General features: G+C 35.9%; 1 long non-coding RNA gene across 1 annotated transcript; it reads left to right on the top strand.

The window, feature by feature from the left end:
• The first annotated feature begins 41466 nt into the window (after window positions 1-41466).
• Window positions 41467-111338, top strand: LOC146768333 (uncharacterized). Its single transcript, XR_014952804.1, has 2 exons — window positions 41467-86178; window positions 87290-111338. It is a non-coding gene; the product is annotated as an uncharacterized LOC146768333 (long non-coding RNA).
• The last annotated feature ends 32841 nt before the right edge of the window (window positions 111339-144179 follow it).

Below are 144179 nucleotides of genomic sequence, written 5' to 3'. Positions count from 1 at the left end.
CAATTTGAAGGAAAGAGAGACAGCCAGGGACCCTAGTTTTTAGGGAAAGAAGGTTGGGGGGAGATGATGGAGTGGCTGTTGGCTGGACTCTTCTTGCTAACCATAGACTGAACCAACTTCTCTCCAAGAGAGACTACATTTTAGGGCGATGCAATGGTGAGCCAAGAGACTCCTTCAGCAACTACCTGTTCAGGAATGAACAGAGGTCAGCAGAAGAGGATGTGAGGATGCCCTCCGTCTTCAGAGAAGAGATGATCTCTGTTCTTGGACCCCCAGCCCCAGGGGAAAATGGGGGGGACTCCAAAATGAGACACTGGACTGTTGTTCTTGTTCCTTGGCATAGCATCCTTAAATGAGCCCTATAAGCAGTCTCTGTCCATGCACGGTGGTGAGAGCACTGTGACATGGAGAGGAGAGTGTCACACTGGCAGATTCTCTCCGGGCAGTGCCACATGTGACATGGAAACACAAGAGGTGGCAGCTGTTTCCTGGAGGGTCTGTGGTGCAAGGGAGACTCCTCTCTCCCATGATGGACTCAGTATTGAATTATGTGGAAGGGTGAAGACTGGATTAAGGTTCCAAATGTGTCTTTCTGTGATTTATTGGAGTTGGGTGGGGGGAGGAGGAATGTTTGAAAGGTTTTCATTTTGAATTTTGTGTGTTTTTTTTTTCCCCTTTTATCGTAGTAGTAGTAGTGTAATAAAGTTTTCTCCTTGTTATTAAGTTTGGCCTGCTTTGCTCTATTCTTGATCACATTTCACAGCATTCGGTTGATAGGTTACATTTTTATGGGGGTGCTGGCATTGTGCCAGTGTCAAACCATGACATTGGTAAAGGGAAAACTCAATTTTTTTTTCTCCTTTTGTAGTAGACCAGAATTATTTGTTAAAATGTGGTGTTTCTTTTAACCAATTTGTTTTGGAAGCTGGGCAAAGGCATGGTGAGAGGGGAAAACAGAACAAAGGGTTGGATACTTAATATGCAAATATACTGAAGCCTACTATTTCTTAAGGACCAGAACAACACTGTGGTTACATGACCAAAATGTCTCTGAACATTTGTAACTGTTCCACCAATAGTAGAGAAAATCTTATTAGGTAATTTAGTTCACTGACCACTTGAAAGCATATGGGCTCAGCTTACACTTTGTAACTTGATGATGCCTGGAGCCAAGAAAGCAAAGTGTGTTGGCATTTCCCTTCCTTATCATTCTGAAATTTTCTGCAAAAGATTGATTGTCCAATTTAGGCTCTTTGAGATACTTCTGAAGAGAAGTGAGTCAGTTTTCAAAAGATGTGATTGCCCAGATCTTAAATATTTAAACACCCAATGCCTCTGGAAATGAATGTCCTTTTGGATAAAAGAAATGGATTATCAGGGAGTTATCAACATGCTTCATTTATTTTTAGAAAACATGATGTTTGCTTCCAGCAATGCGCTGTTATGGGCACAGTACTAATAAATCTTTTGTAATATATATAAGAAGGTTATTTGGTTTAGTGACAAATAGATTTCATCAGATTCTTGCCTTTTGCTTTTGTCAGATCTGTGCTGTCCAAGGGGAAGTCATTGGGGATGCACTTGCCAAAACATGATTGCAGATATTTTTGCAAATTAAATTTTCCCAAAGTAATGTAACAACAGGATTCTGTTCATAAAATTATTGCAGAAAAAAAAGCAGAACTTTATTCAAGTATGTGTACCAATAACATGTGCCATAAAAGATGATAATTTTAACTTTATATTGACACAAATCATACTGGTGAGCAGTAACTTTTTGTGAAAGTGGCATCATAAGAGCAGGCAATAACCGATTGGAAAGGTCATTTGATAAACCAAGAACTTCAGGCATCTGTTTATTATTAACATTCTTCTTTTCTGTCTCAAACAGAAAACAATTTTCTTTCTGTCACTCTCAAATCTCCATATAAATTGTTAAGAGTAGCCAAATACATTGGCTTCAGGACCTGAAGGTATTTCTCCCCTTTCTGTCTGCAGTTTCCAGATCCTGTAAGGCAGATAATGTGCTTCTAGCTGGTGCACCCATACAACACAAACACAAATTTTTGTACAGAAATTAAAACAGACAGAGAAAAAACACATTTGGGGTTATCCCCATAAAAGTCTACTGGCCTCTCCTGATTCTTCTCTTTAGCTAATTTGTTTTAATGTGTGCTCATGGAACACACACATGCACACATGTATTCTCACTCAGCTCATAAGACTGGCATTATTAATGGGGTTATTTGGGCACTGATGATCTTGGAAAATACGCTGATCTGTCTCCCAGAAGATCTCCTACTTTCTCCTCAATTAGCAAGTGGATTTTGGGCATTCCTTGCACATCTTCCCCTTCACCATCTATAAAAGCCATCTATCTCTTAATGTGCTTTTAGAAGCATGAAGGCAGCTTGATGTTATCCATTTATGCCCACCAATTTCTTAAGTCACCTCAAGTAGTTTCCTGTACTAGTAACTAATTTACCTAACTTAGTTGGCTCAGTAAGGTAACTTGAGAGAGGGACTAGTATTTCAGCCTCCAGCCTTAACAAGCTTTTTCTTGTCCTTCTTTGCCCACTTCATTGTATGATACTAAAGGTTTTGGCTTAATTCCAAGCAGCTGTTGAAGAACATCTCATGGGAGGCTATCTGATCTGCACTTTAACGTACCAAGTAAATACCATCTTCATGTTGTGATTTAGGAATGGTTCCCATAAATCCGGTGCTCCCACTGAGAGTGTCCCAAACCACGCACTGCTCTCTCGCATCACCTCACCCCAGCATTCCCCCTTCTCCTTCCCACTGCAGGGAAGACTTGAGAATTAGAGGCACAAAAGGTGAAGATTACAGCTTGAGAGAAGAACACTTTACTGGAAACATCAATGAGATAAGGAAAGGAACCGTAACTACCACAATATTGATAACAAAAGTGCACAAAAGAAAGGGTAATTCACATGCAAAAATGCTCACCATGGACCCCAAGACAATGAACAATGGTACACAGCTTTGCCAATACCCTGCGCTTCCAGGCATGAGGTGCCCACAATTTCTCTGGGCAACCAGTTCCAGTGTCTCACCACTCTCAGACTAAAGAATTTTTTCTTTATAGTGATCTAAACCTACTCTTTTTCAGATTGAAACCAGTCCCCCTTGTCCTGTCATTACATGCCTTTGTAAACAGTCCCTGTTCATCTTTCTTGTAGGATCCCTTTAGGTACTGGAAGGCTGCATTTAGGTCACCTAATTAGGTTGTCTTAGGTTGCCTTCTCTTCTCCAGGCTGAACCCAATTCTCTCAGCCTTTCCTTGTAGGTCAGGTGCTTCATCCCTCTAAACAACTTGGTGGCCTCTTCTGGACTCGCTCCAGCAGATCCATGTCATTCCTGTGCTGGGGACCCCAGAGCTGGGTGCAGCCCTGCTGTGGGGTCTCACCAGAGCAGAGGAGAGGGGCAGAATCCCCTCCCTCCCCTGCTGGCCACGCTGCTGTAGATGCAGCCCAGGGCACATTTGATTTCTGGGCTGGGAGTGCCCGTGGCTGGGTCATGTCCAGCCTCTCACCCACCAGCACCCCCAATCCTTCTCAGCAGGGCTGCTCTCCAGTTAAACCCCTAGCCTGTGCTGATACAGGGGGTTGCACTGACCCAGGTGCAGCACCTTGAACTTGGTCTGGTTAAACCACATGAGATGCCTCTTGGCCCATTTTTTGAGCTTGTCCAGTTCCCTCTGGATGGCATGACATCTTACAGGAGTGACAACCATACCCTTCAACTTCCTGTCATCTGCAGATTTTCTGGAGGTGGGACTCAATCCCTTTTTTCTATGTCATTACTGAAGAAATTAAATAATATTGGTCTCAATACAGACCCCTGAGGGACACCATTTGTCAGTCTTATCCACTGGGACTCTGAGCTGTTGACCACTACCCTCTGGACCTGACTGTCCAGCCACTTCCTTCTCCATCTAAAAATCAATCTATCAAACTCGCTTCCCTTTAGTTTAGGGAGATGTTGTGAGGGACCCTCTTCCCTAGTCAATGGATGTAGTTACTGTCATAGAAAGCCACTGGACTGGTCAGGCAGGACTTGCTTTTGGTGAAGCTGTGCTGGGTTTTGAATTGCAACATTGGAACAGATTCTCTGGATCACATTTCTTAGTATAGTGCTCAGTATTGTTAATTCAGGTTTACTTTATGGAGTCTAGATTTCAGGGGGAGAATTATTTATTATGGTGAGAAATCCAGGTGATTCTAAACCAAGTGCCATTTGGGCCCTGATATTCTTCTGTTTCATATATCACAAAGTACGACTAAGCAGAACACAAACTAAGAAAATTACTATCAAAGGAAATCATGGAATTTTTGATGCCTCTCTTTTGGTTGTGAAGAGAAGGCTGAGGAAGGAGGATTGAGAGAGAACAATTAGAGTAAATAGTCAAAAAATCAGTATTTTGTTTAAAAATAGTACATAATTATGTATTTATTCTAAAAATATGAAAAATCTACATGACATTTAGTAAGCAAGCAAATTTATTTCAACAGATGTGAGGATGCTCTTCATCTTAATTGTGTAGCATTGTATGATATTGCTTGGCATTCAATATCTTCCTGTAATTATTATTGAGATTTGTACTTCCTTGCTTGTTTAGAGAAATTCTGTAGTTTATTTGTAAAACTTACTTATATTCTCGATCTTTTTATTGGCCTATCATATTTTCATGTAATCTTTCTGTACCATATGACAGAAACTGCTTCTGAAGATTCAGTTTTCCTTTTTTTTTTTTTTTTTTATTTTCTGGATTTTGAAAATCCCCACTGATGTATTTCTGGGCATATAAATATTGCACAAAAAAATGTGATATAAAAAAGTTAGCCTGATGGAGAATACACTGCTTCCTCAGATTTTAAAAAGAGCATTTATTTTTCAGTATGGCTGTGCATTTCCACATCTATTCAGGAGCAGATGTTTTCTGTCTCTCTATCACCTACTTCCCTAACCTCAAGTGTATGAAACTACCAGAGAGATAAAGAAAGATTATACTGTTTCAAACATCTTTTCAGCAGCAAAGAGGTATGAGTCAAAACCTTCTCTGGGTTGGCTTTAATTGCCGCTTAACTACCTTTAGCTAGTTTTTGTTGAAGTTGCAGATAGAATAACTACACAAGTATTACCAATGAACTTAAGTTAGACTTTACTCATTTTCTAGCACAAATAGCTCAGTCATAGGCTATTTTCTTTCAAATTATTAATTTACAGAAAAACAACAACCAGTATGCTTTTTTAACTCTTAATGAGGTTAAAAAAAAGTGCACATGTTTTGTCACTAATTATATGTTTCTAGTAGTTTTCAGCATTTTAATTGCTTCAATTCAATTATAACAGTCCTCTTAAGGCTCTACCTTCCACTTTGTGATCTTTTTTGAAATATTGTTAACTTAGGGAAAGTTGGGTACGTGATATAATAATGACAACTCTTTCAATATTAAATAAGTATATATGGTAAAACTTAGTACTCACTTCATGTAGCTTTGACCATCTACTTCTAAGTGGTAAAATGCCACATGAAACTGTAGATTCACAGAAGAATGGTTTTGGTTGTTTTTCCTAATATGTAAGTACAGGTTAGTTTTGGCATTGATTAAATGGATTACCTAGAAATTCTAAACTATTTTTTTAAGACAGTCCATATCTAAGTGCTTATGTTACAGAAGGTTATGGAAGAACCAGAAATGAAGAACATGTTTTAGAGAAGTATGTCCGTTTTCATAACATGAACAAGGCTTTATTTTTATAGGCTGGAGAAAATTTCTGCCACAAGAGGGATAAATAATTAATTTTAATGGTTCTAAGAATATTTAGATGCAAGGATTCAGTATATAACCTCTAATCTCCATCAAGCCAATGCAAACTGACCACTAAAAAGTGCCAAGTTCCTATGGGACAGAGAAGAAATGCTACAATATGAACATGTTATTTCATTGAGTGGGAAAATTTCAATCTTCCTCATTCCAGAGGGACCACTCTACTTCTCAGTGGTCATGAATTTCTCAGTGGTCATGAATGTATAAAACATGGGAATATTCATATTCATTATTTAGGAAAAGAATGTTCATTACATTATGGGGGAATCCAAGTTATATCCATTTGTGGATCAAGATAGGCATATTCTTGATGATTTTTTCAGGACATATATTTTTGAGAGAGCAACTCATTAAAGCAACCTTTCTGTAGTACTACAGAATGTAACTGTATTTATGGAAATACAGACATGAATAAGTTAAGATTTCCATTTTCACTTTAAAGTAGGTGTGGTGGGTTGTCCCTGGCTGGATGCCAGTTGCCTACCAAAGCTGCTTTCTCCCTTCTTCAGCTAGATGGGAGAGAGCAAATATAATCAGACCCATGAGCTGACACAAGAACCAGGAGAGATCAATCACCTGTTACCATCAGGAGCAAAAAGGACTGGAATTGGGCAGATTAATTTATTGCCAATCAAATTAGAGTAAGATAATGAAAAATAAAACACCTTCACCTCACCCTGCCGTTCTGGGCTAAACTTCACTCTTGATTACCTCCTCCCTCTCAGTAATGCAGAGGGACCAGGAATGGGGCCTGTGGTCAGCTCATGATGCATTGTTTCTGTGTCCTAATAGACAAGAAGCTGACCCCAAAATGCTCCCTTGCAGCAAAGAAACCCAGAAGCAGGTCAGGGGAGATGATCCTTCCCATCCCTTCAGTCTGAGAAGGCTCAGGGGGAATTTAGCATGTATGAATACCTGATGGGAGGGAATGAAGATGGAGGCAGTCTCTTTTCAGCAAATGCCAGTGATGGGATGAGATGCAATAGGCAAAAATTCATGTATACAAAGTTTCGTCTGAACACAAGAGAACACTGTTCTGCTGTGAGGGGAGCCAACCAGAGTAACAGCTCGTGCAGAGAGGTTGTGTAGTCTCCATCTTGGACATACTCAGGAATCAGCTGGACAAAGCTCTGGACAGTGTTCCTCAGCTGATTCCCCTTGAGCAGGAGGTTAGGACTATGTAATTTTGAAAGGTAATTTCTAACCTCAATTGTTCAGTGATTTTGATATCCCTGATCATAATCATTACAATTATTTCTATTTACTTTTCACATAGTGCATCTTAAATTGTTTACTTAACACATGCATTTAAAAGCTTTTTTTTTACTTGATAAGAAAGATTTCATTATTAAGCAACAGAACTCGTCTGGAATTTGCAGACTGATTCACAAGCAAAATGCTTATTCTTTTTTTCTTGTTTTTACATGCAGAGTTCTGAAAATGTAAATAGTTTTACAGTCTTTTCTTTGTAGGACTTAGTAGAGATATTTCATCTGCTAGAGTAAGGTATCTAGAAAACTTAAGGTGCATTAGTTCTCTGAATTTGTTACATTATTTACAGATCAAAATGTAGATTGGGTACTTACATGCAAAATACATGCAGTAGCTTGAGCATGTTCTGGTTTTCATGCTTTCTTGCATGAAAAATAAAAAAGAAAAAAAAATTAGGTGATACTTCATATTCCTTCTAAGAAGAAACAACATTAAGCAAAAAAATTGCAAAGTGCAAAACAGTTCTACAATGATGGGGAGTTAATCTTTTTTCTTGTCCATTCTGATGTCATAGGTTTAATTTATTGGGACAGATAGGATGAGCTAGAAAAGTGAATTCCAGACAAAATTTAGAATTTTTGGTTAATCCTAGGTTTGCTATTTATGTATTTAGCATTTCAAAAGATCCTGGAGACTTCCACATATTCCTTGTGTAGATTTGTGTCTAAGAGGTGATTCCAGGTTACCACCACCAACCACCTTGAAGATAGATGTCATCAGTACCCCCTTTGGTTCTTTAAGATTCTCTTGCTACATGTGGCATTCAAAATCAACAGATATGGCCACTTTGGAATATGTGCAAGAGGAGCTAACAAAGCAGTGAAACTATAGGAGTAAACTTTAGAAACAGCATCAGTTTGCAGCCTCTAGATCTGCTATTGAGAAAGATACAGAAGATTTATTTTTTCTGAGTACAGAGACTATTACATTTCCATATCCTTATTTCTAGCAGCCCAAAACTCTGTTCAGGTGACTTCTTGTGGGTCAGCAAAAAAATACCTTTCATGGGAGATTACTTAAAAAGACACATGCTAATTTCAAGGTGACAGATATTTTTAATGCTGAATAGAGATTAGGTGTTCTTAGAGGAGAAGTATAAATTACAGAAATAAGATTGTTTTAAAAAGACTGAAAGAAACTAGAATATTTCTTGAGAAATCTATTAGCCAAGAAGGACCTATTGGTCAAGCATCCACCTTATTTTCTAACATTTATCCTAATTAAAATGGACATTGAGCAATTAAAACTTTTCCAGTTGTGTTTTAGATCACTATATTCTAGATATGCGACTCATAAACACTATTTCTTGGACCCAATTGCCAATTAGTTGGCAATAAAAGTAGCTACAGGGTGACAGAATTTCTGAGGGGACAGGAGGCTTTTCTGAAAAAATTAGCAACTAGTGATAAACACATGAAGAATGTGGTACTTCATTACTGTTACTGCAGTTAATATTGATGTTTTAATTGGTTATATTAACAGCTAAATTGTAGGACACTTATTTCAGGATCTAATTTTACTTGCAGTTATAATGAATAAGAGAGTTCTTGAACATGGTTTTTAGCTAAGGCTTCAAAGTAGACACCTTTACACCATGTAAGCTCATCAACAGGACAATCACAGCACAGTTTAGCATTAAGTCCCTTCTCTCCAGCTACATGAAATGAATTGTTATGAAATAGTGCTTGGCTTCTCTTTCTAAATGAAAATAGGTTTCTCAGTATTTGCAAAATGATGAAAATGAGCATAGAGCTCATTTACCTTTTCAAAGGTAAAATAAAAACCAAAGAAAACAAAACCAGAAACATATAGAAAAGCAAAGCCTCAGGGAAATAGTATTTCACTAGCAGATAATATGCCTGAAATTGTCACAAAAGTTTTCAAAGTAAAAAGCATTTACAATTAACAAGGTAGTTTTTTCTTATGGTATTGTATTTTCTTACTGTATAGGTACAATTGGCCAAAATCCATTTGCAGTAATTGTTGTGTACTTTGTTTCTTGGTTGAAGTATGCAATTACTATCTTACTGTTGATTTGTGAATATATGACTCTATAGGTCTTGTCTAGCAAATGAATCTAAGGTTACTTTGGTTGTTTGGGGCATGGTGCTAGTAATACCAAGGTTGTGAGCTTGATCCCTGTGTAGGCCATTCACTTGAGTTGGACTTGATGATCCTTATGGTGAGCCTCTTCCAGCTCAGAAGAGTCTGTGAAAATTGTATTGGCATGATTATTCTCTATATGTTTTGTCTTTCAGGATAGTGTTTACATAATTGCACAAAACTTTTTTGCTGACTGTATTTTTTCTTATTTTTTTGTGAAATGTCCTGCCCATCCAGATGCATGTGGACGTGTACATATTGTGTGTATGCAAAAAAACTATTTTGTATGGTAAATATAGTACCCATTGTTAGACCCTGAGAATTTCAGGCTTTTATATTTGAGCAGCCTGCTTTTCATAACAAGTCTTTGGCTTTCTGAAATAAGGTATACTTTCAGACTGGCACTAGTTCCTAATCTGTTCTCAAAGAAAAATATCTTCTCAAAGAGAAGATATTTCTCCACAAAGCCATACTGGGTGCTTGCATTGCCTGTGAACCTTCCTATTTCAAGAAAATATTTATTTAAGAAAACCAAAAAAAATGGCTTTTTAATCAGAAGTATTGAATGGATTGTTAGCATATTGAATACATTGTTATGTGCCCAATGTTCTCAGTGGTTGATCTTTCTGTGTGATTGTGGTAAAATTGATATAATTGCAGAGAAGTAAGAAAACCCCTATTTTTAAAAACAAACATTTTTAATTGAAAATTTTTTTAAATAAAAAACTTTTGGCATAGTAGAGAAATTTAAAGTCAGTGCACCAGTATGGTTTTAAACTAACAGTGTAAAACTTGAGAATTGGAGCCTGAAATGCAGAAATTGTTTGCCTTCTGTTCCTCCAGAAACTTTTGCATGGATTGAATTAATGTTGTTACTAAATTTACTGAAGGTGATGATAGCATCTTGCTTGTGTCTTACTGTGACTGCTACAGAGGGCCATATTCAGCATTTCCTATTGCAATATCTTTCAATGGTTGAACTTTTTTCTTTCAAAGTCTGGGATGTGTGGGGGTTTTTCCCAAGGAATTCAGATTTATTTGGTTTGCAATTGCAAGTATTTCTGTTGTGGACATTGGATGGCATCTATTTCTGTCCATATGACTTTTTCCTTTGCACATGTTGCATGCTTCTTCTGTGCATTGCCCATAACTAACACTAATCAACTGATTTTTAGAGTGGTGTAAGAGAGAAACAAAAAAGTATGTGCAAGAAATATTTAAACATTAACATTGATTGGAGCAACTATTTTGAAAGAACTGAATCACAACAATTAATTAATTTGAAACAATGAGCTTTCTTAAAGACATGTTCTAAAATCAAAGCAGTAGATCAATAGAGACCCTAAAATTCAAGTAATGCACTGAAACATCAAATTCACAATTATTTTTACTGTGTGTGCTGAACAGATTGGCAGAGATTGCTGTTGATGAGTAAAAGCCTGCCTCCAAAACCTGATGAGCATTTTGCCTCTGGCATCAAAAGTGGTTAGGATTTTACTGTTTTGTGGGTTTAGTAAATACCAAGAAGTTCTTTACTTGTTTGCCCAGAGAATAGAGAATAAAACAACTGTTTTCCATCCTTGTGTCTGTCATAAAAATACTCTTCCTCAAGGTTTGAAAATTCTGTCCTCCTCCTGTTGCATCTTTTAAAAAAGAAATATTGCAGTCTGAGAGCACTTCATAAAGGACTATTTTGTAGTCTCCTCCTCTAAGACTGCTGTGAAGAGATGTGTCATATGAAGAGGGAAAAAAGGACTATTTCTGGGCAGTTTTTCTGGGATGCAAGGGAGTGTAGAGAAATGAAAAAAACAACCATTATAACAGCTTTCTTTGGCTATTCTGCAAGATGTTGCAGCAGTTTCCCAGAAACCTCTTTGGACAATTTTTTCCAGATTCATGAGGCAGCTGTAAACGGCCCTATTTACTGACACTAAAATTTGCAAATGGAATCAAGTTGTTAATGTATTTTGTTTCTTTAAAAAAGGTGGAAAAAAGAAATGGGGGACGGTGGGGGGGTGGGGGGCAGCAGAAAATGAAAAAAGCCATTGTGCATGTCTTGCTGTTCTTTAGACTGTTATATGATGCTCATCAATATCCTCTGATAGAGTTTGAACAGAGGTTGAGATTGTTATAAAAGATCAGTACAGGATATTTGAATGTTTAGCAATTGATGCTGAATATCAATTTTGTTCAAATTACAGCAATAATATTTTTCTTCTTTTCATTCCCAAGATAAGTTGTACATCTTTTGTTATCCTGGCAATAAATAATTTTGCTACACATTGTGTTGTAATTTGACAGTTACTCTGATGTAATTGATTTACTTTTTAAGATGGCACTTTTCCTGGGGATGTAATTGAGTAATTTTGAATAAGTGAAATTTATTTTCAGCCATGTCTCAGTAGAATATATGTATTCAGGCAGATAAAAGACCTCTAATATAAACCTTGCCATGTAAAAAATTCATATTCAGTCTCTGTGCTCTTGTAGAATTCTGCTATCATAGTTCTGCAGTACAGTGTAAGCTGTAAGACATTATTATCTAGTCCTCTGTATACACCTGTATAGGCAAATAACATTAAATGAGCTCCATTTGCCAAAGAGAAGAAATACCATGATAATCCTCCCTAATAAGTAGAAATTTAGACTTAAGTCCCAGTCATATAAATTCACAGCAATATAATATTAGTGAGAATGATTTTTTTTTAGAATTAGATCCCAGACTGGCCTGTTAAAATAATATATACTATACTAAAACAGTAAATTCCAAATATTCATTGAGGTAGTTGAGTGTTCATATGTCTCAGTGCTGCCAAAGGTGAAGGAAAAATAAATGAATATAGAAGTATATAGAGAATGAGACAAAAAGACAATCTAGGAATGCCACACTTTGTGTTGCATTAGTTATTGCAAACATTGGCCAACAAAGAGACACAGAAAACCTCACAGAGAGTTATCTATGAGATCTTTTAAACTGTTGTAGAGCTACTTTAACAAATGCCTGTTCAACATTTAGCAAATTAAATATTTTTGTCAGGTATGAGCAGAGGTGATTATGTTAAGATTATCTCTATAAAATAAATAAAATTTATTTCTTCCTCAACTACTTTCATTTGCAGTATCTATTTGCAGAAAAGAAAACTACAGATGGAGAACTTCATTATTTAGGCCAGTCAGGTGCTATTTAGAGATAGTTGCTTACACATCCTGGAAATAGAAACTTGTTGGTGTTCTAGAAGTCCTAGTACTGGGCTGCTACATGATGGATATCTAACCTGAAAATGTCCTTCTTAATAATGCCTATTTATGAGGAGTTAGCATCTGGGGTATATTAGCTCCCCAACAGTCTTTAGCATAGAATCCGTCAGTACGTAACTTCTTTTTTTGTTGTTTATTTGAATCAATATAGCTGTGAATTACAGAGGAGCTACAACTAACTAAAACCAGGTATTTACAGATATCCTAATTTTCTAATCCCCTGCCTCAGATAAGGTTAATTAATGTCTGTAGCCATTGTGTAACTTTACTCTTTCACCTGAAATTAAATCATAGGCATTCATCTTTTGCATACTGTTAAGATCAGTCCTGGTTTTGTAGTGAACTAGAATGTGCTGAGTAATACACCTTTGGTGATTAAACTGTGGTGAAAGTAAATTATCCTCTCTCAAAGACTCCTGTGGCAAAAAGAGTGTCATGCTGACAACACAAACAAAGACTGCCTCCCCATGAGTGTGATTTGGCTTACTAGCAGGACAAATCAGTGACTGGAGTGGAATGAATTTTCCTACCTTTCTTATTGGGGAACCATTGTACCTTCCCACAATGCAGTCATTGCAAACTTAGAGAAGCAACTACATCTGGCTTTGAAAAACAAACTATCCATTCTGAGATAACAATGATGTTTGGTCCCATTTAAAATTGTTTAAAGCTTGTTTTTCCCTATGGGGAAAATATCTCATTATATTTTCACTTAAAATATTGCACTTCCTTGTTGTGTATACATTTGTACATGTGTATTATTAGAAGTACTTTAATAGAAGTACAGGGAAATTGAAACTTCTGGTTTCAGAAGGATGTACAGCTTACTGTACTGGCTCTATTTGGTAAGGTTTTTGTAGTGGGGAGGTGGGAGCTGCAGGGATAGCCTCTGAAGGAAGATACCATGGTGTGCTTTGTGCTGGATGCAGCTGATTCCAGCCCTCTCTGTAATGGACTTACTGGAGAACACAGTGAGCCCATCAGCCACTGTAGGCACCTCTGGGAAAACTTATGTAAGACAGGTCAAGAGCAAGCAGAAAATATGAGGGTGGAGCTGAGATAAAACTTGTGTGCTGAGAGCTATCTTAGCATGGCAGTTTGGGAGGGTAGAGGACTGTGAATGCCTATTTGCTAAAAGATTTTTAATTAAATCTATTTATCAATTATCAAAAATATATCAGCTCAACTCCTCTTAGATGCTGTATTTTTTTGTGAGGATTTAACATAACCTTGTACAGATTATAATAAAGCTAATTAGAGTGGTGGTTTGTTTATGTTTTTTTAATGTTTACCTTTCTATCAAAGAGAATAAACTCATCTACTACAGTACTGGAAGGCATATAGATGCTTCATACTTTATTTTCTCCTTCCACAGGGAATTATCTTGCTTTCATCAGTGTTTTGAGTAACATTTTTCTGACACCTCAGCTTCGACACCTTCCACATACACATAATAAACCAGTAAACAAAGTCACTATGAGACCACAGGGCAAGAAAGCACCTTGGTAAGTACATATTTACTTTACAATTATGAGCTAACTATATGGAGATACTGAAGTATTTCATGCTAATTTTACTAAATTATCATATGATTACGCAGGTAAATTGACATCTGCAAAGTTGTCTGAATGCCAGGCAAGCCCAGCAGCAACATATTGTATAAATTCACGTTTTAACAGCATGAAGCTAAGTCCCACAGGTCTATTCAGTTATTGTTCCAAATCAAGCTGTCAGTATTATTTGGTGTGATTCAGGTCCTTATATGTACTAACATTGCTATATTGTCTCATTCTGAAAGCAAAAAGGATTAGTATACACCTAAATATGTAAAATAGGATTATCAATTCAAGCAATTATATGCTAGTATACATCACCAATAAAACATTTAACTCAAATTTCTATCTTCATATTAACCTCCTTATTGACTTTTATTTGTCCCTTCTAGTTCCCATTACTTATCACTTTGCCTTTGTGAATTAAAGCAATATCACTTCACATATAATATCTTACATGTTATGAAAATTATACATAACAGCTTTTATCTGAGGTGTTTAATCACAATATTTTGTATGCAGCATAAGAACATTTGTGCCCGAGTCTCAGAGACCTTGAGACATCAACAGTGATTTCTAGCCTTTTTCCCCTTACCAAACCAGGGGAATTGTTGAAAATTAAAAATTATACTGTCAGACATTGGTCCTGCCTGAGGGTCCATCTGCTGTGACTCTGTTCAGATGCACATGGAGTTCAAAGGTGTCTTCTGTGGGAGCAAGACACGATACCATAAGATGAAGTAAATGAGCTTCCATCAGGGATAATGAAGACAATAATGTTCATTATTCAATCATTGTCCCAGAAAGCCATAAACTCTTCATGCAAAATCCTTATTCCTTTCAGTGAAGACTCTCCTTGCTAACTTAAGGCTGTTGGGCTCAGTTCTTCAGTTTACTACTAAGGGGAGGCAGCCCATGTACCTGAAGAGGGCCCTGTCACATGTCTAGTGCTCAATTTAAATGAACTGCAGGCCTGCCCCACGAGTAGCCCTTTTTGTGCAGGGGTGTCGATCTGCTAGAGGGTAGGAAGGCTCTGCAGAGGGACCTGGACTGGCTGGAACAATGGGCAGAGGCTAACTGTATGAGGTTTATAGTAGTTGTATAAGGCAAAGTGTTGGGTCCTACCCTTGGATCAGAACCAACCCCTTGCAGGGCTCTAGACTTGGGTCAGAGTGGCTGGAGAGCTGACCATCAGAAAAGGACCCCAGTGGTGCTGATGGACAGCAGGTGGAACATGACCCAGCAGTGTGTCCAATTGACCAAGGAGGTCATACTAGTTTTTATCAAAAATAGTGTGGCCAGCAGGACCAGGGAAGCAATTGTCCTCCTGTATAAGGCTGCACTTCAAGTCTTTTGTTTAGCTTTGGGCCCCTCACTACACGAAAAACATTGAAGTGCTGGAATGTGTCCAGAGAAGGGCAATGAAGTTGGTGAAGAGTATAAGTCTCATGAGAAGTGTCTGAGGGAGCTGGGGTTGTTTAGGCTGGCAGAAAGGCAAACCTTATTGCCCTCTAAAACTATCTGACATGAAGTTGTAGTGAGGTGGATTTCAGCCTCTTCTCCCAGCTAATAAGTGATAGGTTGAGAGGAAGTTCCCTCAAATTATATCAGGGAAAGTTTATTAGGTATTAGGAAAAATTTCTTCATGGAAACAGTGACCCAACATTAGAACAGGCTTCCCAGGGAAGTGTTCAGAAAATGTGTGGATATAGCATTTTAGGACATAGTTTAGAGGTGAACGTGGTGGTGGTACTAGCTCATGGTTGGTCTTGATCTTAAAGTTCTTCTCCAATCTTAATGACTTTGTGATTCTATTGAAATACAGATGAGTGACAACTGCAAACTCTTTTCCTTCCCATGTGTGTTGCCACTGGGCATATAGGCTGTTTCACATCTAAATAAATCCTCTTTCATTATTGCACTGGGCAGACTGGAATCAGTTCAAGCACCAGCTCTCAGGACTGACAGGCAGATGGTTTGTCTTTCTTGGAGAAAATGTCTATGTTGGTGTTTCAGCATAACATATTCAGTAACTGCGTGTGCAGAAGCATTAGTGAGGAATAAAGCTCTGTTGGGATGAGTGATGTCTGAAATCATTGACAAGTCTGATAACAAAGGGCCTGTCAAAAGGCATTCTGGCATCAAGTCTGATACCCACTACTCTTTGTTGTTCCTTGTTTATGGTTCTTCTCTGTATGATATAGTAACCTTGTGCCAATTTGATGCATCTGGTGCTCACTCAGTATAAAATTTTTTTACCAGACCTGCTAGTCTGGAGAATATTTTAACTGTACAGAATATCTCTTCTGCATGGCAATGCCACAGATAATTTCTGTATTTATATCGGAGATCAAGAAGGCTAAGATAAGAAGGAGGCTTTGACCAGTGAAAGAACAGTGATACTGTTTCCAGTGAATCCAGCTGAGAACATCTGGTGGACCCAGCTGGGTTACTGTGTTGGGCTCAGATGGAGTAGCTTAAACTTTGACACAATCATCTGCAGTGTTTATTCAGTATGGTGTGTCATCATAAAACCATAGTTTTATGAAACCCTAAAACCATAGGAAGGGACCTTAAAGATCATCCACTTCAGACCCCCGTGCTGTGGACAAGGATACATTCCACTAGACCATGTTGCAGGAGACATCCACAACTTCTCTGGGCAATCTGCATTCTACCACTGGCATTAGTAAGCTGGAGAGTTTTCATACTGTACAGACATGACACACTCCCTCAGAGTCACATCAGGCTTCAAGATCAGTATGTAAACTGATCAGAAATTTGCAAAAAGGGGAGAAAAGGGGAGTGAACCATATTCCTGAAAAGAAAGAGCAATTTTTTACTGAAAGCTTCTACACAGTTGAAAAGGCAACCAGGTTTTTGTTTATTTTCATGATAATTTTGGATTCTGTAATAAAGCACAGCAGGTAGGTTGGTTCTGCACAGATTTCAAAAGAAAATGTTCATCTGTACAATAGAGCATATTTTTAGGAAATGGTGCTTTGTATAATGTGATTACTTTCATAAATAAAACTTCTAAATGTCTATTTTGGAAGTCATTCAACTTTGAAAGAGGTTGAACAAGACATACTTATCACTTAATAGTACTTTTGCAAAAGAGGATAGATAACAAAAGGGCATATGTATAAATTCCCACAAGGTTTAAATAATGATATTTAAAGGAGTTGGTAAGATAAAATGAAACAATAGAGAAATCTGTGGACCAGTATTTGTCTCTGAAATTATTATGCTCTATCTGTTGATTCTTCAGGATATTTGAATGATGTTTCATAGTTGCAGTAGGCAATTAATTTGATTATTTTCTGATGTAGGGGCTGAATGTCATTCTACAGTTCTAGTTCCTTTGGGCTATGTCTTGAAATTAGTCTTCAGAACACTGAACATCTTGCTGTACTAAGCTGGGAAGAGTTTGTATTTTAGCACAAGAGAAAGAACTGTTATTCCAGGATATGTAAGTTGTTGGGTTTTTACTGCATAAAAGTTAAATATCTTAGTACTTTACTTTTATCTTCAACAAAGAATGTATGCAATAATTTAAGAAGCAGTTTTAAATTATTTTTAATTAGGAGGATCTGTGCTGTATAGTAAATGTGAAAGAAAGGGAAAGACTGGAAAGGAGGAATTACCTCAATGTGCAACACTGCTTCTAGTTCTACAGTTCATATCCATCACTTGTAAAAATAAAGACCTGCTTCTGTACCTAAATTTTGTCTCAAAATGTATATATTTAATAAAATATTTATAAAATTTAATGTATTTAATCTAAAACATAGAAATTAAAGATAACTACAGATCTAAGTCCTACTTATATGGCCACCTATTTCCACTGCTGCCTTGTTCTGCATTGCAGCTCAACCACCTTATCCCAGCTGTCTGATCTTCCTGCTCCCATACTGAACACCTTCTCTGCACCCAGAGGGCTCTTGGTTGTCTATCCTTCTATTAATTTCATCCTTACTGTAATCTCATGACTGACTTTTTAATTTTTGGGTGCAATTTTCTTCAACAGCCACTGAGTTGTGTCAGTATAACAATTTTCACTGATCCTCTTCCCACTGTTGGTCCTCTAATTTACAGTTGAGCATGTTTGCCTTATCCCAAATACTGTGGTCTTTCTGTGATGGTTGCTTTTTTGACTTAACATTTGGAATACTCCTCTGACTCTAATTTTACTTTTCCTGCACATATTTCATCAGCTTTCATTGTTTCTCATGGTTCTTGTCTTCCATCTCTGTTTTTTATTCCTTTTGTGATGTTTAGTCAGTAACAATGCTCAAGTGTCAATGTTGTTTGACATTGAAGGTGCAGGGGTGTGTCCCTAGCATACTGAAGCTCTGTGACATATCTTTAAATGCCTCATTAATTAAGAAAATTAAAGCAGCCGTGTAGAATTGAGATGAGCTGTGTGAGAAGTCATTCCCTATTTTCCATTTTTCACTCAAAAATGTTTCCTTTGGGAAAGATCTGGAGTGCCTAACTTTTTTTTTTTTTTATCCTTTGCCAGTTGAGCAGCAGTGAATAGAATTGAAAAAGTCAGTGTTGATTCTGGCATCATTGTTTACAGCACAGTGAACAGAAGTCATTGCTCTCATCACCTGCCACTGCAATGTAAAATCACACTTTAAAAAAATTTATCTGTCCAGCCACAGTAGCCAGTCTGTGGTTACTTGAAACCTCTTTCTATTAGCTTGTGACTGTCATGGGTGTTTAACCACAGATTTTACTGTTTGGCTAAGGATTTCTCTTTGTCTTCTCTCCATTTTGTCACTATTCTCTCCCTTTTTAAGTCTGTAAGTTTAGAAACTTCCTACTATAATGCATAAAATGCTAACAGAAGAGTGAGCATAGCATTAAGAACTAGATGACCCATTTGAATTCATCATCTGTGAATTGTACATTAAATGTGTTCAGTGAGAGACAAACTAGCAAGGTGCTTTGCTTTTCACCTGCGTGTTTTTCATCTACACATGAACCTTTTTGAAAGAGTGCGGGAGAGTAGAGCAAACATTAGGAGGGTGAAGAGGTTCTGCATACAGATATTAACACCTTGAAAATGATGCTAGGGCTTAGTCAGTCTTGGTCAAAGTCCCAAATGTTTTCGGTAATATAATATATGTGTAAAAGTAAAAAAAGTCATGCCATTTTTGTTAAATGCCATAAACCAAAACCATGTTCTTTTTCACTAATTGGGTTTCATTAGTGAATGCATGAGCAAGGTTAATACCTTTGCTAATACTGATCTCACTCTTGATGTGGAGTGAGTTTCAGAACTCTGAAACTGCAGCAACTGCTCATGACCATGCAGAGTGAACAGTGTCTTGCACCTGGAATATCATCTTGCCTTGAGTACAACATCAGGCAATTCTAAGAATGGATACAGGAGATGCTAGATCTGCTTTTAGGCAGCACAGCTGTGAAACATTGCAGCAGTTATGTCCGATAGTGGAAACAACCAGCTTGGTTTTAATGTTTCTTTTCAACAGAGGAAGTGTCATGTATCTAATTAGTTCTTACCTCTTTGTTTAATTGTCTTTATTAACAAAATGAGCAGATTTTCTGCATAGATAATATAAATTAATACAAATAGATTTAATTTGAGGAATTAGCAAGCCAGTAATTCATCAAAAGAGAACTGTAATATTGAGGATTTGCAACATTGTACTTCAGCACAGAGATTAGCATGTTCCACTCTTGACTGAAATCATGTAGGCTGAAAGTCTGGGGTAAAATGGTGCCATTGAAATGTGACTCTTTGGGCTTTCTGGATTCAAGAAGCTCGAAAGACAGTTGAAGTGCAAAGTTAAAGATAAGCCTCATTTGTCCTCCTGTGTTTTGGAAACATATGAGGCTGATGCTGGGCTACAGTGGGATTTTACAGAGAGATACCCAAGTTATGTCCATTCCATTAAGTGTTGTAGTGCACAAAGCCACATCACCTGGGTACAGCTCTGTAGTCGTGTTGGTCTGGCACCAAAGTCAAGATAATCACTCTGAGGATATAACTAACTGAAGTGCAGTGTGGTAGAGGTAGAGCTGTACTACTCCTGACTCCACAGGTGATGTGATTTTTCTCTCCCCTTGCTCTGTCTTTACTGCAATCAATAAACTTTTTCCCATTTCTTTTCTTATGTTTTTTATTCTTTTTTTTTTTAATTTATTTAAGTGAAACTTTGACTTGGGTGGTCACATTTCTCAAGGAGAGGTTTATATTTGTGCCTTTAGGTGGAGCTCCATACTCATCTTCTGCTGAGGAAGACTCACTGGTGTGAAACAAGCAAACAAAAAGGCAAACCTTAAAAGATGACTTCAAAGTACAATATCAAATTTGTAAAATTTTGTAGAAGAACATGCTTAAAATTTTATAACAGAATGCTTCCAGTTTTCAAAATAATGAGAACTGATAGCAGTTTTATGGTTGAAAAAAACATGTTTATTTCCTTTACTTGCTCAATCATCTCAGTGGAAGGAGTTTTTTCCTGTTTAGGCACTTTATTTAGCCTTATAAAATTTTAAATCTTAGTCAGGAAAAGGTAGTAAAGACCCCTTTATTTTTCCTTTATTTTAATGGCTTCTCTTATATGAATGTTTAAACACGAGGCTATCACTTGCTTCCTTATAAAGGGATGTGTCAGCAGTCTGTTTTTGTCCATGGTTTTCCTAGGTGAAATATATAGATGTAGCAAATATCAAACCCTGGATCGGTCCTTTGCATTATAATCCCTTATTTAGCAGAAAGTACTTTCAGTGTCACCTCTCTCCCAGTGAGCACTCTGTGTGAACTCCCTCAGGGCTAATGGAAGGATTTGAATTCTGTCTTGAGAAGAACCAGTGCAACCATGCTATAGAATGACTACTCTTACTAATTCTTGTAATTAGCTTATTTTCTTCTGTGGGGACTAGAAGAGAGAACTGAATTTGGGTCATGATGTGGAAGTTTTCAGGTGATTTTTCATCTATGTGTGTTGCAGATCTTCATTGAATGACCTTTGTTTGTTTTCTTACTGTTTAATCAGAGGAAATAAAAAAGAAATCTCTATTCCTAATGGGTGTAGTTATAAGAACTGTGTTTTTACCTTGTTGGCTTTTCAGTGGTATATTTTTTCCATTCAAGTATCAAGATACAAATGCTGCAGTTAAAAGAAATCCCTTCTCCATAGTGACTTCATCCATCCTTCTCCAGATAAGTAATGGTGATTAGCTCTTAATGTGCTTGGAAGAATGGATGTGAGTAAATCACTAGTATTTGAAAGACAAACTAACAGATCCCCCCAGGTATAGACTCAGCAGTGTATGCTGAGTGCTTCTACTGTTCAGGGAAATGCATATTGGCTCCTTTAATTTACTGTTAGTCCACTTACAAGTTATAATATATAAAACAAAACAATTCCTTCTGGGACAAATTATATTTTAAGAATGGCAGCAGATGTGTTTTAAGGTGCTAAGTTTTCATTTTGCAGTGTCTTTTATATAGTATGTTGATCATTGATTGCATTATGCTGTCAAAAAAAGTGTATTCTTCTCAGAATCTGTTTTGTTTAACTCCTTACAGAAATACCCTTGCAGTATATGGGAATACATTTATTTGGGTTTAGGGATTACTTGTATGCCTGCAATAAAGAGTTGTTGGAAGAAAAGGGAAGATGGGTAAGATTTCAGATGATACACAAATATCCCCCTACTCTCTCTAGCACTACTGTTTTAATGACAGTGGTTATTCCAGTTATTGAACACCTGAAATAGAACCTATAACCTTGTTTATAAATAGCTCTTGCTGCTTAAATATTTAAGAACACTAAGAAAAGATTTCCTGAATTTTCAATGACATAAATGACAGTACAGTGAGCAAACATTGGATCCTTAGACTTAAAAATAAAAACCCCCACGTTATTATGAAAATAATATGTGAACATTAGATAATATGTAAACATTAGATCCTTAGACTTAAAAATAAAAACCCCCACGTTATTATGAAAATAGTGGCTAGTCTAATTTTGAGAAAAGGAGAGAAAATATGAGATAGTCAAGGTAGGTGGGAACAACGTTTGTTGACTAAAAAGTGACAGCTTGAGAACATATCTGAAATGCAGTGTGATATTTGTTTTCACAGGTGAGCAGACTTGTTACTGACACGGTTCTGACATAAAAGATTCTTTTTTTACTTGATATATATATTAAATGAATAGAATATTTCATGCTGAATTGACAAGGCAAAAATCTTTCCACGATGTTTCTCTGACCAGGGGTGTAATGTTAGGGAAGGCTTTGGTGTAAACAATTCTGGTACTGGTTTATAGACTAGGAGTAAGATTTGACATCTCAGCTCTGGCTTATTTTCTTTACCTTTACTTTTTTTAATCTTGTTTTTCTCTTTACAGAGTTCTCTTTACCAAGGTTCACTTCAGAAGTTTAAAAAAAAAAAAAAAGGCTGCATGTATTTCTAGAAGATACAATATATTCCTTTTTGCCATCTCTGGACCATGGGTTAGCTGATTCTACCTTCACTTTCCTCTAGTCAGGCTGCAAAGGCTTGTGATTGATGTCATAAACATTCTGCCCTCTAGATATAGATTCACCTGGTTTGTCTACCTCACCAAATTTTTAATTTTGGCCTGTATCTTACATTAAAGTTATGGATATAAGGAATTTGTGACTTGTTTTAAAATCCTAGAGACTGATCAGGTCTGTTCCTGTTCATTTGTAGCTTTTCAAAAGGGCTGGGACAGCCAAATAGATCATGCCAGTGTTTCATGCTGATAGTGCCTGGAAGCAAGTGAATGCTCTGGGTGCAAAGTTGTGTCAAATCTGTCTTATGGGACTGATACTTGACTATTGGAATGCCAATTTTACTCTTCCCCTGCAGAATGGATGTTTCTGAGGCACCTTGGGGAATGGATATATTGATATATGGATGACTTGTGGGAAAAGAAAAGGAGCTCTAGAACTGACATTAAAGAAAAAAAAAAAAAAGGAAAAAAAAAAAAAAAGGATTGGGGAGATCCTGGAAACTGAGGATACAAATTGGGGGAAAAATGAATGGAAATGCATTAAGAACAGATTGGACATTTTCTGGCTTACAAATACATGTCCCTTTAGTTTCAGAGCATGTGCTGGATTAATTATAAGAATTTTCATTCTGAATGTTTGTCTCTAAAAATAGTTATACATCCCGAAGTTATAAAGTATAACCCTTTTTTCTTTTTCCATCACTTTCTGTGACCAAATTTAACTGCTGGTCGCAGTTTGCAGACTTACTGTAAGAGTAAAGTGTGTGATTTTGGTGATACAGTATTGATCACAGTATTGTAGAAACAGAAATTGAAGGGCTTTTTCCTTTCTGTCTCTAAATATTGAGTGTAGTATTTTGTCACTATTGAGTACCTTCAGTATTTTCTTGAGAAATGGGGATTCTATAATTCACTTGACAAGCTTTGAAATAAACCTTTAACTGAGATTATTGTTTGTATCCATTTGCATTGTGGTATTATTCCATTTATACTTTCTTAATGTGTTTGGGCCATAGCAGTGTTATATGGAATAAAAATCAAAATGATAACAACAAAACATCTATTCCAAAGTCCATAGAAGTTACCCAAAAGAGTCCCAATCAACTCAGCTTTCCCACTGCATTATGCACCAAGTCATAAGTTTCTCCCTTCATAAGATCTTATTCTACGATACAGTGTTTTGATTATGACAATGGCATTTCCTTTATGAAATTTTATGAACTTAGTCTTTAAAATTCTGTAGGTTATTTATTCAGCATCTCTAAAGTTTATAAAATCATTATTAGCATTCTTTTGTGGGGTCTGTGAAACTCTGAAATATTTCCATTTGTTTTGTGCTTAATACAAGATCAGAGTAATTTTTGCTGATATCTTCCTGCTAAAATTTGTAGCCACAGATCATTGTTTTCTAATGACAAAAATAATTAGTAGTAAGACATATTAATGACTGTATTATCAGGTAATGATATCTTCATTAATGCATGGCTCTAATCTTTGAAATAACTTTGTCAGTAGCTGCCCGTGGAAGGAATGCTTAGAGAGGAGGGAATGCTTTGATGTACCTACTGTCCAAATTCATTAACTGCATAAAACTCAATCCTGTCTTCTGGATGGTGAGGCTATACCTCAGGTCTTTAAAGGCCAGACTTCAATTCCCTTGAATTTATGCTGGAAACTCTCTGTGATGTCTGTTTTGGTTTTGTATGTGCATGCATTTGTTAAATTCAAATGCCATATAGCTGATCAGTGAGAGTTCATTCTAGTATCTACGCATTATAAAGACTGAAGTACTAAAATATATCCTTGTTTGCATTTTGAATTGAATTTTGTATCACTGCCCTTTTTTTTCTACTGTGGGCTGAATCAAACTGTTATATCCTGGACCTAGAGAGGAGAAGAAAGAATGGAATTTGTTTATGGATTCCAATTGGAACAGTTTGAAACAGTTTCTTTTTTTTCTTTTAATAAAATATTCTTTTCCAGGATTATCATGGAGACTGGTTTGAGAACTTGGAGGGATTCAGTAAAATGAGTAATGCTGTCAACAGAACAGTAGTTTTGAACAAGTTGATATTTTTTACAACCTTTGTAAATACATTATATGTTAATTTTGTAGTTGATAGAGAAAAACAAACCAGGAAAATCCTTGCATAATTAGTTTTCCTGTTTTTTATTTAATAAATTTTATTTAGGACACTTATATGCTTATGTTACTTTTCATATTTAACTTCCAGCTCTTTACATTCTCCTGTAAACTGTAATTGTATTTTAATTATTAAAATAAGAGTGAGTTTTTGTTTGCAGTTGCCTTTATTTATATTTACAAAGCTGGAGTTACATGACAGAATTTCTATAACTTTTCTCTACCTGTGAGTTCATAAACTGAATAGGCTTCCATTCTAAATATCTTTTGGATTGTAATGTGCAAAACATGTATTGGCTCCTAATAAGTTTATACTTTTTCAGAATTTCATTGGAAGTTTAAAGTCTAAAGAAATTATTTGATTTGAAAATGACATTTTGTCTTTTAATGTCATGATGTTTTTTTTCTCCTACAACCTCCCTGCTTTATGTAAGAAAATGGCTGGGTATTGAACTTTTCTCTCCTTTCACCCTCTGTGCCTAAATGCATTTCCTTCAATCTCTGAAGAAAACCCAATCTGAAAGCCTGGCATCCAAGGCCAAAAAAAAAAAAAACAGCCTGTCATGTTGCTTCTACATGACAGGTAACAGATGTAGGTGTGAAGATTTGTTATGTATTTTTTCCTAGTAGTAACATCTGTCTTGGCTAGTTTCCCCATAGTTATGTGGAAGACCAGTGATCTGTCATTGTTTTTGTTTATGAATGCTGCCGCTTGCTCCTGTGAATTCTAACCATTGTTTTTCTTTTATATTGTCAAGTGGAGTGTAACTCACTTTAAGAACTACTCTATTATATTTGATGTAAATCTGTGGTTGCTATTACAAGACTGGAGTGTTCTAAGACTATTCACCTGTGGATATCTATAAAAATATTTATGGTTTTGCAGAAAATTAGCACTAATGCTTGAAAGTCTCCTGTTCATAAATATTGATTTATGGATGGTTCTGAAAATGTAGAACAGTGTTTTAGTAGAGATGATTATTGATTTTGCCATCTGACTAGTAGAACGCTCAGTTTTCTGAAAAGTGGGGCAAGAGTCTGTTGTTTCTCTTTTGCACAATATTATCATGTCAATACAACTCTGAAGACAAAGAAAAAAGAAGACTCTTATCTCTCAGCAATCCCATGTCTAATGATGACAAAGAAATGGCATCCTATGTATTCTTTCCTGTACTTTGTATAGGCCATATTTCCAGAGGTAGTTTTAGGGCTTCTTTTGCTCTTTATAATTCAGAGTTTTACTTGTAGTTGACCAGTAAATACAGGAAATAAATATTTTTACGATAGCTGAAATAATTCCCTGGGAACATAATGAAAGCTGACAGCTGCACCAATGTTATACTGGATTGGGAGATTTTTTTCCCCTGATTTGTTAACTTCTTTTTCTCTTAAAATAAATGATTCCTAAGCCACTGTGGAGGTAATGTGACTCACTGAGGCATTCAATTTTAAGACAAATCTTGAGTCACACTGGTGTGAGAGACTGGAAAGGCTGATGTCTCAAGACATTTTGGGGTGTATGTGTGGGGCCAGGGGCAGGTCCTGTGGGGAGGTGATGCACCCTGCTAAAGCCTGTATCCCTGGAAACCCCTGGCAATGCTCCACATGCACCTCTGGAGCCCCTAACCCAGCTCCTGAGAGCCAAATGACCAGGATTCCCAACTATGGGAAGGGCTCAGGAAGGCCAATGGGGTATTTAAGGCAAAACATGTGGCAAGCACTTTGTGACTCTGCCTCCTCTTGGAATTTCTCTCTGAGCACTTCTGGAATCCAGGATTTGCTAACAGTAAGTGTGCATTTCTACATTTTTTCTGTCTTTCTCAATTTCTCCTTCTTCTTCTAATTCCCTTTTCTAGGAATTTTTTAGTAACTTAAAATTGGGCTTACAGTTCACTAATATGGATGGGCCAAGTTAATGCTTTGAGAAGTGTTTTATGTTGATTAAATGTTGCACTAGACCTTTTTCCAAAGTTATTTGGTTTTCCAAAGTTGCCAGTAAAATTTTTTTTGTTGTTTTGACCTCTGCAGGATACCTTGTCGGCATTTCTGCTGTGTGTCTAACTCAGAGTAAATGAACAACAGCAAGCCCTTTTAAAAACCTCATTCGCTTTTTTTTTTTTTTTTTTTGGGAGTCCTTACAATTGGAATTTAGAGAGTCTGGTTTTACAATTGTCTTTGTGGCTGACAAATAGTGTGAGGGCAAGAATGATTAAAAGTGGATTGTAGTGAAAGTGATTAAGATGGCTTGCAAGTCATGTCTATTTCTGTGCTGTGGAGGGGGTGAGAATAGGCACAAAGATGAGAGAGGGTAGAGAAGACACCCAGTCAGAAAGAATAATTATACCAGGTCTGTGTTTTAGTGAAGCACATCTTGTGCTTTCTGGGTTCAAAAAATATGATTTTAAGGGGTGAAAGAAGTTTTTTTCTGGTTTGCTAACTCTCATAAAATTTAAATTGTGTAGTCACTTGAAATAATCAAAGCTGGAAGTTGGGGTTTAATATCATGCAAAACTCACTAAAGAAGATGTATATTTGCATGTAGCCTTATGAGAATCCTTTCATCAGTTTCATTATGTTCTAACTTGTAAAAGAGATTTCTTTATGGTATGTTGACTAATTCACAGTTGAGAGAGACTCCTTAAAATACAGTTTCCAGGATCATTAGATCATTTATGGACTGTAGTTTCCTTAATTGTAATCAGTGGGAAAAATCATGCTGTTCTATACAACATTATTAATCCATTGGAGCAGGATTTTATAACATAAAATAACTATGGTGTAAAATAACAGAGAAAATCTGCATTACATAGTCAGCACATAAATTGTGCTCCTTTTCCTGGAAACAGATAAATATTAATAAAAAAAAATGAATGAGGAAAAAAGGTATTTTAAAAAAATGAGGACAATAACTCAGTGAATTTATAGTGTAATGACATTTAATGATCAACCATCAATTTCTGATCTAAGCATAGATTGTTTTTTGCACCTTTGTTTTTTATGTATTGTGTTTGACTGGCAAAGAACATGTTATTTTAAAAGAACTGTTATTTTTGTCCTTTGAAAGCTTTTTGCTTTCAGAGAGTAACAAAACACTTCATTAAACTCCATTTGTTTTTTGTGTTTTGCTATTTTTTTTTCTAAAAAGTTCTTCCATATGATAAAGATTAACCAAATGTTCCATGAAAAGATATTTTTGTTTTAGAAAGCTTGTCACTTGTTATTTTATTAATAATTTGTAGGGTCTTGGACAACACCTTGTTGTACTTTTGCACATGAACGTCACAGTTCTCTGAAGACAACCAAGTTTATTTTGGCAAGGTATTATTCACCAAAAGTAGGCAAGTGCTTAGTGATATGCACATCTTTCTCATGCTTTGTCATCTTAATTTTTTTTTTTTGTTTTACAGGCAGGTGGAGCCTTTTATATAATTACATTCATAAGAATCTCGTTGAATAATGTTGACTTTTGCAAGAGCTAAATCTGCAGGTTTTCACTCAGTTACTCTCACTTTTTTCTAAAAGTATAGATCCTGCAGAGTAACAACTGAATGCTATATATTTACAGTGCATTGAAGTATTGTTCCTCTTAAAAGCCTATCAACAAACTTTGTAGAAATAAAAATGTTTGCACAGATGTTTTGGAAAAGGAAGCAGAAAGGGATAGGAGTGTACAGAGCCTAAATTGCTACATGGAAAATTCTGTATTGTGGGAAACTAATCCACCATGCTGATAGAGATGAGGCAGTTGTGTATCCTCTGGGCCAAGAAAAAACAAAGCTGAGAATAGGTTGCAGACACACAAATATAAGTAGACACTATGTACATGCAAGTAAAGCTCTTCACCTATATTTTAAAATGTATCTCTGCCCTTAGACAGTGACCTCCTCAGACCAAAAGGTGCTTCAGAGTCCTGTGTCCTGTTAGCTCATCTTGGGTTTCACACCTGGATTATGGGGCTGATGGCTCCCTGGGACAGCCCTGGGACAGCCCTGGGGCAGGATGGCCACCCTGGAGAGGACATACATTGGGTTCCTGATTGTGCTTGTTCTGTACATATCTGGACTTGTGGAGATGGACCTGGAAGGAGCTAGGACTTATTATTATTCATGTTGCTGCATCTGCCATTGTGTCTCTGTGCTTCTGTGTACAGATGAGCTTTTTATCACATGACAACACTAAGAGGCTCAGTAAACATATTTTTGCCACAGATCACCAATAATAGTCTAGAACATACTTAACATAAGACAGTTGATGACAATTAAGCTATGCAGTCCTCTGCCAAATTATTTTCTGCTGTTACTATCACGCTGATATGAGCCTGTCTATTGTTAAGCTAAAAGCTGGGCATTGGTGTTGGCAGTTTGTTAACTAACAGTATAAAGAGCGCTGACCTTCAGCTCATCTACTGGAAAGCTTACTTTTCCATAAGGGATTTAATCCATAAACTTTTGTCATCAGTGGAAATAATCCTATAGACCTACTGCACAATTATTATGTGTATAAGTACCTTTGAAACTTGGTTTTTCAAATTGTCCCCTTGCTGATGCTTGACTGATTGTTTAAATAAGTATTATCAACTTTTTTTGGTTGTGGTTTATTTTTTTTTTTGTTTGTGTGTGTTTTTAACCTGTGATAGGCTTTAGTATGCTAACTATTAAGTCTTCACTCTAAAGAATCTGGTGGCATTCTCAATTACAAGACTGTGTAGTAAGTAGACCTGTGGGTGAGAGCTGCCTAGTTTCTTTGGTCAGCTTACATTTATTATCTCATGTGAAACTACTCAATTCACCCTAAGATGTTCATGTTTCCTTTCTTTTTCTTGGCCTACTTGCTATCTTTAGCTTGAAAGGTTCTTAAGAATTTAGGCTATTTGAGTTTTTGTAGTAAAACAAAAAAGTTGTTAGTATCAACTTTGAAGGATTAGTTTAATATAAACAATAAAAATAATACCTAGACATTTACTGCTACAAATGCCTTTATCTCTGAATATGGTTTATGCACACTATTACTGCATTTTTGTAGTCTTAGCATGTTTGTTGCCTGTATTGTTATATGTGAATTTTTTTGCAGGTTTTTTTTATGCAAGGAAGGTGAGACAGAAAAGAGAGGTCCTGTAAACGCATCTGTCTCCCTGTAATTTTATCACCAGGCTGTACCTTTTAAGCAAGCTTACAAAAATTGTGTCATTTCAGTTTTCCTCCCCTTTAAGCTGGAGAGTGCTACCAACAATTGTCCTGCTATAAATGTTAGGTGTGTTTAATGATTAAAACCTGAGCCAAAACTCTTTGTATAAACATTTCTGGTTGATACAAAGAACAAGAGAGATTATAAACATAAGTGGTTGTATATCTTCTATGCATGCATACGACATAATTTTTCAGTTGGTCAGTTGAGCGCAGGCTCCTCTAGTTCTAATTTAAGGCACATGAATGAAAAGAAAGTGAGAGAGATTTTCCTTAAAAAGCTGTTTGGAGGCACCATAATACTATATAGATAATATGCTTCTCCCTGGGTGCTCAAAATAATTGCTATTCTGCTGCTAAACTGGCCATAGGTATCCCTGGACCAGGTTAAATATTATTATTTAGTTCCTGTGGCCAGGTCAGTGTCTCTGCCAGGTTCATTCATTCCTGTGGACACAAAGGAAAAATGTCTGAGTGAACCTCCAGGATAAGTTGATAATGTACAGAAAAAGGAAGTTTGTAATATTAATCTGACTTAACTGTCATAAAATCAACAGTAGAAACATGTCAATTTTAAGATGAGAAACTGTTGTACCTGCAAATAAATACTTGCAGTTAGTCCTTTAATGGACAACATGACAAGAAAACTACATAAAAGCTTTGTCTGTGTAGCCTCTGTGCTAACCAAATTCCACATCTCATGTTTCATAGCTATACCACATGTAATACTCCAGTGCTGTTGTTCATCTAAAATGTAGGGAGTCACTGGAGATTTATCTTTATTTCCAGCCTGATATTTAAATGTTGTCAGCTATCTTTTCAAGCCCTTTTTGGTTTCCAAATGCTCAAAACTGTTTATTTCAGTATGTATGTGCAACTATATAGTTATATTTGTTTGTTATGCTGACATTTTAGAAAATAGTATCTGCTTTTCTTGGATTTTTTGAAATTTTTTTTTCTTATCACTTTATACTAAAAGAGATTATTAATGCTTCATTAATCAACTGTTCAACATGTGATTGCTTCTGAATAGCTCTCAAAAGCTGGCTTTTTACCACTTTCATTAGTGCTTAATTAACAGAGGAGATGAAAACTAAAATCTTCAGCCCACTCAAGAATGAGATATTGCTTTTCAGAAGAGGGATTCAGAAAAGGTCTGTGTTTTGCAAATGTGTCGCAAAAATGCTGTAAATTTAGACCAACATTTTCTGTACAGACTAGAAATATCCCTGCTTTGTGCCAAGAGGAAACGTGGTAATACTGGGCCATCACTTTAAACGGTAATGTATCACTTTGCTGGGTGCATAAGAAACAGTAGATGCCTGAGAAAACATTTCTAGATTTGGAAGCAAGAATTACCCCATTAAAATATTCCCTCTGTTCCCAGTCTTCTCAGCTAATATAGCACTGATCTACTCTGGTCTGCCTAATACAATGATAGAAAAGGATGAAAATACTTATTGTGCAAAAGAAACTTGGGAGTGAAACAGTTTCCTGAGCATCTTGCTTTGTTGGTGCTGTTTGTTGGCAGGTAGCTCAAAAGAGACATGCTTGTGTGACAAATAGCAAACATTATATTATGGTTCCCCTTATTCATCTTCTCTTTCATTATAACTCAATGTTTGACACCTCACCTGATTTTCTATAATAGAATTATAGAATTATTTTCTATAATAGAATTAAAGGAATTTAAGTCAGAAACAAGTACGTAAGATGTGTGTCCTATGAAGGAATTGGCTGTCACACTCTTCATGATTTAAAAGGATTAGGATTTGATTTCCTACTTCAGGATTATTGATTATTTTAGAGCCTGATCCAAATTTGGTCCACAGACATGTGCTTATCCAACTAAGTGACTGGACATCTTGGCCTTAGTTGCATATAAAAGAAGAGATGGTCTCAGTGTTCCATGGCAACAAAACATGTTATGGATTGACGAGACATTATGTAGCATCCTAATGTAATAAAGAAAATTATATAAGTACTGTATTTTAAAATATTACCAGACATTAGAATATGCATGTGTGTTTAGGACTGACTTTTATGTTCTTGTTTCAGACATTCAGGTTAAAATATGCTCTCAGGTTTCAAATACTTGAACCTTTGCTTGTGGGTGCAAATTAAGAAGCATTCTTAAATGTGACTCTTTACTGTATTTTATGAGAATGTGTTTTGAATTTTTTTACTCCTCTGTAAGTGCATAAACAGATATGTTACTTTCCCTTTCCTATACTGTTCTAAAGTTTACTTTATCAGCAAGTACCAGGATGCTGGTAGTCTAGGATATTTTTTGTCTTGTTCTAATGTTCTTGTTTTAGAAATGAAATTAAATGTATGTGAGAAATTTTAAGGTATCAGATCATAATAAAATTTATAATAAACATACAATAGCTTGACTACAAATAACTCCATCACCTTTTTAGAAGGAAGTTGAATATAATTCTTTAATTTATCTAAAAACTTCAGAAATGGTTAGGACCTTAGATCATGGAATCTATACATGTTTATCTTCCTTGAAACCTATGATGATTAGTTGTGAAAACACATTTAAAGACTTAGCCTGAAATTTGGAAGAACTGATTCTTCAAAGGTAGCCTGGCACATGCATTAGCTGCATTCATGGGTATGTGTGGTCTGCCCTGGTTTTCTGTTCCATGGGCATTTTTGATGTAAGAAACAAGAAATCCCCAGGCCAGGGTAATTACTGGGCCTTAGTGGACACTGAGTGGGCATGAGCCAGCAATGTGTCCTTGCTGCAAAGATGAGTGATGATATTCTGGGCTGCCACTGGCAAAGCACTGGCAGCAGGTCAAGGAAGCTGATCCCTCCACTTTGTTCAGCACTCATGAGTCCACACCTGGAGTGCTGGATTCAGTTTTGGATGCTTCAGTGCATGAGAGATGAGGACATATTAGAGGTACAGAGAAGGTCCACAAAGATAAGGAGATAGAGGATCTTACATATAAGGAAAGGCTGAGAGAGTTGGGGCTGTTCAGCTTGGAGAAGGCTCAGGGGAATCTTGTCACCTAAAAGGAATATGCAAGGAAATCAAAGCCAGGCTCTTTTCAGTGGTACTCAGTGACAGGACCAGAGGTAATGGATGCAAACTGAAACATGGAACATTCCATCTGAACCTCAGAAAATACTTTCTCACTGTGAGGATGATTGAGCACTGGCACAGGTTGCTTGGGGCTGTTACAACGTGTCTGTCCTTGGAGATATATTCCAAAGCCATTTGGACATGGTCTCCAGAAATTGCTTCTAGGTGACTGTGCTTGAGCAGGAGTATAGAGCACAGGACCCAGCTTCAACCCATCTGTGACTTCTTGTAGAAGCAATTTGCTGTTTCTTCTTGAGAGACTAGTTGCCTCTCTATAAATTTTTCAATCTGACTTGTGGTGCTATGGATCAGATGCTCTTTGTGACCTTCTGGTGTGATTTTTCTTTCCTGAAATTTTTATGATTTAAAGCTGCATAGATGTTAGAAATGATTGGCATGCATAAGGCAACCATATGTCATGGCTGCAGAAGAAACAAATGTTTTTAAAGTCACTGGAAGTCAAGTGACATAGCAGACTTAGACTAGTCCTTTCTCATTCTAAATTACTTGTGCATATTTTTCTCTACTTAATTGATACTGGGAGGTTTTATGGGAAATTTAATCAGTCAGGCTTTGCCAGTTCTGAAAAAACAACCTTATGGAACAATATTTATGTGATATTAAACCACTAGGAGTTACTGGAAAGGCAAATTAAAGCAGAGTTATTTGCTAGTTTAAAGCTATATTGCGTTTTCATATTTCCATGTCTGAGTTTTTAAATATATCTATGGAGGAACATCAAATCAACAACTTATTTGCATGGGCATATATCCTGTATATTTAACTTGTATCGTGACAGTGTATCATGAACCAGAATTAATTTAATCTGTGGATTTTTATTTTATTTTTTTTTTTTTTAATATAAAGGATTAAGTATGTGCACCCTACAAGATCACAGGTAATTAAGCAGGTACTGTTTGGCTTGTTTATCCTCAGTGCCAGAAATTGTTCCATATCAACTAATCAAGTTTGGAGTATGGTTCATTATGCATTTTCATTTCAAACCAACACTTTAAAATGCAAAATAATTTTTACATAGTTCAGCAATATTAATGCACTTATTACAGAATGGGAGTATTTACTTTGCAAAAGATGACAAGGAGCTAATATAATTTACTGCTTTAAAGTATGGCTTCAATCCTGAAGATTTTTTTTGTTATTTTACAGGAAGGGAAGTTTTTAGTGACCTAGACATGGAGTAATAGGAAGAACAATCTGTATACTGTGGACAGGAGTAGAAATGGTGATGGATGGTCTGGCAAGATGCATTTGGCTTTTCAGGGTAAATATGCCTATAACTGCCAAATAATTCCTTTCTCCATGCTATTGATGTGTCATTCAGTAAACCATATATTTCCATCAAACATTCTCATTTTGCCTCAGACTAAAAGCTTAGTGTTTGATGAAGAAAAGTGAACTTAAATATCTTTCTCATAATCAATAACAGAGTTGTAAACATAATATAAATAAAAATAAGTCTGCAATACATTTTTATTTATGAGCAGATATTTAAAAGATAAAAACCTAAAAACTGAATGCTATAAGGGATTTCTTAGGTAAGTAGTGGTGTATGTATATACATATAAATCAGAAAAACTGGTGAATTCTTCACTGAACAGAAGTTTGAAGTTTATGATGGAAAGTCTCATATAGTTTTTTATTAGGAATACAGAGATTAAGTAAAAAAGTCACAACTCATCTGATAATTATGGGATTTGTGTCTTTTTCTATCAGAATACATGCTGATATCATGTTTTCTTGGAGGCATCATAAGTAAGGCAAGCACTGCACGTAGTAGTCATACTTTTACTGAAATAAATCCTGGATGACTAATGTAGGCTCACTTGAAAATGCAATTGTTATTGATATAATTATCCTATCTTTTTTGACATTTTAGAAATGGCACAGCAACTGTTTCTCAAATATTCACATTTGAAGTGGAGACATATACTGCAGAAAATACAGAAAAAGACAGAAAAAACTTTATTAATCACAAGGCCTCAGGTAGTGGTCTCAAACTGGTTTCTTTATCTTGCTTGACTCTTTTCAGTCTCAGTGTTACATGTCATGACTTTAGGTGAGAATTCATTAAATTGTTTAACTTAATAGAGAAGATGCTTCGAAGATTATAGGTGGTTTTATGCCCCACTTATTCCAAAGCTTGATGTCTTTCTGCTGACTTTGTCACAGCAGTAGTTTGTGACATTTACAGTAGACAGCTGTGCAGATCAGATGTCTGCTAAAAGAAACACTTGCATTTTACTTCTAAATATGTGACAGGGTGTTAAAGGAAAATGTACACCAAAAAATACTGATGTATAGTTTTTTTTAGTGTTTTTTTAGAGCGGTATTTACATTAAGTCCTACAGCTTTGATCTCTGGAGAAACCCCCACATTCTGTTTGAAAATGTGCACTGAACATGGCCAGCAGCTGAGCTTGTATCCAGTGATGTGCTCATTCCCCCACAGCAGGATGGGCAAGCCGAAAACACTTGTGGGTTGAAATAAAGGCAGTTTAATCAATGAAAAGGAAAACTACACAAATGAAATTATGTGAAGGCTGTCACTCATCACCTCCCACTGGCAGACCAATGCCCAGCCCATCTCTGAACAATGGCTACATTGGGAAAATTGCCACTTGACAGTTTTATAGCTGAGCATGGTGTTATGTGGCCAGGAATGAGTCTTTGGTGAATTTGAGTCAGGTCTGGCTGTGTCCCCTGACAACCTCTTGACAATATTACCCCTCCTATATCGCTTCCACTTCAGCTGTGGTTTTAGAAGCCATCACTCTGGTGTGCCATGCAAAGACAGGCAGTCCCTCTGCTCCAGCTCCTCTCTTCTCCAATGATAGCTAGCTTCAGAGGGCCTCAAAACTCAGCAAATTGCAAGGCAGCTACTGGGACCCCTGTATTTATAGGGCCTGGAACAGAAGGTAGTGAGGTGGCTTATGGCATCAGGAGGCTGCTGTGATGACCCCTTCCAGATATTGGAAGGACTGGATCCTTTTTTTTTATGTGCAGCACTGTGACAGTGTGTACAGCCTGCATGGCACAAAACCCACACATCAGGCACTGCTGCACCATCAGGGGGAGATGGTTACCTGAAAGGACTCTAGTCCCTCTTGGATGAAACCATTCTGTAGTTACAGGCCTTTTTGCATAAGGAGAGATCCCTCCACAACCATCCTGGCTGCCAGGTCATTTGCAGCCTGACTTTCCTAGGCCTGTGAAATTACATGGAATTCCTTCCTATCTTCCATGTCAGCCTCTGCCTCTATTCTCTCCTGCTGCCTTTCTCCGTAACCCTTGATTTGCCCTTGATCCACTTGAGTTTTAAGGACAAACCTCCTCAACACTCTTTCCAGTTTCTTGCCTAACCAGTTGGGAGAACAAACTTTGTGGGTGTGTTTGACGAACTGCAAACGGCTTCTGAACTGGAACCTGCAAACAGGATTCCAGGGTGTGAAGCTCCTGCTCTTCCATGACTTTGGGTGTGCAGAAGTTGGGGAAAGAGGAGAGAAACAGCATTATTTTTCTGTCACTACCTTCTTAAGGGAAAATAAGAGCAAGGCATTAGAAAAGTGAATAATGAGATCAGTTGAGAAATGTGTAGAGACACTAATTATTAAAGATTTGTCTTTGCTTAATTAGGAGGCCTTTTCAGGATCAGGTTCAGTTCTTGACTTTCTTCCCTGTTTAACACTGGGTGTTTTGCAGAAGTCTTTTTCAGGGCTGTATTCAATAAATAGGAAAGAGGCATAGTTTTGCAGAAATGTAAATAGTCATATTACTGAACTTTAACTTTTTCAGATGCAACTTCAACATGAAGTTACAACTGTGGACTAATATACCCTTCTGAAAATTGCTTTCTTTATGTTAAACTATGTTAAACTTGATCTTTCAGTGGCTTTTTAACTTCATAACCTTGTTCCAGATTTGTTGAATAAGGTTGAAGTAGTCTATAACAAAATACAGAAGAGATGGAATGGCAAACCCACTTCTTCCTGATTTGTCATATTGGTCTTTTTATACTGTAAATTCATGAAGTTGAAGGAAAATTCTCACTTCTATGTTGCTTGCAAAGTCTTTTCTAATATAAAGAGGTAAAATCTGTGTATTTTCATTTAAATTTGTCTCTTTTTGTCCAGTAAATTTAAGTAGGTTCGCATAATTTAGATGCTCCCTGTACTTTCCAGATGTGATGCTTCTTCTATTGGATGCTTTAAAGCCTCCTATCTAGGAGTTAAAAAACTATATTAAAACCCCCAAACTATATAAAATATTTATTCAATGCAGTCATATCAATTTTTCTAAAGTTCTTTTATGATTCCTTCCTCCTTTTGTAAAAAGTAGTCACTGAGATGTCTGTCTTCTCCTCCTGGAAGAAACAGCTTTTTTTTTTTTGGTATATTGTAAGAGAGAACAAAAGTTTCTTTAGAAAAAAATTTTTACAGAAAACTGCTGGATATTCTAGTAGGTCTGTTCTCCACTGGCTTTTAAAAGTGAGATATGTAGACAGCTCTTTGATAAAATAATCAATTTCTATTGTTCCTGAGAGTTTGTTTTCCAAGATGCCCTTGCGTATTTTGTTTCTAAGTTTCTGTATGACTTACTGTTTAGAAGTCTTTGGGTTTGAAGGCTTCAAATTCAAATACTTTTAATCACAGCATGTAGACTAGAGAAGACTTTTTCTAGTCATGATGGCATCATGAAGAGAACTTGTTGCACTGAGTTTTAACAGCAAGTCCTTGGTGGGAGATAACTAGACCAAAGAAATACAGAGAGAATATCAGAGCAAGGAGCAAAAAGCAATTCTCTTAATGCAGCAATCATTACACATGTAGCAGGAAAAGCTCTAGCAAAACCAAGAAACATTATTTGACTTGTGATTAATTCTAGAATGTTTTGTTTTCCTATGTTTCTTGTTTCAGAAGGAGAATTTTGTTCCCACAAATAGCAGTTTTGTGTTTTCTTGGTTTTTTTTTTTTTTGAGGAAGGGCTGCAATATTCAGTTTACTTGGATTGATAAGCTCATGTTATTTTTCCATGCCTGCTGTTGCCTGGCAGTAACATAGTCTTTGGTGTTCTTTATAAAGATGGCAATGCAAAATCAGCATGCAGCATTGCTATCTGTTAGAACTGTTTATTAAGTTGTGGGGATTTTTGCCTTTTTTTTTTTTTTTTTTTTTTGGCATCAAAAGGGTAAGCAACTGGTTGTTTCTTTGATTGAAACTGCCAAAAAACCCCTGAAGGCTGTACACTGAAACACCTGTATTACTGCCACCTGTTTCACTCTTCCAGCTATGCCAGAACATATGGTTTCATTCAACTTCAGAATTGCAGTTCTTTGGTATTTTTCAAGACTATGCCTTAATTTTTGCAACTGAGGTTTATCAACAGGAATATCCTCCTTGCAGTGGTGTGTTTTTCTTTCATTTAATATTTGTTCAGTGTCTGTTCACCCCCCAACCCCCCAGTCTCCTCCTCTCCCCAGCTGTCAATCTCCCCAAGCTCTTCCCTAACCCCCTCCTCTCCAAGTTGTCAATCCTCCCTTTCCGTGCCCCTTTCCCCAGAACTTTCCCTGTCACTCCTCCTAGCCTCCTCCCCTGCTTCCAGACCATTCCCTGTCTATTCAGTGAGGCTCAACACCCTGTTGGTTACTTTGTGTTACTCCACTCCCCTGTTTCCCCTGATTGGTTTGTGCTATGTTAGTCCCTCCTTAAACTCCTCCCCAGCCCTGCCCTCATTGGTTGCTGTTCCTACTCCCCTCCTCTTGAGTTCTGTATAAAACCTTTTCCCCCCCTCTCAAGGGGGTCTTGGGGCTCACCGAATAAATCCATTTTGTTCGCCCCCAAGTCCCGTGTCACCTCCCTCTGTTCCCGCGCCACCGACTGGGACAGCAGAGCACCCCGGGGGGAGCGGCCGCCCGTTCTCTTCCCTCTCGCCGCCCAGCACGCCACCGCTCGGGGTATCGCAGCAAGGGGGGGGCGCATGCCGCGCTGCGACACCTCCTTATCCATAACATCTATCCTTCCAATTGCTGGAAGGTTTGGGTCTTCATTTTTATAATTTTGTGAGTTCAAATTTTCTATGTGTGAACATATGAAGTGTGCCAGCTACAGCATGTCAACCAACTAGTAGAAGTCTCTTAAGGAGTCTTTGAATTGCTTGTTTTTGACAATATTACAATAGCTCTGTGTTTTTAAGGAGAAAATTCACTAAGGCTTTCTGAATCCTAACTGTGACACCTGTGTTCTATATCCCTATCCATTGGTAAATTAGAGAAGTCAGTATTTAACTGTAAGGTATAAAATTGCCAACATATCTGTCTTTTGTTGGAATTGCTCTGCTTTTATGGAGATACAGGAATATTTAATAGACTATTTACTGAAACATTGCATCCACTCCCACTGCATTTTGTAAACTTTGCCCCTCACTGTGTTGTGATCTCAGTGGATATTCCTAAGGATGATCTCTTTCCTGTTCATTTTTTTCTCCCTGCAGAGTGGTTTGCTTCTGTTTGAGATCTCCTGTGACTCATTTCCATCAGATTACATCCTGTCACTTAAATAAAAGGTGATTTCTTTTTAGTGAGACTTTAATAATAACTTGATCTGGTTCCAAATAGAACTTATTTGAAGAAAATATTTTTAGCTGTGTTTTCCATGAGACTCACAAACACATCCTCATTTGCTTTCTAAAAACAATCTCAAAACAATTATAGCATCAGCTTAACAGACAATTAGCAGTAACTTGTATTTTGTTGTATGATTTTCCACTAGGGGAGTGTTGGTGGCTGAAAATGCATGGGTAGTTTTGTCCTATATTTCCTTTCCTCCATAAAGCTTAATTTCAAGCAGATGTTCTATGCCTTCAGAGTGGTACTGTATAATTTTAGGCATGTGGTAGATGTTATGTGTGGCTTTTTAGGTGTGATCAACACAGGTGGTGTAGGATGTGTTGCTCTCAATTTCTGTAGGCAGTATATTACTCTTGGTGATATTTAGCTTGTCCATCCAGAGTGAACCAGCAGGGTTTGCAGGGTAAGAGTAGAGCTATTAATGATGCTGTTGCTTCTTCTGGCAGTTTTTCTTATCCAGACTCTGGTTTCCATTGACTTTTCCTACAAATTCCTGTGAACTAAAATTTTCAGCTTTCTTACAGTGCACTGTTTCTTTTGCTTCCCCAAATGTAGCGTGTTATGGGCTTGGTTTTGTCTGAATCAAAATGGATGCAAACATCTTGGAGAAAAAAAAGGAAACTAGTGTCAAGATCTATGTTTTGGTTCAGGAGGTAAACCAAAATGCAAATTTACTTTTTTGCTCTTAGTCAAATATGTTTCCAAAATAGTAATAAAAATATACTTGTTTCTTCCTTTCCTTTCTACAACCTATAACTTCAGATTTATATGCTTCTTTACTAACACCAGAAGACTTGCATCACAAAAGCAGTAGCTTTAGTAGGAGGTACACTGTAAAGTGGGAATTGACTTCCATAAAAGGACACAGGGCTCTGAATTAATACTTTTGGTGAAAATATAAGGACTGTGTCCTGAGGCTTATATTGTCCTTATGCTTGCACTGAAAGTGTTCATTTAGTTTGTGTTGAATATAGGATAAGTGACTAGGTAAAATTTTTTTCTTTCCTGTATGACTCTGACTTCTGTTGTGAGATATATTCAGCCTGCTGACATATCCTTGGAAAAGTTGTAGTATTTTATCTAGAAAATGTCAAAAATGAAAATGTTGCTGTAAAATGTGCCAATATTATCAAATTCCCTCTTTCATTAAGGCTAAGATACTTTGCTCAATTTGACTGATCAGTTTTTCTCTGAGACACAACATCCGATGAATTTTTTATTCTCTGATGTGTTCTTTGAGCTCTAAAGAAAAAATATGCCATGTTTTTCTATTTTTTAAATTATATGACATATAATTTAATTTGGTTCCCCTTTTAAACAATTAAGGACTACTGGCAATTTTAGCCTATATTTATGCATATATAAAATGTGAAGGTAGTCTGCTATTTAGAACTGCTTTGACGTGATCATTTACATGCTTAAAAGGTTTCCCTCCAAGTAATTAAAACTCATGTTTTTTCTTCTGAAAAACAGAACAGAGCAAAACAACACCAACTTGCTTTTCCTATATTTTCTTACAGTCTATCTGTAGCTTCCCTTTTAATATAAAAATTGAATCTGTTAAATAGAAAAAAGTATGATGAATATGATAATTCCTGTTCTCTTTTTATTGCAAGAAGAATGGGGATGGCCTCCAAAGATCAATGAAATGAAGGAAAGAGGGAAAATTTTGTAGTAGAAAATGCATCTCTCTGATCAAAAAGGTATGCTTATGTAACACTTATTCAGGTATACTCATTCACTGTCTGTACAGATAGGTGTTGAGTGTTAAATGAAGAGGGAACAATTAAAATTTCTTCTGGATGTTGCATCAAGTATAGCAGCAGTAATTCTACTGCAGCTCTCTCAGCCAGACCTCACAGGAGAAGTGTTCCATCCCTCTCATTGACTTTGTGTCCGTCCTCTGGACTTACTCCAATGGCTCAATGCCTTTCCTTTAGTCCCCCGAGCTGGACGCAGCACTCCAGGTGGTGTCTCAGCAGAGCAGAGAGGCAGAGCCCCTCCCTGGCCCTGCTTGCCCACACTGCTTTTGATGGTGACCAGGACATGTTTGGCTCCCTGGGCTGTGAGTGCCCATTGCTGGGTCACCCTGAGCTCCTCATCCCACCTACACTCCCAGGTCCTTCTCCTCAGCGCTGTTCTCAATCCATTCTTTACCCAGCCTGTATTTGTACTTTGAGCCACCCCAGCCCAGATGCAGGACCTTGCACTTGGCTTTGGTCAACTTCAGGTTTCACAGGAAGCCACCTCTCAAGCCTGAGGTGTTGCATATTAGAAATCAGTGTAACAGTTACATATCTGCCTCCTTGCTAACTGCTTCACCATTATTGAAGAGTTATTTTTCTCTTAGATATGAATAATCTCTACTGTTTACTCTACCTGGAGGAAAGGAGAGGCATTAACAGTCATTCATGATGCTTTTCTCTGCTGAGCTATATTGTGCAGCAGAATCAGTTCATTTTGTCAAACTTTAAAAATTTTTATAGAACCTGAACACTTTCAAAATATACTCTTGACTACTTTAGCTTCTTATGAAGCTATATACATGATTAAATAAGCTGAGAAAAAAACATCACTTTGAGAGTGTTTTATTTTTAAACCAGGAAATAATGAAGTGATCATAAATATTAATATATTATTGGAAAGGCATGAGAATTTTTGGTTGTATTTTCTTTTTCTTCACATTAAGTTGGTAATTTAATTGCAAAGTTTGCTGTTCAGTACATTTTGGTGTAGAAGTAAGATTTGCCATTTATTTCTGTGTGCTTTAATTGGAAGAGTATGAAACTTCTAAATTAAGTTGTTAAGCCTTTTTAACATACTGTATGTGGCAATACAAAAGACAGGTTGTCTGAACCAGAATGTGTGTCCAGATGTTATATTGCATATACTGTTTTTACTGTAATTAATGTTGTATTCTAGCATACTAGAATGTATGCTTTATGTATTTTACTTGAAACAAAAATGTCATACTTTAATCTTGTAAGTGCCACATATTCTAAGCATTTGGTGAATTTGACTCAGATCTCCTATACTTTTATTTATGGTGTAAACATAAAGCAGTTACCAGTAAATTTTAAAATCATAATTAATGAAATCATGCTTGTCCTTTCATTTGTCTTTGTGTGAAATGGGGGTATAAAAATGAAGGGAATTTGATGGGACATGCATCTTTCATTGATTAACTTGAAAGAAAGATTGCTGTTGTGGTATGGGAAAGTTAATTTCACTTGTAATATGGATTCAACATGTCTTTCAAGTATAATTTCTGTGGTTGCTCCTTTGGTAGAATGTAACCTCAGTTACACTCTCAGTGCAGTTTAACAAGGTTGTATGGTACAACTGACTACAGAATTATCTATCTAATGCAAATCCCATGGAAGGGATTTGGATTTCAATAACCTTCAATTGTGTCTTCAGAACACTGACTTTATATAGGGTGGAAAGCAACATGTTTTCCTGTTACTTGTACAGTTCTTCAGCGGTCAGTGCCAAATTAATTGCTGCGAGATCAAGAGACCATCGTTATAATGCAGATCACCTTTCATTTGAGAAAAGATTTCTCTTACAGGATAATTTAGAATTTTTTTCCTCCATTTTTATGGTGAGTCACTCCTTTTTTCTAACCTCAAACCTCTCTTCTGACAGAAGTATGTTTTCCAGTTAAAAACAGATCTAGGGTAAGGTGAGAAAGCAGACTTGTTGACTTCAAGGCTTTTATATGAAATAATCATGGATGCTGCTGATTTTTTTCTTCTTTGTGAAAAGAAGGTCAATGATATTTTTATTTCAGAAATAGAAGGTGGTCAGAAGTCATACTATTGGAAAGAATTACTTCCTACTGACAGATCCCAGCTGATGAGGGGAAGCTCCTAGCTCAGAGTGGCAGTCTGCCAATCCTCATCTCCAATGGTGACTCTGGGGAGATGAGGGTTAGGGAAAGCTTTGTGCACTTGTACTTGTTCTCTGATCCTTTGTCCTTGTGTTTTTCCAGGATCTGCAGCTTTATCAGGCATGTGAGAGGGTGCATCCTTGACCAGTTCTTTTAGTACATGCCACGCAGAGCTCCTGAATTTGGCTAATCTGTCACTGAGCCTTCTAATACTGACTGCTTTCACAGCCTCCTGTGGCAGTAAATAATGTTAGCTGTCTGTTTTTTGTCCAAAGAAACACTTTTTTCTGCTTTGGGCTATCTCTCTCCCACTGCTTTTATCAAGAGGCCACCTTATACTTGTGCTGCAGGATTTTCTGAATCGCAGTTTATCCATTGTTTTTGCGGCATTATAAACCGCAGTCCTACCTTCCCACACGCTATTTCTGTCTAAAATTGGGGTCTCAGGCTGTGGGGTGTTTGATTTTTTAAATTTTTTTGTTTGTTTTTGTTTGGGCTTTTTTTTTTTGTGTGTTGTTTTGTTGTTTTTTTTTTTTTTTTTTTTGTTTTTTTTTTTTGGTTATTTTTTTCAGTTCCTGACCTCTGGCTATGCAGCCAGCTTGACTACTTGTGCTCAGTTTGTGAACATACTGCCTATAGGAGGAGTCCAGCTTTATGGTGTTGGACACTCTTGGGGTTGCAGGACTGCTGGTACTAAATTTCAAATATGATTTCTATGGTGCTGCCAAAGTCTGCCACCCCTTAACAAAACAATAATGTTGTTTTCCACCTCTATGGAAGTTTTCATATGAAAATCGGAAATGTTTATATACATATTAAGGAGCTCTTCTTTAAATGAGGGTTGCAGTAAGAAAGAAGAAACACAATATGTTTCTAAGCAGAAACTCCTAAAATATACTGTGCATTAAACGATATGTTTGCACTGCCTCATTCTTTTTATATAAACCATTAAATTTGATTTTATTATATTAGAAGTTAAAATTGCTTCAATCAAGATATAGCTTGGGATGCTTTGGGATTTGAGGGTTTTTTTAACTATGATTTCTTGATTATACGCTTAAAATCTGCAGAGAAAAAGAGAAGAAGTGATTAAAATGTTACGTTCTGCATATGTCCTCCAAACACACAGAGTTTTTACCGCTAAAATAGGAAAGTGATGACATTATTATGAGAGAGCCTATATATAACCTATTTAATATAAAATGATACTCAGCAAATGGAATTTAGGTCAAAGAGCACACTGATTCCTGTATTCTAAGTATTTTTAATCTTTCTATTATGAGTAGGGTATTACCCATGTTGTAGTTCTTGAGGTACAATAACTAAATTTTCCAGCTGACCACCCAAATACTTTCAGGGTTTCTTCTTGAAGCTTGATGAAATTCTTGTGTCAAATTCAGGAATTGTCCACATTTGAACATAATCTTCAAATTTAGTCAATGTTACTCTTAAGAATATTTTACTATAGAATAGTTAATGGAAACTCAATCCTAGAATTATTCCTATTTTCCAATGTCATGACACAGCAAAAGAGGTTATATAAAAAAGAAAGACACTCTCTGATCACAGTGCTACAACAAGCAAATGTCTGAGTTCAGTTTTTGAGAGAATTGGTTTCTCTAACTTTGGGAATGTTCACAGTTGAGGATGAGAAATATATTGTGGGTTTTTTGGGGGTTGTTTTTTTTTTTTTTAGTTTGGTGGGTTTTTTTTTCTTTTTTTTGATTGTATTTTTTCCTTCTTTGCATGACAGAGTCAACAGTAATAGGTTGATACTCAAAGATACCACTGTAGTACTGCAATTCAAAATAAACCTGGTAATAAAATTACTTCCTGCTATTGAGAGACCCTACCACATGGCACTGTAGTATTGTGATTCCTTTTCTTATGTACTGTTTTGGCAGACATTTATTTTCTACAACTCCACATATTCTATAGTTCTAAGTCCTAAAGAGGCTTTCAGCTTTTTAAGGGTGCTCTTAAATTTTTGGTGTCTAGCCTATTTTCAGCTGGCTCTGCATACATGTCAAACTATGCATGCATCTGTATTATGCAACTGTTCATGGACCAGAAAGCAAAGGTTGTTTCAAGAAGAAAGAACTGTTTATTCAGGTGAATCTTTGATTTCATGCACTATGTTGTCCACAGATGCTGCAGGTTTCCTGTCTCTCCTTATTTGATGACTGCTTACACATTGCAGTTTTATTCATTGAACTTCTCCAAATATGGCTTTGTTCTTGGTAGCTTTTTTCTTTACCCACTTCCGGAAGAGTCTTTGTACATGTGATTTCAGACTCTGGACTATACTAAATATAAATCACTAGTCTGCACTTCAGTTTATGAGAAGACACTTGTTTATTCTAAGAACTTTCTGCTTAAATATAGCTATTGCAGAGAAGAAGCTGACAAATTTGCAGGGAAACCATTTGGGTTTAGGGGAGAGGTGGGATGGATTAGGGCAGAAAGAAGTCAACTAAGTTTTTAAACATGTACTGCTTTTAAATTTCCCTATGCCTCAGTGCATTAGTTGGCATGTCACACCATATTTTCTGAGCTCCTTTGTATTATGTCACACAATGTGACAGAGATAATCTTTGTGACAAATCACAGAAGCCAGTGTGTCAGTGGGGAAATAGGAAACTGACAGTTTTCTGAACAGTCCCATAAAAACACTCAATAGATATATGTAAAAAGCAGCTTTTTAAAAAATTAGAATTTAGAAATCCTCTTGCTTGAAGCCTTTTCTTCAAGCAGACTAAGGAGTATTAATTTTAAAAATTAGTAAAAGGATGAAAAAAAATCACATGGGAGGGGCTCTGGATGATGCATGGGAAAAGCCTAGACTGGAATGGTGTAAAGGGGATCCAGACCCAGTTTTCCCTTCTGCCCCTACGGCACAGTTGTCTGAGATGTTCATTCAGCAGTTTTACAGTGTTAAAGCTTCCCACTGGAAATCACACTGACTCCTGGGTAGCTCAGGAGCATCTTCTGTATGAGGAGAGCCAGGAGGCATTTTACTAGCTGTACTAAAATAAATACCTGGTATTCCCTCTGAAACAGAGGCAGACTGGATCAGTAGATTCTCTCTCCCACCCCTCTTTCTGTCTTTGCACTAAATAGTAATTACATGTTTAGGCTTTCTTTCCTGGTAAAATGCTGATCTTGCTTGTGTATTTGTACTCATTATTTGTATTCATCATGGTTTATGGTTTCTATTTTAAAGACTCACCTTTTGCCTTTCGAGTTTTCTATTTAGAAAATGTCTCTTCTGTAACAACAACAAAAATGTCTTTGGTTCTTGGGTGACACAACCCTGCAGCTGTTTTAAAAAGAGAAAGGTATTAGAGGTGAACTTTCACATTTTGAAAAACCTTTGCTGTGTATTGTACCTGTTTTCTCTTTTGTCTTTTTTTGTTTGTTTTGTGTCTGTGGTGTACACTTGCACACTAACCAAAGGTACACATCTCTGCTCAGTCTATGCAAACCCAGCTACAGCATTCTCACTTAGATTACATAGGCAGCCCACAAATTTAGAAGTTGGCGGGAGAACCTTTGTCCTGAAACATAAAGAAGAACTTATGGGTAAATGGAATTGGTGAATATTTACATATGTAATAGGCTCTTAATATTTTCAGTGGTTCTTTCCAAACAATAGGAAACAAACAAATGGTTGGTGCTAAAATTAAATTACAAATGTAGAACTATTTATATACTATTGCTGTTAAAGATAAAGCCCTCAGGGTGTTTAAAAAATAAGATCATATTTCTCTGTTACAATTACTTCTAACAGTTCCTGTTTTCCATGCTCCTGGGCAGCTAAAGCAGTAGCATTGCTTTAGGGGGTTTTCTGAGCAATTTGAAAAACTCACCTGTGGGTGGCATATCCCCCCTTGTTTTCGAATATTGTTTAATATAAATAAAAAATATTTTAGTAGCTCCATCTGTCCCAGCTGTGATTTACATTCCCTATGACAAAAATATTACAGTAGTTTGAGATGCTACAGCAGCAGTAATGGCTACCCTAATCTTAGAAGCTATGATCCCCAGGTTAGCCAGGACTCCCATCTCTCCTATTACAAAGCAGTCATCTCTTGGCAGAGGGGTCATCTCTGGTCAGTTGGAAGGGATATCTTAAACTCCTGCAGATGTAGAGATTTATATACATATATAAATATATATATCATAGTGTCTGTGCAGAGTTCTGTTTATTTTTATGGGTAAGCAAAAGCTGCACTCTGTTTTTGTCCTGAATCTTGAGAGGATGAATAGTTGTAAGATGTTTGTTTTTGTAGAACTTCAGTATGTGAATAACATCTGCATCCTCATTCTGCACTGTGAGGAGGTGGGGGATGAAAGGGAGAGAGAAATGCTGCAGGGTTCTTTTGGAACTTGGTAAGAAAGACCTGACAACAGATGGAGCAATAAAGTAGCTGGTTTAATAAGATAGAATAAGAAGAGGAACACAGAAAGCAAGTAAGTCTTACATCCGTTCAGATGCTGGGAACTGCATTTTCATGCAGCATTAGATGGATCCTGAATGGACTTTCCCATAGCATGCTGCAGAGAATGGGTTCATGGGGAGCTCCCTACTCTTGCAAATGCCCTTGTGCCTTCTTCATGAACCTACTTCAGAGGGATTGAATGTTACCTTTAATAATATCCACTAGTCTGCCACACAGACTGGCACTGGGCACCCTGACAGGTTACCTTACAGCAGCTGCACAAGCCAACAACATACAGGTTTCTCCCAGGATATCGGAACAGGTAGAGATGGCATTGCCTACTCAAGACTCTAAAATCTTCTGCAGAGTTCTTAGTACAATATCTAGTGGGTGCTAGTTACTGGTTTTCAAGACAGTGTTTTTAACTAGGGCTAGGTTGAACATTCATGGGGAGGAGAGGCTGGAAACCTCGAGAAAAAAAGAAAATTCATGCTTTTCCTGGATTCCTCAGGAGTGGTCACTTGTGAACTTGAAAAGCTATAGTTATGTGTTTTGCCATATAGTTATGTAATTTTCCTACTGTAGTAAATCTTGATGACTGCAAAGCTATCTCTGATGGAAACAGCTCAGGGATTTATCTTTGATCAGATAACTGCTAACAGTGAGTCAGAGATGTGTTTCTCTACTCCCAAATTTGTTTTCTGTGATGATAGAATCAATTGCATTTTACTCATGCTGATTCTGAAACAGGAAAATAATTTGTTGAATGACTCTTGCTGATGCCATCAATATTTAAGTGTTCCTACAAACCTGTAAAATAAGCTTATGTTCTTTTAGGAAGAAATTGCACTCTGTAATGCAAACCAAATCAAATTTTGCACTTGTACAGAGGGTATGTGTGCAACACACACTCTACAGGAGTTCAACATTTTTTGGGGAAGAAGGATAATTCAGTGTAATGTCCTGTTGATCACTAGTTGCTAAACTTCAGTTATCTCAGTTTTGAATCCAGCAGCTTGATTTAAGTACATCCATCAGACTAAGGTCTGATACTAACTTCCTTACTGCCATTAGCAATCCCATATATGTCTTCAGTTAGAGGAAAAATTAGTGTCTGAAATCACAATTTCCTGCATTCCTATCATTTGTTATGTCAGTTATGTAAAATGGTTTCATCAAAATATTATCCACCTTCCAAGCCATCACAATCTTGGGTTTTGCTTGTTAATATAAATTGCTCTCCATTAAGAAGTTGCTTGCAGTTGATTATATGTGCTGCTTGCCTTGGTAAAAAGAAACTTTTTTTTTTTTTCATTTTTGTTGCTTAATATTTAAGGGCACCATAAGCCATTATATATCTGCAGCTATTATGGGAAGGCATAAAAGTCATGTCTTTCTTCCTGTTTTCCAGTGGGGATGTATTAAGAGTCACTTCTAGTACACAAGCTGTTTCTTGACCTCTTGTGTTTCCCTTTGGCAGTCTAATTCTCTGCAATTCCTTGGATTTCAGCTGAATTAAGATTTTTCTAAGCCAATTTTAAAGTCTGTGACAGCACCAGGCATTTGAAATTTATGTACTCACTTTCAGCAGTGGTGTTACAATCCCTCACTGTTAACCATCCTGTTAACCCCTCTGCCATGTAAACATTAGTTGGCATTGTGCTTTGAAAACTTCTAGCTGAGCTGTATCATTATATTGGGATATTTATGCAGCACTGTACAGAATTGTATAATTGTTCCAAGTGTTCTATGTCCGCACAGTTCTGTGATCTGCTGTTACAAGCAACACTTTGCTGATTTGATTTTTTATTAGTTTTCTGTGTGTTTTGTAGAATCTTTGATACAATAAATTTCTCCCAAAACTGAGATTTTTGTATATTAATACCTATTTATTAGTAGTATTTATTGTCTTTCCCACTTCATGACTGCTTTCATTTTCTTACCCTTACCCTGTAATCTGAAATTAGATTACAGCTATACCCAACCTGTAACATGATAGACTGAATATTGTGTTGAATTCACCCTTTTCTTTTTTTGTTCTTCCTTTGGAGTGGGACAGTTTTTCTGGTGATGATGGAGTGACAAAAAAAACTTTAATAAATATCTCCTGTTTTACTAAATGCACAAATAATACAAAATCAGTGAGCTTTTTTTTTTTTTTTTTTTTTGTATTACGGGATTCCATGAAAGCTTTGGTGAAGGGTATTTGGCTGAAAAATGTATAAAACAACAGCTTAAAGCTTAACCAAAATCTTAATAGTTTTAGGGGTTTGAGACAAGGGCCAGTTGGCTGAAAACCATCTCATAAAGGGAGTACGTATATTTTCACTATTCAAAGTGCTTCTGTCAGTTCTTGATATCTCTGGAGTGATCAGGAAGGGGAATGTAGTGTTTACGTATGTGGCATGTTGGTTGTATTCTCTGTGGTACATACTCCTGACCTCCAGAACGTCCCAGAGGAGGTGTTGCTCAGATCTCACATATGTATGTTGTTTGAAATAGTAGTGTACTTCAGCTAAGAAGTACTGTTAGATATTAATTTTGTTTGGGAAGAATCTTCCTGCAATGTATTGCTTTCCCTCCCTTTCTCTTGTTTTGATGAAATCCTGGTTGATGTTATGTCAGGGATATTTATGTTTTTACCTCTTCAAGGGTATTAAACCCACAGAATCTGACTGACTTAGCAGTTCATTCTGCATTTAGCTTGGTCTTTCTGCCTCCTGTTTAGAATTCAGTTCATTTCAGACAAGTATGTGTGCCTTACTTGCACTTTCCAAATTTGTGCTTTATTTCCCTTTTCACTTTGACAACTGTATTCACGAAGTGAGATTTCTTGTTCGTTCTCTTTTTAATGATCGTGAATAATTGAACACAACCTTTGAATTTTTCTGATCCCCCCTAACAAAATATATGAGGAAAAAATATTTTGCTGGATTTATTTTGTTTTATCAAAGTTATATTTAAAGTCAAATTTGAAGTGATTTCTACTCTGTTTGTTCACTTGCAGACTTGTTTTCCAAACTGTACAAAAGTCTGACTTTTAAATATTACATGACAGTTGAGGCTGAATATAGTGGATTGTACTTGTTTTTATGTATCTGCAATATTGAATGTCATGAAAATTTTGAAGATAGGAAATTCAGTGCAGTTCTGTTTTCTATCATATTGAGTTAACATAAACTTTTTATTATTATTGATTTGAAAGGTTTTGGTGATTAAATATATTGGGAAATTTTAGTGTCTATGGACATGCATGTATGACAAATGTCAGAATAATCCCACTGATTCTGATTGGTTATGCCAAGTTGAATTCTTCATAGGAAATTTTTTTTATTTTCATGTTTGTAGAGAACACTGTGTTCCACTGTGTTGCAGAGATATAAGCAAAATAACAGGAGTGTCACTGGCAGCTGAATGTTGGTGCTGTGTAGCTTGGTGAAAACTGACATCAGAGCTAGCTGGAAGAATGGAACTGATGTGACATATTTGAAGACTTTGAAACTTTTCATGTCAGCAAAGGAAAAATCCCCAAATTCTTTGTAGTTTTATGTAATAAGATGATGCAAAATACTGGAATCAGAACTATTTCTTTCCCACCCAGATATTTCACTCACATACTTTGAGCTTGAATAGCTCTACTATTGTAACTTAAACTATTTTTGTCAAACTTTTTCTGAGGCATCCAGCACTTATACAGGAAAACTACTAATTAAGTGTAAATTTTGATTTGTTTGTCAGAAACCATAACTGATCAGTGCAGCTTCAAAAGCTGGACAGATTAATGGTGTTCTATCTTTCATCCCAATGGTAAAGCCAGCTAGAGTGGTGTTGCAGTGATAGATGAGTCTATAAGGATAATTGGCAGATGTTGTTTTTTTTTTTCCCTCTGCAGCTCTACTTAATATTTTAGTTTATAAGTATTTTTTTCTTTTTTTAGCTTGTCAAAGGCTTTGGAGCCATTTTCCAAAACCATGCATTTTAAAGACTATGACAGTCTGGGTATAAAGGCATATTCCTTGCACATGGCTTCCTTACTCTGACTGCCAGGTAATGCCTTTGTGCATGAAATCACACTCTGTGCAGGTTTTTTTTTCGAGATGTATACATTTACAGGACATTTTGGCCAAATCTTCAAACTGCAGATAGTAAGGACAATAAAAAAGCAAGAGAATAATCTGGTATAGAATTTAAAAATAGTCTAATTGGTCAGTTAGTAAAAAGAAACAGCAGGAAAAATTGGAAGGATAGTATTATATGAAGACAATAAAGATATCTGCCTTGAGGTGTCACGTCTTGGAGATCTGAAGGGACATCGGAGTTTTAAGCTCTTTTGTTTTAATTTTCTTTTTGTCAAATATTTGTTACACTGAAGCCTGCTCTTTCCTGGCACTGACTTCACAAATCTTGAGCACCTGAGCTCTGAGATGGGAAACAAAGTCTAGTTAAGAATATGACAACAAATAAAGGCTTTGACTGCCCTACTCCTGAGTCACATGGGAAGAGTTTCAAATGAAAAAATCTTCATTGGATTTCAAGTAAAAAATTTTTTCAGAAGGTTGATTATGCTTGGGGGCAAAAGAGGGAAACTTTCCTACATTTACTGTTAAAATATCATGTTGGATGCTTTTGCTACTCTTTATTGTTTTTCTTCTCATAGTTTCTACATTGTGTATTTGATGAATTATAAATTATCTTTTATTTGAGATAATCATCCAAGAGGACACTTGAAAGAAGTTTTATGTGTGAGAGAGTGATGAGGTAATTTTGGTTGAAGTTTTATTTTTATGAATTTTTTGTTATTGTTGGTGGTTAAGTTCTTTCTTTGTGTTTTTTTTTTTTTTTTTTTCTGTGTAATGAAAGAAGTGTTACTAATTTTCTTTCCCTAATTCAGATATCTGCAAAAGAAGCTTTTTCAGAAAGATTTGCAAAACAAGCGTTCAACCAGGAACAGAAGTGCTGTGAAGAGGTGCATGATGGTAACATATTGCAATGTATTCTTCAAATCATAGAACTGGTACATAGAAAGGAAAAATTTAAGATGATTTAATGATAAAGATGATAAGATGATTTAATGGTAAAGGATTTTTTTATTAAAGTCACTTTCTTACCAAGGTATCATTGCCTAATGATTACAAAGATTTGTTGCTGGAAAATCTAGTGACTGATGACATTAAAAAAAAAAAATTAAGAAAGCTGATAATAAAGACCCATCTTCCACTTTGCCTTGAGCTCTGTATTTTTGTACTGATAGCTCATTTGGTACAGCACCGAAAACAATTCTGGCTAATTAATATAGTTAGTATTTACTGAGGATCCTTAAGCATCAGCAAGTTAAATTGAGTTGTGTAGAATCAACAGCCATTGGTTGTTTGCTGTTTCAATATCTCTCAAGTGATTCAAAATTAGGTTGAGAGCAACTGAGCAGGGAAAGAAGGAACAGGAGGTCTCAGGATACTGGGTTTGAAGCATGGGAAACCATTAAAGGCAAGGGAAGTTGATTGACTTTGTAAATTTTCAGGGATATGCAATGGGCACATGGATTTTATCAGTGTCATTGGTATTGTGGTGTAATAATGTTATGATAAGAGACACTGTGGATTTACTGAAACAACTGCTGTGCTTTGTAAACACAGAAGTAAAGTTTCAAGAGAGACAGGACTGGAGAAACATGAAGCTGATGAAAAATTCCCAGGAGGAGAGGGTTACTAGATGAGCACTTCAGGACGAAAGACAACAAGCAGAGGTGGGAAATCTGAATAAACCTTCAAGTCAATAACTTATATAAATTGATTTGGTTTCCTGTTCTTTATTGTACTGAATTTTGGTAAGTGTTTGATGTCCATACTTTCTTTCTCAACTTCTGTGCTGATCCATAAAGATACCTTGACCTCTTGTACTTGACATTTTAAGTGTTTGGGAATTGGCACCAGGAGGTGCTGCTCTGTTATGACTACAGCAGTGAAGACGGTAGACTTAAGAACAGTATAATTTAAGAAGCTATTTATTAGAGTTAAAAAGTTAATTATAAGTTAAGTTAAAAAGTTATTTATAATAGTCTTTCCCCTCCAATCTTCAGACTAGCTGTAACTTTGCTGACAGATGAGACGATCATCGGTTGGTATTCCACATGGTGTTTGTTAAAGGAACCTAAGCTTCATGGTGAGCAACACCAACGGAGCAATTGTGTGCTGAATGAGCAAATGAAAGAAATATGCAACCAGAGCAGCTCTTTTAATCATGTTTCCTCTGAAAAGTAGTGTGTAGGCAGCTTTTGTGGTATAAATACTATTTATTGTAAAATGTCTGCTAAGCATCTTAATGCAAAATTTTCAACCATTGTTACTTGTGGGTATGTTAAGTCAGGCTCTTACAAGAAATGAATGCTCATCTTTTGTTCCTTTGTCAGTGAGGCAGTCTCTGTGGGATGTTGAATAATTTTGTTCTTTGTTCTATGTAAAAAAAAATATACTAAAAAAAGGAATAAATTACACTAACTTTCTTGTGCACAAGAGAACAAGGTTTGAAGTGATGAAGAAGTCATTTGTCTAAACATTTACAGTGTGGAAAGAAAGGGAGGAAGGTTTGTACCTTTGCTGCAACTCGTTGACTCCAGAACTAGTATTATGTAGGCAGGATGATTTTTTTTGTTGCTAACATCAGTAGATGGCATGGCTTGGAAAGCTCTTACTCTGGGTGCTTGCCATGGTTCATGGAAATGACCTTGTTTTTCGTTTTGTGCATAACCATGGAACAATCATAGTATTTGAGTTTGACCTCCTAGTGCAGGTTCCTGTGACAGGCACAAGGTCTGTGCCCTTTGCTGTCAGTGAAGAAAATCTCCAAACACAGCTTGAAAAATACAAATCAACTCCTCCACCAAACTAACAATAAAGCTAGGGAAGTGTAATCTTTAGCTGTGGTGTTTTTTTTTCCAGGGGTAATTTTACAGTGGCCTAGATCAATATTGAAATTTTTATAATTCACAGTAGAAAAATAAGAAAAGCTGGTGGTTTTATTTGCACCGTATAACTTGGAGAAGTGCATTATTATTTTGCCAATGGTTGCCAATTATTTGAAGTTGGTTCTGGATTTATATTTTTATACATTACTCCAAGAAGTACATCAGAAAATACACATTTCCTATGATGGGGGGCAGGATGGGTGGGGGGAGAAGATTATGTGGTTTTGCTTAAGAAGTTATTTATGCAGAGTGCTTTTTAATATATTCTTGCTTTAAACAGCTGTATGTAAGGGGAAATAAAAATAGTTTCCTTTTGGAAATTCTGCTGTTATAAAAAGTCCATGTTAGAAGCTGTTTTTTCTCTTAAATACCCATTAGGCAGTATCAGCTGTATTAATTTATATCTACATCTTGCATGTCTAAATCAGAAGCTGGATCAGGTCTGAGCCAGGCTATTTTAAAATATCTCAGATCCTGATGAGCAAAAATGTTTATTGTAAATTTTCTCATCAATGTTAACCTTAAGTTAGTACTGCAGATCACTTTATTTTTGAACAAGATCTATATTTTCTGTCCTTGAATCTTCTAAAAATATGATTTGAGCAAGCCAAACAACAATAAGAAAAAAGAGATTTGAAAAAATCTTTCTGTTGGTTTTGACAAAACACTTTGTGGAAATACAGTTTCTGTATTTCTGCTATGGAAAGCTGAGAGTCTTATCCTGTTGCTTTTACTTGAACCTTCTTTGTACCATGAAAAATCAACACATTCTGTGCCAGGAGGCTTGTTCTCAACACTTAACTTGAGTGGGAAGCAGATGATGTTAAATGGAAGAACAACATATGTATATGACAAAGCTTGTCTTGTCTTCTAACAGCAGCTATTTTTAAGGAAGGGTAGAAGAGCTCCTTCTCAAAAGAGGAGGGTGCTGATAACATGTAGCTTTTGTTTTCAATCAGACAAGGGTAAGATTAACTAAAGACAATTTTTAGGCACACAGGCTTCATGTAAATTTTTCTGTGCTGTGTTTTGTAGTGAAAAAAGGTGTTAAAATGCTTAAAGACAAGTAACGAGCAAGCCCATTTATCTGAATCTGCAGCTTTAGTTCTAGGGTTGTGTCTAGCAGTGTGAATAAAGCTGGCTGCCTGGAAGCTGTGTGGAGAGTACCTGGAGAGTAGTTAGTGAGCACAGGAGAGAAACAGCTGGGAAGCTGGGAAGGTTGTCCAGAGAGGTTGTGGATGCTCCATCCCTGGATGTGTTCAAGGCCAGGTTGGAAAGGGCTCTGAGTAACCTGATCTAGTGAGTGGCAAGCCTTCCCATGGCAGAGGGGTTGGAAGATGATCTTTAAGGTCCTTTCTAACCCAGACTATTCTATGATTCTAAGCTTGTTGCTTTGCTTTATAGCTCTCATGCTCACTGTTATTCCTTGGAAAACCTTTATTTTTGTTGAAGTTAGATGCTCTGTTAAGTTATACTGCTGCACATTGCTCTACCTGAATAATCTGGACTGTAGTCATAAATACCCAAACAGGTACCAGGTGTGAAGGGGACAGATTTTTGTAATATTTACTGTTGCCTTGCTACTGGGCAATAAGGGGCCATGCTGGTGTGTAGGCACACAATTTGTGGTAACTGGGAGTGGGGCTGCAGTGGAGCCTCATCCCCAGTGGGCTACAGGTGTGCAGGACAGGTGAGCAGCATTGAAGGTGATGAGACATGCAGTGCTGACCAATCACCACAGGGTGCAGAGGGCACACAGGTGTGAGGCATGAACATGAGGGATATAAAAGCTTGGACTGAAGAGCAATAAAGAGCAGCTGCCTGAAGCTTTCTAAAGAGGTGTTGCTCTGTGTGGGCTGATGCTTTCTGATACTGGGAGGTGATGTCTATGTGTGGCTGTCTCAACTGCACCACGTGCTGTGACAGCAGTGGTGTTGATGTGTGGGTGTAGAAGACACATCTGTGCACATCAGCAACACAATTCTGGCCTGATTGCTACAGGTAACTGTAGGGGGTATGTAAACATGTGCTGCGTGAGCCGTGTGGACACATTGCGAAAGGGTGTCGGGATAACTGATTGAGTATGGACCTGCCGCTGCGGAGAGAAGGCAATGGGGAAGCAAGACAGCCAGAAAGGGTGCAATAGAGTAGGTATGGCAAGTGGATTAGGAAATAAAGCAAGACTAAGACTAGTTGGGAAACTCAAAAAGGAAAATAAGTAACTCAGAGGACAAATGGTGCAGAATTACAAATTAATTATTTTCATGGTGAAGTGATTTGGCCAGTTTGTGTGAAGGGCAACATTAGGTTCCAAAGGTGTGTGTTAACCTGAAGCCCATTAACTGAAGATAATGCATAAGACCTAGATGGCATTCTAGCCTGCAAAGCAATATATATTTGACTTGTTCTTCACTCTGTCTGATGTAATGCTACATACTAGAGTTTTGCCAATAGACTTTTACCTGTTTATTCTTGAGTACAAAGTCTTGTATTTGCACTTAAAAAGATGATATAAAATGAGCTACAAATACAGATTGAGTTGTATAAGTAAAGCCTCAGAATATGGACAGGCAAGGATGAATTGTTTTAGAGCAATGCTTGATTTTATTTCAAATACTGGAAGAGGATAAGAAAAAAAAAGCAATAAGAACATGATAGCTGTGGGAGTTTTGAGTGGAATTTGAGCTGGCTATATTATCTTATCAAAGAGGTTTGCTCATGTTCTCATTAGAGGTTTTGTTTTTAGCTATTTAAGTGAAAAGGTTTTCAGTAAAAATATGATTTTTAAACTGGTTACCATGCTTTAGATTGGGTTTACAATTTTATCTTCAAGGGGAACCCCTTCTCAGGAGGTACTTGCAGTAGGTACCTGAGCTATCTTCTGTCAACCATCTTCCTGTTTACGCACTTAAAAACCGGGGGGAGCATGGAAAATAATCAGTGTTCTGCATGGAGCTTTGTTTGCTGTGTGTGTTTTCCCTGCCTATTTCTCTGTGTAAGAAAAAGGCAAGTAGAGCTCAGTTTGGAAAGGTTACAAAATGCTGCTTTGCCAGCTTACCTGGAGGATATTTTGAGGTTCCAGCTGTTAGAAGGAAAGTGAACCACTTAAAACCTGCCTAAGAGATTGCTTATCACCATCTTGCTGAGCCTATATGGCTCTCTCTGTGGGAATGGATAAGAATGTGCCAGATACCCAGTTTAGAGGGCAAGCTTCATACTACTTAATACAAATGTCATTCTTCCTCTCCAGACAATAATCCTGATAGAACAATAGTCACAAGAGACAACTTCTCTTGCAGAAGGAAAGGGTCATTGCATGAATAGGGAGAAGTTTTCCCAGTTGTATTAAAATCTTCTGAACTCTCAGTATGAGAGAGCCCAGTAGCTGCTGAACTCTTAATGGAGGCACTCAAACAAAAATAGACATTTTCATCCAGCTTCAGTGGATCTGAAACACAAAAGTTTCCATTTAAAATATGGTTCTTGAGCTGTGTATATAGGAAATGGACATGTTTCTTTTGTAGTACAACTTACTTTTTATTGCTTATTGTTAATTATAGAGCGGAAGCACAGGAGTTGGCTGTGGGCAAATAATCAGGAATGGGGAAGTGGTATCAGTCCATCTGAAGAGTGTTATATCTTTAATTTTTCATTGTTTTTTTTGTGAAGTAAGGACAAACGCACAAACCTAAAAAAAAAAAGCACTCACTAAGGAAGACAAGAAGAGAAAACCTGTCTCTTTGTACTTACAAAGCTACAATATATTTTACAGGACAATGTTTATGTTCACAGATAGGATACCAGAAGAAGTCAGTAAATAAGACAATAATCAGTGAACTTCATGAGATAGTTCCTTCTCTTTTATACTGGATGTTTCAAAGGCTTTATCTATAGGGTAACTCTGTTTTAGTAGTTAAACTTTGCAGTGCCTCAGACAACATCTGTAACTAAAAAAGCCCTGTGGGCAACTGGAAAAGGTTCTGTTGGCTGCAGAGAGAATAAGGGACAGACTTCAGTAAAATATGCAAAAAGTGGCAGATATGTTTTGTGAATGCACTAAATAGTTCCCTGCAGAGATGGAGAATAAGATGAAGGGAAATACACAAAACTGATTATGCTAAAACCAGTGCTGCAAAGGCATGCTTGAAAGGACAAGGGTAGACAGCTATGTGAGAAAATCTGCGTACCACATCCTGTGCTTAAACAGTGAAGGCCAAAGCTGAAGAGCTTTGGGCGACTGAATTTGTTATCTATTTTCATTCTCTCCTGGTGTCCCAAACCACTTGTGGCAAAGACATTTTGCAAGGGTGAAGCTATTCTTAAGTTTCTAAGGCCCAAGCCTGGGCTTCTTTCCTACTATTTAACATGTTGTTTACCCTTCCTCACAAATAAGCATGACATATTTGAGGGGTGGAAATGCATAGTCTGTGTTTACTGTTGTGCTTATCTTGCTGTATCTGGCTTGGCTTTTTTTTGCTGAAGAGTCTCTGTAGTCTTAAAATTTGGAATAAATTAAACCTTTGCATTAAACAGATAATTTTAATACGTAGAAAGTATTAAAGACACTCATTTCTTCAGCATTTTGGTGATTTTTTCAGTTATTTTTTAAAGATGTGAATTGAACAAATATTATTTATTCTATGCAGTGCTTATTTATAACCTGTTGCCTCAGACCCCCAGCTGGGTAACAATTAGCATTGACTCTATGATTCAGATGACTGATCAATTGTTTTTTTATTATATCATCTTCTAGTATATTATACTTCTATTACATTATATGACAGTAACAAGAGCTCACACTAACCCCAAAACCTGTGACTCACTGCTGAGTCCTGACACAGCTGTGTATCTGATTGGTCATTGAATCTAAATACCATCACCAGAATCCAATTAAGCAATCACCTTGGGTAAACAATCTTTAGAACACATTCCAGATGAGCACAACAATGAACAGAGATAATAATTGTTTTGATTGTTTCTCCTAACTTTCCTAGGCTAGGCTTGAGAGAACTCTCTTCTCTCTTCAACTGAAATGAGAGCCTCCACAATAATCAGCTTGCTGATCCCTATGGGCAGGGGCACTATTCTCTGGGTAAAACACTGACTGGATGCCTGAGCCCAGAGAGTGGATGGAGTTACATCCACCTGGCAGCTGGTCAGAAGTGATGTTCCCCAGAAATGATCTCAGTGTTGGGGCCAGTTCTGGGCAGATCAACAGTATTTTTATCAACAACCTGCATTCTTAGCATTAGAAAAATCAAAGGGCAGAGCTTGTGCATTGTCACATTGCAACACAAAATAACTCACAGAAGTAGGCTAGCTGTAAAAGGAAAGAAAAAGAAACCAAAAAAACCCACTTTATTTTCTGATTCCAGTACATATATATATATAATAGCGAAATTGACAGTGGATTGGAGGGTGAAACTGCCACCTCTCCAACCACACTGGTTAAACCAATAGCCCATCAATTCTCTCCACCCACAAAAAAGAATGCAAAACAATCATTATTTGAATGAACATGCATGAGAAAATTCAGCTGAAATATGTAAATATCAGAAGGCATAGGAACTTTTAGAAGAACTTTAAAACTCTCAAAAGAACAGGATGACAGTGCATTGCATGCATGCATGAGTTTGACAATAATTAATTTGGCTCTGAAAATACATATATTTTTGTTGGAAGTGCATTTCTAGAGTCTGCATTTCACTTGCAATGTTTATCTACCACTAACCTGTCCTCTCCTGTTCTTCCACTGCATGGTTCACTGCTATTATTCTCACATCTCTCATGCATTTGATGAAAATATAGCACTTGAGCTTAAAAAAGGAAGTCTCTTGTTTCATTATGATCTCTTTAGTTTGCCCCATTAACTGGTTGAAGAAGACTTTTGTCCTTCAGCCGACTCTTCTATTCCTTTCACAAAAGGCTTTCGTTCTTCTTAAAGGCATTTTCCTATCACAACTGGATTCTGCAGGCTTTAACTTCAAAACTGTAGTAGGCACTTTGACACTGAGTGCCGTTCTGCTCTCTGCCTCATGAGAACCTTTCCTGCCAATGTGTTGGGCCAGCTCTCCCTCTCTCAGAGTACCAGCAGTAAGTTTGCTTAAATTTGTCCTTCTCTTGCCTTGCTCTTTGCTCAATTCTGTGTTTTATCAGAATTAGTTATTGTGAATTATCTTCAAAATTTTGCATTTTTAAGAAAGTGCAAAGAAGAAGAGACTTCAAGAGTTCTACAAGTGAAATTAGTCAGACTTGTAGATGACAGTCTTAAAAAAATTGTTTAGGGAGGAACAAGTGCTGGTTGAATCAACTGTCAAAAATGGTCTGTTCTGTTTAATTTTTTCTGGTTTTGTGGTTTCTTTTTTTTTCTTTTTTCTTGTTGCTATGAACCTAGAACCGATTAGGGTGATGACACTTCTTTTTTCAGTATGGTTTTATAAATGAATGTGTGGGCATTTCCAATACTTGGTCAGGACAACTATGGTTGTGTAGACACAGTGAGTGTCTTGAAAACTCTTGAGAAGCTCCAAGAATGGGGTTTTCTCAGCCTGTGAAGGAGGCCTAAGTACAAAGGAAGCAGCAGAGATCAAATCACTCTGAGCAGTAGGGCTGAAACACCTTAATAAAGCTGTTTTATTGCTGCTACATTTACTGGTGCTAACAACTGCCATCTTTGCAATGGCTCAGCACAACTTTCAGCTTAGTGATTCACAAGCTTTTTACAGGGAGGAATAAACTAAAGATACTTCTGCAATGTTTCTCCTCTGCATTGGTTTTAAGACTTGCATAATGTCTTTCTGTTTTTTAATATGCATGTTTTCAGCCATTAGGTTGCTGGTTATAACCTTTATATTTTCTTTTATCAGTGCTGCTAAGTCACTTGTCATTCAAACAATGTAAACTTTAACCTGTTCATCAGCATCTCTCTCACTAAATACAATTATATTGACACCCAGTGAGCTATGGGGTGACAGCATTCTTGGAGGAAAAAAAAAATAAAGCAGAAAGCAGCCCTCTGTCTTGTTTAAATTAAACAAAGATGCAGGAATCCAGTACCATACCTGACTTCTCATCAAAACTGGAGAGGTTAAGCATTCCTGTTACTAAAAGCATCAGCACAGCTGAGGCAGACAGCAAATATTCAAACTGCAGTGCAAAACTGGTAACAAAAAGAATCAGATTAAATTATCATAAACCCACTTTTCTCACTGACACAATTATATCTGAAGACTTGTGCAGCACAGCACAGCAAATACACAGGTAAGAGTCCAACACAAAACTCAGAATGACACATTTCTTCTTTACTCCAAAAGAGAGGTTTAGAAGACAAACAAATCTGTTGTATAAGTAAAAAACTAACATCCCTGGTTGTCTATGGACTTGTTCCTCATCCCCTAGTTTTTTCTTCCTTGTCCTCACTGCAGCCCTTCTACCTGATCTATTTGACTGAGGAAAAACCACACCACACAAGTACAGCAGCATACCAACCACTATGTGCTGACTTAATGTCAGGCGGTTGTCACTTGATTACACAAAGATCTAAGTTATAAAGTATTCTTTAATTATATACTTACCTATTTTTTAATGAAACATGTAAGACTTTAATGAATGTATTTAAGGCAGCTCCCTTTATCAAATGTATTCAAATGTGGCTACTATATTAAAAAGATAAAGGGGAGTGCAGTCCCTTATCATAAAGTCAATCTGAATGACAGAACATCTTACAAACCTTCATATGTGCATCATGATGAAATGTTCCCTTGAATGCTAAAAATAGGCCACTAGTCTTTTGGTAACTTGGTGCCACATTCTTTAAGGATTTGGTAGCCTCATAAAAGTGCATCTACCAACACGAAAAGAAAGAATTGAAATAAAGGAAGAGCAGCAGCTAATCTCTGAAACTGAAAAAAATTATCTGCCCAATTAAGAAAAGACTGCTAAAAGAGACAACTGAGCACCAATCTGCCATGTAAGAAACTGATTTTTCATATATGTATAGATTAACATTAATGTTCTATCTGACTAAACAGATTAGTTAGGATTTGGACTAATATTTGAATTTTCAGTAGGGATCCATAGTATGGATTTATTAGCTCTACTTGACAAGGATTGGGAATGTGATAATCCAGATATTGTACAGACTGTCTTACATAAAAAGGAATATTAAATGTTTACTGCAAACTAGTTGCATCTTTCTGTAATGTAAAATATCTGTTTTAGTTCTTTAAGTCCAATTGTTGTAATTTGAAAAACACAAATTTAGTAGTTTTGGACGTTCAATGAATTGTCTGCAATTGGTTACTTTTTTTTCTTTCAACTTAATTGTGTAGAGGAAGATGTACAAGCCAAGTATGATGAAAAGTTGTATGAGGCACACAATTCAAATAGAATAGGAAAAATGTAGTCATGATTTTCACTTAAAAGTAGGCTAGGGGCATGCTTAACCATGGTCTGGGGTCTGATACTGCATTTTAGAAGTGGAGTGTGTTTCTCTAGCTGTTTGTAGTTTGAGCAGATGCAAAATACTTGTTGATTCCTGCACATTCAAAAAGTGACTTAATACAGTGAGACATGACCAGACTTTAATGGGAAATGTGCAGTAGACAATCATCACTATAGAAACTCTTCCTTCACTTTGAAGCTATGTCATGTAACCTGTTTAGGGCTTCACAATTAAAATATATACTTTTGTAGTAGGAGAAATGCAGAGTAACTTTCAGTAGGTAATGGTTTGTGCATTTGTTGAAATTGCAGTTTCGTTTCAAGAAAAGAAACTCCAAATGCATGTTCACCTCAGCTCTCTCCAGCTGAAGTGCTTTTCTTGAAGAAGAGATATATAATCCATAGAATTGTTTTCACAATTGAGTCATACTGTTATGCTTATATAAGATACCATTTCAATAAATCCTCCCTTATCTGAATAATAATCTTTAGTTCAATGGGAGTATGAACAGTGCAATAATTTCAAACTCTGCATTGCTTTTGGTGTCACTTTTTGGACTTCTTTCTTCTATTCTTCTAGTTTTCTAAATGTATCTTATTCTGATTTCCATGGCTTAGTTTTTGTTTTCCAATTTTTTATTGTTATTCAAGCATTTTTTAATGTCTTTTGGAAAGTAGTATAATCAAGTCAATGTAGTATTAAAATATTTCACTATATAATTAAATTCAGGTCTTTGAATACTTGCTTCTTACATGAAGTACAAAGATATTTCCTTTATGAAGTCAATAAATTAAAACTCTACAGAGCTTAATCAAATTTTAATGAAATGCTGTTTTATCACACTATGGTGTTTTCTTTCATTGTCATTTTTGACATTGGTAAATGTAACTCTTATATTTCCTAAATGTCTTTGTGGAATATAAGGAATAAATATAAGCTGCATTAATGATTACCGATTAATGATTTCTCCTTGTATAAACAAAATTGAGCAATATTATTTTTTTTTAGTTTTATTCATATTCTCTTAAACTGGATTGTCTGCTTCAGTCCTTTAAAAGAACCCCATAATATTGGAATTAGTTTCACCTCTTAATCAGTGCATTCTTTTGCTGTTGAATAATTTAACTTTTTTTCTTTCTTTAGCTCTCTAATTCCTTGAATAAAAAACAAAACAAAAAACCTGCACAACCCAGAACCAAAAAATATCAGGAAGTGGATTAAGAGGTGATATATCTGAAGTGGCTGCAGGATGTCATTTGTTTACTGATATGTGGCATATAAAGGACCTTTCATTTCATAACCCTGTAAAAATAGAAATGTGCAGGAGTGTTACAAAGCAGTGAAGGGAAGGAATGAAATAAAGGGCTTGATAATACAGATTATGAAAGGGAAGATGATTTATATGAATTGTTTGATTTTCTGGGGAGTTTTTGAGTTACTTCACTAGGTAGCATGTTTTGGTTTTTTTTTTAAATGTTATTTCAAGCATCTTATTTCTTATTCATTAGGTGTTTTCTTCAGTGTTTTAGCAGCACACAATTTCTACTTGTTTTTCACATTTTAAAAAATATATTTGTAAGTTAAAAAATAAGAATAAAGCAAAGAGAAAAGTGGTAAATTACTGAGCAGGGGAATGCTCGTTTTAATGTACTATGAAATCCATAATTTTCAAGATAGTTTTTGAAGTTGGCCCCACCACCCTTTTTCCTTTCTTTTCCTTTTGTCTGTAATTTCAAGCTTCTTCTATATGGCTACATTGATAAGGCTGTAGGTCCATTCTTTTGGAATAGAAGGAGATAAAAATTTATGTTGCCAAAGGAGAGATTCTTGATTTCAGTTTTAATTCTTCATAATTCCCACCCCTCTTATACCCCTGCAGATTATGCAAAATAATTCAGATACATTTTTCAAGGCTCAAAGGGGTTGAAGGTGGATTTAGGATTTAATTTCACTTTTCTCACACTTGTGTTCTGAAAGCATGAATGATAAATGAGTTGTGCCAGCCTACTCAGTACTGCAGTTTGAGAAAAGGCAGTTCTTTCTACAAAAGATACTAGTTAAAAAAAACTGTTGGCTAACCAACTTGGATTTCAGCCTCATGATTTTTGAACATGATTGCCAATAGCTGAATCTTGATTTATCAAACTGGCAGTTGCACTGGTAATTGAATGGATGTAAAGTGAGACCAAAGGCACATCTAAGGTACATTGAACTATTCAAAAAAACTTGATCCTCTGCAAAAATTATCATTTTCTTAGTCAAAGTTAGACAATAACTTGTCATCTATCCCACAAGGTTTTATTTAAAGATTTGATCTTAGATTGAGGCCCAGCTAGTCACCATTGTCGCATAAATTAATAACTGAGTATTTCTGATCATATATGTAGATGTAGCCCTGCAGAACGTGGTAGATTTGACAGCAATAGGTTAACAGGTGTAGTCAAGGATCTTGAAGGTGTTTTCCAACCTAAACAGTTCAATGAATCTACAACTACTGATTAAGTGTATTTAGGATAGTCACATATATGTGGAAAATGGAACAACTTGGAAATTGTCACAGAAAAGCACATGAGCAGATAAAGGGAATAGTTGAATGATGTATAAAGGTAGAGTGAGTTTGCAGAGGAGATAATATTAAGTGTATGTATAGAAAATTAGGATGAAAAAGTATTTTTGAGTGTACAGTTTAAAAGAACATTTGCAGCTTTTGTAAGAGCTCATGAGTGAGCCAGGAGATGCAAATGGAAGATGGGCTTTAGTACCAATGTTTTGAATGAGCTGTGAGGAAAAAAAGATTAAAACAGATAGCCTGCATGCAAGAAATGGGTAATTTAACAAGGATAGGATTAGTCTTGATCTGGTTTCTGTCAAGAAGTTGGACATGTAGCTCAGTTTAATTTGCCTGGACTTCATCAGTGTGCAGTGCAACTCTAAGGAAAATTAATCTAATTTTTTAAAAACACCTCTCTTAAAATGGAGTTTCTTGCCTTTTGGAGTTGGCTATTTTTTTCAAGAAGAAGGATGCCTTAAGTAGTAGCCTCACATGAACTTCCTAGCCTGTAGGCAACTGTAGCTAAGAGCTTCTCATCTGAAAGAAGGGTTAAGAAGTAGAAGAATGTCAAAAAATTACAGGGACAAGAGTGTTGGTGAGCTTCCTGATTGGCAGAAAAAACCCAAGTTTAGTTTCCCAAGTTCCCCAGTTTAGGATTGGCTGGACACAAAAGTATTTATGTTTCTGGCCACAGGAAGATCAAGTTAAACTGGAACTCTGAAGGCACAGCTAATTATGATATAACCTGAAGCATGCTTCTTTCTCAGGGGCCATCCATGGCTTTTGACAGGATTAGGCATCCTTGCCTTAGGTTGTCTGAAGAATCTGTCTCCACATTCATTTTGCAATTTTGAGTACTCAGGTCTCACTGCTATTCATGGCAGTTTTTCCAATGTAAAAAAAAAGCACTCTTTATTGATTAGTTGCATATCGCCTGACTCTAAGGGTCTCTTTCGAAGCAATTCACTAGAAGCCATAGAAGTCTTAAGTAATCCACAGAGATTTCTTGCAATTCAGTGGACTAATCTCTGTGAAAAATGAAAATGGAACTTCATCTGAAACTTAGAGAAATATGTTATGTATTTAATTAACTTTTCCATATACTGAATTTTCTCTACTTCTATTTAAAATGTCTTTTTGGGAGGATTATATTCTCTGGGTCATTTTAAATATCTAGGGTTTTCTATTCTAGAGTGTAAAACATTGCATTTATAGTATCTTTCTTTTTTCCCCCCTTCAAATAGCAATTTTTCTTTCATAATTGTAGGGATTTTTTGTCACTATCACATTGAGTAACAGAGGATTAGACTACTCTGCAGCAAATTTGTATTCAATGTGCATAGCTGAATTAAGGATAAAATACACTTTGAAATTTCTTGAGAAGTCTGAGAGTTGGAAGAAGTTATTTTTTTCCTTATGTTCTGTGAGAAAAAATCCTCTGTAGTACTTCTTTAAAATCCAACTGGCTTTGTGTGCAGAGACAAGAATTGATAAAAATCTTTTTTTCTGAGCATTTTCTCCTAGACATTCAAAAAGATATGGGGGGAATGTGGCTTGACTAAACCTGCATTTTCAGTTTTCATTGGGGCTAGCTGAATGATATTGCATAAAAGAATGATGTTCTTATTCTTTACTTGAGCTTTTCTTTTTTTTTTTTTCTTTTTTTGGAAGGGGCTGTTCCAGTCCTTTCCCTTTTAATCGGTTCCCGTCCCATCATAGGAATACTGCTATTTTCCCCTCAATGAAATTTCAAAACTTCTTATCTGTTCTGGATATGAGGAGTTCTGACATCCAGAGTTCAGATCCTCTAGGAATTTTCCCTCTACGTCCATTACGTTCTATATTATTGGAAACTTTTATCCCATGAGCAACTTCTTCTATACACAAATACATTATCTCATAGGTTTCATTAAGTCTAGTTGAAGTCAATAGGAATTCTCCTCTTTGCCTTTGCAGATGCTAAAGGGTAGGTAATTTTGTGTTTGGGAATAAGGACTAGAAATCAAAACCAAACATTTATAAAACATACTTGGGAGTTCTGGTTTTATGTTAACCACTTGTCTGTTCCTATGCTATGCTCTGTCAAGATAACAGTATTTTCTATGAAGTGATTATTCACAGCCAATTAAAATATTTGTCCTTTAATGTAAAACAGGAAATATAAGAATTTAAAAAATGCATTCTGGACATTCAGGATTGCACTATCTAATAAATATAAAAATATATATTTTAAAGAATCTTATTTATTTACAAGATTCAGAAGATTCTACACTGAGACATAGCCAGCTCTAACAAAGTTATTCTGTAAGATTAATTTAAAGCTCTTTCCAATTCAAATGCAAGTTGATGTTCTTTGGGCTACTTTTATAAATTTTTTGCAGCAAACTATTATGCCTAAGCTTATTCTTGTAACTTTTTAGATAAATACTATTTCTTGTTTATATCCTATCTGTTCTTTTAGTATTAATCCACATGATATGTTAGGAAGTTATTCTTTGAAGGACACTGAATTTTAAAGCATTCCAAGACTGTTTTTTTCCTAGATATAAGAAGAAAAAAGAAAAAGACGGATGCAAATCCATCCTTCTGTATTCTTGCATCAAAGTTCTCTTGAAAAATAAATTTTTTTCACAATATGAGGAAGAGGAAAACCAGATTCAAACTCTGAAGGAAATAATTGTTCAGAACATGACATCAGTAAACACTAAGTACAAAAGATTGTGCTTTGGGCAAATTTGGGTATATTTCACATCAGATGAAGTAGGAATTTTTTTTTTTTTTTCTGAAAAGCCCTGAGGCTCCATAATTTGTCCCCTTTTAAATTACTTGTCTGAGTATGTAGACTTAGGCTTTCTATATTAAGTGTTTGTACCTTTTCCCTGATTTTTTATATTATCTGGTAAGGTAGATCTTGATTTTTGTCATTGTGTTAAGAAAATTGTGAACTTCACAAATTTAATTTGGAAGTCTCCTCTTAGGTCTTATGACTTGTGTGCTTTTCTGAACTTGCATGTAAGATTAAGTCTTTAGGCATAGCTTTCCACCTCATTTGACATGTATTTGGATAACCAAATTTCTTAAAAATGCAAACCCAATGTCAATAGCATTATGTATTTTTAAAATGCCATATTTGAAAATACTGTAGAAACAGTATCCCATTTCTCTTGTTCAGCCAAGCGAATTATGAGCACTGTGTTATATGAAAAGTTTCCTGCGTAGAATTCTGGAGTGCAAATTGTTTAGAGCTGTCTCTCTTTTACAGGTAGAAATAGCCTACCATCTGTGGTACTTCTGTTGGCATGTTTAGATTCTGTACTGAGACAGGGTGTGTGAGTATATGTGGTCATAGGAACTGTGAAGTACCTGAAAGATATTTTGTGTCAGCTCACCTAGAACACTCTCCTTATTAACCAAGAAAATTTTCAGCTAATCAGTCCAGTTAATTAAAGGATGAAATATTTCATTAATAGCTCAGAGCGAGACTCAAGTAAAAGTAATAAAAGAGCAGCTGGAAGACTTACTTGCACTTTGGGACACTTTTTAAAGTTTGTGTAATTGGAATATTTAATCAAAAATTGGAGGTGGCAGTTGCGGATTTGATTAAGGGATAGAATGAATAGGAGATAGAAATTCATAAAATGAAACTTCAGGTGATGGATTGCAGGTTTTTGCTGCAGTGCATGAGCACTTTCTGCATGTTTAGTAATCTGAAATGAAGCAGTAGTAGAAATTTAGGGAGTGAGTAATGAGGAATAAAATAGAGCAATGTAAGAATTATGAATTGTGTGTGTATTAGATATGAATATTGCATATGTATTTGTGTATGCAGACACACATATTGTTGCCCAGATCAGATTTCAGAATATTGAGCAGCCTTTTCATTGTCACCCATCAGCTGTCATAAGCACAATATTGATATCCAAGGCTCCATTTCTTCTCTGCCTTTTTTTAATTACAGTACAAATAAAGTGTTGCATTTTTTGAAAGATGAACCTGTGGCATCACCTTATTTGCAGCATAATTTACATCTAGTTCTGAATACTGTTAAAGGACTCAGATTGAGATAATGGGGAACTTCTACCATATGGAAATCTGCACTTGATTAAATTAGCATTTTCTTGACAACTAAACCTTCCAGAGTTTGACTGCTACTCCTGATAAATGCTTTCCTCTTGAGAGAATGAAAAGTACTTTTAGAATGCTGCATTGTGGTTGCTCCTGTGCCAAAAGAAACATGTGGCACATGTTCAAAGCAGTTTTATCCCACTCTGAATAGATTTGTTTTACTTGCCATCAGATTTAGCTTGAGTTAAATATAACTGTTGTTACATATTTCTGGTAATTATATATGAGAGAAAGGGCTGATTAGATTCAATAGAACTTTCCTTTTCCTTCTGGTGTCCAGCATGCAATAATGGTTTGTCCAAGTGTTGTGCTTTAACCCCAGGCAGCAAAAATGCCCCACTCAGACACTCACTCCACAACTCTATGAGGAAAGAATGGGGGAGGGTGAGAGAATCAGAAGAGTAAAAGAGAGAAAACTCATGAGTTGGGATATAAAGCAGTTTAACAGGGGGAGGAAAAGCCATGCATGCAAGCAAAACAAAACAAGGAATTAATTTCTTCCCAAGGACAGGCAGGTGCTCAGCCATCTCCTGGAAAGCAAGGCTCCATCACATGTAATGGTGACTTGGGAAGACAACATCATCACTTCAAATGTCCCCCTCTTCCTCCTTCTCCCCCCAGCTTTATATGCTGAGCATGATGCCATGTGCTGGGGAATATCCCTTTCATCAATGGGGGTCAGCTGTCACAGCTGTTTCTCCTCCCAGCTCCTTGTCCACTCCCAGGATCCTTGCTGGTGTGGGGTAGGGTGAGGTGAGAAGCACAAAAGGCTCTGTGTAAGTGCTGCTCAGCAATGACAAACTCTGTTTTCAGCACAAGTCCAAGCCACGGCCCCTGCTCACTGCTGTGAATAAAACTGACTCTACCCCAGCCAAAACCAACACAACAACCATCCACTGGTGGCAGAGAACAAAGTCAGTAATGAACAGTGAAGAGCCCTGAACAAATGTTATGGTATTAAGTGGGAGTCAAGGATTAACTGGTAGCTTCTTGCTTATTGTTGGCCTTCTGTTCTACAACTAATAATATAAAACAATATTTTCTGTTGATGAGGATATGAATTTTGGTGAATGAGCTCACTCTAGAAAGGATTAAGAAATAGTAAATTACTATTACACATGAAGTTTCAGGGCATTGTTTTAAATCACTGGGCATAAAAGAGAGGTGCATACACTAAGGAGATAATTCAGTCATGTTGTTCTCATTGTTGGTCGGCTACAACCATCAGGCCCCTGGGCTCACCAGCAGGCCCCAGCTGTCCTGGCCAGCCTGTAACCATCCAAGGTCTACAGAAGACACAGTACTTTTTCAACAGTTGATATTCTGGCCCTTGGGGGTGGTTCCGGAGGATGTGGTTGCATTAGGAGGACTACAGCCTGGCCAGGGAAACTGGAGACTGCTGGCATGTGCAGGACCCAACAATGAGGTGGAGCCTTTGGAGTTAATCTAGATAACACAAAACTCAGGGCTAAGGTTTCCTATGGACTTTAGCAGACTTTGCGCCTGGCTTTAAGGCAGTTACAGTGAGCTGTGCTTGCTCACTTAGACCGCTTTCTAGGTAATAGGTGATCTCTCTCCTTTTGTTAGTTTCAATGACCAGCATTTCTGTAGGAGAGGAAGGTCTCATTTTTTCTGCAAATATATGTGTGTGTTGCCAATTTTTACATATAGCTTGTAATTTTACTTGATTTCATTGCTTCATAGAATTTTATTTGTGTTTATTTACATTTGCTTGTAGTCCTAGATCAGGCTGCTAATAGATAATTAGCTCATTATCTCTTTTTAAATGAGGCAGTCTACTACAAATGATTGCTTGCAATACTAGAAATTCAATCTGCAAAGTAGTTAAGTGCTGAAGTTCTGGGGGCTTTTTTCAGTGTTTTGTGTTTTCTCTGATATAGCTGATTTATAGCCTCTGAATTTTTAAAAATAGTAGAAAAGGATATTACAGTCTGCTGCCTATTTTTATGATGTCTGAAGTACACTCTAAGAGGAGGTTTATTTGTGTTTTAAAAATTAATGGGAAGAATTAACTGATAAAAATTTCATGTTAAGTTAATGACTAAAAAACCATTCAGTCATCAAATTTCCTCCACTGATAAAAGTGGGGTAAAGATTTGGAAGACAGAATTTAAAGGGACTACAAAAAATTATGTATTACATTTGTAATAATATATGGTCACATTATTAGTCTTTTTAATAAAATGTCTACATTTGAAAAAAATAAAACGTGGCAAACTTGTTGCTTATTTCCAGTATACATTTATATATATATGCTTCCTTCTGAAACTTTATTAATATCAGTAATTTCAAGATTATTATTCCCTTGTTATGTGTCACACATTTATTTTTATCTTTGTAAGTTTATTTGGCTTTTCTACATATTGAGCATAGAAGGAAATACTATCCAACCTTTCCTAACACTGTGTTCTTGACCATTGTTGTCTTGTTTGCAGTTTGAATAAGGAAGGGATAAAATAATACTTGATGGTAACAACTTTGGATTGGTTAAAGGGGCAATGCTGAAATGCTTCCAGACACATGCAATCACTGGGATTGTTGTTGCAATAAGATTGAAGGAAGTCACAGGATTTCAGAGTGGATTTGTTTGGGGTTTTTTTTACCTCTAGGAGAACAATCTAAATGCAAATTTTATACCTGAATAAAATCCAAGAAATCAGTATGAATGAGGCTTGAGGGGAAATAAAGTCAGTGGCAATGACACTTGGTAAGTTGGTCTGTCTGAATGTGAAAGCATATTGTTTTTTTCTCAATTCATCATACACGTGTAAAATAATAAAATAAAATCAGCTTTAATGTGTTGATCATCTAAAATTATATAGATGCATGCTGGGTGAGCTAAAATACTAAAGAGTTCTGTGCTGCTGCTATGTTAGAGTTCTGAGTCTGTGAATGAAGTTTTCTGTTTATTTCATTCAAATTAAGTTTGTAAAATACATTTTAAATTGCAAGGTCATAATAAGGAAGCTTAAAAACAAGAGAGGGGAGCTCTGAGTTCTAGGAATGTGGAGAGGATTTGAGTCTATTATTCCAATGCTTTTCAAGTCTGTTAGTATTACATTGAAAAACATAACCTAGAAATTGCTCACATTCCCTCTTCCTGCTCTTCCTAATCTGATACAAAACTCTAATTGAATAACGTACTCTTGGCCCTGGATCTCTCCAACAGAAATAACTCAATGTATTCTAAAAGATACGGTTCCATGCCTGTTAATGTATTTGCCACATTTCATACATCACAATGGAACCATGTTTTCTTACGACCCCTATTACTGAAGTTCTCAGGCCAGTGCAGTTTTGAGCAAAGATGTATTTTGTCACCTCCTGCATTTTCTGCATCAATTAGCTCTTGGAGCATGTAGGAGGTATTAGGAATCACCATATATGAAGGTCATAAATACAATAATGTTGAACGGTTAGGAGCAGACTATTTGTAAGTGGAGTCAATTTAAGATAAAATACCAGTTTGAAATAGTTGCTTACAACACTTGATACGCCATGTCATATTTGCTATGAAATGTGAAGAGGAATGGAGATGTCACCCTGTTTTATTGGGGTCAAACATAACGTGGTCATCTCCTCCCTCTGTGTTCAGTTGTATTGCTGCAGGTATCAGGGAATCAGAGCATTTCAACCCTGTTTCCTTAAATCACAAAGTATGTAGGACAGAACAAGCACCTGGTGAAGAGTGTAGCTTTTGTGGCTGCACTTCCTTGGAGTTTCCAGGAGTTCTGCTTACATATGTTTTGTCTTCAGTAGAGCTCTTTCTCCTTAGAATTTCACAGGATGTAATCTTGCTGATTCTAACCTTATCTTTTGGACTGTCCTTACTTTTTAGAGATACCAATGTTATTTTAACAGATCTGTTGTAATCCTTGGTTGAAGACTGGCTGACTGGCACCTTCACTTGAGGCAAGGTAAAATGTTATTTTAGTGAAACAACGTGTAAATATATTCAACATATTCAATTAGTGTCTCAACCTGCTGAACCTGGTGTTTCATATTGGCCTGTGGAGAGTGAAATATTTTATGCAATCATATAAAATGCACCTTAATCAATGAGTTTTTTTGCTTCAGAGCTGGTATGATTATAAATAACTACTGTGAAAAGTAACAGTATTGGGACTTTAGCTGACCACTTTCCACAGAACCTCTGGGAGACTGACTGATATGGGGCATACTTGTCAATATCTAATGATTAGGCTAAGGATCGACTGCACAAGCACTTCCATTTTCTTAATGTTCTTTAAGTGTCTAGAAAATAATGAAAAAATAAGTGTCTTCCTCTCCCACTTCCTAGTAATGTCCGTCCCCTTTTGCTCTGAGATATCCACAATTTAATTTTTTAAAAATTCTTTTTATTTTATTTTAAAATTTCTTTTGCTGTATGTTTTGTGAATAAAATATGGCAGCCTGTCAGAAATATAGTTTTAGAGGAATGGATATAGAAAAAAAAAATGCTTTTTTTTTTCTTCCTTTCCCACAAACAAATGAAGAAAACCCCCTATCAAACAAAAAAAACTTCCCATGCAACAATATTCCAGTCCCAGCACTAAACATTGAAATGTGTTTCTTTCTTCTATGTATGAAGCTTTTTTCCTGTCTATAAGTAAATGAATGATTCCTGAGGATACATCAAAAAGACTGAGGGAAGGCAGGAGGGATCATAGACTGGGATTATTTTTGAGGATATTTGACACTTTTAAGTTAATTTATTTTTTAAAAAGAGATAATATATAAATGAGCAAGATTAATGAGTCTTTTTGTGTTCTGCTAAAGTAAGGCTGGCTAAATTTAAATTTTAGGCATTTTTGAAACCAATCTCGAGTTCCTCAGTTTTTGTTTGTCTTGACATATTTTGCTCTTCCAGACCTTTGCCAACATGCTAATCTACACATTTGGCATTGTGAGAGAGAGACTTGATTTTAATTAAATTATTGATGGATCTCATTAGACAATGAAATATATTTTTAAACTCTGGACTGCAAAACCCACATAGAAATAGCATACAATTTAAAAACATAAAGTAAATTATCATACTAATATTTATGTTCCATCAAATTTTATCATGTGATGAAAATGTCCTTATTTTAATTATGTATTCTATACATTTTTAATTGTAAATTTGTATTTACCAATTAAATTTTTTACACTCTTGAGATTTAGAGGTGCTTTAGTTGTTTTAGAACTTTTCAAAAATAATTGTCTATCATAAGGAGTTAAATGTCTTTGTGTCATATATACTGAAATCATTGATGACATCAAGTTGGTCTAACTGCAATACTAAAAAGAAAGTGGATTTGGCTGGCTTTGTCATTGTTACCTGCCAAAGTATCCATTTCCCATGTGACATGCTATGATGTTTTGACTACTGTATATAAACATTCAAATGTCAAAAGTTCTTCTAGAGCTTTTTGCCTTTAGAGCCAATGCTGTGAATTGCAAAGATGAAAGTTCATTTTCTGTTGCATCAACGTGTACCTAGCTTTGGGTAAAGTATTGGATGGTTTTTTGAAGGATTCTGAAGGATTGTTCCAGACACAAAGCTAGGATTCAACCTGTGATTACTCATCTCTGGTCCTATAAGAATGGGTCTTTAATAATTTTATCTTCACTTCTTGATTGGTTTGTAAACCTTCCAAAGAGACTTCTCTTCCAGTTAATCAGCTCACAGTAAAGATGGTCCCAAGTAAAGAAGCATCCAAGTTTCTTGGTTAATGGCTTTGCTAGCAGAAAGCACCAGCATAGATACAATTAAAATTAAATCATCTTCCATTATTATTCAGACAATCATGTAGAGAAATGGGAAAAGTAATTTTACATTTTAATAATTTCAAATGAAACATTAACAATAAAATTTCTTGCAGTGTACTTATATTAAAAAAAAACAAAACAAAACAAAAATTATGCTCTGAAACTGTTTTTAGAAGAGCTGTCTCACCAGGATCAGAATCTCTCTCCTGGCTTCAGTGAGAAAAGAACTTCTCTGATACCTGTTCCTTGTTTTTTGTTTATAAGGATACCCTGTCCAGACTTTCTTTCCTGTTCCTTTGAGCCTCAGCTCTTCCCATAGTGACTTATGGTTCCAAAAGGTCAGAATGTCCGGCTTGTCTCTTTGATACATAGTCTAACTTCTAACTCTCTTTGTGAGATACTCATTGTTCTGGACAGAACAGGGAAATGTAAAGGCCATGTGCTCTTCACTACCTGGCTGCAAGCAGTATAGGCCATTGGTAATTAGCTTCATGGAACCTGTCCAGATTCAGTTGTATCTTGTAATGAATGAGTTTTAATGATCTTGAAATGATTAAAAGTGGACTAAGAGCCTCTAAGATTATACAGTCAAGATTATACAGATTATACAGGTTTAAAGTTTTCTGAGAGCTAGTTCCCTCTGGACAAAGTAACTGCCCAGAAGCAGAGCAGGAGAGTTGATGCAAAACTTGACTTATTTTGAATGGAAGAAACAACTAAAGGAAAGCCAATATGAATTAGGGATCAGACTAAGTAGAAATGACAAGAGAAAAAGTCATCAACACTAGTAAAATCTTCCATCATTTTTAAGGGCTATAATTGAAATCTCTAAATATGTGGAAATTACAGGCTGTAGTTGATAATTTCCCTTCTCTCAGGAAACAGTGGTGGACTTCATGTTACAATGGATCTGGGACTGTCACAGAACTTGGGTCCTGCAAGGCTGTGAAACTGCTGTCATCACTCTCACATATTGGTGCTTCCCTTTTGCTTCTTGAAGATAGAAAATAGGGCATTATGTATTTCAAAATTTTTCTTTTGTATGAAGTGTTTGCTGGGAGTGGGCACACAGAATGTACTCCTCATCTGCACCATTTTGTAGTGCATATGGATTGCTAATGGATGCCACCTTTTTCAGATATTTTTTAGTTTAGGAATGCTTGGCTCAGTTTCCAGTGTGTTTGAAGAGACAGAGAGCCACAGTCAGTCAACAGCTGCAAGTTTACTAAAAAATATGCACTTGGATTCATGCCTAAGTGTACTTGCTGGGAAAAGTACAAATGTTACCTCTCAACAGAGATGATGTTCTCCTCAGAGTGTTGTAAAAGGACAGGCTTCACAGAATTACAGGTCAGGTTGGGAGGGACCATAGTGAGCCTTCTGATCCAGCCTCCCTGCTCAAGCAGGGTCATCCTAGAATTGCATCCAGATGGTATTTGAGTACCTCCAGTGAGGAAGACTCCATAACCTCTCTGGGCACTGTTCCAGCGCGTGTGCACCTGCACAGTGACAAAGTTTCTCCTCCTATTCAGGGGAAATTCCTGTGCATTAGTTTTGAAAATCTGGGGGGGTGGGGGGGTGGGGGAAGGCTTTTATAAAAGAGAGTGTAATTTTTTGTGCCTCTTTTGTTGGTTTTGGCTGCATTCTTATTCTGTAGTATGAAAATAAGGGGGGCACTGATAGACTAAAATCCAGAGCCCTAAATGTATTTAAACCCTCATACCATTTGAAATCATTAGAAATTCAAAGCTTAGATAGGAACTGAATGGTTAAAATCCATAGTAGCTTACCTATGTTATTTAACCATGTTTTTGCACAAAACCATAAAACTTAATTTTGCAAAATATTGAGCAACAGCATAAACAAATGTGATGATAAAGGACTATTTTGGTATGATAACATATATATATATAATGAATATTAAAATTTAAAGCAAGTTTGAGCTTGCCATGATTATAATATATATTTAAGAAATACTAGTTTAAAAGAGTCACCTCTTCACATCCTGGACGAAGTACAGTGATTGCTGTCCTGATTAGCTATTTTTAAGTCTTACCCTCTTTCTTGGAGAAGTCCCTTTTACTCCATTCATACTTGAATAGTTGCAATTGAGATTCTTAGGTCTGAAGAGCTGAATGAAAATGCAGGGATATGCTTGGCACTTTTTCTACTGCCTAGGCAGGGAAAATAGCCATACTTAAATATATTTTTAGTCTAGCTTAGAGTTAAGCAGACTGCCAATCTTAAAGGCTGTTTTAAAACAGGTTATTTTCTTAATTTTAAAGTATGTTTTCCGACTTAGTCCAGAATATTTTTTATTTCAGTGAGTAAAAATGTTGTATCATAACTTTTTTTTCATTTTTTTTTTCCCTGGAACAAATGCATCTAAACGCAATACTGTGATGTTTCTTTGAATGTAAAATTGGAGATAATTTAAGGGACTTCCAATTGCCTGGCTTGTATTTTCAAAATCCTAAAAGTGGTATCAGTGTAAGTAATTTTCATAAGTAGTAAGAATACAAGGTGTATTATTCATATTATGACTTTAGGACATGTATTTATAGTCCTTAGACTTAATAAAATGTGAACAGATTCTGGAGGTAATATATTGTATGTTTTTCTGTTAGTAGCAAAGAGAAATAGCTTGTTGTAACATATAGTACATCAATAACTTTTACATTTAATTGTATTGCTTAGAGGCAAAATCACATTACTAAGTCAAGGGCAGGTGGATGGATAGGTAGATGGATAGACAGGTGAAAAACTAATGCATTTGATGAGTGACACACTTAGAATAATAAAAAGGGAAGAAATGCACAGCAAAGGATGCAAACTGCATCACTCATGTATTTTCCATGTACATTAAAAAATTGAGGGGAAAATTGCTGTAATGTGTGTGTACCTGGCAGGAAAACAGTTTTAATAGAAAGAATGGAAAATATTTCTGCAGCACTTTGTAAGAGAAAGAAATAATCACTGGGACTTTTCATGCCTTGCTTCCTGTTATGTATTAGCAATATTCTTGGTATCTGGAAATGGAAAATTATATACTGAGATTTTACATCATGTTTTGATAAATATGTTTAAAAATACATATTTTGTCAGTTTTTAAGATGTCCTGGGCATGTTGGGGAAGAAAAAAAATTTGGATTCACTTGGATCTAAGGAATTTCCCAAAGATCAGAACAATTAAGAGCAGTTGAAATATATATTTATTAAGTTAAAAAAAGAAAAAAAATTCCAAGAGTTAGGAACTGATATTTCTAGAGAGCTTTTACAGGGAGGAAAGCAAATAATTTCTGAGAAACAGTGGAAGCTTGTGTTCAGTCTTATTCTTCATATTTGGATTGCTGACCCAGGGAAAGATTATCTTGATTTGTCAAAGAGCTTAAATTTCTACCAATTATCATGGCTATATTGCAGAAATTCTAGTCTAGTTTTTGAAGCAAAGGATAAAGTAGGGAGTAACCTGCAATAAAGTCAAAAGATAGTGGAAAGATAACACTGTAAAGACATTGTAGTGTTTGATAAGAATGGTAATAGCAAGATGAAAGTGGAAAAGAACAATAGAGGATGTAAAAGAATTTTTTGTTTTTCCTGAGTTTCATGGTGGAAGAGAAATTACTTAGTATGGAATTCCATATGTGTGAGCAGAGTATGTCTGTATAACAGACATTAGATATATATTGTAATATATTGTAATATTATACTATGATGCAATATTATGTATTATCTATATTTCAAATATATTTTTATCTATAAAAATCCACCAAGACCCCAAAATTAAAGTGTAGTAAATGGATAATGTTCAACATTTTTGACTAGTGGCATAAGTTGTGAAGGAGTTAGAAGAGAAATTCTAGAGATAAATATTCTTATCCTGTAGGTAGGAGAATGGGAGAAAAATCAATTTGTACCAACAGATTTGGTTCCATGGTGTAGTAGCCTGGTTTTACTTGTGATCAGAAGCAGTCTGACTGCAAAATAAGTGAAATATTAATAAGGAGGCTTGAGTGTTTTTTTCAGTACAGCCTGCCATGAAATGAAAAATGTTGAATGGGATTTGAAAGGTGGTTAAAAGATCCCTGCATTCAGAGATGAGTGTTTGGATTATTTTAAATCACATTTGTTTTCCTTTTCTTTTTTATTACTGATAGTTATAGATACTTGGTTTTATTCTGCTACAAATTTGGAATTCTGCTCATCTGTTTTGGAAAAATTTCATATCAAGCCACAGGAAAGAAGGACAAATTGTTTCTTTTTGCCAGAAAATAATTTGGTAGAAACAAGAATTCTCAACTTTATTTGCTTGTCAATTGGAACATTGTTCAATTGGAATAGTTTGAGGAAAGAACCATTAATTGCTAGGGGAAAAAAATAAGCAAGTAAAATACACTGTCCAAAGAAACTTAGAGAGAAATATGAAGCCATTTATAATATGCAACAAAAAGGTGATGAATTTTTAAAAGACTGACTGAAAAAACACTATAAAGAAACAAAACCCAAAAAATCTGGATGAATAAAAAGCTTAAACAAGAAAGGAAGAAGCTGGAAAATATATTTAATTGTGCAAGATGACTAGAAATTCTAAAGGCAATTCTAGCTTGGTTGAAGACAAAAGTTAAGAATGGAGAAAGATGGAAAAGATGAATTTGAGTTTTTCAGAAGTGGTTTCCTGGTGGAACTGCAGGTGGTTGTCTGAAATCCACAACTGGTGTAGTAATAAATTTTTTTTTTTTTGAAAAAAATTTTGATATTACATTAGTATGAAGTTGAAGAATTCTAATAGCACATCAGGAGTTCATAGCATATTGGTAGGGATCCTCAAAGTAAGAGGACCCTCTGTAGTGAAATTATTTAATCCTTGAATAAAAGAAATACAGAATAAATGGAAGTCTGGAATTTAAATTACTTAGTTACTACAGTTTAATTCTCAGATAACTTCATTGTAGATTAAGTTTTAGATGGTAAAATTTAAACCGTGCCTTAATAATGAACTATCTCTCAAAATACCTTTTCAGAAGAGAATAGTAATTTAAAACACAGTTTTACTTGCTGTTTGTGAAAGTGTGTAGATATAATTATATCTGGGCATGAATTTAGAATCTAGACACCCAGATTACATTTCATATACTTTCTTCAACAGCTGCAAATCTGTTTAGGATAAAGATGTTTTAATGTGGATTTCATTTGAATATTGAAAATACATCAAGTTTGAGAGCACATGAATGTTTTGGTATGTACTGCTCAGTCTTCAGATCAGAAATGAACCTTTATTTTGTTTAATTGGAGAAGTATGGAAAAGAAATAACCAAGGGGGACTTAAAGAGCACTATAAGAGTTAAAAAACTTCTTGGTCACCTTTCCTAGACTTGTACATTTCCCATAATTATTTAATTAACCAGTATTTTGGTGTCTCTTTTTTCCTTGCTTCTCTATTCATTTGCCAAAGAAAAGTTCAAGGAGCCATTTCCCTTCAAAAGTTGGGAGCTTTGACACATGACCTGGAAGTCTGTACCTTACTCTCTGAGTCCCAGTTAATGTTAAACCAGGCCATGTGCTGGTGCTCCTCTCTCTGTTCAGCCTAGACAAATATATTTGACTTTGTCCCTGCTCTGTGTAATTTTGTCCAAGCCTCCCATTTGCCCCTGTTGGATTGCCCCAGTTCTCTTAGCTTGTGACTTATACTTAAGTCTGCACTTCCTACTCCTGTTTTCTGCCCTTGGAGAATAATATTCCTCTCTTCTCTCTTTTCTTATCTTGAGATACTTTAAAAAACCTGATAAGAGTCAACTAGTATGTGTTTTGAAAACACCCTAAACCTTCTCAGGGAGGAATCCTCCATAGGGAGCCTTTCTTCACAGCTTCTCTTTTTCTTATTTCTATAGAACTTTTGCCATGTTGGGGAAATGGACATGTCAGATGCATAACTTCTGTAGCAGAATGATAAATATTAAGGAAAAAAAAAAAAAAGGAGGTATCTTATGTATGCCATGGCCTTAATTTTAGTCTTAATCAAAGGAAAAGGCTTGTGAATAAATTATTGTCCCAAATACATGTTTGGAGTAGATTTCCTAAGGCTAATTAAAGAGGATTCCAGAGGCCACCATGTTACCTTTCAAGATGTACCTAAGGAAACCATCTTTCACTTGCTTTTTGGGTTCATTGGTACAGCTGCCATAAAAACACTGGTTATCCGCTTAGTTCTCCTTGGTGATGCATTCGGCTTTCTTAGAATTTTTTAGGAAATATTTTTTAAAATGTGCAAATTATCAGTGAATGTGAATTATCAATGCAAGTGAAACTTACTTTAATTTTCAATTCTACAGTTTGCATGATTGCTAATCTATTTCTGCTCAAGTATTTAATTTTTATTTAATTATTTTAATTTTAATTTTTTTATTATAATATTTTCCTTTTCATGCACCATGCACAGACATCCAAATCTGATCTGATATCAATTTTTTTCAGCAGTATCCTGTACAACTATTTCAGATAATTGAGTAAATATGAAATATGAGAAAATCTCACACTGTGAGCTTCCACATCATTTATTGTGTGCTCCAGCCATCTAACCTGCAGCCCACATGTAGATATTAGTGTGGTGCTGTGTGTTACAAAGAAAACAGCATTCTGAAACTCTGTGACCTGTAAAAATAAGAAAGTTTAGGGAAAATTGGTGCACACTTAAACAGTCAATAGTTGCCTGTAAAGATGAGTTTCTTTTTTTCTGCATCAGTAATAGTTTATAAGATTTAATTGTAAATCGGCCCAGGAAGAAAACAATAGATGCAAGGTCTCATGCACATCAGAGGTTTGATTAGTTGTGATTTCTTCATATCTCTTAGCAAGCATATTCAGCTTGTTGTTCTGTGTCAGCATTACCAAATCTGCCCAGAAACATATTTATGTAAATACAGAGAGGTAATTAGCCCTTATCAGGCAAGTTACTTGTAGCAAATCTTCACATGCTTGTGATACAAAACGAAAGCCAGTATTTATCCTCTGGCTTGTTTTGGAGCCTTTGTTTTCTTATATTTCTCACACTGACATTAAATATTCCACTTTTTCATTTTAAGCAGGTTTGTTACTTTCTACTGCTTTGATGAATAGAATGAGTAGTACAACAAACATTTTTTTTCTACTATAGCCTTGATTCTTTTTAGAAACCTTTTTGTCCTGGTTCCATCCCAGATCAGGGGAGGAAGGCATGGCAAAGATTTTATGTTGTTATGTTACCAGGGCTGGGGAAAATGGAGTCTCTCTCTTGCTTACAAGGAATGTGTTCCTTTCCAGTTGGGAAAATGGTTGGTGTGGTGGCAAAGAGCTGGTATTTTGTTGTGGGCTTTCAGTATAAATCATTTATTTGTCATACACCTTTCATTATTAGTATTTTTGCTGTTTGTTTTCTTATCTCATTGCTGTTTCTGGTAAATTACTCTTATCCCAACCTGTGATCTTTGCCTTTTGTTCATCCAGCTGGAGGGAGAGGGGAAGTAATTAGCAATGTGGGATATTTTACTAGCAGGATGAGTCAACTAGAGACTACAATTCCTAAAATGTGACACTTTTCCAAAAATACTGCTGCTTTACTTTTCTCCATAGTCATAAGACATATATAATCATAAGATATATTTGGCTACAGGGCTAAAAGCATAAAAGAATGTATGAAAATCAGTATATTTAAGCAATATGACATACATATAGAAGAAATACATAAATATGGTATAATACACATAAGGAAGTAGCTAGTTTTTGCAGCTGCTTACTACTGCAATATTTGATGACAATAAAAGGAGAGCATCAAGACTGAATGTGGTTCCTGCATATAAACTCCTGCATGTGTGTGTAGGAAAGGGCACATTTTGAAAAACCGAATGTTAAGAGTTATCTAGAAACTAGAAAACTAGTATTCTTTTTTATGCTTGATCTCATTAGTTTTAATAGAAAATATATTAAGACATTTTTAATATTGTTTCTGGGAAAAAATTCATAAAAAGTAATTAAATATTAATTTAGATAATATTGGAATATGACTTAAAATTTTCTAAATGTCGATGTAGATGTTTTTCTTAATTTTCTTTTCTGTATTATTTTGAATTTGTTGACTTTCAATTATGAATTTACTAGATATGACAAAACATTGCTATTTCTTCTATTACTTTTTTCCCCTCTTTATTATGGGTAGCAAAGAACAGTGAAGTGTTTAATAGAACATATTTTTCTTTCTGTTCTGGGTGTCTCCAGTTCATCCACTTCATTATTCTATCAGATTTAACTGCATTTGTTTTCTCAAATTGTCTAAAGCTCAGATACCCTTGTCCTATTGAAGAAAGCTCAAGTTTGCACACAATTTAAAGATGTACAAACTGGTACAAATTGGCCCTGGATGTTGCTCAAACTGCTCTTATTTTTGTAGCATTCTTTCTCATGTGGTGACTGCCAAATATGAAATGCTTCCTTGTGAAATAGTTTCTATTTATTTTGAACTTGCAGGTTTTTTTGGTTGTCAATTTCCCCTGTCATGCAATTTTAAGAGTAAGGAGAAATATAATCATGGTATAATCTTAAATTCAATTTCAACTCTTTTAAGGGCCATTTTTATCCTTCCATATTTAACTTTGAAGGCCCTTAGGCCTTAGTATTCATCATATTTGATAATATGTTCTATTTAGACTATATAAATATAAATTCTATGTACTCTTCTTTAATGTCACTGAAGCTTTCTTACTAGTACTATAGTCCAGTTGGAAAATTATTTAGTAGACTGTTTATGGAATGTTTTGCAAACTTTTTGTTGAGATTTTCTGGAATTTTGAATACCAGCAGTTTAAAACTTGTATTTGTTATTGTCATATCCTAATTAGCAGTGTACAGTTCACATACCGATGTTACCAGGACTAAGCCTCAGAATTAATTTCCTGGGAACATTTCTGTAAAGCACTATAAGACTTCAACATCATAATTGTCCTGCTGTTGTTCAGCCCTGTGCATTCAAGTTCATGTATTTTTAATATGTTTGCTAGTGTCTTTTTTCTTATTTGGTGTCTGAACAACTACTATCTATGGCTTATTTTGATTGTGTATAATTTTAATGAGTAATTATGATCTCAAGTTCCTTTTCTCTTTGGCTGTAAATGGTTTTTCAAGCAGAAGAGTAACCAGCGTGAATTCAGTGAGCTGGCTTTCATGTGTTTTTTGTTTTTCATTATACATAGGTAGCTGAAATTTACGCTGTGATTCTTTTATCTCTATATAAAACTCTACATACAGGGTATCATTATGGTCTGTATGTTGTACAGGAACACACAGCTTCATCTTGCCAGTACAGCTACCAATTTTAGTAATCTCCAGAGATCTGTGTATCTCAACATTGCAGGACATTCTTCCTTAAAACAGTCTGAAAACAGGAAATTGAATGACTTTATGTTTCTGGTCTTCCTACTTAGGAAACTGCTGTTTGTGCACCAAAATGTTATGGTATCAAAGCTCTTACGACCCAAATAAGTCTCTGATCTTTGTATCCAGAATTAAATAGTTATTTAAAAAGCATTTATTTTGAATCAGGTGGGATTGCTGTTGCTAATGGTGGTAAGCAGTTTATTGATAGATAAACCAAGCCACTTTCAAGGCATCAATGTTGGTTTTGAGATTACAATATAGTATGAGAAATGAAACATGTCTCATTAGAAAGTTAAATGTTACAGAAAATGGAAATTCTGGTTTATTGTGAATTTATAAATTATTTCAAGGTGAGAGACATACCAGCCTTAAGCTGTGAAGAATTTCAGTGTGTCTTCTGAGTGTTGCATACTTCGGAATGGAAATTGTTCTACATTACAACTTTCACCTACTCTTTAAATTTCTTCCAGGCTAAGAGTTGTACAGACATCCTGATTTATAAATTCTGCTGTGTATGTTGCTGCATACTTGCAATTCAGCTAGAATTTCTTTTTCAGTGATAGATAAAAGAATACAATCCAGTCTTTCTGAATGCACTTAATGTGGTTCTTAGACTTGCACCTGAAAGAGGTAAACCATCTTGACTTCATCTTCTACATCTTTACATGGCAATGTTTAATGATATGGTGGATTTAACTTCATACACTTAGTTCTGTCTTAGTGGATTTATCACTGATGAGCTCTTCATCAGAGAGAGGTAACTCAAGATTTTTGTTCACCAAAGAACTTACTGACCTATGTTTACAGTTTTGCAATACCTTGTTATTGTAGTGGCCTCTCTGGTGTTGTCATCTAAGTGGCATGTCTTCCACTGAAACGGAATAGGAGGAGAAAGAAGGAAGAGAAAATGAGGAATGATGGAGACTTCTTGCTTATCACACTTCTTTTCCAAAGTATGCAAATGGATTACTTTTTTTTCAAGTTAAACTGTATTTTGCTCTACTTCCCTAAGCACTTGGTTTGGAAATTGTATGCAAGGGTTTGTAGAGAGACAAGCCTTGGTATTTATGGTGGCTTTGATTTCCAAAGAGTTCACAACCTTCTATTGTATAGTTGGAGCATCTGTAGCTATTTGCAATCATTATTTTGCTCTCAAGGTGGCATCTAAATAATTCTGTAAGCCAAGTTTATAATTTCATCACTGCGCAAAACACAGGTGGTAGTGCATGCTGTTGATCAAAATTGTTCTTTACTCTTAGAAGTAAAATAAATGTGATCAGAGAAGATAGAAGGTCCTGCAGTAATGTAAGATGACGTGTGTATTATCCTAAGAGTTTGCCTAAGCCAACAGATCACCTCTGACTCTTTGTGGCTTTAAATCCTAGATTAGTAAGAAAATATTCACAGTTTTTTCTTTGGAAGCATATCTTCAAAATGCCTATTTTTTCCTATGAAACTATGTAGAAGGATGTGATGTTAAGCAGAGGATATTTAAACTGCCAGGAGAGTAATTATTTGGAAAAATTATATAGGTCCTGCCTATATAATATAAACTATATTGGAAATAGTTTTTCCAAAAATGTAGAGATTTAGTACACTACTTACATTAGTTGCTGTAACAAGGAAACCTGCTTCCTTCCCTTTTTAATGACAAGGCATTTTTTCCCTTACTTTGAGGTATACTGTGGTTTTAAACAATTGTCTCTAAAACTACCTTGCTATAGTATTAAATTAATTAATGTTTGTCCTGTTTCTGGCTAGGATAGGGTAAATTTTTGCAGTAGCCAGGAGGCACCATGGCTAGGAGGAAGAAGTCATCTTATGCCACCTCATGCCTTGCCGGGGCCAGTGGAAGGGACTCTCTACCAGGAAGGAGGGTTTCCTTCCTTTGACAAAACTTGGCCAAGAGATCTGCCCAGTGTAGTCTATTGTTGTTTGGGGTATTTTTTCTGTAGGAATTTTCTTATAGCCTCTGTCATTAGTATTGCTGCTGTTACTGGTTTTTAATTTCAGTGCTCTTTTCAGTAAACTGTCCCTACTAACCTGTGATCTTTGCCTTCGTAGCCTTCAGTTCTCCTCTCCAGCCTGCTGAAGTGAAGGGAAGGTGGAGGGGAAAACAGGAGAGCAAGAAAAAGAGACAGGGATGTGCTTTTTGACAGTCTTGGTGGGTGCACTGCACTGGGGGACAATGAAAATGTCACAGTATTGAAAAGAAAAGTACAGGTGTTGAACATTCTTTTGTTGCTATTAATCATGTGATAGCATTTTTACTCATGGCTTACATAATTAAAATTCCTTCTTTCTGTTTATTTATCATGATAAGAATTTTATAATCAAATGGAAAGAAATACACTTGCTTCTTTAAATAGTGCAAGGCTTTCTGGTCAATAAGGTCTAAGGCAAAAATGCTAAAAGGTGTCTTTTCACTGGCTTTCAGAATTCTTTTTTATGGGTTAGAAGCAATAAAAATTTAATAAGCTAGGATACCAGAGAACAATAGACCTTGTATCAGCTTGTGTGATATATATTGTACAGATATTACTTAAGGTTTATCTCCAGACCTATGAGAATGTAAAATGTTCTTTGTCAATTAAGGATCCTAGGAAAAATAAACAGACAGAAACCAACACACCACCATCAAAAACACGGGCTTGCAGTTTGTTCCCTCTAATCTAGTTTTGACAATATTGTACTGGAAATGCATTTTTTTATTCTTTTAATGAATGAATAGAGAGCAAAACAGAGCTCCATTACTCACAAAAAACAACCCCGAAGTGCATCAGTATAAAATTGATGTCTTAGAGAAAATTAGAAAACCTTTCACTCCTGTGTAATTTTTTGATGTGTGACTGAAACAATTTTGAGTGGGTTGGGTGGCAGTCTCTGTCCAGTGTCTGGAAACAATTGCTGGCTGATAGGTAACAGCAGTGTATTTGACAACAGATGTGAATTTGTAGATTCACACCTGAAATAAATTCCTAAGCCCCATTTGCAAGAGTATTTTTGCATCTGAATTTGTTCTATATATAGTTCTTGTATCAAATGTCAGAAGCTGTCAGACTGCTGGATTTGGTGATCATTTACATAAGCACATTTTTTGCTTTAAAAAGAAATTAAAATACAGACCTGCACATGATATCAATATATCTACCCAATTAAAATAATTGGCTACTTATAATTAGATTCGGGAGACCTGGAAGACTGGTTTACAAAATGGATTAGATGAATTAAACATGTTCTGGCTAATCAGATGTCCACACAAACATTAACTTAAATCTCAAGGAAAACAGATATTTATTTATGGATAAGAAGCCTTGCTAGTTAAAATAATTAAATGTTCAGTCTAAGTAACAAATAATTCTCCTGGACTGAAGAATTAACTATGGGAAGCAGTGGAATCAAAATATCCTGTGTATTTAAAATTAAAACCCATAACATATGTAGTCCTGTGCTGGGATGAAGGCAATCAACATGAGGCTGAAGGTGACCAAAGTAGTATCTTTTGAATTTTTAATTGTTGCATTGGTTTTAGAAAAAGATCCTGATAATTTTTGGCATGGGAAATAGCTAAAAGCACAAACCTGTTAATCTCGGGCTCAGGTTTAGTGTTATTTTCCTCACTTCACACATATTATATGTGCAACATAAACAGTTTTATACACAAAACCAGAATCAATACAGTATGATACTCTATATAGGGAGGGCATGTATGAAAGCCAGCTCCACAGTCATCTATTTAGCAGGAGAGGCCTTTTGGGCATGTGAGCGGTGTTGTTTTGCTACTTATATTTGCTGTGTTAGTAGATGGGATCCAGATAATTATTTTGTTACTCATTAATGGTTTTCATATGAAAAAAAATTAGTAATGAACTCATCCTATCTCCCCAACTGATAGTTGGATTAGATAAACTAGGTAAACAGATGGAAGGTTCAATGTAGACAAAGAGAAGTAATATGATCTGTGAACTGTAAAACTCTGTTATTTCATTGCTCTTAAAGAATCATTGAATATTGCATCTGTAACAGAGTAGATCAGGAGTCTTCCAAAATCCAGAAGTCTGGGTTGAAAGGCATGGTCTGCAAAAGTTTTATTTAATATAACCTAGTCAGTCTCAATGACTGCTTCAGATTCTTTAAAAATGTGTTCCATTAGCTGTAGAAATAGAAAAGTTTGAACAAAAACTAGAAAGCAACAGTGCTTTGGATAAGAAGCAAAACTGGAGTCACATGTGCACAAACAAGACACCCATGTTAAATAGGTCAAAGGAATTTAAATGCACATTTCCATACTCTATAACTGATAATGTACATTGTTTCAGGCTATATTAATTTTATGTAGTTCTAACTAGTAACTCATTATATCTAGATTAGAGAGTACTCCTTTATAAAGAGATTATGTGTATTTAATGTGCACTGATTAATCATGTTGCCATATCTATTTTTAGAATAATTAGATGCCTCACAAAGAAGTTAATTGTCTGGTATTAAAAAATACAAACTTCTGATGTGCTATAGGAGATAAAGAGTTTTTATATTAAACTAGATTTGTTCTAAATATTTAAGGTACAGAGAATACAAATTGTGCTAATCCTGACTGGTTTTGTCTCAATCATGAATGATGGTAACTATAGAAGTTTTGATCTGTAGAATATCATACCATTACTACATATTGATTTATATTCTGAGTTTGCAATGATCTCACCAAGAGAAAGAATTCAGGTACTTGTACATTGTTATTGGTTTCATTTCTCCAAACAGAGTGTCACAACAGAAAGCAGAACTAGATAGAGACTGTATCATGTTAGTACTATAGCAATCACTGTGAAAAAGGAAAGCAGACTCCCTGAATACTTGTACTGATTTGCCCCTAGATTACAGTGCTTTTATTACTTACAAACAGTGAAAGGTGTAGGGGCTGTTTTCAGGTGGTTGTAGAGAGTGATAAAGTTTCCCCTGAGTCTGCTTTTCCCCAGCCTAAACACCTCCAGCTCCCTCAGCCACTCCCCATAAAACTTGTGCTCCAGACCCTTCACCAGCTTTGCTGCCCTTCTCTGGTCTCACTCCAGCACCTCAACATATTTCCTGAACTGAGGGGCCCAGAACTGGACACAGCACTCCAAGTGTGGCCTCACCAGTGCCAAGTACAGGGGACAATCACTGTCCTTGTCCTGCCAGCCACACTCATAGAAGCGAGGCTGTCAGCATCATTTTTGGCCACCTGGTCACAGGCTGGGTTACTTTGTCAGCATCCTCAGGTCCTTTTTTTACCAGGCATCTTCCCAGCAACCCTGCCCCCAGCCTGCAGCGCTGTAGTTGTTGTGATCTAACAGCAGGATGTGTCACTTGGCCCTGTTGAACCTCCGGCCATTGGTATCATCCCATTGTTCCAGCTTGTCCAGATCCCTTAGCAGATCTATTCTGCCTCCCAGTAAATCAGCACTCTCTGGGCCCAGCCATCCAACCAATTTTTACAGTGAGGCACTTCACTTGTTGCGTGGTCTGTTTAAAATGTCAGCACAAGCACTTGTTTGACATTTAAGCAGTGATTAGAACATGTAGGTTGCTAGGTTTGAGCGTATCACTCACTTGTTTAAAGAGACAGGGTAATTAATTGTGTAGATAAACACATATTTCCTGCAAGTTTTTGTTATATCATGGAGGTTAGGTTTCATAACGTGAAATCAACCTTTTTGGTTTCAGTCTTCAGTGTTCTACCATTTTCAAGGAAGGTGAGGTCTCTTCCAGACTTGTCATGTGCCCATATTTCTGAATAATGTAAATTAAACAACTTTTCTTTATGATCTTCCATGTATTAGTCACACTTTTTTTTCATAGAGAGGCTTCCAGATCCTTCAAACCATCAACTGAAAAATAGGACAAAGGAAATCAGTATTATTGACTCACAGTCTTAATCAAGGGTCTGCATTATCTAATCTGTTTGCCTTACAATTATTGACTTTTTTTTGTATATTTAGAATGTTTTTTTTCCTTATCTTTCATGCAGAGAATTTATGAGATCAGATTCGTAAATCGTTTGAAAGGAAAAAAAAATGTTCTTTAAACCCTCAGAAATGTATCATAGCTAATATTTGCACTAATCTCTGCTCTCTGCTGTGTGACAAGTCATTAAACAACAAAAAAATAGACCACTTTTCGTTATTGAGGAAGCTAAATTTACTGCTATATGTGATACCAAGTGACTTAGGTATATTAAATGATGGCAGTGCTTTGAAGGTGCTAATCTACTGAGGGGATACGTACTGATGTTTTTAATGTCTCTCTAAGGTCCCTTATGGTAGATGAACATTAGACATCTGGGAGCTGTGTTGATGACACAGTGAGGAAGAAATTACTAGCAGGGACAGTTGTCCTCCAACAATGTACTTTGAGCATTGCTGTCTCAGAGGACACAGAGAAACCAGTCCTGTTTTATTATCAAAATTAGGTTATAAAATTTCTGTGCAGTTTATAAAAAAGTATTTTTTTTCCTTAAACAACAGGGTTTAATTGTTTGTATTAAAATAAAACACTGCTGTTAAAAGCCAGCAGGTAGCTTTAATAATATGCATCAAATAATGTAAATATAAATGGGTACCCTAGGGTATGAGCTGTAATCAATTCATCAGAGATTCCTAATAATGAAGCAATTAATTTGATATGGGAAAAGATATCACTTGCCTTCCAGAGCTGACAAGCTGCATTTCAGTTCACTCCCTCCTCACTTCTTCCTTCCCTCCTCTTGGCATAAGTGAGTTTTTACTCATAGCCATGTGTCAGACTTCCCATCTGTGGGAATATTGATGCTGCCTGAAGAGACACAACACAAACATCTTATCTAAGCACTTTAACTAGAACCGGATGCATGCCATGCACTGTTAAAACCTTACTCAAAACTGTTTGCCTTGTACGTTATGCTTTTCCAAAGTAACAGTGCCTTTAGGAAGGAAAAAAAGAAATAAGCCAAGCTAACCAACAAACTCAAGCCCCAGTGAACAGTGCAGTTGCAAGATATATCACAGCCCTTGGTAAAGGAAGCAAGTGCATGGAGGTGGATCTGATAATGTAATTTAGGTGGCAATGACATCACTGTTATTTCAAAGCTTATATCATTGATAACATATATATCTAGAGACTAAATCCTAAAAATAAGATGTGATAACTGAGTGCAAAATGAAGGTGTGAGGAATTAATGCTAATCTTCTGGACAAGTACAATTGCCATGTGGAGCTGTGTGTTATGTAGCAAAAGCTGTTATGCTAAAACAACTATCTGTGGTATAATAATATGTATTCAAGTATTCCCCAGCTGAACTGGAAGTAGGCATTCTCATGGCCTTATCCAACATTTTTTATATCAGCAGTGAGAGTGACTTTGGCAGGAGAGTTGACTGTATTCAGCTGTGCTCAGCACCTTAGCAGATGTGTTCAGCACGCATTAGGATCTGACTATTTTGTCTCTATGAAGCAAAACACTGCTGAAAGCCACTGGAGGTTTTGCTTGGCTAAGGTTTCCAAATTGGTTACTGGGTCTGTTTTCACTTGTAAAAAATATGTCATTTTCCCCTGTATAGTTTTTTTCCTTCAGAAATAGTCTAGCTAGTATTTTGTGTGCTGAATTGGAAATATCCTCGATGAAATATGACATTGAATTAGACAGGCTCACCTTTGCAATTAAATGGATTTAAGAATGATGTAGAATTAAGATGATGTTAGGTGATGTGGCAAGTTAGGTGATGTGGGGGGTATTTTTCTTATAAAGGACTGAATATAATACGCTCTATAAGGAATCTATTTTCTAAGGAATTATCTTTTAATTCTACCACCTCACAGGCCTGTTCCAGCCTTCATGGTGGTAATTATCACCATGTAATCAGAGAATGTTCTGAGCTGGAAAATACCCATCAGGATCACTGAGTCCAACTCCTGGCCCTGTGTAGGACACCCTGAGAGTGACACCATGTGCTTGAGAGCATTGTCGAAACACTTATTACCTCTGTCAGGCTGGTGCTGTGACCACTTCCCTGGGGAGCCTGTTCCAGTGCCCAGCCACCCTCTGGGTGAAGAACTATTTTCTGATATTCAACCAAATCCTCCCCTGACTCAGCTTCATGCCATTTCCTCAGTCATGGTCACAGTTATGGAAAGTTAGATGTTATACTTGTACAATATTTTTGTAATTTTACCACGCTGGTAACCATTGTGTTTCTGTGCGGTAATAGAGCCTTACAGTTATTTGTGATATTATTATATTGTTTAAAACTAATCAGTATTAGGAGACAGCTCCAAATAGTACATTTCCAGTAGCACTGTATTTTATAATGAGTAATGTAGAAGGTGTTAAGATTTGAAGTTTCTGAATCCCTCTTGTCATTTGGGAATCCATTATTACTCCTCCACCAAGCAATATACTGGATTCGTTTTCATTTTGTCTGCCTGAATTAAGCTATGAACAAAAAGTAATTGAAATTGCATTGCCAGATGGATTGCCTTCAAATGTTACCAGTACAACCTGTCTATAGCTAAAAGTAGAATAAATATTTTCAGTGATGTTTGGTAATAGTTGGAAGAAAATGTCCAACAATTTACCTAATTATCAGTAATAACAGTGACTGAAATAAATGCCAATAAGAATCTGACAGTAAGCTGTATTTATAAAAATCCATGAAGTATGACTTGACATGTCCTGGATAGCTTTGCTAACTGTCAATATGAATAGAGGCGACCCCACTCCTAATGTCCAATATGCTAATCAGATTTCTCATTACAGTTCTTGAAAGACTTTTCTTCTGGCTCAGCTCCAGGGCAGCAGGTCCTGTACCAGTGCTAATATTGGATAGATCATTGGTTGCAGAAAAATTATCTCCCAGAAGCATCACATCTATCATCATGTCTGAATCTGTGAAGTTGATTTCAGCCCCATCATTCTCTGGAGACTCTTTTCTCTGCATGCATCTTTTGAAGGCAGGATTGGTTTCCAGGCCTTCAGATAGGTTTTTTAATAGAGAAGTTGTTTAAATGACACATTATAGATGATAAATAACCACATTATATCAGACTAAATAATTTGTTGACTATTATGAGAACTTGCTCTTGCCTTGTGTATGAACTTTGTGGTACTTGAAAGAATTTTTTATCACAATATGCAAATATTTAAAATCAGGTTTTCTGCAAGGTAACATTGCCTGCATGCACTTATTCTTAGACATCCTTGCATTGAGAACCTAACTTTCCCCTGTATTAATTTTTCTGAATGAATTTACAATTATTTGTGTTCACAAATTAGTCTGTTACCCAAGAATCTTATCACACAGCTTTAGAGAGCAGTGAATACTCTTGCACCCATTGCTTTTGCTCTCTGAAGATGACTTTATAAATTGAGCTGTACTGTCTTCTTTCTTTCATAGGCTTAACTGTTTCCTAAAATATTTTATTTTGTTATTATAATGTATGTTATTTTACTTGGCTGTGAACTTAACTAAAATATGGCAATTGGGCTGAGTTCTTTCTAACTCCTGCCTCATTTCTAGTTTCTCAGCTCCTATCTCATGTGGATTTAAGACTTTTCTATTACCCTCACAGGCTGTAAGATGAGTTAGTGCATTAGGGTCATGCATCTACCTACGTAAGTTTCAGATAAATTGGAATATGTCTTCACAAAGTCCTTTTATGCCTTATTTGAATTCTGGAACTGTTGTGAAGAGAGCAAGAGAAGACAGTAGTCAGGAGAAAAAAATTTTTATCAGATCAGCCTACAGATTGTGGTGAAACTGATGAAGCAGAAGAATGTCTGTGGATCCGAAAACATTAACATGGCACTTTCCAGAATTAGAAATGACAAAGACTGCTAGATTCAGAAAGAATCTTTATTTCTCTGGAAATTTTGTATCAGTTTCAGCTATTGTTGCTGGCTTTCCTTATCTAAAGAGATGATTTTCTCATCATTTGAACATAAAGTTCCAGAATAATATTTCTGCAATGATTTCATCTTCAGTAGAAACATTTTTCTGTGGAAACATACCTTCATGCTTGAAAACAAATAAAGAAAATAAATAAACTTTTGAAAAAACCCACAACCCACAAAACTCTCAGAACTATTGAGGACTTTCAGGTTTACATAGATTTAATAATAGATGGTTGTTATTTTTACAATTTATCTGATCCCAACATGATCTGTGTGGAAATACTTCTCATTTTCCTGGTGTCCTGACCTTTTTCAAAATCAAGGCCAAGGAAATGTAAAAAAAAAAAAAAAAACCTTGAGGGAAAAACCCCTTCAAAATCACCCTAAGTCAGGGCTTTCTGGCTGGGAGTCGTAATGAACTCAATATATTAGAACTCATAGCAGGACAGAAAAAAATATGTAAAGCTAATGGCAGATAGAGCTGCGAGTTTTACCTCAGTGTGGCAGGTCAACATCACCCTGTGAATGATAATGGATTAAACCTAAAGCTGGAAAATGCTGTAATCTCTCTCGTGACTTGGAAATCAGGAAGGAAAAACTGCATTGCTGATATAAACCAGGCAGTCTAACAGCTCTTACTGATGGCAGAAAACTCATTCTCACACCCAGGAGGTGTCTGGGAGCTGACAGCATCTGTGTCATGTCAGGTATTTCACAGTTCTGTGTGTTTCCTTTTTCTTTATTGTGGTATTGCTGCATTTTGAAAAATTTCAGCTACCTATTTCTTGACTAAAGGATTCATATATTAATAGTTAATAAACTCATATTGGTCATAGAGAGGTAAAATAGTTTTCAACAGAAGGAATATGGAGCAGCAGATGATGCAGGTTTAATGTTCATAAAAAACTGATTAACACATAGCTTTTGAGTAACCTCTAGAGCCCTTTGCTTATTGTTGATACTTAAGACTTATGAAAAACCAGTAGATAATTTCCTAAAATAAAGAATCTGAGTCTTCTTCCTATGCTGACTAACACATTGCTTCTGGCTCAAGATTTCACACAGCTGCAAATTGGAAAGTATTCATAGGGAATAGCAATGCCTGCTTGCTTTCTTTGCTTCCAAACTCCTGCTTAGCCATCTTCTACTGACCACTGCTGGAGGTCTTTGGCTGGATGCTCTTTTGCATCAGTATTACATCTGTAAGGCTCAGACTCTCTAGGCTGTCGGACAGAGGGTTTGGCAAGGTCTACATCAGCATGTAACTCTATGAACTAGGACAGGATCTTTAGACAGGAGCTGAGAACGCCATGTAGAACATCTATGGTATACATTACTCGGGGTGTTTTTTTGAGCTAGGTTTAACCTCATCTTCTTCACTGAATATCCCCATCATGTGTGTGACTCATTTGTAGGGAATGGAGTGTGGTTTGTGCACTCCTGAAACAGAGCTTCCAGTTTGATTTCCTATAGAGGTAATCTAATTTGTGCCCACCTAATCTATCCAGTGTGCTGAACCAATGCACATAAAGTAGGCACAGCAAGGGATTTGTTTCAAACTTGCACTGATATTCTGAAACAAGATATTAATGTAACTCACACCTGCTTTGTCTCAGCTTCTTGCAGAAAGACTTTGCTTTCCTTTTCTGTAGCTGGTAATGGCTTCTGTTTCAGAATGACTCTTATATGATATATGGGGCAGACCTGATGGCACAGCCATACAAATCCAGTAATTAGTTAATTTGCATTATTAATATATGTGTTTAATAGGCATGCCTGCATAAATAAGATAATTAGCTGTGTTGGATAATATTACAGAGCAAGTTTGTATCAAATGCTGCTGAAGTCCGTCCTTTTTCTTGGTGACACAGAGTTTTCAGTATGACACAGCTCACTGAAGAGTCGAGAACAAATTCAGCAGCATGATGATGCGTATGTTTTCTGCCTGTATTTTAAATTACATTTCTGTCACATAACAGAGAAATAACAGTGATACAGGCACTGCAGACCAGATCTGCAGAAGCTCATTTACATTTAGGTGGAACAATACAGCTGTCCTGAAGCAGTGACAGAGGAAAGATCTTTAAGGAGGTATTGAAGTGAAGGAAAAAAGCGTGAGGCCATAAACTCTGGGGAGACAGGGACCAGAGTAAATTTCCTTGGCTTCTCTGCAGGTAGAAGAGGTTGGAATTTCTATCAACTTTGCAGAGCGGGCTGACTGGTTTGGGAATTGGACTGATAGTCAATGTTTGTGGCATTGGGAGGAAGAATGTGGATGCCACTTCTTTGAGGAGATGAGCTGGTCAGTTACATTTTGCCTTTTCCAGCAGCTCCAGTGAGTTTTTGCAGTCATTGAGGTTTCAGTATGAAACTGGTCTGTGGGATCTCATTAAACTGCAAATAATGGCATCATGCTTATGTGACAGGAATGAAGTCTCACTTGAAACTCCCATTATTTTTTCATTTGGAAATTCCTTTGTCCTTTTGAAAGAAGGTTTTGAATAATTTTAATTATGGAAATAGTAATTTGCAAAAATTCTGATATTTTTAAAACCTGGAAGAAAAGGCCCATCCTAACTACCTGAAATAATGGGAATTTTTAGGACTAAAGTATTTTGCATTTTTTCTACACAAAATCACAATAGCTAATGATTTTCATCATCAAAAAAAGAAAATGTCATGGCATTTGTTGTCCTTCTACCAATGAAAGCATAAGCATCACCAGATTAAAGCCAGAAATAAGTATTTTCAATTTTAAAAAATTGTAAATATGTGAATAAATTTCATCCATTAAGATAAAAATTCCATATGCAGAAGGGATTTTATTTTTTATTTTTAAAAATTATGTTTCATTCTGAATTTTGAGAGAATCAAAGATAATTTAAGGAGGATATATTTAAGGATTTCTATATTTCATCACAAATGCTTGGAATTTTTGGCAGTGTATTTTAATTTCTTTTATGTCATCTTAGATTGTTTGGGTACAAGGAATGCATATTCTGACTTCTGGTGGTTGTTTTAGGGCTTTTTTTGGAATATAGTGAAATAGTATTGAATTAAACAGTGCTAACCATGTGTAAATTTCCCAGATCACTTCAAAAGACTTTCTACAAAATACTTTATTATCAGGGTGACTGAAAACCTTCAGCCCGTAATGAAGCCAGTGAGAGCTGAGAATTTCCTCTGAAGATATGCCTGGTAAACCTTAAATTTGATTTTCCTCTGGAAAATTCATCCTACTCTAAGTCTGTGCTACAATCTTTTTAATGGTTGGTCAAAGACCTAGATCTGACCTTAGATTTAATTAAGGTAGGTGTTTGGGTGTTGATCCCTGATTTACAGAGGGTTTATGTTCAGGTTAAGGGGAACAAAATGTTCTTCAGTTTTAGGGTCTTCAGTTGGATAATGTGAATGAGTCTTCAGGTACAAAACATTTATTTTAATGTAGTAAATCCTCCTGTTGTTGCCTTGGAGTGGCTACCTGAAACAGAGACTAGACAAAATTAAGATAATAAAAGTGGGTATTTATTAAAGGCCTTCACTAGGTAGAACTTAGGGAGTCAAAAGCCTCCAAGGGTCTGCAATCAAGATGGTCAATGGTCACAAGTTTTTCATACACTTGCAAATTTGGTCCATTTACATATCAGGGATTAATCCTTCAATTACAGTTTCAGGTAATGAAGGCATTTACTACAAGTTTGCCTTCCCACCTGGTCCCATTAACTCCTTACATGTCTCAGGGACTGAGACAATAATGTGTCCTTGTGCTTCAGGCCTACAGTGGAAATGTTTTGCCGTGATAAAATGGGAGAACAGTAGCAATCAGGCTATGGAGTTTGAGAGTTATACACTAAAGCAGTACAGGATCTGAAAAATATAAATGCTAAATCCTAAGGCATCACTATTTATTCAATTGCACAGGAAGAATTTGCAATGACATCCAGGATGTAGTAACTCTGGGGTTTCTTTAAACTCAAACCAAACACATATCACTGGCATAGTCTAAATAATGCCTTGTTCCTATAAGATTTTCCACATTAGACTATTGCAATCTAATGATTATAGCTGTACTTTACATATAAATACTCTCATAATGTAATGGTAAAAAAATAAGTCATGCATATATAAGTTTAAGCTAATTCTAACTTTCAAAAAATAATCATTTACAAGTTTATTACTTCATTTGATGCAAGAATGACTCTTCTTTTGCAATAATGCTTCTTTGAATGGTGTAAGAAAACACTCATACACCCTTTTGGGCAAACCCACATGTAAATACTGAGGGGTTGGTGTGTGCTTCTGTATGAACTGTGACCATATAGTAATCTCTTCTTTTTACAATACACAATAATCAGGTGAACATGTCATGCATAATAGTATTGTGGGTCTGTGTAATGGAGCAGAATGAGATGCGTTTATTTAAATAGGTAATTTAGGGCTTGTTACTGAAATTCACCTTGCTTTTAGTACAGTCACACATTTTGGGAAAGTATTTCTAGATATTTAAGCATGACAGAAACTCTGCAACTTTTTGGGGTAAGTATTGTTCTGCTAGGAATTAAACTAATTTCCATCAGTATTTAAATTATAAAAGAAAGGGAAACAACAGAAACTCTAGTCCTTACTGAAGCTGTAACTGCTGTTTCATGGAAGAATGGATTTTAAATATTTAATGCCAATAAATTCTGTGTTTTTCTGTTAAAAAGGGCATATTTAATCTAAGCCTGAGGAGAATTTTTAGATAAATACCAAGAGAAACTTAAAAAATTAATGTTAGAACAGGGCTGTTAGGGAAAGGGGAAGCAAATGTTTTTCTGATGATATTACAACTGTCTTTTTGCCCCACTCTTTTTTTTTTTTTTTTTTTTTTTGGTGATAATAGTGATTTTATTGGACAAACAGTTGTCTGTGTCATGAAAGAGATGAATTTGAGAAATATGGGAATCAATTTGGCTGAACTAGAGGTGTTGAAATGGCTCCCAAGTCTATTAAAAGTTTCACACATACACATTTCCAACCTAATAGTTGACATCACCTGTCCCATCCCAATAGAGCCTGTCAAGAGGAATGAGATCTGGTGTAATATGACAGCTGCTTTAAAGTAAGTGAAAAATAGTGGAGCTGCTGTTACTCCCCTTGATTGTAGAGCATGGGACACAATGGCTGCATGAGGTACAAGACAAGGCCTTGTCTGAAAAGAAGAAATTAGGGAGGCAGGAAGGACCTGTCTGCAGGCTGCACATTTAGTGATCTAGGAAGGAATTGGTAACATGATAATATTGGGGAGGGAGGAAGGAAAAGAGGAAAAGGGTATGTAAAAGATGCAAAGAGAGAATAGCAAAGATACAAATACAGTAGAAAGACATTGACCTCAAGGTGTCACCTCTGATTAATGAGAGACAGACACATTGCTGGAAGCTGAGAGGATATGTGCACTAATATACATCACTGTATACTGTATACACTCCTTTCTATATTTTTCTTGCAGTTTTTGGTTCTAGCTGTTGTTGGAATAGGGCATAGAAATAGATGGCTTCATGTGATGCCCCAGGAAGGACATTCTTTTATTCATTCTGTGTTTTGCCATAGTAGTGAGGAGACAAAACCTGAAAACAAACAAAAAAAAAAGGAGACAGCCTTATCATGAGCAAAATGCATCCTTAAAATTCAATTTCACGTTTAATGCCTGAGGATGTCATTTGGAAATTGGCCAAAGGAATAAGAATCTCTTTCTGCCAAGTCTGAGTTTAGCTCTGGTCTAGCCTCAGGCAAATTATATACTCTTGCTGCATGAATGACAAATATAGAGCAAAAAATACAGACTGGTTTCACCCAAGGTACTGAGGGAGTGCTTACATCAATGGTTATGTGAAGTGTATGTTGCGTGCTGTATAAAAATGATTGCTATTATTCCATTATTCTCAGCTGAACTCTTGATAAAACTGTGATACACTGGGGGCAAGGCTTCTGGGAGTCTGCTGTTAAGGTCTGCCTGCCACCAAAATGAAAGCAAGGTACCATTGTGTCAAGTGGAGTTCAAATTTCTGCATTTGTACTGCCAATCATATATTCATAAAATGTAGATTTTTCTTGGCCTTATTAAAAACATTACTGGAGTTCATATCTCTTTGCTGTCACACCAAATAACATGGAAGGTAAGGAATTTAAAATTAATTTCATTGGGAAGAGATGTGTCTATTCTTACACTGTCTTTTACAAATATCTTTATGTGCAGGCATGTTTATGTTCTTGCATTTGTAAATAATGTGAATTATTTTATGCATAAAAATTTACATACACAGATGGCTTATTTTAAGCAAATAATAATATAAACTTTGTGTACATGTACACATGCACACATATGCTAATAAAAGTGTATGTTAATTTGTGGAAGAATGTGATTCCTCTGGCCTCTATCACCTTGTGGTATTCTACTAAGTTTCTACTCTGGGTAAGTGCTGCACCTGAGGAGGAAGAGCCCCAGGCACCAGTGAAGGCTGGGGCTCACTTATTGAAATGCAGCTTTGCACGACAGTACCTGGGAGCCCTGGTTGACACCAACCTGGACATGAGCCAGCAACATCCCCTGGCATCAAAGAAGGCATTTGTCACTCCAGTCTGTATGAGAGGTGCTGCCAAGAGGTTGAGGGTGCTGATCCTTCCCCTCTCTTCAGCACTGGTGAGGTCACACCTGGAGATCTGAGTCCATTTCTGAGCTTCCCAGTACAAAAGAGACATGAAAATGCTGGAAAGAGTTTGTGGAGGGCCATGAAGATGATTAAGGGTCTGGTGTATCTCATAGAAGAAAAGTCTGAAAGAGCTATGACCATTCAACCCAGAGAAGGGAAGGCTTAGGGGAGATAATTTTAGGAATCTGAAGAGGGAATGCAGTGAGTATTGAGCCAAGCTTTCAGTGAGTGCTCAGTGACAGGATCAGAGGCAAAGGGCACAAAGAGAAATACAAGAACTTCCCTCTGGACAGTAACCACTTTTACACTGTGGCAGTGACTGAGCACTGGCACAGGTTACCCAGGACACTTTGGAGTCTGCATCCTTGGAGAAATTGAAAACCCATCTGAACATGGTCTTGAGCAAACAGCTCATCAGTCTGCCCAGTCACAGTAAAGCATGTTTAAACAGTGAAAAAGAAGAGCCTATGAATAAGAATAAGTTGGTTCTGATTATTTGGAACAGTGCTCATATTTCTTCTTCCAAAGGAAGATATGCACACACTCATGGCTTCTCTCATTACTGTGGGACATAACAATGTAAAGGAAATAACTTACAGTAGTGTACTGGAATAAAGATAAGCCCCTGATTTTGCTAAGTCTAAATTGGAAATTTACTACAGTGGAAAAGAAGAAATGAAATTTTCTGTAAGCTTAATTCAAGGAACTGAAAATAATGCAAGTCATAAAAACAAATTCATTTTTGAATAGGTATAAAAATTCTATAGATGATTTTACATTTAAGGAGAATGAACCAATATGAGGACTCCTCATTAACTTTCAAGGACTATTTGGCAGGTAATGGAATTCATCCTCTGAAACATTTATTCTATTTGTCTTATAGACACACATGCCTATCTCTGAACAACACAATTCGCAGTTGGAGGAAAAAGCTGTCTCTTTTGCATAGAAGCCAGAAGGAAAAGCAGAAGAGAAATAAGACAGGGAGAGGAATAAAGTTGAGGCTAGAGAGAGAATATGTAGAGTAAGCAGAAAAGAAAACAAATTCATTTGCCACAAAGAATGAGGAAAATTAAAAACTACTGGAAGCTTTACAAAGATGCAAAAACCCATAACGATGCAATTCTAAATTTACAGCATTGCCTTAAAAAATATGCATTTTTTGTTTTATTGGAAATCCTGTAGGGATATTTAGCTAATTTTGATTTTGTGTAGAACTATGGAAAACTGGTTTGTGTCTCCCATCTGTCTCACTCTGTCCTGCAAAGGCTTGGCATCCTTTTGCTGTGGAAAGGACAAGCCCGTGAGTCTGTGATTTACTAAAGCTGACATTGCAATGATTGGGAGACTTTTGGATGGATGGGAAATATAGATGATAGAAAACTAGAAACCTGACTTGAGAAATGAAATCTAAACAGTAACAAAAGTTATACTTTGAAATATACAGATGTAAGAGTTTTGGTTTCTTTTTATGTAAAGAAATTCAAAGTTCTTTATTTATGAACAAAAAGTTGCAGAAAAATGGTTTATTTTTTTAATATACACAACATAGTTCATTACTTGGAAATACATGATCCATAATGTTTTACTCAGTGAAAAGCTATAAATCATGTACATTATTATCCTGTCCTTGGAAAATAAGTAAAAAGTTTTTTATTTAATCCTCATGCTTTCACAAAAAGGTGATTTCTCTTATAAATTCTAAAGAAACTGTTGGAAGATGAGGGTAAACTCAGAACTTCATTATTTAGTCTAAGTTTATCAAATACACAGAGTATTGACCAGAAAAAAAAAATCTGTTGAATGGGTTAGAGATGGGAGTTCTGAGTTTTGTTTGTTTGGCGTTTTTTTTTGGTTAAGATCCACGACAACTTTTTTTTTTTTTTTACAAAGTGTGAGTGGGATATGACTGAACAAAAGTAGTAAATATTGTTCAATTTAAGTAAAAAGTAATTCAACGAATTAATGTTTAGGGACTTGGAATTCTATTTAATATACTGACATAAGAACTTATATCATGCAAAATTCTGTGTCTTTAAAAATCCCTTCAAGTACTTTCTGTACTTTGTACTCTCAGAGAATAAGATTTGCATGATGAATGCAGAGGGCAATTTTGAATTGCATTAGCATCCCTATAACTCATTTCTGGTGGAGTAAATGATAGTTGAATTACATTCTTACCATGTGTCCCGTTGCTCCAGCAAACATCAATTCCACGGCAAAGAGCAGTCACAGTACCTCACAAGAAATAGGCAATGGTTTAGTTCAGGACTTTTATACTTATGTACCATTGCTTTTGATTCCCCCAGGAGTTCAAAATTTATGCAAAGAGTAACATTCTTATTTTCATGGTTTCTCCTGTCCCTCTTAAAAATTTTGTAGTTGTACAATTTCAAAAATTGGATCTGAAAGTTTTGGTCTACTTTAACAAAAGTTAAATGAGCCCAGCCAGTCTGTATAAGCCTCATAAACTTAGATGATACTTTACCAAATGTTTTTGTGACTCTGCATTTATTTAGTGCTGGTACCAGCAGTGTCATTTAACTGCCTTATATTTCATGACCCACTCAATCTGATCTACATTTAAAACTAGGTTGATGGGATTTAATGGTTTAGCTTATCCAATGTGTATTTTTATTGCAGTTGGAAATGGCTGTGTTAACGCTTCCATGCACAAATTCTTTCTTGCAGAAGACTGTTTTGTTTTTTACATTAAGAAAATTAGGAAAAAAATGTATGATTTATGAAATTTTTTAGTACTTTCAAAATAGAATTGTATTATTTTCAGCCTCACTCTACATGTTTCATAGAGCATTGATTTGTATAATAAGTTAAGGCCCAATCCCAAATCTATTTTTCTTGTATGCTTTTTCTTAAATGGATGCTCTGTGAGGATTCTGACATGGATAGATCCAGATGTACAAGCAGTTGTATTTGCTTAGATCTGTGTGGAGAAATTTATGACAATCCTCATCACAATCTGAGATTTTTAGTATCGAAGCAGTGCTTTCTTTCAGTCTGTCAGACTGCACAAGGGACAGATGACAGGAATAAAGAAACATATTTTGTAGTGGTATTTCTGTCTTTGTAACAGGTAAAATTACCTGTAAAGAGCAGGTGTGTTACTTCTTACTGCATATATTAAGGAAAGCAGAGAAATGCTTTCAACTAACTACTTTTTTTGTTTTCCTGGCGACACAGCTGCTGAGTACAGACACGGCAGATGCATCAGGGACATAGAGAAATTAAGAGGGTCGAGATGGCCTCATCATGTGTAGCTGGGTATTGTCCTCAGCTGTCTACTGCTACCTCCTGTCTGCCTCTGCTTCAGTGGTTATTCTGCCTCTTGATGCTTTTAAAGGCTTGTTGTCATGACCTGACAGTTTTGGATGAGATTTCAGGAAAGATTATACACATTTTTAAACAGCAAGATAGAGAGACAGAGTTAAGGCTTCTAAAACAGAAGGTTGTTATATTATAACCTATCACTTGCTGTGATTTTAGGTAGAAATTTAAGCATACATGAAAAGATCCATCAGTTCCATATATTATAAGAAGAAGGAGGCAAGTAGAATTATCTGTGTGCCTTAAACAATTGTTCAATGTGAAAGTACTCTCCTGTGCAAAGATATTTATAGCTTGCTTTTTTTTTTTTTCAGAGCTGTAGGAGTTTTCTGGCATTGTAGGTTTTTTCCTTTGTTTGTGAGGTTTTTTTTTTTAACTTGGGACATCTGACTCACCTATGATAAAGTAAGTAGGTGTATGAATCCATTAATGCTTATTACATATTTTAACAATTATGGGACTATAAAAAAATCTGAAGTACTTGCTATGAATGTTTATCTTAAATTAGTGTGTAGTGTCTTTATTCAAAGAAGAGAGGTGGTTAAATGCATGGTTCATTTTTTAACTGGCATACTGTGATTTTGGCTGCAAACTGAATTACATATTCATTGTAATATTCTTCTGTTGCCTTCTGAGCAATTTTGTTCTTAATCAAGTTTTTATGAAACTATGTATTATCTTGATCCACATCCTAGGAAATGCTGACATTTATTCGCTCCCAGATGGAGGTTTTCAGAACTCGGTATCTATCTGCATTTATGAATTATCAACCCTCTTGTGGATAGAGCACCTTCAGTGTTGCCCTCTACTCCAAGTTCTGATGAGAATGTTTCTTAGGGTTTTTAGCATAAAGTACTTTATTGTTATGGGCACTTTTGTAAATGCACTCTTGTACATTATTGAAGGGAGTGAAATGGCTGCATGAAGTTTTGTAAATAACCAGCGATCATATAAAAATTTAACTGATGGATATTATTGTACTGTATGTGTAAACAAGGTGTACAAGCAACCCTCTTGATGATCAACAGAAAAAGAGCTCCAAAGCTCTGGCTGAGATAACTACTGCTATTCAAGTTTTCCTTTATACTTGGTACTGTGCTTTTGTGTCCTAGAGCTTTGTGATGGTTCATGCTTCCTTACTTTATAGAGGTGTCAGTGAAACTGCAGGCTACACCTCTGTCTGTTGTTTAAAGAAGGAGATTAATTTCTTAATTACTTTGCTTGAAAAGGTGAAAAGATTGGAAGGTAAGGGCACACCAGTGTTCTATGATGGTAGTAGTATAGTTAGACCATGCTGTCTTCACACGTGTTGTATATTGCACTTACATAGCAGTAATGAAGAACAGAAGATGAAAATCTGGTATTTTGTCTTGGTTGTATTGCTGTCCCACCTGTAATTAGGTAGGCTTGTGATTGCTATTCAGTGTCTGCATTATCATACTAATTGCAAATAAATCTTTCTTTTGTTTCTGTATTTACTTCTCCTAGAAACTTGTATTTTCTTCTTTCTTTGTCCTTCGTTGTCTCTTCTAGCAACATCACAGGAAACTCCCAGGATTACAGTTTCCTTTACACCTTTCAAAAGTTACAATTCAGCTGTCATTTTTTGCCCATTCTCCTAGTGTCTTTAAATTCAAATTCTCTGAATCTCTCATGGATGTGACAGGGTGTGAATTAGGATGCAATAGAACACTTATTCCTATGAAGTATAAGGCTAGAAGTCAAGTACCATTAAAGTAAAAAATGTGTGAATCATTGTGCCGTAAGTCACTTAATAATATATTGTGTGATTCTGTGTTGGCCTGGTGCAATAATTTACTTAAAAAAACAAACAAAACCAAAACATAAAGAAACTTCAGGAATAAGTTATTTTAATTGAAATTTATTTATTTTTATATTGAAATAATTTTTTTGAATGCAAATTAAATGGGTTAAAATTATGATAGATATGTTCACTATTTTAGGTTAACACTAAAAATTCTACAAATGGATTTTTTTAAAAGGGAGTATAGATGACCTTGAACACTTTCAAGGTTGGGGCATCCACAGCCTCTTTGGAAAACCTGTTCCAGTGCCTCACCACTCTCACAGTAGAGTATCTTCCTCATATCTAACCCATACTTACCCTCTTTCAGTTTGAAGCCATTAATCATTTTCCTATCACTACATTCCCTTGTAAAAAGTCCTTCTCTGGCTTTCTTGAAGGCTTTCTTTAGGTGCTAGTAGGTTGCTATCAGATTGTCACAAAGCCTTCCCTAAATTCTTTCCAAATTGCTCCACCTAATCTCACAGGAGGAGGTATATGAGGGTTATGAGAATCTAGTCTAATAGAGGTGGTAAAGACAATAGATCCTGAAGCCTTTTGTTACCATTTCTTCTTGCAGTGGCTGTTCACAGGTTGATCAAAGTAATTTTATAATATAGAATTGCGTGGTAATTTTCTATTAATAAAAGCATCGTTCTAAAAAAATATTTAGAGCTGTGTTACAGCTAAACCAAGGTGGAATTTTTCAGTTCTCAAATGCTTTGTGCTAAAACCTTAGAACTTGGATCCTTTTTATGTGCGATCCACATAGGTGTGAAGCCAAAAGTTGTTGACTTATGTTGCTCTTAGTATGGGAGCACTTAAATTCACAGTGAATGTGTTCTAGTTGTTGATATTCAGTAGATCATGGAAGCATGATTAAGAGTCAAAAAACAGTTTCTCCACCTGAAATAGAGAAATCTTTATATTCACGTCTTTTGCTTTGTCTTAAGAAAAAAAGTAAAATAGAAAAAAAAGTGTATAAAACACCCTTGAGAGGTATGCTACCCAAGACTCATTTTCATGAAGACAATTCCTTAATTTTGAATAATAAAGTTCTATTTAAGTTGCATCCTTCCCTTTCTGACATTTAGATTTAGATAAAAAATGGTATAATGGTCAAAGCTTGTCTACCATCTTGTCAAATGTTCACACCATAGGAATAAAGGAATATTATCACATCTAGTTGTTCTGGTTTTGTGTGTGACAAGGTCAAAGCACAACACAAAGAGTTGAGTTACAGTTAGAAACAAGATGTAATAAATTTCTCCATAAAGTTACCTGAATTTGAAACAAATGGAGAAAATAGGCATTTTTTAATGGTTCTGGCAAAGTAGACAATGGCTATTGCATTGTCCCATCACTGGAGCCAGTTTCTGAGAAATGAAATGCACTTAGTATTCCAAGATAATTTAATGTGCTTTGGAAATGTTTCTGACATTTTCTATGTCTATCCCCCTATGGATGTATTTTCTGGTCAATGGATTTTATCCAGTTACTGAAAGCGAAGATATAATTTGGTGTGGTGGAGTTTTAAATTATACAGATCCACAGCTATTGTCACTAATATTTTTTATAAATATGTCTTCAGTGCAGCAGATACAACACATATGTTAGGCTCTCTCTTATTTTTTTTCTTTCTGTTTAATTTTTTCCTCTGGGCTTCTGAACACTTATTTTTATTTGGAAAGTTATTGTGTTGGTAGGCCTGGTGACTTTTCACTGACTACTCCTTTTATGTATTTTGCAATTGCATTGCCAGCTCAGAACTGAGCTTTGGGAAAAAAAAAAAGTGCAAAGCTGGAGATGGGCAGAAATACCCAGAAGCTTAAATATGGGGGGGAGGGGGAGTGTGTGTGTGTTAATGGAATTTTAATTTAATGGAATTTTTTTCATTAATGGAATTTTGAAATTGACTTATTTAGTTCAGGTCTTGGTTTTGAGATATTTAAAGGGAGTAAACAACTGGACTATTAGATTAGTTGTTTATAAAATCTTCAAGTTATATTCTGCTATGTGTGAATTTTCAGCTATTTCATTGTAAGAATTCACTTCACAGTACACTTGTTTTTTACTGGGGCATCTATATTCTCTTTTCTTTTTCACCAGCCAGCCTTTCTGGATTCAGGAACTTGTCCTGAACTCCCTGACAGAATTTATTATCATCGGAATACCTGTGTTTTTTTGTTTGCTTGTTAGAGAACTATTGACAGCAGACAAGACCGTAGATGTGTGTACATGCAGAAGGTAGGTCTGTGTAAGATCTGTGTCCTTAAACACTGGGATAGAGAACAAAGACCCCATCAGAGACTGAAATTCTCTAATGGTTGCTTTTAGTCCCTAGAGAAATAACCAGCGGGCTGACAGTTCAGATGGACACAACACACGTTCAATTCTGATCTCTGCATGGGCAAATTTGAGTCACAGGATGTGCATTAGCTTGGCTGTGTCAAGAGATAAATGAGTGTTATTTTTGGTTCCTACCTGCTGAGATATAGCCCTGGTCCTATAAGCTCAGCTTGTAAGAAGACCACTTACATTCATGGGGATATTAATTAGGGATATTTTCCTCCTAAGTCTCTCTCTCTCTCTCTCTCTCCCTCTCTCTCTCTCTCTCTCTCTCTCCTTAGAGAGCTCAATAAAGAATTGTTTGGCATTAAAAGCAGGCTGTTTGTGAATAAGACACCTGAATAATGATTCTGAAGTTGTTATTTTTATGCAAATATAGCTATTATGATGAGAATGAATATACAAATTAATGGAGCCTGATACAGGAATAAGAATTAGTTAATCCAGCAAAAGCTGCAAACTGTATTTTTAATCTTTCAAAGGAACTGCAGGTAATTTTTAAAATTGTTTTCTCTATCTTCTTAATTTCTCACATTTCTTCAAACTCTTTAGAGACAAATTTGGTTCTTAATGTCCAGTTGAGGAAGTGTAGAATAAGACAATTCAGTAAAATCCAAGTGTCTTACAGTCTATATAAACTAACTAAAATTGTGATTGCAATAAATTGTGGTACATCAGTCAGCTCCAGATCTAATCTTGTTACTTTTAACAGTAGTTGCCCGTGACAAAACATATTTTCTGTAGCCTAAGCCAAATTGGAATGGCTCATTCATCTGTTTCTTCAATAAAGATTCGTCAGTGTTCCTTTCTGTTCCTTGCAGGTGATAAAGGGCTCCCTTGAAACACATGCAAAATTTACCTACCAATAGTTAGTGAGAATGTTTCTTCTAACAACTAAGGGAATAATAGTGAGAGCATCTGTCCTGGTTTCAGTTAGGGTACAGTTAAATTATTTTCAATAGCTGTTCCAGTGCTGCTTTTTGGATTTGGAATGGTGATGATACACTGATGTTTTGGTTTTTTTCCTGTTGTGTTTATCCTAAGTCAAGAACTTTTTTTCTGTCTCATACTTTGCCAGTGAGAAGGTTTGTCAAACAAAAAGAAAACTGTGAGGCAGCACAGCCAGGACAGGTGAACCAAACAGATCAAAGGGATATTCCACACCATAGTATGCCATGCCCTATGAAGAATATAGTATATAAACTAGGGAAAGTTATCTGGAAGGGTGACCAGTCTGGATTCAAGAAGCGGAGTCTGGCATTGGCCATTGGGTGGTGAGCATTTACATTGTGCATCACTTGTCCTTTGGTTGGTTTTTCTTTCCTTTTTTTCAAAATTATAATTATTAGTATTATTTTACCATTGGTATATTTTCTTTTGTTTTCAATTATTGCACTGTTCTTATCTCAGCACACAAGTTTTACTTTGATTTTTCTCTCCATTCTACCAGGATGGGGTTGATAAAAGTAAAGGCTGAGCGAGTAGCTATATGGAGTTTCATATCCAGCTGGGATTAACACCATTATATCCTTCCCTAAATTCTAGTTTATAGACTTCTGATCATTCTATTATTTTTCTTTCAATATCAAAAGTATCTAAGAAGATCAAAAAATGGCTGTCTGTATTTACCACAATGTTAAATTTTCAGTGATTTCTTGTAGAGACTTCTCTTTATTGGATCACCTTGTAAAAGCAAAATCACTTGAGTAATATATATGAAGATGGCAATAGTGTGCTATTGTTCTTGAGATATCTGTTTTTACAGCTAGTCCACTTGCCTCTCATTTAATCCATGATTTCTTGGCTGCCCAGAAAGGAGGATGATGATTATTCAATACTTTTTTGCAGGAAAAATCAAATCAGTATTTAAAATTTATTAGTCTGGAATTAGTTACAAGAGTTGAATGATGTAGTCTAGAAATTAGTTGGTGTTTTGGATTTTTTTAAGCAAAGCAAACTCTTTATGTTATGTTTTCCTTTCTTTTTTTCCCTTTTGTAGTAGTAGCTTAATAAAGTTTTTTTTTCCTGTTATTAAGCTTGGGCCTGCTTTGCTCTGTTCTCGATTCCACTTCACAGCATTCAATTGAGAGATTACATTTTCATTGGGGCACTGGCATTGTGCCAATGTCAAACCATGACACCCTGTCTAAACATATGTGCATGTTCACATGTATTTTGTTTTAAGAGCTGTATTTTTTATTTTGGTATTGCTTTTCTTTCTTCAGCTGTAGATTAGGGATGTTTAAATATAATACTCTGAGTCTGAAAAATGGGAAGATGTTGTAGTTAGAAATTTTATTAAATATATTAATTTCAGTATATATTTGCTTAAAGCCTATTTTTATATCTGAATTTATCTGATAAAATTTATGACAGGAAAGACAAAAAGAACTGCTTTCAGTCAAGTGAATTCATAAATACCTTTTTACAGTGGTTCTGAAGAGGTCAAATTATAGCACAATGGCACACCACACATTTCATTACTCAAAGTTCTTGATGAGAGGCTTAGGCAGTTGTGGTTGCTTGGATACTTTTCCTTGCTGGACCACTGTACTGCCAGAAAAAAAAAAAAAATGTTTTCTTGTTTCTAAGTGTAGCACATGTGCATTTCCAATAGTTATAAAGAATGCTGGGTAAAAACCTGACCAATCACACTTGAAACCAGTGGGATTAAAACTGATATGGTATAAAGATGAGCAGGAAAAGGGAAAGGCAGTGCTCCTATGGAAGGATGTGAGAAAAATCTGGCTTGCATTTAGTGGAATAAAGGTGGAGAAAATGTATGCTGAATATCCTGAATTCCTCAGGGCACCCACTGCTGAGGAAGAAAAATTCCTCAGGCAAAATAACAAACTCAGGAGATAAATAGATATAACATTAGCATTAATACATTTTTAAGCTGAAAACTTAAAAATTAAAGAATTAAAGAAGAAATATGGTGATAGAAAAAATATAATAATTTGGGAAAAATGAATTAGATATGAGCATCTGACATGTTTTCTAAAATTTCATTGGAGTGGGCTATGGAACACCTTTCCATTTTGACTGTCTGCAAATATCAGCTTTGTTGAGAAGCTCTTCTGTGTCTCTCTTGAACTCAAACAGAACATACAGAATTTATACAGAACTCATACAGAAAACAACACACAGAATACCGGACTCTCTGGAGGGTCTGCTAAAATTAGTGTGAACAGAATCCCAATAATATGCACAAAACCAGTAGTGAATTGCTTGCATCTTATATCTTGCTTTGTAACAACTTCTCTATGACACTTAGAAACAAATTTAACAATAACTAAAACATATCATTTAAAAATCACTACAAAAGAGCAAAACGTCATGGAAAGAATACTCAGGTGAATGAATGGATAAGCAAAAAATTTTGCTGGTGAGTAAGAGACTTTAATTATGAAGTAAAAAATAAAGTTTTAAAGGAGACCCGTTTCATTGCTTAGACAGTGGTTAATTGGTTTTTCTCAAAGCAACAAATTTAAAGTCAGAATTTATCGGAGTATTGATGTGGCTTCCTGCAAAGGAAGTTTGTCTTAGGTAAGATAAATGACATAGACTAAAAATGGGCTCTTTCTAAATGTAATGTTCCAGTAATTTAAAAATGATTGTGTATTTTGCCGTGTGGGAAAAAGCAGAAGCAGAGACTGTGGTAAGAATTATTGATTGCTGCAGGAGTGAGTTCTTCCTAAACAATTATATCAGTAAAAAAAAGAAATAAATTAAACACATTGAGAATTTGTAAAGAAAAATACCTTCTCTTATTCAAAATATTAGCAAGGTCTGAAAACTTGAAAGGTGGCACCTGCACACCCAGGTGTTCTTTTTATACTGAGCATTTGGTGTAATATGGCTCTCTGGATACAGTATTACATAGCAGTGATATTGACATCATATAGTACTGAAGAGTTAAGTATTCCAAAATGCTTTCTGTCACAAGTCCTTTCATTTACTTCCTTAAAGGCATGAAAAGCCAAAAACAAAAACTATGTCTTTTCCCATGTTTTATAGTGACTTTCACTTAGTTTTTTCTTTTTAAATGCTTAGTTCTGATACAGTCTATCAATTGCAACCATTAAGTTTACACTGGGAGATTAGATGACCTGAAACTATGGATCAACTGAGAAATGATTTTGTTTCAAAGTCAAACTATTTCCTTTTGGGTTTCCTACACTTCTGTTATTTTAGACTCCTCTTCTTCCTTTTGGGTTTTGTCTTCTAGCTTCTTTTAATTTTTTTCCTTCTGACTCTTGACTGGTAAGTTTTAGTGCTTTGGGTCTTTCTAAATGGTTATTCATGGCCTCATGACTATACAATTTAATACTTTTGAAATCTGTCTACTCCTTTTTTAATTTCATCTTTTATAGGCTTCCTGATACCTTCGTTTTTACTCCTTATATTTCCTGGTAGCATCTCTGTATTTTTTTTTTTTTTATTTTTTTTTTTATTATTTTTTTTTATTATTTTTATTTTTTTTTTATTTTTTTTTTTTATTTTTTTTTTTTTTTTTTTTTTACTGATTTGTGGTACTCTAACAAGGTTGAGTATTTTTTCCAAGTGAATAGATTTATTCAGTGAAAAATACAATTTTAGTCTATATGAACCTTTTGAGATTATTGCAAAATTGGGTGAATACTTTTGGACCTTTAATTTAAAAAGTCATTCCACAGTAACATTTTTTGAAATAGATCCAAAGTATTTCTCTGGATTCACTGGGGACATAGCAGCATGTATAAAAACATTTGGAGAACCTATCTGATCCTTTTCAGAAGCTTGTTGTAGTCATTGAATTTACTCTTTCTTTCATATCTGAGAAGATGGATAAAAATTAATAAAGAGAACTTTGAGTAGATTTTTCCTGCTCTCTGCTGTTGAACCTGTTCTGTGTTAATAGTTATAGTCTTACACTTCAGGATATAGCAATAGAACGATGATCTGTGAGGTCAGGAATACCTGAGTTCCAGACCCTATTCAGAGATTATTTCACATAAAGTGAAACTGTTTAAAATGGAGACAAATATGCACCAGAAGAGCATCAGCTCTTTCAAGTTTGAGGAAAAATTCTGAAGATGCACAGTGGGAATTTGTAGCCTGCTCCCCAGAGGAATCATCTAACCAGATACTCAAAAACTAGAGAGAACATTATAACTTTCTTCTCTGGAAGTTTTAGATATGGCTCTTGTGTGTGCAGGTATGTTTCTGTGTATCACCTAGTGCTCCACATCAACCAAAAAACTTGAAAACATGAAATAATTTATCTCTAAATTTATAGAAACTTATGGTTTCAAATGCAAAGTATTATGTAGATCTTACTTTTGGCTGTGCCTGAAACAAGTTTTCAGTACTTTGGCCATTAAATGATAAAAATAAGTCATCTGTTGAGCACAACCTAGACCCAAAAGATCAGATCTGTCATCATCTTGTTGAAATCTTCAGGTGATTATGTCAGTAGCAGTACTGTTGCCTTCATTAGAGTTTTAGCCATCTATTATATCAAATTCAGGTGTCTGGAAAGAGAATTCATCTTCTTTAACAATAGCACTTGGCTGGAAATTGACTGTTAAATCTCTACTTGCATCTCATCTCTTGGCTGAGAGATCCCAGTGTGCATGCAATAAATATAACAAGATAATTTGTTTAGTAGCTAATTTCTTATTTTTCAGAGGGAACAACTTTGGACAACTTGTTGTCGTTGCTCTGAAGGTAAGCTACAATATTCTCTTCTATTGTAAATATACAAACCCACTTTCTATAAAAATATATACATGTTTCTTAAATTTATATTTTCTATTGTAAAAAAGCTATTCAGAGAACTTGTAGAAGAATGGATTTTCCTAGCTAGCTTGCTGATGGTATAAGCCATAAACTAGAAATCAGTGTTCATGGGTCAGTGAATACTTTGTGACTGGAGATATGTGAAAGTCTGTTGAGAGAGCACATCATGCCCTACTCTCATTCTAGCATCATTCAGCTGTTTTTGAGAGGTGAGAGATTTCTATTTACCCTATCATACCTTTTTATTATTTTTAACACCAGCTTTCTGAACATGCTTTTTTTACCCCACTCTGTGTCCTTGTTCTTTTTTATTTGCCATAAGAGGTGACTCTGTGGAAGGAAAGATACAAAAAATATGGCAGTGACAGGATGCTGATACAGACAGTGGTTTAGATAATGAGATGCTCTCACTGTCTTCTGCTCCTCTCTTCTGTGTGCTTTAATAACAGTGTATTATACAAATAACTTTACCCATGTTACCTAGAACATGGTGTGGAATAAGTCTCCCTGTCCCTCACTAAATCTCAGGGAATTTCTCACTGCCAGTCCTGTGACAGGAAGACCTTTGTTTATTCAGTCAGGTAGATTGAAAGAACTGCCTGTATTCTGATATATTTAATTTGGTTACTAGAATCTCTGATCATATTTGGATCATTTATGTCTCATGGGATCCTCCTAGTTTAGACTCCAGATGCTTGCTTTTTCTGGCCACAAAGCAATCAGAATTGTGGCTGGTTTTATTTTCTGTTGTAACATTTGAACAACTACAGAAAATACTTTCTTTTCTGTTGTGCTTTAATATATTCTTGAACCACACATAAATATTTTAATTATCTTTATGAAAGCTAAAGTTCCTAGTCTTCTCAAAAGAAAATTCAGAATAGTTGGCATTATTAGTATAGTGATAGATTTTTATTTACATATCCATCAATCACAAAAGCATTGAAAAATTCACACTTAATATTTAACCTCAGATGAACAAAGAGCTAAATTCTCACCTTTTTAATGGTTAATTGTAAAATTTTTGTGTTCTTATAAATTCTTTCAGTGAAGAAACAAAACAAGGAAGAGAGGCTTTGTGGTGGGTGGATGACACTAAATCTGAATCAGATGTGGATCCTGTAGTACCATTAAAAACTTGCAGATTGTGGATTTCAAAACCAGCTTAAAACTCATTTTTTATGTGGAAAACCCATTGCATGTTATATATTGCTCAGTTATTGTTAGTTTAGTTAGGTGGACTCTGCTTTACACAAGAGGAATCATGATAGGTGTCCTATTTAGAAGTCCTTGAAAATAAAGTACATTAATAAATATTTTAAAACTGATTATATGTCATCCTACAGATGCATAATTATTTTACAGAATGGTCTGTGCTCATTGTCAACTTGGTCATTACATGCACAGAATGATACAGAATTTTTCATCTAGGGTTTGTTTTTATTTCTGAAGAGTTAAGTCTCTAAATAAAATATATCTGGAATAATCTATAGATTATTTTTAATATTCTGAATGGCAATATATTCTAATTAATGTCTCTGATAATATCGGATTCTACATAAACTAAGTTAACTTAAAAATGGTTTAAACAGTTGCTTTTTCATCATATAACTGACAGTTTCTGAAGAGATATCTGTTGCCATGTTGCTAAATTTCCCTTTTTATTTATTTTTGTTCAATCTTTGTTCAGAGGCAGGGATTGTTGAATTATAGAAGCAGAGCAGTAGCATATAAAATAATTTGCAAGATGATAATTGCAAGAATTACAAGTTCCATGTTCATCCTCAACTCTTTGCAATCCTTCTCTTTTTTTCCTTTTCAGCAATGGTTTTGTTTCAGCAAGTGGAATTTTTATCAATTCTCTCTGCTTTAAGAGGATTTTGGATCAAAAACCCGTGTCAGATCTAATTGCCATTTCTTAGACAGAACACCTGAATTGACGTGGAATATGAGTGTCCCATTTGAAATATCCAAGACTGGTATAGTTCAACACCTGAAATGGAGCATTTTAGCATGACTGTCCTACACATTCTGTTCTGTATTTTCAGTATTTTGCATTTATGTTTACAGATTATAATACCATGCATAGGCAATCAGCTCACTTTCTGGAGAATATTTTGTGAGCTAATTTACTTTAGGTCAAATATCTAGGCAAGATCCAAGTATCAAAAGACCTTAATGAAGTCCCTGCTGACTGTGGCCAAATCCCTGAACTTTTTATGATTGCAAATTTGTCTGATTCTATATTCTGTGGACTTTTAATGTAGCAAAAGTACTTGGAGCACTGTGAAATTTTCTGTGAAGTTAAAGTTTATATTCTTTAGTTTTACGTTTGACACATCTATGAAATCCATGTTTTTATGAAATTCATCTGGATTGTCATAAAGATTTGAATTTAAGTAAGGTAAAACAGCTTGCTTTAAAAAGTAATATTTTTGGGAAAGAGGAGTAGCAGGAAGCGGTGTTGCATTCCATGCTAATTGCTCTGACTTGCAGGAAGAGGAAAGGCTTCCTTCCTTTGGGAAAGTGGGTGGGGAAAATGAGAAGTATCTAGGGTTACTTATGAAGCACTTAGCAAGGGAGACCAGAATGTGATATTTTGGACCTATTATCCAAGGCACTGAGTTTTGTAGTGATGGGGAGCATCAGCTAGAGCAGTAACTGTTTGGAAAGGATACAGCCTACAGCCAACATTTGCATATTCCTTATAAGAGTTTTCTCATACAGAAGTAGCAGAAAGTCTCCAGGCCTTTCTGACACTGGTAAAATACTAATTTTAAGCTTACTGTTACCTTTTCAAGTGGACAAATTGAATATATTTTTAGAAAAGGCAAGTGCAAAACCATGAAATAAATATGTAAACCTACAGAAAAAAAAAACCCAAAAAACCAAAAAAACAACCCACCCAATAGATTTTAAAAATGCAACCTTAACAAATTTAAAAAGAACCTAAATAATTAATCACCAAGAAACAAGCACATGGATATGTGGAGTTCAGAGTAGCTGAAACTCCTCTAAAGAATAGTAATTGTGCTAACTTAAACTTAACTCTTGCACTCCAGAGTAAAGAAAAGGTAATGTACAGCAAGGGAAACTAGCTAAAATTATAAAGTGCCTGCATGAAGTAGGAACACAGAAACAAACTGTGAACTGAGGCACAAGTGTAAACCTAAGCTATCAGGGAAATGAGTTTTATAGAGTGTCACTGCTAAATGGCAGGGGTATATTCATGTTTCTGTGGCCACAGTGGCCTTTTATAGGACTGGTGCTTTTTAATTATTTCATTTTACACCATTGGATGTTCAAAAGAAGAGCTTGTGTATTAATGCACAGATTATGCCCCTCAGAATGAAGAATGCTGGGAGAGAGCATTAGAATTAAAGGTGACATTGAGAATTTACAGAAATGTCCTAAAAATATGGTGAAATCCATTAAAATTTCCTGCTAAAGCAGGACTAATCAATTGTGTAAATGCAAGATATCTAGGTTGCAGCTCTGCCAAAGTGGATACATCAGAGCTGAACTGTGAGTAAGGTGTTGCAGAAAGAGAATGGAAAAGGAGATATTGTACTGTAAAGAGCTAGTAAGACTGCTGTTTTCACATATGTGAATCCATCCACCCCCTGCTTTTGCTGTCTGTAAAGCTACAGTTTCAGAACTGTTTTCAGCTTTAGGCATTACTATGCAAAGACAACACTATTGAATTAATTATTTACTGATAATAATTAATTAATTATTGAATTAAAGACTCATCACCACAAACGAGCACAATGAAGCTCAAGAAACATGATTATAGGCAGGGGAACTCCAGTAACCCTGAGAGGCATGAGTTTCTGCCTGGATCTTCCCAGGTCTGTCATAAAGAAACCATCAGCTCTTTTGATATCATGGAACCCATCATGGCAAATCTATGGGACAGGTTCTTCTGAGTCCATTTTCAGACTCTAGGGGAGTATTGCTTAGCTTTGTTGTGGGATGCAAGGGGACAGGCATCTCAACATTGAATATGTCTTACTAAGGGAGGTTTAAGGAAAGAACCAAAACGAGGAAAAATGAAGGAATCTTTGAGGTTTGGGGATGAAGAAGCTTGGGAAAATTGAGATGATAATAAAGTGAGACTGTTGTATGTAAGCAAGTTGCTGACCAGTGTGCTTGCCTAGCTGTGTCCTGAGCTTGACCAGTGCACTCTGCACTGTCTTCCTCTCTGGTTTGGGTTTTAAATATTTTCCAGGGTAAAAAAGCTGTCTATTTTCAGTGCACTTACCACTATGGAGGTCAAAGTGCTAGAGAGTTCCATTGGACCATGAAGGGCCTGTGTAGTTTTGGAGCCAGTAGTTGAAGAGACTCAAGTGTGTCCATACTGTGTGTACAGTATTATACACTGTCTGTGTCAGTGTATAATCACTAGTTAACACCAAACTGGTAGTCAGTGAGTAAGATGAAGCTGGGGAGTCACAGATTGGATAGGCCATGAGTCTGGAGAAACCTGAGCAGTCTGTGAGCTGACTAGTGGAGGGATCAGGATGTCCAAGCCAGCTGTTGAAGAGAGCATGGCCTCTGGGGTACAGCTCCAGGAAAAGTCAAAAATGTGGGTCAGCAGCCAGAGAGATCTGGTTGCACACGTTTGTGTCTGTGAGTGAGGCAGCTGGGAGGCCAATGCATCAAGGATACGGGAACTAGACAGACTGAGTCTAAGGCCAGTTGCTGAAAACATACATATGTTATATATGTGTGTTTGTAAATATATATATTTTTATCCATATTAGAGAACAAGATCAATCAATTTGTGCTCTTCTTGTTTGAGTGCTGTGCTCAGTGTTTCTTTATTGGTGTGCCCAGTTGTATGAATCTATATTGCACTGTGTGTGTGTCTATTTAGAGTACACTCAGACACCTCACTGCTGGCTGGGCCTGGTGTCCCTGAACTGATCCACCAGATTCAGCAATTTGCAACAAGTATGTTTGTAAAAACCTGAGAGAGAGACAATGAGAATTGTGAGAACAGTGAAGAAATTAGTTTTCTGGGTGGAAAGATAATTAAATGAGAACAAAGCATGCTTTAGTATGTAAGAGGAAACACAAAGGGGAGAAAAATAATCTGTAGTGCAGATTCAAGTATTTGCAGTAAAGGAGTTTTAGTTTTATTATTCGGCCAAGCTACCTGACAGGTAGCAAAGCAAAAACTTATGTGATTTGCATAAATGAGCTGTTGAAGTTCTGTCTGCAAAGGCTTGTCTGAGTAGGTTCTGCAATCTTCAGTGAGGAATGTTGTTGATCCTGTCCTTAATTGGGGAATAGTAATAATTTCCTTTGTGCTTTCAGGATTTAATCTTATGTCTTTGAGAAATTTCCCTGTTTCAATTTGACACTGGAACTATCAGGCTTTATGACACTGAATGTATACCTGGTGATAGGAACTTGAAGGATTTGTCCTGATCAGCCTCTAATATCCTGCAGCAAATGGATGAATTCCAAGTCCTCTGCAGATGAAAGGTTCAGCCTCAGACCAAATTTTAGAAATTTTTGAGGTTGCAGTAGTCTCTGACTATGAACTTTTTGTATAGAAAACTAACAAGTTAACCTAAAGACAGATTTTGAGGTTGATTAGCCTTTTTTGTTGACATAGTGTTTTTCAGTGTAAATATAATTCTCATTTTGCTACTTTTCTGGATCTCTTTCCTTGGATGAACATTTATTTCTGCAAGGTGCCCTTACTCTGTGTGAATTGGCTTGAAGCACTAGACAGATGCTTCTTGCTCATTGATGACAGATATTTAGAGAAGGCTGAGGGCTATCAAGGCAGGATTCTTCCAACATTGTTGGTACTTATCTGTCTCATCCAAGTAGCTGTGCTAGTGGTTCGTGGTACCCTGCTATATGAAGCGGTAATTATTTATTGATTTATTTCACTGCAGAAAGCCCTCCACATTCATTCTGTGAGATGAAAAAGGAATCCTTAAACCACAGTGTCAGAGAAAATATCTGAATTATAACTCTAGGATAAGCCACAGCAAATGGGCCTTATTTCTTGCTCTGGACACTGGCTGAGGCACCAGGCTACTTTGAACTAAGTTCCCTCAGTGGACTCCTTTAGAGTGGTGGGAGAAAAGATAGTTGTGGTTCTCATGGGAAGGACGTGGCTGTGAATTTTTTGCAGGATGAGAGCCAGGAAGTTAGTTCAATCTGCAAGGTATTTCATCATTACTGACCCTGGACTGTACCAGGACACTTTACAGAGTTTGCTTCTTCCATGTCTGCTGGGCACGTTCATCGGGGCAGCCATCATTACTGTTTTCCTTTTGCAAAGGATCTGACTATAATTCCTCCTGGAGATGGAATCACTTCTGGTTTGGTAAAGAGCACAGTATCTAGAATCACTGGTACATATGCATGAACAGCCCCTTCTGCAGCCCACACTGGAAACAGGAGCTATAGGAAACATAAAACTTAGATAAGGAGACAGTAGGCACCTAAACTGTTACATGATGCAAAAGAACAGAAAATAATTCCACATACAATCTATGGTTTTGTTTCCAATCCCTAGTGAGCACACCTGAAGAGGAAAAAACATGGTCATGTGTAGCCTAAGGCCTAAGTGACATTTCCTGCAAAGGACACAAGAATGGAGGCTTTATATATCTGTCCCCACTTTCTTGAGATATGTTTCCTTTTTACCATAATTAAAATAATGACATTAGACAGCTTCTTACTTTAATGTTTCGGGAGTATAACATCTCTGTGCTGCTTTGAGAACATGGCATTGCTGGCACACTTGGAAGGTGGGTCAGGAAACATGGGAGGTTGAACTCACAGCATAGTCTAAATCAGCTACAAGTAAGAGGCAGCATCTTTTGCTGAGAAGACATTATACATGCAAATCTTAAAAGAACTATGGATATTACAGTATCACTAGACTGTTCTGTAGGAGCAGCTGCTCAATTTCTGCCCTCTCCCACCATTTCTTCTTAACAGGTTGAGTGACATAGCTGTGGCACACTGAGGATTCAAATGTGGTCAGTGTAGTAGATATGGATATTATTTAAGTGATCCTATTTTGTAATTTTTAGGGAGAAATCTGAGAAAGAGTGAGATCCTTTCAACAGCACTACTGTACTGAGAAAGCAACACAATAAAGAAGTCCCTGGCAGAAACCTCACTGAGTATTTCATGAGAGTCCTCATAGGAAAGCTTGCTGCTTGATGTCAGTGAACTCAGCAAATACTTGTGCCTTGTTCAGTAAGGAACAAGGAGGCAGAGGAGGAGGCTTTGGTGCTAATCTTTGCCCATGGTCAGTCAAGATATTATTGTGAATTTTTTTGAGTGTGGCTATTATTGTAAGTGCTGCATCAGAATATGGATACTTGTCCTACCTCTGGGAGGAGATATTTTACTGATGCTGAAGTGTAGGGGATAGTGGAGAATAATAAAAGACACTGTAGTGTGTGGTTAGGAATGGAGATTGAAATGGTCAATCCTTTATTAATGTGCACTGGAAGGAATTCTACTTCCAGAAATGGATCAGGAGGGTTTTTCACATGTTTCTTGCCCATCAACTAATCAGGTCTTTCAATTCTGACTTAATACAGTTTTAGATATGATCTGCATTTTTATTGATACCAGACAGGCACTGTAGCATCTGTGCCTACTTTCTTATGTGACAGTATTTAGATTTTTACTTAGGGGAGCATCTTATTAAAGTGCTTACTGAAGAGCTCTCCTGTTACTGCAATGTCTTTGGAAAACATAAGCCATCAAAATCCTCCATGAATTACATGAAAAACCAAGGCAGAATCCAATGTACATCTCTGTCTTGATTTTCCTGAGATTTAAGTAGAATAATAATCTTTTATCTTAAATGTTTATGACAATGATGTGAACACTTACAAGATAGGCTGTTCAAGACTGTCATGTATAGGCTCAGGGAGCACACACAGACTACTTAAGAACTATATACAAACTAATTTTTCTTTAACCAAAACTGTAAATATATTGATACATTCAAGTGACATAAAACTGGCATATCCACCTCAATGTGCAGTGTGGGTTTCTATCTGCTAAACATCCCCATACAGTATATCTTCACAGTAACTTTACTGTTGCTCAGATTCAGAGCTTGACAATTCAGCCTTTGCTCCAGAGGATCTGAAGATCAGTGTCATGAGAAACCACCTGAGAGAAACACACTGGCCTCCTTGGAAAGTGTGCGTGCTTTTGTTTTGTTACAATGAAAATGCATTTTCCCTGAGACTAGTGCTGTTGTTGGCAGTCTCAAGGGAAAGGGGAAGTTCTGATTACACTTTTTTTCCGCTCTGGAAGGTCTGTCTGGCAGAGCAGGATGCAGAAGCCTCTGCTGCCACGAGTTGCACTGTAGTTACTTTGTGGGGAGCGCAGATGAGTTCAGCATGCACGTCAGTTCATCCTTGTGCTCAGGAGTAACCTCCATCCTCAGGTAACCACCCCTTCCAAGCTGTCTGCCATTGCTGCTCTCAGCAGTGGTCTGTTTGTTGACATGCATTTTGGAAACAATAGCAGACTGTTGGGATTTAAAAGTATTTATTTGCTGCCTTGCAGTGCCTCAGCTTGTCAAGACATATTCAGATAACAGTGAAGACTGTCATACAGTGTGGGACATGACAACAACATAATAGGATCGATAGAATTCCTCTGGACAGGACACAAAGGGATAGGCCAAACAAGGATAGCAGTTTTTTTTTCTCTAGCTGCTAAAGTTGTCCTGATTCTAGGAAAGGGAACTGCTTCTGGGTTAAAATCAAAGAAAAGAAAGAAGCAGACCTGAAAGTGTGATAAATACTTTGGAATATGGAAAAGATATTTTCTTTCTTTTTAACAAGTATGTTAGCTAATTTATTAAGTGAATTCTTCACATAGTCTTGGTAGACTATAAGTGTATTTTAAGTATGATATCAGCCTCCTCTACAAAAATGAGTCCATTTCTGTGCTGAAGAAGATGACTTGAGGTTGGCCAACTTTTATTCTGCAAAGAGATACACTTGGCATTGTGGCTTCAAAAAAAAAAAAAAAAAAGCTATTTAGTCATCTAACTCCAATGGAAATATTTTGTACTTTTGTTATGTTACCATGGGAAAATGCATCTCTCCTGTTACTAGGATGGTTGATAGTCTCAAGGGTAAAGAAGAGGTCTGATTTACACTTTATTCCCTGAAAAATATCTATGAAAAATGTCTGGGTAACTTGCATCAATTTAGGAGAGCATGGTGAGGGAGCTTCTCCTGCTGTGGCTTGTACTGCCATTGATTACTTATTACCATGAAAGACATATAAATTTGCTATGAAATAGTTTTCAATAAGTCTTCATGATAAAGAAATAAAGCAAGTTAAATAATATTAGAAATTCCTATAGCCTTCGTTCATTATATATTAAGTTGTTAGCTTTTCTTAATCCCAAGGATTCTGCATCTTGTTGAGTCATATTATTTAATACATGTTATAGTTCTTCTATAGCGCTTATAATTGTCTGAGTAGTCTTTATGATTTCTTTTTATTACTTCATTTATATTTAGAACTGTGAATTCATTCTTACTGTCTATCATGAAATCAGAGCCAGGAATTGCCGACTAAATCCTCACACAAAACTAGAATGAAAATAGGAAATAGAACCAGATAATTAACTTTTCTTTTTTTACAATCCTTTTTATTTGTGATCATTCAGAAGAGTGACATTTTGCTTTTTTTCCAAAGCAATATTTTTGAAAATCAAAATTTTGCCTCTAGGTATAGATATATTTCAGTGAGCACATTAACATTGAAGTTCTATGGAGGCTTCTCATAAATAGTCAAGCAGTATTTTAGCATCAGCTCCATTTTGAGCAGAAATTCAGTGTTGAAAGGGCTTATTCTCAGAGACTTGAGGTTAAAAGCAAATTTTAGTGCTTTCTTGGTTCATCAATGTGGCAAGAGATAGAAATGGCACATTTGAAGTATAACAAAAAGATGTAGGTTATTCTACTGATATTTTATCTACTACTGGTTTGAACTGACTGAGATAAAAATTTTATTACTTTTTAACTGAAACAAAATAAATGATCATCAAAACCCTATACATTTTTAAAATTATCCAAATAATTATGTTTATAGAAACATTCAAGAATCTGTTTCTGAACTTATCATACTAATTTTTATTTTTCAGTGATTCTCCTGCCAGGAAAGTAGCTCATGCACTGAGCAGCAGCACAGCTGTGTCAGTTGGCAGGGCAATTACACAACCCAAGCAAAGGCAAAGCAGTGATTTTGCAAATAAACACAAGATAAATGTTGCATGAAAACTCAGGCATTAACTTTCAGAAATAAAATAAATTTTTCGAGGCTCTCCTGGTTATTCCTTTTTTTCAGGAAGTATTTATATTTGCCAAGAATTTTTGGTAGATAGGGATGGTATTATTTTTGCAGGAAACTGATCTGCAAATATCTTCCTTTTTTTAATCTTTCCCACCCTTTCTTTCTTATTTTTACTCCTTCATCATTTTCTGAAGAGGAGGAAGACCTGGCTATTTTGCCACCCTCCATTTAGATGTGAGCCAAAATCCACCAAAATCAGTGAGATGCTCCGCATTGAATTTTGTAGGTTCTGAATCACAACTCTAATACTTTGAAGAGTATAGCAACACAAATTAATTTGTATTAATACAAAATATGTACCTCACATATATTGATATATTTTCATTAAATAATAAATGCATGTTCATCACAAAACTCACAGTTTAACCATGCAGCAGTAAAGTGTGACTATATTATTCTTATATCCAGCTAAAATAAAAGTTTACATCTACTTCTTATTCAGAAGTAGAGTTTTGTGAGATAAGTAGGGAGTACAAAAACAGAAGAAAATAAAATATAATACTAAGAAAAAAATCAGAGAAAGTAAAAAAGAAATACTTTACTGCACCTGCTTTTATTATTTTATGGGGGAGACTAACTAGTATTTATAAGTTAATATCTTGAAATGACCTCAGATATCTTACTGAACACTGAATGTTTCTAAAGACTCCAGAGGAAAAGTCTCCTTTAACAGATATATCATAATTATGAAAGGTGCTGTATGAGGCTACCAAATGGTGATTTGGAAAAATATAGCTTCAGCTTCTTCAGTCAGAGGCCTGTCTAAAGTTATTTGATTGTCTTTGAGAAATAAATGGAACTCTGGACACTAGTGGGTTTGGTCCTTTAGTTATGTATATTCAGTGGTTGAGAAATTAAAGCATTGTGTAGGAAATTTTTCTCGCTTACTGCCAGGCTTCCAAATGCAGAAGGATATTGGGAACAACCTGAGAGAAACCCTTGAGTAATAAGTCAGATAATGATTAAGGAATGAATTAAGACACACGAGACCAAACTATGCTCCTGATTACTCCTATGGGGATGTCCAAAGGCATCTCTGCAAAGGGATTTGTGGACAGAATCAAATTTGCTCTGCCTGTGTTGCCAGATGCATTCAAGCTGATTCTGCCTTAAAAGCTGGGAGACTATTAGTTTAAGATAAAGTCTTAAGCCTGAGGTGCAGTCTATTAGTATCTGAGGCCTTAGAAGTATGAAGTGGGTTTGGGGTATTGTTGTTGTTGTTATTGCTCTTTAAATTGGCTATATCTGCTTAAGGTTGAAGTATTAGAAATAAAGCCTTCTGTCTCCAATGTTATATCCTGCCAATTGCTGACTGCCACCTGGAAAGGCAAAATAGAATGAAAAGAGAAAAAATGGAAATCTGAATTTTCCTGCATTTCACATCTCTCTGTAGTTAGCAGAAGTAGGCATGCTTGTTCTTAAAAAGAAAAACAGTAACAACCACCAACACGTGCATATGCTTTGCTGACATTTGTTTCTAATTCTTAATGCCAGGACCTACCATAATAGTATAAACACTCTACAACTGAAGAAATGTTCCTACTTACTCTGAAATTATGCTTAGAGATGTGTTCTGGAAGATTTACAGATTGTCTGTGGGCAAGGTAAAAAAACAAGTGGATTATCCGTAGCTTGATTTTCTTGAATTATTGCAAATTTGGAATTATTACTTTTTTTTTTTTTTTTTAAGTAAATAAAGGCAAATTAAGAAAGAAAAAGAAAAACATGGCTATTAGTGCAATCAGTCACTCTTACATGTTGTAACTTTATGTCACCACAAGATCTGAGAGAAGTCTGTGGTCCTTAGGGACACTGTCTTTTGGCCACTTCCTTAACTGGACTAGAAGATAATCTAAGACTGTGATTGAACAATATGTCTCAGGAGCTGAACACTGGCTTTTAGTAAGTGATTATTTTAAAATTAAATGTTAGCTTTAACATGTTGCTAAGTTTTTATGAACTTTAGGCAATGCAATTTCAAATCAAAAATCCCTTAATCTCAAAATAAGCGTTGGGAAGAACAGTGACCTGGCTTCAATAAAGGAGTTTCCATAATACTGTCAATAAAGGAAAATGCAATTCTCAATCACAGGATGTAACAAGGTCTCTTCCAATCTGCATGCCTTCAGGTGAAGAAAAATCATGCTAGTAGTTTGCATAATTACCTCTTGGTTACCAAGTAAGAGGGGGTTGGATTTCTGTTCTTTGAACATACAAAAACAGAAAACAGGAGAGAAATGAAAGGGAAAGGCAGTAAAGATATGGTTTTAGTGTTCAAGCTGACCAGGACTCAAAGAGGTGATTTTCAATGCCAGGTTTGACAGTTTCAGCAGCCACTGTTTCACTTCAGATTCTCTGTTTCCTCAGTGTTCTCTGTTCTGTAAGTAGAGAACTCTTCTGAGAGCCAGCTATTTTGGGATCAATTTCTGAATACATAGGAGAGAGGGAGAACTAGTGACCGAGCAGAGGCAGATTAAGAAGGGTGAGTTGAGTGAGAAGAGGGAAATATGACTTAGTTGTGAAAACTGGGAAAATTGAGAGGCTGTGACAAAAAGTTTGGAATGGAGTGAGTGTTCATGGATGGTAAAATCAAGGATAAGGAACAGAAAAAAAGTAGGAAAAAGGAGAGAAAATGATAGTAAAAGGGTTTAAAATCATGGGGATTTGGGGTTAAAGGGAAAATTAGGCTTAGTAGGCCCTGAAAAGAAAATAAATACCCTAGGTATAGGAAGACTTTGTACCTTACTAGAACTGCATCTGTGTAGCTAGTACATGATAAATGATATAATTGTTAGATGTGATGATTGTTTAGTAATTAAATACAATTACTGTTTAATCATAAGAATAATCATGAGAAACTGTGGTCAGGGACCTAAGAAAGACCACGAGAAACTCATGTCAATGTATACAATAGAACAATGTAAGTTTGATAATTAATATGTACGTTATGTTCAGCTGGAAAGCCATGTCACAGTCAGATTTGGGTCTGTACCCTGATTCCCAGAGCTCTCAATAAAAGCACCTGCATATAATCATATCCCATGATTATGTGTGTTCCTGAACGCTAACAAAATCAGCAAAGAAATTTGAGTGAAAGCAATGAAAATTTGAACACCCCCCCCTCCAATTCTTGTTAATTTTTTTTATAACTGTCTTTTTAATAGTCCTTTATAGGACTACTCAAAAGAATAATTCTATAAAGTAAAATATAAATAGTATAAATAGTCCTGTAAAAAATAGAAAAAGTATAAATATAAAAAGAAAATAAATCACATAAATAGCCCTATAAAAAACTAGGCATGAAGCCCTTCAAGATCATTATATTGAAGGCTTTAGTGAAGAGTTGGCCAAAATGAAAAGGATTCATACTCCATCTATCATTGTAAAAATGTGAGAAGTGAAAAAACCTTTCCTGTTTTTATTATATATATTTCTGTGTACTATACTGACTTTTAACAACTGCATAATGTAAATAACAACAATTTTTTGACTTTGAGCACCTTATCTTATACCTGATTACTAGCTGTCCTCTTGAAAACATGTAATTTGGGAAAGTTATGTTCAAATAGGATGCTGTCACTGACATGAATGGAAAACATTGTACATCATGATGAAAAATCCAGTACTTCTGGGAAAATGAAAACGAAAAAGCTCTGCAAAATATTAATTTCAATTCTGGACATACCATTTAATGGTATAATGATGACTGATTTTAGTATGTTTGAAAATGGAGTTATGATATTGTTGGGGCCAGGAATTGCCTATTCATGAAAAAAATTCATGCCTTCAAAGTATCTTCAGCTAAATTCCTGTCTTAGGCTTCACATGGCTAATTGTGTAATTAATAAATGAGTAATTAGGCAAAATATAAATTGCCACATCTCTGTGATTTCCTTTTTTGATTGAAGGATTCTCTCATGCTTCACAGTGAAGTTTTTTTTTAGTTTTTCTTTGTCCTTTTTCACCAGTATTAAAGCTATTTTCAGACCAGGCCAGAAGTCACTTTTTTTCTTTTTCAGGATTTGTCTGCTTCTTCAGAGGTGCCCATTTATGTGACAACTTTCTGAGTGCCTGACCAAATGTTTTTCTGCTCATGCAATCTGTTCCTGGCTATGGATTTCCATCTCAGCTGCAACATGTAGCTGTTTGGAGTACAGCCAGTTCTGTCTGTCAATGGATGAGGTATTTCTAGAAGTATCAGCTGCAAAGTTCTTGTATGAGATAACACTTCTTACAGAAAAAAAAAAAAAAAGGCAAAAACCACTGACAGTAAAATAAAATATGTATGATGGCTGAAAAAGGTTTTCCCTCTGAGCTGACAAGCATTACACTCTTATGTCTGTTTCTAAAGTGATGCTAATTCTACAATTTGGTAAACATTTCTATGTGATGACACTATAAGCATGGTGACAGTGGGTCTGATTGATAAATTTAGGTAAACAAATTTTAGCTGTGCTTAAATCATTGTGGCTCTATCAATAGATCTTACAGTTGACTCTCAATGGTGCTTTTAGGACAATTTTTATCATTATCTCAGACAGTAGATGCTAAGGTCCGTATTTTGTGTGACTAGTGACTAAAATCTGTGCCTCCAAAGTATTAAAACTGAGACATGCCTCATGAAAGAAAAGATAAAACTGGGCTAAAATCAGAATACTTAGAAAGAAATGCAGTTCTTCAGGTCATGCTCCAAAGGAAAATATTTTGGATGAAAAATATTATTTAATTTCCACTAGGTTTTTTTAAATCTCATGCTCTAATGGAATGTCAATGATTATAGGGCAAAGATACAAACTATCCAACATTTATCACCCTTACTCACTTCTTTAGTTAATTCATTTGAACAGCAAATACACATTATTTCTACAATATCAGGTTTGATATGGAACAAATGACACATGCATGAGTGCAAGACACAGTACACTTAACCCATACTCGTGGGTTAAATAGAGGAGCACAATTAGTACTAAAAAATCAATTTATCTGTAACTGCTGGAGTTGGCTTTTAGCAAAGTTTTCAAGACTACTTAAAAGAAGATAATATATTCATTGAAAAGAATGGATTTACTTGTACATTTTCTTAGACTTCTCTCCAGGCAACTGCCTGACAATTTAATAATGATGAGATATTATTTCTTTTTCTGAATTAGTATTTTTAGCACCAACACTTCTAATGATTATTTTTTGTAATCACCATGTGAAGAATTTTCCTGAAATATCTGTGAGGTATTTTTTTTTTTTAGATGGATTTTGTTTCTTTTGCAGTTCAGAGTAATTCACACAGAGTAAAAAGTTATTTTTAACTTTCAGAACAGGAGATGAATTTCTGCAATACTCTTGTTTTTAGGCAGACCATTTTACATACTCAACAATCAAAGGAAAATAAATTTATTTTAATTTACCCCATTAAATTCTTGAAGAGTCAATGAGGGTTTTATTTTTACCTTCCAGATGAATCAAATTTATTCTTATGAATGTGAACAGAAAAAATCTCAAAATAATAGCTTTTGGTGGTGCTAGTCATTCTGGGAAAAAAAAAAAGGTCTTTCTCATCTCTCTTTCTGAAGTGTTTTCAGCCTTCTTCGATTTGTTTTCATTATTCAGGCATCTTTTGCCACTTTACACTTGACCTTCCTAGATTCACATTAAACCTTTTATGTAATGCTATTTCCATGTCTCTTCTATCTGACCTCTTTTTTCCTTCACATCCTGATAATTTTGAAGGTTTAAAGATTTTTTTTTTTGCAGGATTTCTCTTAATCCCTCATATGATGTTATTGCAGTCTCTTAAATAGTTTTTTTTCTTCTACAGACTAATCTTCATATAAGCCCATCTTTAAATCCTTTATTCATAATGCTATGACAACTCAGGAATTATTTTCTATATAAATTATTAACATGAAAAGACTATATTAGCTGAAAAAGACTGTAATTGTGCTGCTGTGCTTTCAGTCTCTACTGTGTGTAAGTAATTGCAATTCCTCAATATGATCATTGCAAGCTTTAGAGAGCAAGTTAAAATGGACAAAACCTGAAAACTGACTGACTAAAATTAAACCTTTAAATCAATATCTAAAGATCTATTAAAATCTCCTTTTTTTTAAAGTTGAAGAGCTGTATTAGAATTAATGAACAAAAAAACTATCCCAAATTAAGCTTAATTTGATTTAATGCCTTCTTATAATGAAGTAGTGAGCATTTTAGGATCCCAGTTTTTATCTCTTTAAAATACTTATCTGTGCTTCTTCTAAAGATGTACTTATGTGTTATTAATCAGACTTATAAAAAGAAAAATGTCAAAATAATGTTATTGAGAAATATTTTTTAAAGTGACACTTCATTCTTCACTGATATTAAACAAACAAGCATTTTGATATTACTCATTCAGTAAATAATAATTAAACACCAGTGGCTGGCTCCGTTTGTCTGGTATGGACATGCTGCATCAGAGAGCAGTATATTCACTTGTGTACCTTGGGGTCCTTTCATACCTGAGGCCCACAGCTGTCATCTGCCTTTTCAGCACATCCCTGTGTGTTCTCTTTAGTGAGGAACCATGATTTTTGTTTTTAATATGAGAAAGCAGCTGGACCATTCCTTTGCTGTTGGTGTGTGCCTAGGTCAGTAGAAAGGCTGTATAGACAGCCCTCTTCTGCTTGCTTTCCTTGCCTTCCAACTTGCCCTTGGTACTTCCACCTTACTTCTCCAAGGTCGTGGACTTAGGTGAAATTGGTGTAGGTATCCCATGAGTTTAAGCTCTGCTGTTCAGTCAGGTCAGTGTTTGATTGGGAGTGATTGGTATCCTTTGGTTCATATGTTCAGTGCTGATGTCATGTGATGACTTACAGTGAGCAATGCATAGTGTACATGTTGGTCAGAGAGTGAAGGAAAAATAATGTGAAAATTGACTTTACGACTAATTTTCAAAATGCCCTTATGCTTGAAATTTCATAAAAAAATGATTTTGTGAACTTGTGTGCTGATTTATTTTTTGGAGAAGTTGCTCCTTGGGAAAGTTGGATTTCTTTTTTTTTAGTTTTTGATAAAATTTAAGGTAGAAGTAAGATAGTTAATGGGGTGTAAAGCAAGTTCTGTGCTTTAGGGAGCTCTTTATTCCCACACTGCATATAGCAATGGAATTGCAGGAAGATTATGAAAATGCAATCTAAGTAAAAAAAAAAAATTAAGTGCCAAAAATCAGAGGGTAGAAAATACTTTTCTTAATAGAAAAACTTACCAGGGACCAAATAAATTGACTACCTGTATGCAGCCTGTCTCTTTATTCTGTATCTAACTGAATGTCTAAGACTAGACTTTACATAAGCATGTTGTACTTACAGAAACAATTAATAGACCCTTGTGAGTTATAATTAGAACACTTGCATTATTCTCACATCTTTAAAGTGCAATTTGGATAAAATCTCATATTTTAACTTAGCTGTAAATGAGGTGTTACTTTACAAAGTTTCAGTTCTTATACAACCTCCTGGGCTGGGATTTGGACTGCTTTAATCCTGTACTGCAAGGAGTTTAAGTAATTGTAAATGTTATATTTATTTCTGGAGCACTCATTCCTATAGGAGTATAAATACTCAAAATGTGTTTAGGAATTAATGTACTCAAATTTCAGTCTGATCTGAGCTACCAATGGAGCATAAGAAGTGTTTTCGCTTTTTCCCCTACAACTTCTTTCTCTGCTTATGAGTTTGGGCCTTTTTAGGTAGACCACATAGGAATTATTCACCTGGGTTGATTAAAATAAAAATGTGCATTATTACACAGATTCAGTAACATAGGATAACAAGTTGAAAGACCCAGGCCATATTCTAGTGCACCTCATATGCTGAAAGCTTGGTTGCTCAGGACTGTGTCCAGTTGAGTTTTGCATACCTCAAAGCATGGACTTTGGACACTCCACTCCACAGCCCTTTTGGCAGCCTGTTCCATTGCTCAATCATACTTACAGCAAATAATTTTTTTTTCTTGCATTTAAATGCAATTTCTTGGTGGCTTCTTTTTTTTATTTTTTTTTATTTTTTTTTAATTTTTTTTTTTTTGTTGTTGTTTTTGTTTTGTTTTGTTTTTTGCAATTTATCTTCAGAGGCTCTTGTCCTGTCATGGGCACCATGGAGGAGAGTCTGGCTTCATCTTTTTAATATCCACCATCAGGTATTTATACACACTGGTAAGATCCCCTGTGAGCCCTCATGTTAAACAATTCCAGCTCCCTCTCTCTGATACATCTCTGTGTATCAGATGATCTGATGACTTACATGCTTTTGTGTCACTTGTTCCAGTCCACTAATACCAAGCTGTGTTCTTAGAATGACAGCCATATCATTTAAATGATCCTTCTGAAGTGATATAATTCTCCTTTTTTGCTTACCCTTTAAAAAGAAGGACACATGAAAGGAAAAACTATAAAAGCACACTGATGCAAGAGGAAAAGATAACCTGCCAAAATAATTTCTCTAATGCTACTCTAGGTATATACTAGTCACCAATCACAGTGAAAACAATTGTTTGAGGAGGAGGATGTTGAACTTTCCTCCTTCTCTGGTCCTTTATTTAGTCATTAATCAAGGTTTAGATTCTAAAAAATTTACCATCTATGGATATCTGGAGACTTTCAAAGCATATGCACTGCACATATATGCCTGAAAGTTTTCTTACCACAGAAGAAATCAATCAAACTTTGTCATTCTTAAGGTCAATAGCAAAAGTCTTAGTGAAGTGAGAGCAACCAGGATCTTCTATTTTCTTCTCCTTTGCTGAATCAGCCATTCTCAGTAACTACCTGAACCACTGGTGCTTCCTTTCACTTCCCTGAGTGTCCATTTATATACAGTAAATATTGTTTCTGTTAACTGTTATCATCACTGACATTTCAGGTTATTATTGATTTTTTCTGAGTTGCTATCATCCCAGAGTTTCATCACTGGAGATTCTAGTCCACAGATAGGAAACTGGGAGGAAATTTTTGTCTTTCCCAGGATATGCCCAGATGGGAGCTTGGTAACTGGAGAGCTTATTAAGCTCAATGACAAAGCTGCTTAGCTCCACAGTCAAGGGGGTTTTGGAATTGTAAAGCATCTGGAAATCATTTGTCTTATTTATATCAAAGCTTTTTATGGAGTCAGCATTGTGCTGTAGAGCACCCAGATACTGTAGAGTCAGCGTTCCAACATAAGACTCTCCTAGTAAAATATTTTCAGCTGAATCTACCAGCTCATTGCATTGAGATGGAATTATTACAGAAGTGTATTTCATGAACTGTGCAATTCATGGGCAATGAAATTTTAATCCAGCTGCAAAGTAATTTTAATAACTGTGAGGATTTCATCTTCACTTTATAGTCCTGCCACCTTGAATCCTGTCATATGCCTATAGAGAGAGATGAATTAGATTTAATATTAGCTGACAGGGGCAGATGTGAAAATAAGGGGAACAAAGTTAGCTAATTGAGAAGTTTAGGGATTGAACCAAACCTGTCCAATGTTCTTATCAATTACTCTGTGAAAGAGAAAATGGTATATTGTGCACACAGCTTGAATAAACTAATCAACAGTTTCCTAGTTGAGAATTGCACTAATGAAAATAAATTTCAAGTGACATATTAGCTGGAAACATCAGTGTGTGTGTGTCTAGGCCAGAGAAAGTATAGCCAATGGGAACAAATGCCAGCTGTATCTCCAGCCCTGCATAAATAACTAAATAAATGAAATGGCTAGCTAGGGGTTTCCAAGGTGTCTGTGAGTGTCACCTCTTTTTGACTCAGTAGCTGTCAAGTCATGGTGCTCTCCAGACAGCTTACTGAGCACCAGCAGGTGCCCAAAGCACATCCTCAGTGCTCGCAGTTGTGTTGTAATGGGCAGAATGACCATTCTTAACTGAGTGAGCAACGCATCAGTTTTTAAGATGAATCTGGAAACCTGCCCAGATTATACACCTCTTTTTGTGACTTTCACCTCAAAGGGAAAATAAGGAGCTTTTAAAACTCCTATATGGTTTCTCTTGAGTATATGCAATTATATTCAATAATTGTGACTTTTTCCTAGCTCTCAATTTTTCCAGAAATCCACAATTCTACCTCCTTTATCATGCTAATACAGAGTTCAGCCGAGGCCTGGCTGATGTCACACATATGTACATGAGTGGAGCAGCTGTAAATTGTTGATGTACTGACAAACAGTAGTTCTACTGACCAAGTTACAGAACCTGTTTCTTGCTGTAAGTTGGTAGAGACCCAGGGAAAGCCCAGGGTTAGCTGGGCTAATCAATACATTGCTGCCTATTCATGCAGCCCAACTTACATATCTTCTTGCTACTGCTCTATCTTCTTTTTCAAGTCTATCAGATTTTTTCCCCCTCACTCATCTATTTCCAATTTTTTTTTTTTTTTTTTTTTTTGAATAGCAGAGTTTTAAGGTCTGGTTGATGCTTTTTGCCAAAGCTATTTTTCATTCCTGTTCTGAACCTAGAAATGTTTGCAATGGCAAGTTTTTATTTGCATTTCAGGTATGTACATCAAAAATACAAATGTAGGTGTATAAAGTAGGTCAGCCTTTTCCCTAAGTATCTCCATAGCTGCAAAACATGGTCTTTAAAGATGCCAATTTTAATTCTTGCAGTTCCTTTTACTTCTAGATATCAATGATGCTACTTTTCAAATTCGTGGGAAGCTTCTCATGTAACTGAGGTAGACAGATGGGGAGGTAGACAGTTGCTCATAGTTCTGCCCATAGCAGCACCCGTTTAAGAAGTGTTCCATTTGGATTTTTAATGGAGAACCTAGTATTTATGTCCCAATTTTGTATGCCCCTATAAATTTTACTTATATAAGAATCATCCTATGTTTTCAGGATCATGTGATTTCAGTGTGCGTGCAAACTAGATCCAAATCAGGGTATATTTGAGCTTCTACTCAACTGCCTAAAATTGGTCTACTGGATTAAGTCATCCAAGAATATGGGATCGTGATTGTTGTTGTAAGATGTGATGGGTTGAACCAGGCTGGATGCCAGGTGCCCACCAAAGCTGCTCTATCATTCCCTGCCTCAGCTGGGCAGAGGAGAAAAAATAAAATTATATGTATCCTTTTGCAATGTATAAAGCCACCTTCTTTGTCTCTAAAGAGCAGAGTTTCTTTCATTCAAAAGCCTGGGTAGCTGTAGATTAGGAAATCTGTGACATGGAAAAGGGAAAAAAAATATTTCCATGAAAAACTCCCTATATGGCTGTCATGAACAGAAAATACTCTCTTGAATTGTGGGGTGTGTCTGGAGCACCTTACTTTAAAAATATTGATTACTTTATCTTTTGAGGATTTTGCAATTCCTTTTATAAATTCATTTTTATGTTTGGCCTCCACATTCCACAGGAATGTGCATTGCAGTTACCCTTCCTTTTGAGGGAAATTCTGTTAATTTGCTTTAAACTTGCTGTGTGATGATTTCATTGATTGCTCACACGTTCTTGTCTCAGAAGAAACAGCAAAAATCATTTCTGGTTTAGTTTCCCCACATCACTCAATGCTTTATTAACTTCCAACAATTTTTTTTTTTGTATTTTTTTTTAACTAAACTATATAGTTTTCCTCATATCTGATCATTCTTATATTCTGGCTGTTTACAATCCCACTTCTAGTTCTTTTGCATAGTCTTTGTATACACTGATCTGAATTAGGCATATAATGGCATCCACAGTATCAGATTGACACTTGTGATTGCTATTTCTTTTAAAACCATTGCAAATGTTCTATTTGTCTTTGGTGGGACTTTGAATTTTCAAAGGGTTCAGGATGACAAGATAATTTTTTTAATCAGTAGAATGGGTCACTGTAGATGTTAATGTTATTTTTCCATGTGTGTTGCATGCACTTTTCTATATTTAATTTGATCTTCTCATTCTTTTATGTCTGTCTTATCTCTCAGCCCCACAAGTACTGCTTTGAGCTTATATTTTGATGATCCTGAATAATTTCTATCTTCACAAGTCATCCCTTACCCAGATCATATATAAAGATGTAGAGGTGAGCAGGCTCGTATATATGATCTTCCTGGTAACCGCTTTTCTTCCTCCACAGAGAGTAGTTATATAATTTTGCCCTGCAATATTTTTTTAAAATAAATTAAAAGAGGCCTTTCCTTTATCCCCAGACAGCCCATATTTTAAAGAAACTTTACTGACTTGAATTTTAAAATTTTTTGAAAACCCAAGTATGGAGTATCTGTTGATTTTTTATAAATGATGCTTAATTCAGTTTTCTCAGCACCTGACTTCAAAATTGAAGAAAATAACCCTAGAATATAGTTTGTGAATCCATTAATGGACACCTGGATTTGTGTCCTGAAGAATATGGAAACACTGCTTCTGTGGAACAATCTCAATTGCAGAATATTGCTGAGGATCCCTAGCACAACCCCTTGCAGATTTAGACATTCTGGTGTATATATATACGTATGACAGATTTTAGTCTGAAAAATACCTGTCTTTAGGTGTGGAAGAAGATGTAATTTGCTCTCCCATTTATTAACAATGTGGTGCCTTGCCATAAGTTAAGCTCAAAACCAATCTTATTACTTGTAGGTGGAAAATAATAATCGGGGGATAGTAAAACTTATGTCATCTATAAAACATAATTCTTTGGAGTAGAACTGTGCCCTAGAGTTGTAGTTTCAGAATTACTTGTTTTATATGAGATGCTTTGTGTGTGTGTGTGTGAGTGTGATATTCCTGGGAAAACAGAGAGCTGTATTTATGCATATGTGACAGAGATGAATCATGTAAATGCATTATCAGTTGAAGATCAGAGACTGCTGAGAGCAAGGTCTTGGGGCATTTAATGCTTTCAGAGGATGATCAAATTTTCCAACCAGATTTTTCCGATCCACTGGCACTAGGTTAATAAAATTTTTTAAATGCATTAGTCATTGCTCATTTAAGACTTTGAAAATAATGCAAGCATAATACAAATTGGACACTCCTCAGGCACTGTCTCACCTTTTTGGGCAGGAAAAATTTGGTGTGTGTGTTTTTTGTTTTTTTTTTTCTCTGTTGGGTGCTTTGTTGCTGATTAACATGCAATGAGAACAAATGGCTTGTAACTGGTACTAGTGTTTACTTAACTGAGCTCTACAACTGTCCTGCAGTGCTAAGGTGCCATGCATATGGCAGGCAACTGTTAATTAGCAAAGCTCTTTGATTAATATGTACCCTTTCCAAGATGCTGCACAATTTACTTGATCTCTACTAACTGAAACAATGATATTTATTCAAGTGTCTACTGTTTTTAGTCAGTTTTGAAACCTTTCAGCCTATTTCATGCACTAGCAATTTCTTTAGAGGCGGCAATCCTTCAGAGACAGCTGGGGTTGAAAGGTGTTATCTTTCCCTTATGTAAGTTCTTCTTAAATATGAATTTAAAGCCTAAAATCTCAAGGTGCTTCTGGTGGACAGGTAAGAAATTCAGAGACATTTATAACCTTCAGGTGCTCATATGAGCACCCAAAAAAAGAGAAACAGCTATCCACCTCTAGATTTCCCTCCTCTTATTTTCAACACAATGGAAATGTCCAGCTTAGAAACCTAGTGGCCATACACAGCCTTTGTAATTATTTAGTAGAGGGAGAATCACCTCCCCCTTTGACAGTGTCTCAAATATGAATATGCACATAATGATACTGTTGTGGGTTTCTTTGTCAAGCCAAAATATTGTTTAAAATTAGTATAAAATTGAGCTTCTGGGGTGTTATAACTTCTAACCTGTGACCTGTTGTCACATAGATATTCTTAAATATACCTGCAGTATTGATTTTGGAAGCCCACAGTTTTAATAACCGATGATTAAGCCAAAATACACTCAAGTCAGTAGAAGCCTTTATTCACTTTTACATGTTTTATGTTTCACTTCCTAAGGTGTAAGTTCTTGTGATTTTCCTTTGTAAAATTCTGTCAAAAGTTTTGGTGCTTCTTTATTGAAAGCCTTCATTTCAGTTGTAAATTTCTAATCCATTATTGTTGAGTTTTAGTGATTTGTCTTTTAGAAGATACTGTCCCTAAAAAAATTAAGTTGCTTTAAGAAACTTTACCTCCATTTTCTTAGAAAAATGCAGTTGCTTCAGTGGAAACTTCTTTTATAGCCCACTTAAAAAATTAATATAGAATTGGATATCCTCAAAATGAATTCTTGAATGAAAACTACAGTTTTATTGCTTTTTTATTTTAATTCTTTAAGCCATGAAAAATTTCAAATAATATCTTGATTTTACTTATTGTCTATCCCTGCATGTGGAAAGAAATCAGGAAAGAGATATAAATATCCCACTGAGCAAGGCTGTGAATAGTGTTAAAAAGGAATTTTAGCTGGGTGGCTGACAAATGCCACACCTTCTTAAAAAAGACAGTCCTAATATGTTTTTTCTGACTTTGTTGGACTGAGAAAACAAAAAATTTAAAATAAATGAAAAAAACCTTCTGAAAGAAACAGACTGGTATAATAGTAGGTAGAATAGAAAAAAAACAGATTTTTTTTTAACCATAAGAAAGCTTTTAAAAGATGCAGGCTTAAAACATTGTGAATAGGTATGAAGCATATGACAATATTTAGTCTCAATGAAACTTTGTAGACAGTAGGGATCCCATTTTATGTGGAGACAAGTCCATGTGTTTGTTTCTGTCATGTCCCTCATTTTGTGAAATGTCATTTTTTGTTCCCAAATATAGTATATTTTACCTGATTTTGGATTGCTCTTATGGATGTTAACCAGTGTTTCCAATAAAGTCCATTCATGTAGGGATAGCAAGTGAGAACAATAATTTTAATTTTCAATGAAAAACTGGGATTCATACAGCAGCTTTGGCTGGAATAATATTTTGGTTTTTTTTATCTGCATTGTCTCATATTTGATAGCATACTTTGGAATGATGGCCTATTGAAAGAAATGGTTCCATGTGGAAGACCCAATAAAAATGTGATATAAGAAAGCATGAAATTTTGTTTTTAAAATTTGTATAAAATTATTAAAAAATGAAAGGAATACAGTGATTGATTGCCATTAATTTTTAAAGTTCTTTCTTCTAATGAACTAACTGAGATTATTTACTGAGTGAGTTTTGGGTGTTGGCAGTTTGGTGAGGAAAAGTGACTATTTGATATCAAAAACTTATCCTTTCACTGACCCAAGAACTTGTGAGGAGACTATTCTACTAAATAGAATACATAGCCTGGACTTCATTTGATGCTAGTATTGATCTTGAGTTGAGTACATTTATGATTGTTATTAATTTTTTAGATCTGTAGATAATTTTCTGTGTGTCTCAGAAAATCTACATGGATCTTAGGGTTTGGTGCATCTTACAATCAAAGACAATGAAGAACAGGATACCTTTTTCTTTTTTACACAAGGCAAAACAATCTGCACTTAATAATTTTAAACTACAATCATATTAAAAGTGTGATTGTTAAAGATGTAGAATTCTTCTAAATAATGATTACAGTTTGATGACATCAGCTTGATGATTACAGCTTCTTGATGACATCATGAAGAAGGTACCTGTCAGTTTTGTGTCATATTAATTGCATGTTCTTTTTCTGACAATGTTTATGATTTCCTCCTGTAGGTGAGGATCAGACTAGGTTATAGTAGTGTCTCTTTCTGTCGTTAAGATATATAAATCTGTTGATCCCATTGTGCTCTAGTCATATGTGATCTAGGGTTGCTGCTGAGTGGAAATGCTTAGAGCACAGCCATGTATATTTTAGGTGATTTAAAGGAAAATGAGAAATCTCATCAGAAGCTGTCAAGGGACTTTTATGGCTTTGGTGTCACAGGATTGAATTGTGACAACTTTTGTGCTTCTTGTGTGTGTGTTCAAAATCTTCTAATCTTTCAGGAAGCCTCTCAGCAGTGGTTTCCCTTTAGACCTGGTATGTCAGAAAAATCATCTCCTTTCTGCGGGCAGTTCAGTTTATGGCCATCATGAATTTTGGAAATATATTTTTAGGTGTTTTAAGTGTCAGGAAATCTTCTGTAAAATGTGCTTATCCACCTCTTCAGCTTCTGGGGTCCTTCCTAGATGAATTTGTCTGAAGCTCAAATTGAGATCAGTAATGGTATACACGTCCAGACCCTACTGAAGGCAAAAGATTTGTGAGAAAAATTTGTTCTGCTCATGATGGTCCCGATTCATGTTTAGCATGAATCAGTCTTGCAGTGCTTTAAATTCATAGTTCATTGTTCACAGGCACAGAGAAAAGATTATTCTGTGCTTTACCTTTTGTATTTGAAGGTGTAATCATTGTCCCACCTTGTCTTTTCTTTAGTCTAATCCCATTCTTTCAGGTTTTCTTTCCCACCTGCCTGTTTATACACCTGAATAGACTATTTATCCTTTCTTCATGCTATTGATTTTTTGGGGGAAGGTTTCTATGCAAGTAGGTGATCCTAGACCTATAGTTTTGTGATTGATTATTCCTCTCTCATCTAAGTACTCACTTTCTCGCATCCTAAAACAAATCTCTCAGAAAATATGCTTAATGCATCTTTTAGTTTTCACAGGCAAGCAGCCTCCTGGTTGTATCTACCACTGAGCTTTGCACCTACTCTGTAGCACTTTCACCAAGATCATGTTTCCCTATTTAGCTTATGAGAATGCTAACCAAGAGCAGCAAAAAAAATTCCTTTACTAGGTCAGTGACTGTGTGTCTTCCTTACCCAGAAGTAATTCTATTTTATTCTAAAGAGACATATTTTTGTTGCTCACTCTAGCTGATGCTATTTCAGATATAAAATGAACTGCAAAGCAGAGAAGCAAAAGGCAAAAAGAAGAAAAACAGAAGGGGTGGAGGATTTTAAGGAAATGTGAAAGTATCACATTCTCCCTTTCCTTAGTGAAGTTTTGACATTGGCATGGATTTTTTTAGGTAAATTGTTTTCTCTTTTACTGCATTCTCTAAAACAAATGTTTGCACACAAATCCTTTGCTTGAGGGTTTTCTGCATTCCTTAATACTAGGAAATTGCCTTTGCAGCATTTTTTGGTTCCTTTTTGTAGGTAATATACACACCTAGTTGACATTTTTAATTTTCTTTCAGATGGCATTAAGCAGTAGCCTAATTAAGAATTCTCCAACATTCATAACAAATAAACATCACACAGTGTATTTTAGCAGGTCACGAGGCTTCCATACAGACTATGTCATTTAAAGTGAGCTGTGTTACCAGGCTCTGTAACACTAGCTGGTTAAAGCAGTACTTACGTGCTTTATCTGAGCAAAATAAAAAAATAAACAAGAATAGCCCTAGCCAAACAGGTTGTAATTCCAGTGCTAACACACTTTTTCATATCCAAGTCATGTTAAATAATTTCTGGAAGAATTCATTCAAATATTTTTAATGAAATAATTGAATAGAAAAATTGGGAGTTTTATTACGTGGTCAGTGACAAATTATCTCTCTTGCTGAGAAATGGTATAGCTTGGCCTGCACAGAACAACATATGCAATATTAAGGTGATACAAATCTGACTTCCATAGAGTTGCTTCTTGCTTATTTACACAATTTAAGTACAGAACGTTAATTTTGAGACCTATTAAATCTTCTGAATGCCAAATTAAGTTTCCTCCAGCAATTTTGCCTCTGTGAACACAAGGTAGCTCATATGCTAAGGATTTTGTTGGTTCTATTGAGGTGACATAACTTTTGCTACAAAATTGTGCTATGTTCCAAAACATATTTATGTAGTCAACATTCATGGCTTGAGGCTGCACATTGCCCTGGTGCGCTTTCACCTCAGTGGGAATTTGATTAAAGCATTATCAGAACAGGTTTAGAAAATGTTTCTCTTGCAGAGAACAGCTCAAATAGTGCTTCTTCTATCTCAAATAAATCTTATGGTAGATTTCCTTCTCATGTAAATGATGACATAGATACTTTAGAGACTACAATTGTGATTCAAAATAATAAAAGCAATTTTTTTTTGCATAGGCTTAAAAGAGTACCCATCTCTTTTTCCTGAATTGATGACCAAATTAGTTAAGCATGTTTTGGTGCTGTTAGACTCCACATGAGAAGAACATCAGCTATTTGAGGCATTAGCATCAGCATTGAAAAGTTATTCCAGAAATTCAGGGAGGGCAGGATTAGGTTTTCCGTAAATGCAATGTACATTATGCATCACACACTGTCCTCTTCTTTACCTGAAAGGCAACAATGGAGTTAAAAATGTATTTATTTCAATAGGGATTTGGCATATTTGCTGTGATTGAAGGAGGAAAAGGCTATTACAGCTCCATTACTTAGTAACTGGAAAGTGTTAATTATAATGATAGTCCTTTCTACCAGTGTAATATTTAATAATTTTGCTAAATAACCCTCATAAAAATAGTCATATTTGTACTTTTACATGCCAATTTTTAATTCTTTAGTAATGCACATCTGTAAATTTCTTAAGATGGAGTTTAATGTTATTACAATTTAAAGTATCAATTTAATTTAAAGTACAATCCAATTCAAAGTATTTTTATACAAAATTGAATGGGGAGAATATCCTGGAAATTATTTTCAAGAATTTAGTTAGAAATCATGTCAGATTTAGCTAAGATGATATCCTTTAATTTGCTCGTAAGTCACCATACTTTTCTTATGCTTCTTGTCAGTGGTTTGTAATGAAGTTTGGTTAAATAAGTGGTACCGCCTCTGTGAAAC

This window comes from Lonchura striata, chromosome 2, assembly GCF_050655825.1.
Source record: "Lonchura striata isolate lonStrDom1 chromosome 2, ASM5065582v1, whole genome shotgun sequence".
In the NCBI taxonomy this organism is placed as follows: Eukaryota; Metazoa; Chordata; class Aves; order Passeriformes; family Estrildidae; genus Lonchura; species Lonchura striata.
This window is presented reverse-complemented; position numbering and strand designations above follow the sequence as displayed.